Below are 128,438 nucleotides of genomic sequence, written 5' to 3' on the forward strand. Positions count from 1 at the left end.
GTTTAGGCTTTAATGATCAAAAGATGTTAATACCGGATGACGTGACTTAAGACACTATCTTTTTCGGTTTTTTACGACTTAAAGTACGTATTATTCATGCTGATGTATTTTTTTTTTTTTAAGAAAACGATGGTTGGTAGCTCAATTTTATTATTATTCTTCTCGCTTACAGTGGAGTAATACCTTGTGATTCAAAGAGAAGAAACTTTAAGGTTATATGGATAGAAAGAGAGTCCCAAAATTAAGTTCCTATAAAATAACTAAAGATTATATATAAAAACATAACACAACGATCATAAGAATTAATGTAAATTAGGGTTTATTTCAAAAAAAAAAAAATGTAAATTAGGGTTCAACAGTGGGATCCTTCAACCCGTTGCCCCGCCCCCACACGGGCGAGACAGGGATCCATGCTACCAGATGCAGGGGTGGGTGGCCCCGTCCGCATCTGGCTCCCAACGAAGACGGGAAATGGACTAGGCCCAACCCCATCCAATTTTCCTCTGCCTCACTATATTATATATATATAAAAAAAAAAAACACTTAGTCATAAAACAACGTTGTTTTGTATATGACAAAACGACGCCGTTTTATGGCCGATGGGATTTTTTAAAACAACCCACCCATACTAGAATATATGTCGTTTTGTCATAGTACCCCCTGGTGACTCCCTCTTTCCTGGCTCCTTCTCTTTCTATCCTCTGAAAAGTGAAACACCTCTCTCTCTCTCTCTCTCTCTACTTCATCGTCGTCTGTTTACATCTCCATCGCCAAAGGTAAGTTAATCGAATCTATTCACTTTATTATTTTTTTTTTAAGTTATGAAGATTGCAGGAAGGATGATATTAAATGGAATTGTGTCATTGTGAATTTTGTGCTATGAAGATTTGATTAGTTTAAGGTTTACATTATTCGATTAGTTTAGGGTTTACATAAACCCTAACTTAATTTAGAATTTCTCTAAATTAATTTAATCAGGAATGTCTACCAATTTTAGTGATAGCTCTCATGCCCCTACCCCAACACCTAACCCTACACCTACCACTACCCCCATAGATCGTAGTCCTAACCCTACAGAGACGGAACTTTGCCCTGCCCCCAAGCCCACACAAAGCAAGAAATCAGTTTCCATAGTTTGGTCTCACTTTACCAAACTAGAGGGTGGTGACCCCAATAACTCACAAACTAAGTGTAACCATTGTGGTAAACTCATAGATGTCACTATAGGAAACATGATACATCACAATTAAATGCTCACTTAGAAGAATAATGCAAGAAAAGTCCAATATTAAAATTCTAGACTAGAGATTGAACTAAAAAAATGATGGATGAGAGTAGTGAGAGTTCAACGTTGAAGGGGTATACTAAATATGATCCTGATGAGTGTAGAAGAAAGTTAACTCATATGGTGATCATGGACAAACTACATTGTCAGTTTGTGGATGAGAAAATGTTCCAAGAATATTCTAATTAATTAGAAGGAACCTAGATTTAATCTTCTTTCTCATCACACAGTAGCAAAAGATATTAAAAACATTACAAGAAAGATAAAGATTTGTTGAGGGGCCAATTAGCAGGTCAAGAAAGAGAAATCAAGGTTGCTATGGGAATACGGGCATAACATCCTAGAATGACCTTTGTACTGATGTTTCTACAAAACATAACTCAATCTTCTTGATGTTGGAGGTGGCCCAAGAATACAAAGCGGACTTTGAATTATTGGATGATGAAAACATTCAATATGTCAAATATTTTGATGAACACGGAGGATAATTGAAAGCCTATTGATGATGATTGGGAGGTTGTTGCTACTTTTGTAGAATGTTTGAGGCTTTTCTACGAGGTCACATTAAGGATATCTAATTTTTTGTACCTTACATTCAATGATTTTTGTCAGCAAATATATAAGGTGACCATATTATGATGCGAGAAATGACATTGATGACAAGAGTCAAATATGACACGTATTAAGGAGATTTGAGTAGGCTAAATATTTTGTTATATGTGATTGTTGCTCTTGACCCTAGCTCAAAATTGATATTATGATATATAGTTTGAGACTTGCACACGGGAATGCACGGGCTAAGCTTATTGGGACAATGGTTAGAGAAATCATTGGTAAATTGTTTGATGAGTTCACTGTTCAGGGGTAGCAATACACCTACACCTACACCTACCCCTACCCCTACCCCCCGCCTCCTCCAGAAGCTGGGACAGGGAAAAAGCATAGGTTGGCATGGAGTGAGAGTCTTTCACATAACGTAGTCCGTTAATCTACGAAGGCAAAGTCGAAAGTTGACAGATATTTGGCAGAAGATCTTTTTCCATTAATAAGATCAATGTCATGAAATATGTCGTCCTTGGAGAGATAGCCCGCAATATTTTGGCCATCTCTATTAGCACTATTGCCTCAAAGTCGACCTTTAGTACTGAAAGATGCATATTGGATCCATTCTAAAGTTCATTGTCTGCTAACACTGTGGAGGTATTGATTTGCATGCAGAATTTGATAAACGAGATTAAAATTCATGTTCCGAATGTTTTTGACTTTAAGGAGACCAACGAGGATGAATGTGGTGATCAGCCTGGATCTGATAATCGTTGATTTCATTTTATTTTTTTTATTTATTTATATTCATTCCATCGGGAGTAATTTCAACTTTAATTGTTGTAGCAATACATGAGACAACGTATACCTCCGTAACAGTATGACTTCGTGGTATTGGGCCACCATTGCCATTTGCCATAATTTTATATAATTTGTATTGTCCCTTAATTATTTTTTTATATTTATATAATTCTTGATATCTAATTGTTTTCTTGTATTTTTTTAACTTTTATAATCTTGTTATCATATGCCCAATCCTAATTCCAAGCCCAAGGACCAAATGATATATTCTCATCTTCATCCTCATCTCATCTTGGTCAGTCAGATTTTAGTTTGTAATTTTCATTTTCATTTCTTGCTTATAATTCAAATTTATTTTCTTATTAAATTGTTAATATTTCAGATTTTATGATCTCAAAGTCTCACTCACAGCAGACAACACTTATTACATGTCTTCTTCATCCATGGCAACTCGCCCCAAATGTCAAACAACTCACTTAGTTGTATTCGGTTATTCAATTATTTGTAATGTCAATACAATGTCCCTTATATGTTTGTAATTTTGTATTTTTTTTTCTCTTAATTTGTATTGTTGTAATAACTTAGTTATGATTATTAATTTATTACTTAGTACTTCTATAATTGGTTGCAACTTAGTAGTATATTATTTTTATTTTTATTATTGTAAATTCATTTTTTTTTGTTAATTTTTGAGCCCAAAAATGTTTTGGGCCGTTTTGGACCCATTTCAACTATTTCTGTGCCATTTTGGGCCGAGAAGCATGTTCTGTTTGTTGTGTTAGGCAGACGGATGAGGTGTCCACCCCGATACCCGAATGGGTTACCCTGCAGACCAAGGGCAGATTAAGGGGTGGAAAACCCCACCTCCCGCCCATGCGGGGGCAGGGAAGGAGCTACCTTTGTAGGGTGGGGGTGACACACTTAATGTAAATATGTTAGTGCCAAATAGAAAGAAGACCTGCACAATCTATGGAGAAAAGAATAATCATATATTTAGGAAGTTGAGATATATTATTCATGTTGATGTTAAACCCTTAGCTTTGAAGTACAATTTTTTTATTGTTCTAATTATACGTTCCCAATGGTAATTACAAAATAATTACACATGCATAGATATTCATGTGCTTGCAAAATTAAAATTATTACATGACTTGCGAAAAGGAAAGAAAGAAAATTAAAAGGGCGTGCATTGCATGCACCATGCATGCATGCTTGGCTAAAATCAAAATGAATCGTATGTCCCGATTTTTTTTTTCTTTTTCTTAGTTCAGATATATTTATTTATAGCATGAGCTTCCTAGATTTGGAATAAAAGGGTTTGGGTCTGTAGTGGGAAAGTGGTTGGAAACTTGGGGTACTATATACAGTTGAAGAGATGTGAAAAGCATAAACGTACACGCGGCATATCTCCCGAAATATAAGAAAAGGATATACCGACAATTGACGATCGATTCCTAAACAAAGCCCAGCTGGATACTCCATTGATATAATTTTCTGGCTCTGTCCCCCATTTTTCAAGCAATCTGAACCAAAAAGTACTCAGATCTCTCCCGATGATCTAAAGATGAATAAACAGTAGTCGAACCCGCGTTTCACTTTTGCTGTTTCAATTTTTGTTGTTTTGTCAAGGAAAAAACACTCTTGGGTTGATTATTTTTGGGAAATTTTAGAAGCCCAAAGAACGCCAAGTCGATTGGGGAATGATTGGTGGAGGAGATCATCTAGAATATGAAACTCTTGAAATTCTGCATGCAGTAGTACTATACGAACAAATTAAGAATGGGGCATTAAAGGACAACAAAGAAGAATTTTAAGTGGGTTTTATCTGTCTAATTCGACTTGATTACAGATAAAGCAACCAAACAACCAAAAAATAAAAACAAAGTGGCCACCATTGTCCATCAAACTTATGACTAACCACCACTTTGAAGAGAGTTCTAAAGTAATTAACATCAAAAGCTCTCTGGGATTAAGATTCCGCTACGATCCATCTCCAAAAAGAAAGCTACCTCCAACACTTTTGGTACCTTATATATAAACGTTATCTAGCTATATATATATATATATATATATATATATGTCTTCTTGTAGTTATTATATATGAAGTCTCGATTATGCATACATGGTACCGTATAGATTAGTAATTACGTAATTAATTTTCATATGTAGGATGATATTTTATGATAAGATTAGAGTATAAGTTAGTAGATCATAGAAACCTCATGCTTTTCACTAATTTTCATTTTTCTCCCCAAGTTGGATGCAGTACTACTGCAATCAAACCAAAATACGTACTACAGTGTCTTATTCTGAAAATAGAAAGCTTTTTGTCACCTTCAAATGCATCGATCATTCACTATACGTACGTACCATTATGTTATTAGAAATATTGAAAATCAAATTATAATATATGTTCAACTACAACATTGATTCTACCATTTTAAAAGCTGTTCAATCGAATTTTAGAACTTCTATCAATAACATTGATATTAAAATAAGAAGTCTATTGATTATTGTAGATTGAATATTATTTAACATGAATTAAGTAGTTATATAATAATTTTATTTAATAAGATTATTTAGGTCTGATTTAAATAAAAAAAAAATACTTCTATTTCATCTTATCTTATCTTAGTATCTTAAAAAAAAAAAACGATGACAGTCACCTAAAAGAAAAATGCTGGTGGCAGTCGGCTGGTGTAAACGCTAGGCAAACGGCGCTGACGTGGACAAAACAAAATGATGCCGTTTTCCTTTTTTTTTTTTTCATTTTCTTTGACCCCTCTCCCCCTTTCTCTACCCATCTGCCTCGTCTATCCTCACTATGTTTCAAAGACCCTCAAGAAATCTCTCCAGCTGCCCCGTCCATTCTTACATTTCCAAAATGCAATTTCTCTCACTCAAAATCCTTCCGTTTCTTTGAATCAACTTCTAAATGCAGAAAATACCATGAATCCTACTCCAAAGTCTCCATTTTTTCATTGCCAGGTATAAAAGGTTTCTTCCTACGATCATCTTGTAATATTCAAACTAACAAATTCATTAACCTTAAGAGAACCAATCTCTTTTCGATTTCAACCAATTCTTCTGTTTCATTCATTGAAATCTCAACAATGGAAAATTTTCAAGATTAATTCATATCAAACAAAAAGGAAAAGTCATAATTCTCAAGCTCAAATCAGACATCTAAGAATGACAAAATCCATGATTCTTACCTCAAATAGCAAGCTTTCCAGACTAAAAATGAACTCACAAGTCCCAAAATCTCTTTGCAATCAAACACAGATTCATGCTCTTAAAAAAAAAAAAAAAAAACCGAACATAAAAAATTTGTGACCAGTTGAGAGCAATTCCAAGACGAAAGAAATTGGAAAGGTAGATGGGAACAAGGTGGAGAGGAGATGGGCACCCAACGCAGTTGGATCGAGGTTTGGGTTTCAATCTGCAGATGGGTTTTTTTTTTTTTTTTTCTAAGCTACAGATGGGTTTTAACCGACGAAGAAAGCTTTACAAATGGGTTTAATCCTGGAATTCTTTTTTTCTGAGCGGCAAATGAGTTTCGTTTGAATCAACTTCCGTTTCTTTGTAAGAAAACTCAAATCTTTGTCTCTTGTTCTATCTAATTTCTCTCGCTCGTTTTCGGTTTTTTATTTAATATTAGTTGATGTGGCATGAAGCCACGTCAGCCGACTGCACTGTTGAGAAGTCTCATACGGTTTAGAAATAAATTTATCTTGGACTTTATAAGGAGTTACATCACTCCTCCTATTAGGCCTTTTATGAGAAGAAATGAATGTTTCTATATGGTATCAAAACAGATTAATTTATGACTGATGATGAACTCCTGCGACCTACCTACGATGATGGTACCAGAAGTACTGGCCCACACGTGAGGTAGCGTGTTGAGAAATCTCATACGACTTAGGAATAAATTCATTTTAAATTTTATAAGGAGTTACCTTACTCTTTCTATTAAATTTTTTATAAAAAGAAATTAGTGTTTTTACTTACACGACGTGTACATATGAAAGATTGTATATAGAAGAACTGCGCAAAAGAGTTGGATCGAAATTCAAACTTGGTAAAGCAAACGGGTGCGTTTAGATGTTGAAGTGAGTTGAGTTGAGTTGAGTTGAGATAATAAAATATTGTTAGAATATTATTTTTTATTATTATTATTATTTTAGGATTTGAAAAAGTTGAATTATTTATTATATTTTATTTTGAAATTTAAAAAAATTATAATAATAAATTGAGATGAGTTGAGAGAAATTTTAATTTCAAACGAAGCCTACGTCGATTCTGCTACCCGGCCTACTTGGCAACTTTGGCATCTTGCTAGAGCCTACAAGCAGGAAAAGCTGCCCTCCGCCTTCCCCTATAAAGGGTTGATGACAGTCACCTAGAAAGAGTTGATTGATTCTTTCCTAATGCGTAGGGCATGTGATCATTTTCCTATATATATATAAACAGATTTCAATGTGATAGACGCGACTTCGTGTGATTTATCTGTTCTCCTGATTCCTGAACATTAATATCCACGCTATCCGCCTACTTGTCGTAAGTGTATTGTTGAGTTCTTCGTGGCCAAAATGCTATCAAACTTACGTACGGGGGACTAATTATCTTATTTGGCCAAAACAGATTTCTTATTTGACATGACAGATGTTCCTAACCCCAAGTGAAAAAGGAAAGAAGCACATGCCAATTGAGATTGAAGTAGATGATCTATATATATATATATATATCCAGATATTTAATCGTCTTATATATATATATATATATATATAGCAAGCATGATCATGACAAAAAAAAAATTAAACTAAATACGTACACATGTAACTACTATATATGATATTCCTAAAACCAATTCATGTTCTGTTCAAGCTAATAACACTATGAAAAACTTGTTAACTAAAAATCTCACAAGTTCAATCAAAATACTCCAACGTTGAATCTGACCTTAGATTTTGGACACCCAGAAGATCATGGGTGGTTTTAACTTGCTGTCAATCCCTTTCGCCTGGAAAGCTAGAGGCCAAAAACCCAGAAACAGCCTGCAGAAGCAAGCGGACAAATACTCTTAAGGCGTGCATGTGAACTTGCCTTGTTTGAACCTCATCAGAGCCCTCTCTCTCTCTCTGGCTCCGTGTCATAGTCATTAACATTTCTGATAATGGTACCACACGTGCACCTCTGACGGACCCGTACGTTCGTTCGAGGAGCAGAACAATGCAGTACATTATCGAAAAGTGTTCGCAATATATAGCATAGCATCTCGTCTTCAATTCTTCATCAGAAGAGGGGCTCAGTCCACACGTGTGCCACAGACCTCGTGTCTCGTAGCTGACCGGTTGACTTCTGATGTCATTGTCTTTCTATGAACCCGATCTGCTTAAATATCTATATTTATTTAATTTGTAAAAATTATGCAAATATATATTTATATATATTTATTTGTATGAAGATCTTGATGGTCTTTCCATAGCAATGATTATGACAAAGCAAATTATCCTGAAAAAGGATGGCATTCCAACTGCTCGACCGTCACAATATCAGTTAGAGTGAGCTATAAATTTAGCTAATGTCATGAATAGAGTCCCATTAAATTAGTCAAATTAAAGTCATTAGTTATAGTAAATCTATCCCACAAGTCATATACGACTTTTTTTTTTTTTTTTTTTAAGAAGAGCCGGAGGGCACATGTCATGACGGGTAGCAAAGTTCTATATATTTTTTATTATTTTTCACAATTCATGTATATATGTCATTATTAGATTGTGAAAATAAAAATAAAAATAATTGTTTAAGATTGTAAGTGATTGTGAAAATTCAAAAAATATATATTTAAATAAATAAATAAAATTTACATTATAAATGAAAATAATAATATTTTATTATTATAGAGAACGTAATAACTAATTTAACGTGGAGTTCAACTTTTTAGTAATTAGCCAAAAATTAAAAAGTAAAATATTAGCTAATTTTTTTTATTTAGCTAGCTAATTATCCAATTCTAGTATACTTAGTGGCGAATTTCGTACATAAAATTTTTATACAGGGCTCGATTTTTTTTTTTTTAATGGAATCAGGCCAGGCTTGATCTTATTAAAAAAAAGTACCCTTTTTTATCTGAATAATATATATATATATATATATATGTAAAGGTACCTTCTGAGTGCCATCACATCTGACCCAACGTTCCAATTACACATGATTATGAAGAATAGAGGACAAACCGCCCAAAAAAATCGATACAATAAATCAAAAAAATAAAACTATATTAGTCACTCATGTACGTAAGTACTATATATATAATATAGTGGGAATAAAATATTCCGGTCAGATGGATGTTAAATATTAAATAATCTCTTTTGATCAGAATCTTAAAACGAGATTGTTAAGTTTAAGTTTCATTCTTCCGATGATATTAATATTAGATAGAGATTAAAAAAATAAATCTTTCATCATGAAACACTAGGAAATTCTTCGTTTGCCTGGCTATATATATGTGGTGCATGCAACATGCATGAGTACTGGCAACTCAAACGTAGAATAGCAAATCGATCGACATCGTGATCGATCCAGTGAATAGCTTAAAACGGATCAATGAAAGGATCATGATTGGGCAATTATTGGCATGCATTGGCAGACATTATCGCATGAGGAGTGACAACAAATTAATTAATTAATTAATTTTTTATTTTTATTGTCTGTCCAACGCTAGTGCTTGATGATTGAGAAATCGCAAATGGATGCATGCATGCCACGTACCTGAACATGTATTATATATAAATCCAAATAAACATAGTATTTGAGTCCGCTTAGGAACAAATTACGATCAGGCTCAGCTTGAAAGCTACTATATATGTCGTAAAAAAGAAGCTCTACCCAAAAAAGAAAAAAAAAATACAGAAGGAAATCGAAATTAAGGGATACTAACAGATGATAATGAAATAGATATTGACGGCCTCCCCTAGCCTTTGGCACCAACGTTAGTCGTGAATAATGTTGCTGTCCAAGAGCGAGGGGATCATGTATCATATATATATATATAGGTTCTACTTTGTAAAAAATGTAATTACCGAGAGAGAGAGAGAGAGAGATCACGGCACGCGATAGAAAAAATTCCAATTGATATCATGCATGTGGTTGCTATATATCCTTTTCTTATCTCAAAGAAGAAGATATAGCCTTCTCTCGCGTACATAGAGGAAAGTGCGGTCCCATTTTTATCGCAGTTTAAACCGGCCTTGACGAACTTTAGATGAGCTTGAAATTAATTGGCATGAATCGGTCTCTGGTCCCACTTTACAGAGAAATAAATGGGTCTAAGAATTGATGAGATTTTGACTGGCACATTTGTGCACCACAAAATCTAACCAACTCATGATCATATACAACCGGCTGGCCTTGTGGTGCCACGACGGTGCCGGAAAATTAAAATAAAGGATCTCGAATGTTTCTCATGGATCATTTCAACGATCCCTTATCAATTCTCAGTTACAAAACAGAACAAAAAACTATATATATATATATATATATATTCTGGATAATTATCTATCTCTCTCTCTCTCGGGAAAAAATAGTGTCGGCAAGCTTGCATATATGTACTTAGATATTATCGATATCAAATGTTGATCATCATGTCCCACATGAACAACGACGAGCAACGTCCTCTTCTTTGCACAAAAACAAATTGACCACACACAGCTTAATTGCGTGATTTTTTCCACGATAAATAGCTTTCAATTCATGAATGAATGTGCCATATTAAAAGTTATATTGCTTTCAAAAAAAGAAAAAAGATATTGCTTTCGTGTTCATCAACCTAGCTAGCTAGCCATAAATCTCATCTTTTGTCATGCCTAACTAGCAGCTTGATCAAGATAGATCAGATATGTAGAGCACGGACCCGTACGTTATACCAACTAGATAGTGGGATTCCCATAAATCTCATCAGGCTGTTCTCTCGATCGGTTAAGTGCACGTTCGGCTAGCTGTTACAGTGACCAATCGTGTTGCTAAAGTGGACATTATTTATATGGACCCTGAAAAAAATGGACGTAGATAACACCTAATTACAGCTAATTCCTCATTTGGCAGACGCCGTACGTGATCAATTCGCACTTGGACAATATGCTTTGGCCGGTCTCTTCGTTACAATTAGCTAGCAGGGCCAACAGTGGTACGTAATTATACCCTTAACAAAAAAAGAGCAACAAATCATAGTGATTCTTAATCGAAATTATTGCATTGGAGGATATATATATATATATATATATAGTAAATTAACTGTCAAGAATCCGTAGGCCAGCTAGCTGGAGATCATGAGGTGTGATGCGCACGGTAACCTTGACAAAGGGGTTAGACTTCAAAGTACTGATCCCATAATCCAGCATGCACGCATGATCAAATTATTATATATAAAGCATTAATTCTAATCCAAATGTTCAAAAGTTAAAACTTATTATCATCGCAGAATTATAATTAATTATTAATTATATATGTCTAATGATCGATGGTTGTAATTAATTTGTCTGGAAACGACCACCCTACCTACCTAGGAATATTAATTTATTAATGTACATATATATATATATATATGAGTAATGTTAGAGAGAAGTCATTATAGCGGTGTACACTTTGCATTCACTGCGTGACTACTTTTAATTGATTGTTTCCAACACTCACTTGGAGAGATGTGTGGTCTAGATGATGCCACATCATGTATGTAAAATAAATTATTCTAATAGTGACTTCTATCTATATATATACCTCCATTATAATTATAAATCCTATCTTTAAATTAATTAATTTAAATTAATTTAAAGATGGTACGGTGATCATGAGATGGACGTAACATTAATTAATATCGATCGAAGCTAATTAATGGGTTTTTAATTAAGAAATAGAATTTTATATGGTATGGTCATGATCTGATGTGTAGAGTGAAATTAGTGAAGCGATTAAAAAAGGTTTGAAGGTAGGCAGAGACGTACACATGAGATGATGATTCCCTCTCATCGATCTAATTATTGCAATAGCAAAAAGGTGGTGTGGGTGCTACTTGGGGATCATAATTCTTATGGGGCTGTCTAGTGGGTGGACAGCTTAATGTCCCTTATGGGGACCATCATGTGGATCCACGAACATGCTTGCTTTCATAAAACTCTTATTAAAATCCCATCCCTATTATTGAACCATTCTCCTCATTATTCATGATCAACACGTGTCCGGTTGTTAATTAAGCTGCATGGATGATCAATTGCTTTATATATACCGTCCAGTACTACTACTAATTCTTAATTAGAAGCTTCATTTGTACGTGGGATCTCATCATCTCACCCGCCAGCTAACTAGTAATTGCCTTGCCTGGGGCTCGCTCGACTCCATGCATCTGCTTAATTAATCCATCATCTACCTAGCCATGCTCATTAATATATCAAAGCTAGCTTTAGTAATTAATAATTAATTAATTTGCATCAAAAGTAAGGGCTAGCTTGATTATGATCTATATATACATATATATATATATATATATGATCAAGATCATCAGAAAAAAGCTCATCTTTTCTTTGATACACTCTGATGATCATAAACTCGATCCTGATCAATTTCGATTATTAATGTACAAAACTTAAAAAGGAAAAATATAATCATACTTGGGTTCATTAAAAGCTCCTCGGTGCGCGCATTTCCTTGGAATTCTTTTACCCTTTGGCCTCCATATATAAATATATATATATATATATATATAATTATTTTTCAATTTATTTCTCCAAAGACTTATCTGATCAGAGACAGAAAGGGAAAGAAAAGTTTCTGCTGAAAAGAAGGTTGTCATGAGATACGAAAAAATATATATCGACCCAGACACGGGTTTATTTTCCACGACTTACGACTTTCTCCCCCCTTTTGACAGATCGCATACTCTTCTAGTACGTACTGTGTAGCATCCGGACATATTAATATATATTTCTCAATAAAATCAAAATTATTTCATTTTAAAAATAGTAATTACAATATAATGGAAGTTGGAACAGCTAGCTTTGAAAAAGTACTATATTTGACTCGCTAGCTATGTCCATTTCATGAATTGGGATTTCATCGGAATTATTGATATATGGGTAATGATATACACAACACATTATTATAAAATAAAAATATTTTTATAAGATTATATTATTTTTATTAGATGTTTTATAAAAATACTCTTTATTTAAAATATAATTACATAAAGTATTATAAAAAATATTGTTTGTTACATTCATATGAGACATCTTTAGAAATTTTTTAACCTCAAACTGATCATTTCAACAAACTAATCATCTCGAACATGGACTCGGAACCGTCACCTCCTTTTTTCGCTTTAGTTCTTTTCCATTTTAAACGTCATTTTTTTTCCATGTTTATTGGAAATCTCCATTCTATCTATTATATTTTCAATGTTAATCAATTTTTTATTCAAAAAAATCAATCTTAATTTAGTAGCAAATGAACTAAATTAGCTAGGCAGATACATATATATATATATATATGTACAAGTTGATCTGTACGAACAAAAAGGATATAAGATATTAAGATCCCCCGTCCGTCTGATCTCTCTCTGCCCTTCCCTCTCTCCCCGTAAAACCCTGCATTCACATTTCACAGGCTCATGGATTACCTCCAGTGATTTCCTTGATCCAATCGCAGCGGCCCTGTCCGTAAACTTCATGGCGGCCTTTGTTTGTCTGCTTCTTTGTGTTACTCTCGCTGCTCTCCCTTTCTTCTTCCTGTTCCGTGCCTCTCGGTGCCGGAGGCGGATGCTGCCACCAGGAAACCTCGGCCTCCCTTTCATCGGGGAGACTCTGCAACTCATTTCGGCATACAAGACCGAGAATCCTGAGCCGTTCATCGACGAGCGGGTGAAACGGTTCGGACCCATTTTCACGACCCACGTTTTCGGCGAGCCCACCGTGTTCTCCGCCGACCCAGAGACGAACAGGTTCATCTTGATGAACGAAGGGAAGCTTTTTGAGTGTAGCTACCCGGCCTCGATATCGAACTTGCTGGGAAGGCACTCTTTGTTGCTCATGAAGGGTAGCCTTCACAAAAGAATGCACTCTCTCACCATGAGCTTCGCCAACTCGTCGAACATCAGGGACCATCTTTTGGTCGATATAGACCGGTTGGTCCGGCTCAATTTGGATTCTTGGAACGGTCGGATCTTTCTCATGGAGGAGGCCAAGAAGGTGAAATAAATTTTAATGTAATTAGCATTCGGGACTAATTCATTTTTTCACCGAGGAAATTAAAAAAAAAAAACTTATTGCCAAAATGTTCATTGAGTCGACTCGGTTCTGTGTGGTCTGATGTTACCACGGTTCAGGCTTCAGGCTAGGGGTCCTGTGTCGCACATTAGAGTTGCTCAGCACTTTACCTTGGCTCGGGTTAGTAATAATTGAGCACAGACATTCTTCCCTCTTAATTTGTCTAATTAATGGCGTGTGTCATACTTCGTGTTAAAGAAGTAGTGGCGATTAAGATTCCATGTCTAGTGGGTGACATGCATACATGCCTGTGCACGTTGGTGTGTAAAAGTTTACTGCTAAAACTCAATTCTCTTTAGGTCATCATATCATATGCACACTTGTAATATGCTATTCTCTCTCTCTCATCATCATAGTTTTTTTTTTTTTTTCTTTTATTGGATAAGTTCATTAATTTTCATAATAACCTCTCAAGAGGCTTGTTTTAGGTTATATAAGAGACCGCTTCTTTTTTCCCCCCGTTGCAGATAACATTTGAGTTAACGGTGAAGCAGCTGATGAGCTTTGATCCAGGGGAATGGACTGAAAGTCTGAGGAAGGAGTACGTTCTAGTCATTGAAGGCTTCTTCACCGTTGCTTTGCCTATCTTCTCGACAACTTACAGCAGAGCCATCAAAGTATATTGTTTCTCTCACTTATGTACAATAGATTTTATTGCCGTTTAGCTTTTACGTTGTCGAGAAAACTGCATGATCGAGTTTTGTTTTGTTGTACTAAGGTTTTCCTAGCTAGGAAATAAACGTCATTTTTTTTTCTTCTCTTAATCATCCCTATTAAGTTTGTTTTTGCTATTCTGTTATGAAGGCCAGAACTAAGGTAGCAGAGGCATTGAGCTTGATAGTGAAGCAAAGAAGGAAACAGAGCGAAGCGGGAGAGAAAAAGAAAGACATGTTGGAAACCCTCTTGGCCGGAGACTACGGATTCTCCGACGAGCATATTGTAGATTTCTTGCTGGCTCTGCTGGTCGCCGGCTATGAAACAACCTCAACTATTATTACTCTCGCCGTTAAGTTTCTGACTGAGACACCTCTAGCTCTTGCTCAGCTCAAGGTTTGTAATTTTGTATACCTCTCTCTCTCTCTCTCTCTCTGCGCCCTCGTGCCGTCACGTGCTCCCTTTTTTTTTTTTTGCTTGTTTTATATTTGGTCAATAATTCTGTCTCCTCGTAGACCTAGCCCCCACTGCCAAAGTGATGCCTAACTCGATAGGAACCTCATTTTCATTATCTGAAAATCCTCATCCGTCCACATTGGACGCGTTTACTACCGATATGTGGGTAAGATCTCATGGTTTGTTTTACTGTTTGTCATTGACAAATGAGATCAGTACTACTTGAGCACGCACGTACGTCTTTTACCTTTCTCTATTTTTATTTTTTACTTTTTGGGTTTGTACATGTCTCAACTTTTTGGCAAAAACCGAAACTTTATGCCTCACTCAAAAGGTAATTAATTTCATATATTGTTGTGCAGTATCATCACCCTGCCCTCTCATGTTTGCTACATTTTGAGGATAGTCTTCGTCGAACCATTCCAATATATAAAAGTAGATAAATGTTTGTGATAAGAGAGAGCTTTTCTTCCAGTAGGCAGTAAAGTGTCTTTTAAAAAAATTAAAATAGGAGTTAAAAGTGCGTATGCTGGAAAGTGTAACTACGTGGTCAAAAGTAGAAGGCAAGGTACAGACCGTAAAGTCAAAGTAGTAGGGAAAAAGAAAAAAAATCGTCGAAACCAACAGACAAAATGATGATGGTCTTTCTTCCAAAACTGTACGTCTCAAGATGCGCTTAGACGTGTCAGATTCTGATTACACATGGTCTTTGACCACAGAGTCCCCCACGTGCAACTGTGTGAGGGGGTATTTCTGGACCGAAGATTCCACGGTCTCCATGGGTCATCGGAAATCGTGTGGTTCAGAGTTCGAGGTCTGTAAAATGATCAGACGGTGAAAAGTGAAGGATGATGAGGTCATAGAGTCACCACCCTAGCGTGCCCCTCTCTATATTCCTAGGATTGTTTTTGGTATCTGTGCGCACACGTGATGGTTGAAGCATCACCGTCTGATTGTCTTTTGAATCGATGAGGGGTGGGGCCAGTCAGTGGTACCCACCAAGTCATCAGTGATACCGCATTGTCCATCTCTGCTTCTATTACTGAACATTAAAAAATGGGCTTAAATCCTCTCTCTCTCTCTCTCTCTCTCTCTGGGGAACCCTTTTGCAGTCATTAGGAACACCAACGCCCACATGGTCCATGTTGGCTTTTAACACAACATTAAATGGGCTTAAATACTCTTCTAAAGTATATTTTCCTCGGCACTCTAAATGGTTTTAATCAGATATAGCTTCGGCTCAAAAAACTAGAGGTAGCGTGTGGGCTTTAATGCAGCAGGTTGACATTTTTTGTTTATGTTTATCCAAATTCTATAAAGCCAGAAAATTATATGAAAAAAAACAACCCCATGTGTTGTAGCCAAGGCTACAGTACAGTTTGTACCAAATCCTTACCACTTTGTGTAGTTGTCTAATTGGTTGATGCGTATGGTGTGTATGGCAGGAAGAGCACGACCAAATTAGAGCAAAAAAGAGAGAGAACGAGGCTCTTGAATGGAGTGATTACAAGTCTATGCCATTCACTCAATGTGTAAGTACATGGTTTAATGAACCCAACATCACTACAGATGGCAAAAGCTTGATTTCGATGTGGTTGCCTTGCTGAGATGTTCTTCTTCTTCTTTTTTTTCCCCCCTTGTGATTTCAAGGTTGTTAACGAAACTCTGCGGGTCGCAAACATAATTGGTGGGATATTCAGGAGAGCAATGACAGACATCCATATAAAGGGTAAGGAATTCCAGAAAAGTTAAGGATAATTTTATATAAGATCATCAAGGGTAAGACGGTGTATTTATCTCATTGAAACACTAGGTTATACAATTCCTAAAGGATGGAAGGTTTTTGCATCATTTCGGGCTGTACATTTGGACCGTGACCACTTCAAAGATGCTCGCTCTTTTAATCCATGGAGATGGCAGGTAACCACTCTCTGTTGACTGTCCTTGATCTCCTTCAAATCACTCACACTCTGCATGTACATGTCTTGTGTTTTAGCTGCTCCTAATTAAAAGAATCGTCACGTACGATTTTGAATATGTGTATCTAAACAGGAGAATTCGGGAACAACAAGCGCAGGGAATGTGTTTACGCCATTTGGAGGAGGACCGCGGCTGTGCCCTGGCTATGAGCTTGCTAGAGTGGAGCTCTCCGTCTTCCTGCACCACCTAGTCACTCGTTTGAGGTTAGTGGACCAGTGAACAATTGGCATACATTCAATATTATATAACTTTATGATTCGCGTTCTATTATCCATTAATTATATAATGCATTTGTCGTCATTGGGAATGCAGTTGGGTTCCTGCTGAAGAGGATAAGTTGGTTTTCTTCCCAACCACCAGGACGCAGAAGCGGTATCCGATCAACGTGCAGCGTCGAAATCATGTGCACGTCCAAGTTGTGTAAAGAGTAAAAGACCAGGAAAAATTAAAAAAGAGAGACAATTTGTAAGAGCCAAGAGGGGTGTAATCCCTCTCTCATCGTGTCAGTAGGAAATAAAATCAAATTATTCGATTAGTAGCCGATGTAAATTAATTTTGTTCAAAATGTTGTTTACTTAACAGCAGCTGTATCAATAGCTGCGTATTATTTTTCTCCTCATACATCCAATTGCAAGCAACCTTTAGAACACAAGTCTTTAAGAACACCCGATATCTGCGGATATATTTCACTCCTTGTGCTTCAGATTCCATCTCCCAATGCATAAATTGCTCTTGCTTGTACGTAAACTTTGTAAACTAATATCTGGGAGATTAAGAGAGAAATTCTCAAAATTTACTTCTCAAAGATTACTCAAATAAAAAATATTTTTCAATTTCAAATTTTTAACATTTTCTTCTAATCATTACATAATCATTATAGTTTTTATAAATTAAAAAAATCAATCCAACTTTTTCAAATTTCAAAATAAAAATTATATTCAAAAATTATATTCAAACATTTTAACTTTATAATATTTTTATTCAATTTTTTCTACCTCTTTTTCCAAAATCCAATAAAACATCTTAGCATAAACCATTTCATTACTATTCATAGAATTATGAGTTGTGTTTAAAAAAAAAAAGAATATAATAATCTCAGAAGCCTAAAAAATGTGAACTCGGAAATTACGTTTTAAGGGCAATCAGTACTACTAGTAATGTTCCATATAAATCATCATTTTGCAATCATGTTTCTTTCATGTTAGCAATGGGAAGAGATTGACATTACTCAGCAGTAAAGACCAAGGAATTGTAGCACAAAGACGTAGTGCCTCCAGTTCTCCCAAGAAGTGCATGTCAAAATATCACCCATAAGACATACTATGCAGACTCATATTATCTACCTCGCAGAACATGCAGGAGAACTATCTCTCGAACTGCTCACACCCACCTAGCATGCCCGCGGGGGCGGGGGTCGGGGTTTGCAAAAAGTTAAATAGGTACTCAGTCGCCAAGTGATTGTTATGCAAAGTGCAAACTACCGAAGCTCGAAAGACCTAGAAGTGGCTCCCGTAATTCTTCTTCATACTCACTAGAAGGGTATTTCAATGGCCAGGTAATCCGCCATGTAAAGTGCAAACCACCCAAGCACCAAAGACAGAGAACTGGCCCCTATAATTCATCTTCGCAATCACTGAAACGGTAGGTTTCAGAATCTGCTACTTTCCCGGCTTTTTAATGCAGCCTCCACGAGCTTTGCTTTTTTTGTATTCTCACTATTGACAAGTGAAAGCTTCTCGAGCGAGGATTTCAGCTGGGAGATGTGGGTATCATGGCCAAAATCCTTCTTCGCTGATATTTGTCTTTGTCGATTTGATATGTTATCCTTTGGAGATTGTGTATGCCTTCTTAGCCTCGCAGCCAAAGCATCAATGGATGTGTGTAAAGCATCCAATTCAACTCCTGTGCAGTGGTCTACATAGCGATAACATTTTATGTAAATAAAGTGCAAGCAAAATGCAAAATCATAATGATGTCTACAAGATCACGTTATGAATAATCTTGATAAGCATAGTCAATCATGGTCAATTGAATTATATGAGCAATAATATTGAGCTACCATGCTAGGAAAATTTATATCGTTGCAAAACTTTTTCTTTCAAAGGATTTCACCACAGTATTTATAATGGACAAGAAGTTCATTACCAAGCTCAGATTTGAACTGACGCTCTGCCCTCGACAGTGGTCTTTTGTGAGCCCCAGGCAAGTTTCTCAACCCTTGCAAGCGCAGCTCCAGAAAATTGTGCAGCTGGATTGCTCGATCAATCCTCTCCTCCAACCTTGAGTGCTTATCCGCAACTTTCTGAAGCTTCTGCTGTGCCTCAACTAAACGTCTGTGCTGGTCATCGATTATTCTCTTCAAGTGAGGCCCATGATGCTTGATCTCAAAGTGAACCTAGAAAAATAGGGGTAAAATGTTGATATGATATCATCTTAAATTCACAACAATCTGGTAGGTAGTCTGCTGTTCGTCTTCTAGGCAGATCAAGTTATTACTAGGTATGAGCAATGCATGACAGTGGTGGACATTCCTAAAATCGTAAGCCTCAGGATTACGGAACTGAGAAAGCAAACAAAAACTGGATATACTCCTTTGATGCATTAAACGCTGTTATAAATCCTGTATGATCATTTAGGCTACCCTAAAAGCAGATTCTGCTGAAAACATGGGACTGCTTTATTGACTAACAAATATTTACTCTCTCTGAAAGGAGTCAAACTTTAACCTATGATAGTTCATCCAACTTTTGGGACTTTTTTTCCAGCTGGTTTAAAGCCAAACAAACGTTGGGAAGATGCTTAGTTCATGAATGGGCAAATTCTTATGTGTTTTCAGCATTTTGCCCAAGACCTTGCCTAATGCACAACAAAAGTTAAAAATGAAAAAGTGAGATCTTGAAAGCTAATTATGTTAGCTGAGAAAAAGAAAGAAAAAAGGGGAACTTATTATCTCCTGCAATGACCGAAAGAGTAACCATATATGAAGAGGTCCTATTGCAAATATACCCTGTTAGGTATGTTCTCACCTTATGTGCATACTCTACATAATTTTCATGAAAAAGCTTGAAGTACTGATGAAGAGTTTGCCGACCTTCGATAGAATCAGCAGCAACAGAACGAAGATTTGGTGAGGCCTGTGGAAGAAGAATAGCCTTGGGTCCAATGAGGAGTTCTTTACTTATAATATCCGGAATATCTCTCTCCTTCTGTTCTTCTGAGCTAATGGATTTCTTCTCAATATCAATATGAATAGGCAGCAAAAGATTCCAAGTTTTCATCTCTAGCACAATACATTCTTGAGAAAGAGTGACTCCAACAATCCATGAATATCCAAAAGAATCTGATAAAGATACAAAACCACAAAGTGGATACTGCATGGAGGTTTCCCCCTGGCATGTACTTAGAACAGGATGCACAGAGGGTGTTCTCATGGTCTCATCCTTGCCAGTAGACTGACATGTAAATGGGAGAAAATGCAACACTATTGAATCAATTCCTCCATCGTGAAGGCAAAACAGTCTTTCCGGCATAAGGGGATCAACAAACAGCATGATAAGAGAACCACCATTTGTTTTTCTTGGCAGAGCTAAATCCACTATAGCCAGTCTCAACAGAGGGGGTGGATGGCCCAACCAAACAGTATGATCAAGTGGTTGATCAAGCTTCACTACAGGAAGCTTCCCTTTGAAGGATTCACATATCATAGCAACACCAATAATATGGTCATTTGAATCAACACGAAGATGAGGTGGGCTACCAACACTCCAGACCGGCTGAATTTCATCAGCTAGTGCATCAATTTGCAGTTGCCCACCACTCCAGGCAGTTACCAAAATGGAGTCCTTGCTTACTATATTATAAAGAAAACTGACAGCACGGCCTTCGCATTCCGCACCCCGAACTGCTGAATCTTCATCTCCACCATGACCTACTTTCCGCAGTGGACCCTATTAAATACAACAAAATAAGAATGTTGGCTTCACGGAAATGTGTAATAAACAAGGCCAAATTTCAAGTGGTAAAACTCGATGAACTATGTTACCACTAGTCAATTACACATTTGAGCATCACTATGCCATGCTAACTTGACTGTAAGTACAGATTTAGACAGAATTCAGCACATACTAGGTAAATGTGTCTAGATGTCAGATCGGCTCAACCCAGCAAATTTCTCTAAATCTCCCAAGGTTATACAGAGCAATACTAAGTAAAATGGATGATTCATCCACAAATAAAAAAATCCCACATTTTAGAAACAGAAACTTCAAATCTTCAACTTCTGTGGCATATCCAATAGGTATATGACAATCATCTACAGATATAGGCAACCATGAAAAGTAAGTTACATATCCCATATCTGGCTTCACATAAGTAATTTACACATCTCAGAACATCTATGGAACATGGGCGACTACCAGATCACATAGGCAAGAAAGTATAGGTACCTGCAAGGAAAGTGATGCATCAAATAAAGCATAAGGATGAGCTCTTAGCATAGAAAGATCTCCCCCTTCTGATTCTGAGTCCGCAAACTCAGGAAATGTTGCTTCCAGCCAAGAAATTGCTACATTAGAATTGCTAACGGCTGTCGAATTGGCCGATTGCAGCCCAAATGTATGAGCATCTGTGTGTATCTCAAGTATAGATTCCCACTTGTAGAAACTGTAGAAATTTTTAAAAAAAAAAAAAAAAAAAACATTCAAACATACTCATTCAATAAATATAGTCAGCCAACAAGCAAAAAGGCACGCTCAGAATAAACTTTCAGCAAGCCACCAAGACACTACAGCCTTATTGAACAATCAATACACTGAATAAGGAATCTGGGTGGATCATAAACAGCTTCCTCCATGGCATGCGACTCCAATGGTAATGAGCAAAATAGGTCTCTTCAGATTGCATCTTTATCATTGAAGTATCAATCAATAACTCTCTCAAGAAGTAATTCTAAAATATCAAGGAAAAAAAACAGAACAGGCAGATCATAAGTTATCGTTACCTTCCAAATGGAACAACTGGGCAGAGGATGTAAATTGCACCATCGGTGTATAAAACAAAAACCTGCACAATGGCATAAAAGTGAAAACCAATGGATGAGAAAAACGGCTACAGATTAAACTGCTAATCATAAAATCTATTGCAACAAACAAGATTAATTCATGGAAGATTATATGAAAATGGTTCAAATCCAGATTTACTAAGTCAAGAAATGCAGTTAAACGTGGATCATGATTCTTAATTTCCAGAAAATATCAGCGGAGCCACAGGAAGAACGGAATGGTTTGATTTCCATGGAATGTCATTTGCAATTGTTCAGAGACAATTGCAATCAAACACAAAGCGTAGTAATTTTTTTATAAGTAAACACAAAGCGTAGTATTAGAAGTACATTGATGTGAACAAACCTACCGTGAATGAGCGCACACATTAAACACAAAGAATAAGACAGATTCAGGTAAAAAGTGCACCAATGTATTATTGACATTGGTCACAGTTTTATTAATTTGGGGTTTGGGGGGATGTTTTTTTTTTGGGGGGGGGGGGCAAGCAGGAATTTATTTTTTTATAAGTGGGGAGCAGGAATTTATGCATTAAGAATGTCTCAAAAAGTCAATGTCATTGTGAGTTTCAACTGAACTTACGCTAAACTTGTCCCATAAGTGATCACCTCCAAAAGAAAAATCAACAGGGCAGATTGATGTGGCATTCCTGGATCGACCTGGTTCCACAGGCTGCAAATAATATTCTTGCTCTGGTAGCACAAGATCTGAAGACAAATCAAAGATTCTAAAAGAAAATGAAAAAAAAAACAATTAAGTACTTATCAAAAAAAAAAAACAGTAAGACCAGATAAGAAGTAACCAATGGTTCGCATGTATAAGTCTTAATACAACCACAAATCTTTTATGGAACCCATAAATTATTAGCAGCATAACACTTCACATGGAAGGTTATTTTTAAAAAACTAATCGAATAATTTATCAAAGAACAAAAGGCATAGTCCAAGTAATAGAAAGTATATGAGAGAAACCCCTAACTGGGAATAAAAAATAAAAAGAGAAACAACAAAATCACAAAAACTCAGCCCATTAAAACCTAGAGAAGCTGCCCAAAGGAACGGAGACTTAGAGAGTGTCGAAAAAGAAGATATAAATGGAAGGTTAGTAATTGGGTTTTTTTATATGATGCGGCCATTTTGTTTTGAACATTTCATTATTATACTATACTCCCCTACAAAAGTAAGCCATTAACCGATCAATATTGTGATATTTCATATGATAAGGATAAGGGTAAGCGGTGTATGGGATCTCACATTGCTTGGGAAGAAAAAGTTTTTGCTCTTTATAAGGTTCCAATGAGGCTCTAATTATATCATTGACTAGTCCTTTTGGAGTATAGGTCATGTGGTTTGGGCCTTCCATTGAGGCGTTACAAATAGTATCAGAGCCTACCCCAATTAGAAATGTGGCACTTGAGCCGTGCCAACTACAACGGACTGGCCCGGGAATTTAAGTGGGTAGATTGTTATACCCCATATGATAAGGATAAGGGCAAGTGGTGTATAGGATCCCACGTTGCCTGGGAATGAGAAGTTCTTGCTCTTTATAAGATTCCAATGAGCTCCAATTATATCATTGAATAGTCCTTTTGGAGTATAGGTCATGTGGTTTGGGCTTTTCATTAAGGCATTACAAATATGTAGTATAGTTTTGATGCAATAACATGCATGCCGGCACCTGTACTAAGAACCTGATAAGAACCTCCCCCCACCCCACCCAAAAAAATGATAAACAAAACAAATAAAAAGTAACTTATACCTGAAAACTGAATCAGAAGAAAGAATTCCCAGGTGCGTATCACTATATGGGTGCCATGAAACCTGTAGCATATGTATGGCATTGCTGCCATCAGAATAGGTTTGTGAACCGACGGTAACAGTCCTGTAAAAAAGGTACAATAAGAATATTCTCGATGGAAACACTATAAGCAATAGCATAGCCGATAATAACCAAGAAAATTGAAAATATAACACATCAATACACCCATTATATCATAAGTTAAACTTCCCTTCTGGGGAAAGAGGGGTGCAGACATTTTGGATATCAAGAGTTACAATCAGATCGGAAGGGTTTAAGAGTTTGTATTCTAAAGAGAAGTGCGCCCCAACTTGAATGCGAAAATAAAATTCAGTCACTAGTCAACCAGGGTAAGTCACATTTCACCAGGTGTTGCTTCCAGAGACGCCCCACTCCACATGCAGAAAATGTGAAAAAAAGGGCATCATGTTGCTAGTACCTGCAAATTATTGTATTCTCTTCAGACGAATTATGCCCATAGAGGTACATGATGTATAAACGCTCTGAACCGGCAAGCAGTAGTGCCGATCCATTCCTATTGATGGAGATTTTATGAACTACAAAGTTGGGCTCCATATCTGCTTGCAATACCTATTAATCGATGATATTATTAGCGAAGCACTTCAAGCTAAAAAATGAAACAGAACTGAATGTAGCATTCGAGCATGAGGGAGAAAAAGGGGTTCAAAATAAAAATAAAAGAGGCCAACTTTCAAAGCCTGTATGCTTGCTTAGATAATACTAAGCCATCCAATTTTAGAACCAAAACGATGATTCTCAACTCAACTCTTCAAGAATTTATCCCAACTTCCCAGACACTCAAGTTGGGCTGCAAACTGCCGCAAAAACATATAGAACTAAAAGAAGATCAAATTTTAAACCACATTGAGTTATACCTTTCATTTACTAGCAAAGCAGGGGAAAAGAGCGTAAAAATTGTAAATTAGAGGGAGAGGAGAGGGAGAGAGAGAGAGAGAGAGAGAACCTTAGAGGGCGAAGCAGCAAGAACAGAAGTGGGTTCGGGCTCGCCCAGACGAATAGAGATGCGATGGAGACAATTGTTGTGGGAGTCCCAGAAGTAGAGTCGGGAGGCACCGTCCCATGCCACCAGGTTCCCAGGAAACGAGGCGATAGACGCATGGGCGGCGGTGGAGGTGAAGACGGGGTGGTTGTGGAGGGGAACCCATTGCACTTCGTCTTTGGGCGTGACGGAACGCCTTTGCACTATATCCGAATCGTACAAGTCGAAATTGAACCTCATTTTGGTTCCCCAATCTCTCTCGGCTCTCCCTCTCTCTCGCTTACTCTTTTGATATGCTTCTGCTATGAGCCCGCACTGACTGTTAGAATTTGTTTCCAGGAAACGGTACAAGAAAACCTAGCGAACACTACCATACTCTTTTTCTTTTCTTTTTTTTTTTCTGAATAATTTTATATATAATATATAAATATCGCATGATAATTTTAAAAAATAATAAAATTTATTATTAAAAAATATTTTTTTATTTGAATATTATATTTTATTTTATAAATATTTTGAGTCTCGAATTCAGATTCAAATAATGTCTCAAATGAGTTTTTTTTTTTACTTAATAATTAATAAAGTATTTTTTAATAATATTATAATTTTTTTATTTTTTTAAAAAATATTTATTATGATTAAAAAAATACATGAAAAAAAGAAAAGAAAAATAAAATTTTGAAATGCACTATTTGGTGACTCTATTCGGGACACAATTTCAGTAACTGTAGCACTGCTCATTTTATTCACTACGATACGGTTGTATAATTTACAGTTGTAAATATATTTTCTTTTTTATATATATAAAAATATTATTTTAAAAACTTTATTTATTTACAAAAATATTCTTTGTATTTTAAAATTTTTTATTTTTTTAATTTCTCAAAGTTTATAATCAAGTCCTTCAATGATCTATCTTAATACATTGAAAATAAAAAATCGGTAACTTTCTTTTTTAAAAACGAATATTCAACACTGTTTTATTTTAGTGTTTAAAGTATTATGTTTTAGTATTATTATTGTATTGAGATTTGAAAAAGTTGAATTGAGATTTAAAAAAATTGAATTGTTTATTATATTTTGTATTGAGATTTGAAAAATGTGTAATGATGAGATGAAAATTTTGTGTCTCATCCCACCCCCAAACTTGCCCTTAATCCATTTTTATGAGTTGAATTTTGGAAAAGTGGGTAACTGCTCATCTCTCTTGTCATGTTCTAGATGTCGCAAATCTAGCAATGCTCTCAGTTGAATAGATTTTCATATTATTTGAAAATGAGAAATTTTTACCTTTACTTCTCCTATGTTTTGATAGGGGTTTTATTAAATCTTCATAAATGATATCAAAGTCAAATAAAATTATAAGTGTGTGACTTAATCATGTCGCTCGTAATAAAATTAGTTGACGAGAATGTCATATACTTAAAGGCAAGATTTTGTATTGAGTGTTGAGAGGAAGAGTGAAAAGCCTTGTAAATGTTTGTATATTCAACTCAATGATTTACAGAGGGATGCTTGCCTTAATATAGCCAGGCAGTACAACAGAGGCATGAATCAAAGAGAATAAAATTGGTTACAATAGAATTGAATAGGACAAAAGCTGAGAATATTCTAGAGCTGCTGAGGTGGACTTTGTAGAAGTTTCTGCTTTTTATCCTTGCAAATGTCATATTCTGATTTATGGTTAATACGGCCCCTCGAGTCTAACGGTGTGTCACACACAGTGAGAGTCGATCTAAAGTTGAAAAATCGATCAGCAACCAAAGGTTTGGTGAATATATCAGCTAATTGTTCTTTGCTGCTGCAGAACTGTACTTGTAGAGTCTTGGCAGCCACTCTATCTCGCACAAAGTGAAAATCTATATCCATGTGTTTGGTGCGAGAGTGAAAAGTAGGATTAGATGTCAAATATGTTGCCCCCAGATTGTCACACCACAATATAGGAGACTGTGCAAGAGGAAAACCAATCTCTTTAATTAGAGTTTGCAGCCATATAAGTTCAGCACTTGTGTTGGCTAAGGATTTGTACTCGGCTTTAGTGCTAGAACGAGCAACAATGTGTTGCTTCCTTGAACTCCATGAAATAAGATGATTCCCAAGAAAAATACAATACCCTCCTGTAGATCTTCTATCATTTGGGCATCCAGCCCATTCAGCATCAGAATAAGCATGCAGTGTAAAGGGTGAGTTTTTGGAGAAGAAAAGACCATAGTTTATGGTGGTCTTTAGATAACGTAAAATCCTTTTTACTGCTGTCCAGTGGGATAGTTTGGGGTCTTGCATGAATTGGCATACTTTGTTGACAGCAAAAGACAGATCAGGCCTAGTTAAGGAGAGATATTACAAACTGCCAACAGTGCTCCTAAACAGAGTAACATTATCAAAAGAGGAAAAATCAAACTTTGAGAGTTTTGTTGAGGCCGACATGGGGGAAGAAATGGGATTAGCACCAATCATATTTGTCTTTTGCAACAGGTCAGATACATATTTTTTCTGAGTTATCAGAATTCCATCAGTGAGATTTTCAATTTCCAGACCAAGAAAGTAAGACAGTGAGCCTAAATCTTTTACTGGAAACATATTACCAAGGGCCGAAATTAAATCATCAACAGCAGCCAAGGATGAAGAGGTTATGATCATATCATTGACGTACACTAAAATGAACATGCAGAGAGTCGATGTATGTAGTATAAACAGAGAAGAATCACCCTTAGATGTTGTGAAACCATAACTGATCAGCCATGAGCTTAGTTCTGAGAACCAAGCTCGTGGAGCTTGCTTGAGGCCATAAATGGCCTTGTTGAGTTTACAGACAAAGGTTGGTTGTACAGGGTCTACGAAACCTTGTGGTTGTTGCATAAAGATTGTTTCAGAGAGCTTACCATGAAGAAAGGCATTCTGAATGTCTATTTGACGAAGACACCAACCACGGGCAACAGCAATCGAAAGCACCAACCGTATTGTAGAGGGTTTTATCACAGGGCTAAAGGTTTCGGTGTAGTCTATACCAATTTGTTGGTGAAACCCCTTAGCCACAAGTCGGGCTTTTCTTCTTTCAATCGACCCATCGGAACGCATCTTTATGCAAAAAACCCAACGACAGCCAACAAGGTTGGAGGCAGAGGAAGGCGGTACTAAAGTCCACGTGTTGGTTTGCATGAGAGCTTGGTATTCTTGGACCATGGCCGATTGCCATTCGGGAAATTTGGAGGCCATAGTGTATGAGGATGGTTCATTGGGGACCATGACAGTAGTGAGAAAACAATTTCGAGTTGAATACAGAACAGTTCCATCAGTTGAGATTCGAGGTCGAGAAGAGTTGGTGCAGGAGCGGGTTATAATCGATGATCGAGGAGGAACTAAGAGGGACTGAGATTGTGAAGTATGAGAAGGAGCTGAAGAATTGGGAATGGCAGATGAGAGATTGGGGATTAGGGAGCAGTATTTGATGAGGACGATGGAGAATTAGGAGTATCTGAAGAGACGTGGGGCTGGGATGTATGAGTGGTAGGCCGTGGTATTGGACCAGTAAGAGTGGGGCTAGTTTACGGAAGTGGCAAGATTGGACAAGATTGAGGAGAGGAAGAATTGGGAGTGGGAGGACTGGACTCACGTGGGATTGGGCCAAGAATAGAAGATGGAAAAACTGGAAGGGGAACGGTAGAAAAATTTGGTTGCGGGTCGTTTTGAGTAGAAATGGGCCTTGTGTAAGGAAAAGTTGTTTCATTAAAAATGACATCACGAGAAATGTAGAGACGATTTTTGAGATAATCAAAACATTTGTAGCCTTTGTGTGATGAGCTATAACCAAGAAAAAGACATGAAGTGGATCTATAACTCAATTTGTTTTTGTTATAAGGACGAAGATTAGGCCAACATTCACATCCAAAAATTTTGAGAAATGAATAGTCAAGATGTTTATGATAAGCCATGAAGTGTGGGGAGCGATTTTGTAAGACGGGAGTGGGAAGTAAATTTATGAGGTGAGCTGCATTTTCAAAAGTATCAGCCCAAAAAGAAAATGGAAGAGAAGCTTGGGCTAGAAGAGTAAGTCCGGTTTCCACAATATGACGATGTTTACTCTCTACAAGACCGTTTTGTTGGTGAGTATGGGGACAAGAAAAGAGATGGATTATGCCAAGGGTTTTGCAAAGTTTTGTGAGAGGAAGGAATTCCCCTCCAGCATTGATTTGGATGGAAATTATTTTTGTATTGAAAAATATTTCTGCAAATTTAATAAAAGAGGTAAAAACAATTATGACATCCGATTTATTTTTAAGAGGAAAACACCAAGTAAAACGTGTAAAATGATCAACTATAGAAAGATAGTACTTGAATCCATTTCTTGAGACAATTGGAGCTGGGCCCCATACATCGGCCCATAATAGATCCAAGGGCTTTACAGAAGAAGAAGAACTTAAGGAAAAATGCAACTGATGGGCCTTAGCTAGAGGACACTCAGAGCAGACAAATGAAGACTGATTTAGGAAATAAGGCAAATGGTGAGAGCGCAACAATCTGGAGACTACGTTGAGAGAAGGATGACCAAATCTCTTGTACCAACAATCGATTAAGACTTTCTCACCAAGGCTGACGGATGAAGATGATAATGGTGGAGTGGAGGAAAACTGATAAAGGCCATTAAGAACTGGTCCACTGGTGAGGAGCTTCCCGGTCACCTTGTCCTTTACCAAAAAATGAGTATCATGAAATTCAAAGAAACATGCATTATCAGTACAAAATTTAAAAAAAGAAATAAGATTCTTTGTTATTGAGGGAACGTGAAGGAGATTAGAAAGATTGAAGGAGGTAGAGTTACTAGTGAAAGAGGATTCACCGATGTTGTGTATGGGAAGACTTGTTCCGTTGCCAACTCGAATTTGTTCTTGACCATTGTATGGTTCAGATGAAATATTAAGATGAGAGAGGTCATGGGTTATATGGTGAGTTGCAGCACTATCCGGGTACCACGTTTGATCAAGGATGGTAGATGGGGAGGTATAGTTGGTAGATGGATTAGATGGGGAAAAGGATTGGGGAGGGTCATATTGGTAGGAATGATCAAAACGGGAATAACACTGCAAAGCAATGTGGCCAGGTTTGTTGCAAACTTGGCATGTAGGCCTCTGTTGAGTTTTGGTTGGGTGAGGAAAAATTTTGAGGGGAATAAGAGCGGCCCCTATTAGAGGAAAACCTTCCACGGCCTCTGTTATTTCTACCTCCTCGAAAGAAACCTCGACCACGTTGATCACGTGGACTGTAGGTGCTAAGATTAGCAGATGGTTCAAAGGGTGAGGTACTGGAATGAGAGTTATGAATCATTCGACTCTCATGTATGAGGAGGAGATGATAAAGTTCATGTGAGGCAATGGGTTCTATTCGGGTTATGATTGAGGTGATGAAAGCATCATAGTTGGAACCAAGTCCATTAAGGAGATACGTGACAAACTCCTTGTCTGAGATTGGACTGCCAGTGGCAACCAGTGTATCAACAAGCATCTTAACTTTACTATAATAATCCGAAATAGATTGGTCACCCTTGGACAAGTTTGTAAGCTGAAATCTGATTTGAAACTCCTTGACTTGGGAGTGAGAGCTGTACATCGATTCAAGGGAGGTCCAGAGCTCACGAGCAGTACATGTAGAAATCACATGAGCAACGACAGAGTCGGTTAGAGAAGAGAACAGGATACTCAAGATGAGTTGATCCGTTCGTTGCCAAGAGAGAAACATGGGATTGATTTTGGGAGGGACATTGAATTCGGGAGGAAGGATTTTGGGAGGTGGTTTCTGTGTACCATCGACATATGAAAACAGATCTTGACCACGTAAGTATGCAGTAATCTGGGCTTTCCATAGTATATAATTCTCAGTGGTGAGTTTAATGGATACTAAATGAGAGAATGAAGAGGGCACAGAGGTAGGTGGAGGTGGTTGGGAAGAAGACATTGTTAAAAAGAAAAAAAGAGGACGGCTAGTCAATTGACTCTTGATACCATGTTGAGAGGAAGAGTGAAAAGCCTTATAAATGTTTGTATATACAACTCAATGATTTACAGATGAATGCTTGCCTTAATATAGCTAGGCAGTACAGCAGAGGCATGAATCAAAGAGAATAAAATTGGTTACAATAGAATTGAATAGGACAAAAGCTGAGAATATTCTAGAGCTGCTGAGGTGGACTTTGTAGAAGTTTCTGCTTTTTATCCTTGCAAATGTCATCTTCTGATTTATGGTTAATATTGAGTCTATGAAGTTGGTGAATAGAATTTCATTACTCGTGAGGTAGATTTTTCTTTCCTTTTCCTTATTTTATTTTATTTTATTTTTTATTTTAGTGATGATAAGTGATTCGAATTATACTTTGATTGATTTTCTCGAGTATGGAAGCATGACTTAGGAGTGGTTTAGATTCAGATATGAGTTGAGATAGTTTGTGAATAGTAAAATAAAATATTTTTAAAATATTATTTTTTAATATTATTATTATTTTAAGATTTAAAAAAGTTAAATCATTTATTATATTTTGTGTGAGAATTTGTGAAAATTGTGTTTGAGATTTGAAAAATTGAATTGTTTATTATATTTTATGTGAAAATTTGAAAAAGTCTAATGATGAATATGAAATGAGTTGAGGTGGTTTGTGAATTTAAACGATGCCTTACAATTTTCTTGAATTTTTAAATACTATTTTTTAAAATAATAAATTTGCAATTAAACTCATAAATGTAAATGTTTAAACTTTGCTATATATTATTACTATTCACCCTTCATACCTGATAGTTTATTATTATTATTATTATTATTATTATTATTATATCAAACTTATTATCTTCTACCCCTCTCTCTCTCCTCAAGTGCTCTCGCTCTCTCTCCTCGAGCTATCTCTCTTCTCGAGCTATCTCTCTCTTCAAGCTCTCTCTCCTCGAGCTATCTCTCTTCTCGAGCTATCTCTCTCTTCAAGCTCTCTCTCTCTGACCTCTTTCTCCTCAAGCTCTCTCTCACTATGCTTCCTTCAAGCAGGACCGAGATGGAGGAGTTGTGACAAAAACCGATTCATTTGTTAGTGAATCCTATTTGCCATATAAGATGTAGGGTGTGGAGTAATAAATAATGACATATAAATAAACAATTCAATTTTTTCAAATCCTAAAATAATTTTCTCAAATTTTTACATTAAATATAATAAATAATTAAATTTTTATTATATTATTTACAAATCATCTCAAATCATCTTAACTCATCTCTAAATCTAAAACTTTCATAAATCATGTTTAAAGCCCCAATAAACTCTAATAAAAGAGGCTGTCGTCAAAGCTTCACAACTAAAATTTTTACAAGCTGCTCGTGTCGGTCAACTGAAACAGAACAAGGCCCTTTAAACCTCGAATTCCACACTCAATCCCCCGAGGAGGAAAAATTGAACTGCACCACCGGCCTCGTTTGACCATGACCACGAAGAATTCATTTGCTCTTGCTTTTTCTTTATTATTATTTCCCTTTCTTGGGAGGAATTAATTTTCTTCATTGGCTGGCCGTAGAACTGAAGTGATCCCCTGTTTTCGCAGGGGGGCTACGCTTGTTTGAATGCGCTGCATTTTGGATACTAAATTAATTTTGGCATGACTGCGTAAAGATCCATGCGCTGAATTTCCAGGAAACCTCGATGCAGTGACACGGAGATAGCTCACTCTATAATTTCTTGAGAGATAGTACTCTTCATTGAGTATCAAAGAATAATGAATATTGTACGGTTCAGAAGAAAGCCTTCGGCCAATTCTTTCACCCTTGGATCTTCATGTACAAATATTGAGTATACATCTCTAGAAAGACACAAGACAACTATAAGTTAGACAGACATGCCGACATCATAGCCAGCCAGCCAGCCTCTATAGTGACAAATAAAACTTATCCAACACTTGTTTACAACAGTATAGCCGATAGTAAGTTTCCCACATGTTCGTTCTCCAGGAGCCTGGTTTTCCTCGAATGAACGAGTCTGTACCCAAAAAAAAAAAAACAAAGAGGCATAAGGCGACAGTTGGTTGGTTACTAGAAGTTGGTGAGACATAATAGATTAAGGAGTCAGATGTGCGTTTGGTGGTAGCACATGGACATGGGTTTTGATGAAATTTAATTAAAAAAACCAGTTTTAAAATATTACCTGAAATCTCACGCCTCTGAAGATTTTATATGAAAATACATATCATAATGATATCTGCTTCATTGTTAGGTTCACTTCACCCTTTCTTTCTAGCAAAATCTTCTGATACCCTAGAAACCCATTCTTGCAAGCTGAAACCTGCGCACATGACATAAACACCTGTTATTTCAAATCCTTTCAACATCATTATTCTTTATTATCAAGGGTCACATTTTCCAAGCTGAAAAAGATTAATAATAAAAGAGACAACATTAGTATTCTATTTTCCAAGTAGTGGTTGTGACTGTGTTTTCAAAAATGGCACATGGTCAACATACTCCTCATGCTGTTTAGTTCCCCAAGGGCGGCTACCCATTAAACAAACATGAGGGCTGGAGGGAGAAGTCAAATCTCAAATTCTCAATATTATAATAATTATGTTACCACGCCTTTTTTATTTATTTTAAACACGAATAACATGTTTCGAGCTCAATTTAATACTAGCTTTTCTTTTAATCTATTATTTTTCTGAGTATATAAGATATTAACCAGTCACATCCCAAATAGAACGAATAGTTAAGGATAATAATCTCTAAAAAAAACTTCAAGGATACGTGAAAGAAAGGAGGTAATCAAGCACATCAGCCAGAGGCAGTAGTAAATAATTCAAGTAAAAATTGCGCACATAAATTCGGGACAAAATCATCGATGAGATGAAACGAAATCGAGCACTAGCTAGGTGATAACAGAGAGATCATCATCTTCTTTAATGAATATAGAATAAAATCAAGAGAGTATCGTGAACATTCAAGAGATATCTACTTGAAAGTTCGACATAATTTGTCCGACCCAACGAGGAATCCCCCTAAGAAAGTCGTTCTTTCTAGGTTAATGTTATAATCTTGACCTTCCAGAAGAACAAAAATTCAAACCTTGCGTTGAAAGATTGCAGAAATTTCATTTGTTCTTTCATCTGTAATGGTGTGGGGCCAGATACCCACCAACTCATAACATATCACAGACTTTTCTAATCTTAATCAAAGAATTACACCCCTAATAATAATCAGTGCAGATTATATTTCCAAGTAATCTGTAAGAGAATAGAGAAGAGACTTACTGCTTCAATGTCGATTTTGTAAACCAGAAGCTTTCGTCTCTCCCTGCAACTTGTTCTATATGCCACAATGATATGCCCAATAGCCAGAACCAGCGAGCATATGAACAACGCTACTTCCGTGGTCCTAACATATTCTCCTCGAGCGGTTCCCGAAACGCCGAACATATACGCAGCTTTCAACGACACAAACATTAGAGATAACAACGAACACATCGTCGTAATTCCCAAATACGGTCCCCGTGAAAGCCTTGGCCCATCACACAAGCTATAAACACCTGGAAAAATGGAAGAATCAATTATTTTAGTTCCAAAAGGGTAAAAAACGATTGTCACAAAATTTTCTTTTTTCTATACTTACAGATTATGATTGCTGATCTTATGAAGGATATGAGAGGTATATCGATGAGCGAGTACCGAAAATCGTAGTCTTGGAAATGCGAAGAGAGAGTCTGAAAAGAGAGAGGAGCAGAAGAAAGAAAAGTAGAAAGAAGCGCCGAAGGAAGTACCATATCCGCTACAACCAAAAGAACCGGTGCCGAGAAAAGCAGCAAAGAAATTAGCATGGCGATCAAGAAGAACAGAGTCTTCAAAACCCTCAAAACCCTTTTTGATTTCTCATCCTTTGAGAAACCCATTTCTATATCTCCCTGTTAAAATTTTCGACTGTTACAATTGAAGGCTATATATATGCCTGTACGAGGAAATCGAAGGCAGTGAACTGTACAGAGAAAGATTCGGAGAGGGAGAACGAGTTGAGAGAGGCTCGAATTATATGAGAAGATTTTGGGGGTGCTAGAAAGAGGCTTAAACTTAATAGGGAAGGGAGACAGAGAAGGGTGGAAGGTACAGGCCAAGGTGCAATGTTTTGACTGGACTTCTCCACTCGACAAGTGATGACGAGGACTTTGGAACTTTACACGATGAATTTACCGGTCAAATAGTGGCATTGCCTCTCTCTCTCTCTCTCTCTCTCTCGACACCAACGGCAATACAAATGTCTTTAAAAGACAAACAACGACATCCTTTTTATTTATTTATTTATTTATATATATATATATATATAATAAAATGAAAGTTGATTTTCTGATTTATCGGGACATAATTGTCTGGGTGTGCGCCTTAGCGTTGAGAACAATTTTTTGGTTCTTAGTTTAAGGCGTTGGACATGTGAGTCGAGTAGAGTTGATTCAAAGAATGTAGAGGTATTGATTGTCGTAATGGTAATATTGATGGAATCTTTTCTATTTTCGTATGTTTTCACGAGATTACGTGCAAATCAAAACATAGTTTCGTAAATATAGCGTAGATATCTAAATTTAATAATTTGCTTCAAGTTAATAATGTCGGATGACATTTTATTTTACTTAAAACGATGAAAAAGTTAACCAACTTTATTGAATTACTTATTTGATTGTACGAGTGTTTTTTTTTTTTTTTTTGTAGCAATCGAAGGTTACAATAATTCATCAGTTCGTGGAAGTAGCTAATAAAAAAGCAACCAATTAGATGAAGTTGATTAAGAGTTTACATTACTTAAAAATTAAGATTTAAGTTACGTTTGAATGTTAAATTGAATTAATATGAAAGTTTAAAATTAAATAAAATATTATTTTTTAATATTATTATTATTATAAGATTTAAAAAAATTAAATTATTTATTATATTTTATATTAAAATTTTAAAAAATTATAATAATTAGATAAAATAAATTAAAAGAAGTTTGAGATCCCAATCGTACTCAATGAATAATGATACCATCTTATTATATTATTATTATATATAGTTTCAATCAAATAATCGATAAATATTTTATATATAATGATCAAATAAACGGGTGCATGCGGGTCTGTTTTTTTAATATTTATCACCAATCAAGCGGATATTATGGTGGAGCCGACGGATAAGACCATGTGATGTCACATGCAACATTTGTCTTTATGAATAATTCGTGATTTGTTTTTGGTACCTTATTTCTCTGGCTGATATTTTTAAAACACTTCACAATTGTCAAGTATTCAATATGGTTATAACTTATTGCTACGTGCAACCGGCGTGCAGAATCATTGTATAATCGCGTCATCAGCATCTGTCAAAAATTAAAAAAAATTGAAAAGCCGATTGAAACCGATTGAAACTCGTTGTTTGAGTCTAAATTCACCAAAAAAATAAAAAAACTTTGGGACTCCCATATATTGTCCCACACATCCCTCTCTAGAACGTACTTTCTCATAGCACCTTTGACCTCATCCAAGGCGTACATCACCTCCTCATCCATGGCTGCAACTAATCCTCTCCATCCTGCTAGCATGCCTTCCGACGTCTCCTCCTAAACATCATTTTTTACATTACAAAACATCTTGTAAGTGCAGGTCCCAAATTTTTAATTTTTTTTTTTTTTTAATGGAGTTTCTTCATTTTTTTTAGGGATTTCTTCATTTCATTTTTTTTTTTAATGGGATTTCTTCATTTTTTGATTATTAATCTTGAACTAAGGTCATTGGTGTTCTTTTGTGAGAAGATGAATGGAGCATTTCTTCGGGAGATAGGGTAGAAAGTTTACACTATATAAATATTAATAGACATTAACATCTTGATTCATCCTAACAATTACAAAAAATCAACCTAACAAAAAAAAAAAAAAATCGAAAAAAATAGAGAAATAAAAGATTGGAGACACAGGAACAAGAGAAGTGGTGGAGAAGACGAAGACAATGATTTCGGGTGTTCGTGTGGGTTTCGTGGAGAACACGACGACTGACTGTAGAGAAGACAAAGATTGGGCTGCAGCGGGCTTCGACTTCGTGAAGGACAATGGAGCTTCATGTGGATGTAGATGACGAAGAAACGAAGACAGAGTGAATAATAGCATTCATGGGGATGTGGGTGAAAAGGGAACAAAGACAAAGTGCAAACACCGTCGTTGTTTTGCCATATTGGACAACATGTCGCGGGGGTTCCTCAATGCGGTTGCGAGTAGTATTTTTTATAACTTATAATTACATTCTATTTCAAAAAATTAGTTTGCCGTTTATATTACTTTTGAGATTAGTGATAATTTCACGTACATATATCAGAATAAAAATCTTAAGTTCAAACATTAATTATACAATAATAATAATGTAATAATTAAATATATATCTCTCTATTAGCTTAACATTTTAGGATGTGATAATTTCAAGCAGAAAAGATAATATCACTTTGGCGTCTACGATTGTAATTCCAGTCTAAAAAGCGAGAGAGCTGTTAGCCTGTTACGAAGTAGATTACGTTTTAATTCTTCGAATGCGTAATATCATACGTTCCCATTAGATATTGACATGCCACGCATGGCATGACAGTAGCCCAAGTTTATTAAATTCATAGGATCACATTTTTTCTTTTTTTTTTTTAGTCAAAATGAAAATTAAAAACAGTCATACAGAAATAATTATTTTACAACTTTTTTTCAATGACTGACATTTTTATAAAACAATAATACTCTTAAGTCTTATGATTATACTTTACAAAAATACTTTATTTAAAACAGAATTATAAAATAATGGTAAAAAATATTATGTTTTTATTATTGTATAATGCTATATACAGTCGTTAAATGTATAAATACTGCGTAATTATTTTGTAAAAAAGTGAGATTTATTATTAAAATTTTATTTTATTTTTTATATGGATGTTGTATTTACTTATTTTTTTAAAGAAATTTTATAATATTTATATAATTTATGACTGTAAATATTATTTTTTAAAATAGATATAAAAAAGGATTGGGGATGGGACGAATGCTATGTTAGTTGAGGGATGGTTGGGTAACGTCGAAAAATTGGTTTATTTTTCTTGGGATATTGGTTGAAATGCAAGTACGTCGTCAGTGCTTTTGACATAAACATCTAGAAGAAAAGCACGTACATGCATTTGATTCATTTTTTATAGGTAAATGGTACAGACAAGTATGACCAAACAGTACTTACGGGTAATTAGATCGACGATTGAGAAATACCTACGTGTTGCTTGGCGGAATTGATCATATATCCGCCAATGTAAAATACGATACTGTTTTTTGGTTATTAGTCAAACCCCACGGGGGCGGATTCATAACATTGTGCATGCATGTTTTAATTTTGGGGTTTACTAATTTGAAGCCGCCTTCGGCCGTCAATTGTCACGCACGCCGTGGCCAATCTCGGCACCAGACATCATGCATGGCCTGTGACCCCCACATACACAGCTGCCTCATTCCATACTTTTCTATCCCCGTATCATGGAAGCTCATTCTAGGATTACTACGCCACCAATTAAATATATAAATAAATAATAAATAATTGTAATACTTAAATATTATATTAAATCATGGAAATTAATAGAATAATAAATATTATTACTTTGGATAATAGATAAATAATTTTCTTTAAATGGGAGAATTATTTCCAAAAATATTTATAAATTGCAATTTTAATTCAAGAACTTATTTTTTAAAAAAATATTATCTAAAATATTTTAAAATCTTCAAGTTTTTTAATCATTGATTGATACTTAAATTGTTATATTAGGTTTCGGCTCGTTTAATTGGCCCTATGTGATATTGAGACTTTATTATTAGTTATTTAGCATCGTTTGTTTTCGTAAATGAGAGTAGATAAATTGAGATTAAAGTTAAAAATTGAATAAAATATTGTTAAAATATATTTTTTTAATATTATTTTTATTTTAAAATTTACAAAAATTGAATTGTTTATTTTATTTTATATAAGAATTTGAAAATGTTATAATGATTAGATGAAAACAAGATGAGATGAAATGAATTAAGAAAAATTATAAAAAGAAACGAGAGCTAATAGTCTTCAACCACACGACACGCGGAAACTTGTCTTTAAGCTGTAACCATTATAACTTGGCCACACGCAAGCAACCAGAAAACTGTGTGTTGGAGAGTAGAAACGGATGAAAATGAGAGGAGGACACCCCCTTCCTTCCCTTTGCTTATTAGCTATAGAAGAAAAGAAAAGGATCGATGGCCTTTGCATCAATCCAAACACGCGTGCTACACGCGGACTAGTAATCGGGACAGATTGGTCTTGTTTTATAAATAAAGTAATATTGCTATATGTTTTTTTATTTCTTTCTAGAAACCAACCCTTTATTTATTTAGTTTTGGTGTAAAGGCATGTGTCATACATTTTTTATAAAGCACGAGTCATGATAATGAACATTTGAATGCGATCAACAAAAGGCAGCCAATTAGCTAGATCACACTTGAGTCGTGTAGTTCGCCACTTTTATTTATTTATTTATCTGAGATGCTGTACTTTTTTCCTTTTTATCCATAAATTTTGTTAAGTAGGTCGTAAATGTAGCCGAAAGTTGCGATTTGGGGGGCTCTAGAGAATTTCTTCCTTCAATATATATCTGCTTAAAAGTTGCATTTGGCGTGTTCAGATTTCAGACCACGCTTGGTGCAAAAACTTAAAGAAACCGATGGATGGAATCAATATGGCAATTGCGTTGCTTTTGACACGTACTTGTCGGAATCGAAATCCATCTTTGGTGGGTGAGCTGGGATGTCAAAGCATACAGACAACTTTAAAACCCAATTAAAGTGGTTTGGCTTATGATTTTTGATCCGATTATTAAAGAAAATTATCTTGATCTCCAGCAATCAGCCTTACATGTCTAATTTTGTTATTGCTTTATCGTCATGTTTTTTAAACATGAAGTACGCCAATCTTGTCTGTAAAATAAAAGCGACCGAGGTTTGGTTGGTGGGTTGGTTGGTTGGATCCCATTGCGAGTGGTGACAAATAACTCATTATGTTTATGTTAATTTACAATGTAGCAATTGTTTTTTATGAGCTTTGAATTTCAATATCTAATTTAAATATTGAGAAAGAGAAATGTTAATTGTATTTAAAAAAAAATTTCACAAAAAAAATTAATTTTTCATCTATTAATATCCTAAAATCATGATATTTGAAATTTCAACCACCAAACTGAAGTGCTTGACTAGTTTATGTGAAAAATGAAAATTATTATTATTATTAAAAAAATTCTATTTGCAGTCCTCAAGTGGGGACTGTATGTGCAGGCACATTATTAAATGAGAGAAAATATTATTTTAAGAAGGATAATTTTATAATTTTAAAAAATTTTAAAGTTGAAATAACCTAGACCTGCACATGCAGTCCCCAAGTGGGAACTGTACCTAACATTACTCTTATTATTATTATGTCAAAACGAATATTACTTGGATCGATTTCTGTGACTCAGCCGAAACTCATCGGATATGTGAAGTTGAGTTTGGGCAGAAGGAGGTGGCCCCAACAGTTGTCTTGGGCTGAGCTCGTGTGAACTAGAAACTAAATGCAACACATCAGGGGAAAAGCCCGGCCTCATTTTTGGATAGGCCGACCGCTAGCTGCCATATGATGAAACTAATGGGCAAAGGCCCACATAGCCGACCCATTAGCTTTGGGTCCAGCCTGCTCCAATCTCGACCCTTCGGCGTGTGCTCGTCTTCTGCCGAGCACACGACACCGCAAAAACTAACTGGAAAAACATTATACAATTAAATAACCATTTGTATGAAGTTGAATAAAATCGTTTTCATGATTTGAGTATTTTTGATAAAATGCTGTTTTAATTTTTTTCCTATATATATAATTTTTTTAATTTTGATTCTTTTAATTCTTTCAGCACTCTTTCGTTAGTCATTGCACATATCCACCAGAATTTTTAGAAAGAAAAAACAAATCATAAACTAAAAGCAACAAAATAGAGGTGATTTGCTTGGGGTGGGTGGCCACGCTGGTCTTATGCAAGTTTTTGTTTATTGTTTTTAATTTAATGGACATATATGGATGATTTATTGGTGTTGAAGAGTAATATACGATTAATTTTGTGAACCAAAATGTACGTAGAGAAAATAGAAGTTTATCTGTTGTCATCAACGACGAGGAGTGCAGTTCTTTTCTATATCTGCCAAGATATACTATTTATTGCGTCCTACTATTATTTTCGGTAAATATATTATTTTTGGCATATATTAAAAATATATTTATACCTATATTAAGATTTGATAATATCAGAATTTCAAGTGTAAAGTATAAGGTTTGTTAGAGCTTAATGTTGTTCTTCAAACAAAGTAAAAAACTGGAGTGTATTTTTCACCTTTATTTCGTGCGGCAATGGTTTCACTGTGCTCCAATTAAGGGGGAGACGCCAGGCAGTGGGCAGGGATCAAACTCCCATTTAGGGGAAAAGGAAAGTTGGTGTTGGCGTAGAGGAGACTGCTTTTTCAATAAAGAACCACCTTTGGAGAGACATGGTGGGACCAGCGAGGCCTCAGTTCGTTCTCTTCGGATCCTCCATTGTTCAACTCGGCTTTGGCCAGGGGGGTTGGGGTGCCATTCTTGCTGATATCTACGCTCGCAAAGTATCCTCTTTTTATCCGTGTCTCTGTGTGTATGATCTGTTTCAATGTTGGTTTATTAACTTAATTTTGTGAATTTTGGTTGACGCTCCATTCCGATTATTACAAGGAAGTAAACCATGCTGAAGCCCATCTCTTTGTATGCTAAAAGGAAACCGGTTTTGGGTGGAACTGGCTGTGATGGTATTTATTTAGGTTTCTTAAGAATTTGGGCTTGTTGGGTGTTGAGTATATTTTTGTATTTTGCTTTCGACTACGAGATTTTGCCCTAAAAAAGCAATAACTTTTTCCCGAAAGGGATCATGTACTCGGACTCAATGTTGCTTTCCATGTTGTGATTCTATCAAGTTTTGATCTTTACTTATTTGTGATTAACGTTCGAGATTATCTCCAAAGGTCGTTGTAAGGAGTAGTTTGTATTATTCTTGTAACATTTTTTTAGGGAGGGATAATCGGGACCAAACCCAGTAAGCTCTATCTATTGAATTTTGTCTCATATTGAATGTTTTATATATCCTTCTAAGCCCATCTTTTTTATTATACCAGTATACGTGAACTTCTTGTGGTATAAACTGGCCGGTATGTAAAAAACAGAACAAATAAAGAAGAAATGTCATGTTCATATGACAATGCTTATCCAATTTATCATTTCACGTGCTCATTTTTGGGTGTATACGAATTTTCCTCCACCATGAGAGAGAGAGGGAGAAAGTAAATAATACTTACAGTTTTTCAGTAAAAAACCAGTTTGCGTGCTCATGTGAGTGCGTACTTGATCAGTAGTTAGTCTTATATTCCTTTGTGCATTATGTGGTGTATCTGGATGGAAATGAATGATCAGAACTTTTTTGTACACACCTCATTGGCATTGATTTATCTATATGCAAATGCAAACACATATTTGCATAACTAGACCATTAAATTGGCTACATTGGATTATGCATATGGAAATATTTCCATAGCTATGAACAATGCCAATACATCTTTGGAGATGCACTATTCACTCCTCAAATGTTATTTTATTAATTTTTTTCTCTCTCCTCCCACTCTCTCTCACAACCCTTTCCTCCTCCCTCCCGCAACAACACAACCTTCACCTTCATTTTATTATTATAATATATTATAATATATTATATATATTTATCATTTTATTATATTTTTAATATAATGTATAAAAAAATTATATTTTATTATTATTAATGCCAAATGTATGTAGTGGGTGCTAATTGTAAAAAATATATATAAAAAATTAATTTGAGGAAAAAAAAAAAAAATAATTTATTATTATTTTGACTTAAAGATGCATAATCCAATGTGAGAGTTTTTCTTGAATGGCAAAGACAATCTCTAAAACATGTGATTTTGCATTTGCATATAGAGAAACCAATGCTAATGCTCTAATTGATTTGGTTTTCAGCCATTGTGCTTAATGGAACTAGTGTTCATGATGTTCAGTCTTTAATTTCTGGTTCTTAGAATGTTCAGGTGTTCTTTTGTATACTTCCTCTGTACACGGGTTTCGCCTACTTCATTTGTATCAATAAAATTTTTATTTTTCTTACAAAAACAAAAGTAGTTGGTCTTATGTTTATATCTACAATGGGCTCTTACTAATAACCTGATTATTTTGCATCATAATTGTTGTATGGCAATCTTATTTTATTCGTGATTCGCTGTAGGCAGATATTGTGTTGCGAGGGTATTTTGGGTGGAACTCACGACGTGCTATCCAGGTCCTTGATCAAGTTTTTCCCAAGGTATTAGACTTCTAGCGGAAAATTCCTTTTGCCTTATAAGGTATTCAGGTGACCATATTATTTGCCTAACGAGACCTCAGATGCACTTTGGTAAACCATAGTAGTTCCTATTTTTGTTTCTTTTCTTTTTTCCGTTCTGGGAATGCAGTAAGCATCAATAATGCTCAGATGGTGTAAGCAAGTGGAGATTTTCTTGTAAAAGTTTTGTCCTTTTCAAGGTAAACCTAAGGATAGGCCTTATAGGATGAGATATCTCTGTACATCTGTATGCCCGTTTATCTCCCTTTAACTTTGCAAACTGTGGGGTAATTCCATATTGGAATGTGCATGAACACACAGATGCTTATTAGTAGAATCGTGGAGTTTAGTGGCCATATGCACACAGACTCCCATACTCTTGGAGCCCTTGTTGCTGATGAGGGCTGAATTAATATTCCATCTTCTCCTGACCATAGCTGTCCCTCATAATTTAATAGAGACCGTGGAAGGTTGGTTCTAGTTGAACATATGCAGTTCATTGTTGCTGGTGACCTTGCTTTGATCGTGACAGCTCCCTATCTATCCTTAAAATTACTTATAAAAAAAAATTTATGCTTAAAAATTGGTATTCATGAGGAAATGCTTCTTCTATATGATGCCAGATTTCCAACTACATTAGTAGAGCTTTCGTTAATTAGGCCATCTGGTGTTTTTATCATTCAATTATGCTCTGAATCCCTACATTACATTTCTTGGTTCTAGGATGCTGCTTTACAGCCTTCTTTGGTGATAGTTTATTTCGGTGGTAATGATTCTATGGGGCCTCACTCATCTGGCCTAGGCCCACATGTACCACTTCCTGAATATATTGAGAACATGAGAAAGATTGCAACTCATCTCCAGGTACTTTCTTCATCTACTAATTTATGCAATGTTGCAATGTTTCATGTGTGAAGCAAATATATGTGTATTCGACTGTAGACCATGAGGGAACCTGACACAGTGACTTAGTGAAAGGTTCAACGAATAACTCGTCCAATCTGATTCTTGGGAACCACTGAAGATATTATTTCAGCTCCTGGAAACTTCTCTGGGAAGAAGTGATTTAGTTTCAACTTTGTAATATATATCAATAGAATGAGATGAAATCTTCACCTGTCTCTTGTAAATTATATCCGTAATCTTTATTTTACTGTTGAGTAAGGTGCACTCATGTTGTTTTGGTTTCTAACTGCTGTGTGTGTCATTGATCATCCTTAAATTTTGCCCTATCTGATGCACATCCTATTGCAAATTTGAACCAGAGCCTTTCAGAGAAAACACGCATCATTTTCTTAAGTTGTCCTCCTGTCAATGAGCACAAGATTCACGGAAACACAAGGTGCTCTCATTGATATCTCACATGTTTTTTCCTGGGTTTTCAATGCTAGTGTTAATTTTAACATGGGTTTCTGTCTTAAACCAGTCAATTTTTCAGTGAGCTAGTCAGAACAAATGAGTTATGCCAAAGCTACTCAGAAGCTTGTAGAAAGCTATGTCAAGAAATGGGCGTGGAAGTTGTTGATCTATTTAGTGCACTTCAGAAAAGAGATGATTGGATGGATGCTTGCTTCACGTAAGTTTTCTTTGCCGAGTTGCTGGATCTTTTTTTTTCCTCTGTAAACACCTTATAATTTTCACATTCACAGCTTAATCGTTCATCTTCCTGTCTTATTCCTAAGGTCTTCTCATCTGTCCATTTTCACTGATAGTTAATTGAGTGCGGCAGTGGAACTTCTTATAATCATAGTAAATGCAATATTATGTAATTACACCCGGAGGACTCCTCGGCTCTAGATGCGTAAAAAAATAATAAACTAATAACAGTGAAAAAAAACTCCCCAGCTCCTCTTCCATTGGATTGTGAAGAATGTTCTTCAGGCTTTAGGTCATCACAGTTTTACGTTTGGTCTTCTTTGAAAGCTTATGCTTTAAGTACAACCTTTTCGTCCTCCTTGCGGTTGTTTGAAGATGCCTAATGCATTCATGTTATGCAGTGATATATTTGTGTGTTTGAGAGAAGAGTCCCTTTGATCTTGAAACTCAACAACTTCCCTTCCATTCACATTCTTCCCTAGAGATGTGTCATGTTAAAACAATTATTTGGTGCGTTGACCCTGTTTTGACTCTGGAAATTAGTGTCAAAAGAGCTGGTGCTAGTTTTATAATTATTATTACTTTTTTTTTTTTTTTTTTTTTTTCCAGAGATGGGGTTCATTTATCAGCTGAAGGAAGCAAGATAGTTGTTGGGGAGATACTAAATGTGCTCAAGGAAGCTGACTGGGAGCCATGTCTGCACTGGAAGTCTATACCGACCGAGTTTGCAGAGGATTCGCCATATGATCTTGTTGCTGCTGATGGAAACACAACCTCGAATCCTTCGGAGTGGACTTTCCACTGGGAGAATCAGTGGGACTAGTTTGTAGAATCCCGGATTAACGATCCTCTAGTATACATACCTACATATAAAGTTTATGGACTATAGATCTTAAGTAATACTAGGGACAAATCTCAAATGTACAAGCTTTGTGCAAGCCTTTTGTAAAACTGTGGGCCTCATCAAGAAAAAATGAGTTTTTCATACTTTTCTATGATGAGGCCATTTTTTTATAAAGTATTTGCACGAGACTTGTGCATATGAGGCTTATATATATCGATCTAACTCTGAAATTCGCTGAATTCCATTTCAGTTGGAGCATTACAATGTTAAAAACCATAAGCTGCACTGAAATCGGTTCTCCAATTTTATTTGAGAATATTATCATAATCTTCTTCTTCTTCTTTCTTCTTCTAGTACGGCTGCCAAATAATAACTAAAGCACCTTCATATAGCACAATCACTTAGCACTAGTTTGGATTGCAACATAGTCTCGTATCATTTATCTCGTTCTAATATTAAAAATAAACATTTTTAAATTTTAAATCTTTAATCTTTAATTTTTTTTTATTTAGACTTAGATACAAAAAATATTTCATCTCATCTCATTTCATCATTATAAATTTTTCAAATTCTCACATAAAATATTAAATAATTCAACTTTTTCAAATATTAAAACAAAAATAATATTAAAAAATAATATTTTAATAATATTTTATTCAACTTTCATCTAAAACTATCTCATCTCATCTCACTATCCCAACTCTATTCATTATTTAATTATTATAACTTTTCTAAACTTCCAAATAAAATATAAAAAATAATTCAAAAATTTTAAATTCTAAAACAAAACTAATATTAAAAAATTATATTATAATAATATTTTAATTTTATAATTTTTTTATTTAATTTTTTTTCAAAATTTTATAAAATATCTTAACTCAAATACTTTTATTATTATTTATAAATTTTTTAACTATTATTCATAAATTTTTTATCTTGCCTCAGCATTCATACGGGCATTAACATTGGATTGGCAATCATATTCTTTAAATTTTGACTAATATGTAACTTTTTCACCTTTAGCTATTCATTCAAAACTTGAAGTCTACATTGGATTAGTCATCAAACTCTCTATAATAATAAAATATTATTATTTTTTATTATTTATATTTTTTAATTAATCTTTATTTTATTTTCATAATCTTCAATAACCTCTAAAAAATCATATTCATTTTTATTTTCACAATCCAACAATCTATAATATAATAATCTCATATGTATATAGATGGTAAAATCTCATATGAATAAAAATCTCATATCTGTAATATAATAATCTTAAAAAATACTTTTAGACTTGCTATAGTACTTTTCATATTTGAAAAGAATAATAGATTTATTGTAGCTTATAGTTTGGATGAAAATAATTTAACTAATTTAATATAGAGTAAATATAGATAATATTTATTAAATTTAAAGATAAAAAAATATTTAATTAATTCAATTCCAATACTCTTACAGTTCCATATGGTTTGGAATCCAAATAATCATAAAATAATTGGTATATATATTTTAAATTGTTTGGCTGTTGAAAGGTGTGGGTAATTTCGGAAGTGAATTTTGTGTATATTAATCTTGAGAGATGTTATTTATTATTATTTTTATTTAATAATAATATTATTATATAAAATAATACCGATTGAAAAAAAGATGAATAATTGCGTGGATTTTTATTCGAGGTCCGAAGATATTTATGTCATGGGAGATATTTTCTGATACGAACGAGGTAAAGCTTCCGCCGTGGCAAAACATTGGTTTCGCTTTTTCCCGTCTCTGAGATATTTATGGTGCTACTGCTCAGACGCGAGGCGCGTGTTGTGCTTTGTTAAGCGTAGTTCAACATTCCACCCACCCGCCTCATCCAAAACGAAACCCACCAAACCTCTCCAGTTCGGAAACTCTCTTGTAATCCACCTGCTGACTGCTCCAGCTTAGCTTCTCCGTGCACATGAGCACACCCGATTCCTCCATCTCCGCCGCCGAGTCGAGTATGGACCTCCCATCCAACCACAAGAAAACCCTAACTACCACCGGAGAATCGGCGGACGAAAGCGGCGACGGCGAGGTGTGGGATGCCTTTAACCAGAGTTTCCGGCAAGTGCAGACGGTGCTGGACCGGAACCGATCGCTGATCCAGCAAGTGAACGAGAACCACCAGTCGAGAATCCCGGACAACATGGTCAAGAACGTGGCCCTCATCCAAGAGATCAACGACAACATCTCCAAGGTCGTCTCCCTCTACTCCGACCTCTCTTCCAATTTCTCCACCTTGTTCCATCAACGCACTGCCAAGAGCGGCTCCGAAGACAAAACCTCAAGTCCCCAGGCCTGAAATGCCGTCCCTTGCCACAATCCTCAGTAATTCACATCTAATTTATATTTATTAATTGGCTTGGAATTGAAACTATCGGTCTGTCTGAGTAGCGTTTGTTCAGTTCAATACGCTTGTTGGTAAGAGTCTATTGGGAATAAATCTGTTTTTTTAAGGTTGGTGTGGTACTCTTGTTATGGACCAAAGTAATGAGTTACGTATGCTCTGTTTAGTCCATGCTTTTGTATTCGTTTTTTATGGTACTAGATTATGCGAGGAAGTTGGGGAAAGAAGCATATGAGAAGTTGTCCAGCTAATGTCTATGTCAGTGTACGGATACGGTATGAGCTTAGGATGTTTGAAACGAGCGACGGAGTTGAAAAATATGGTATCCCGTTATAAGGACGATTGATTTGGAGAAAAAGATCCAAGCTGGGTCACTCTGCAAGCTTTCTTAGAGCGCTGGATCTTCTACTCGTTCTGCTTTCATGCCAGCTTAATTTTAGATATGTGGTGTGTCTGTTTGGAATTTGATTGTTCGCATAGAAGCTTGGAGGGATTGGAGGAAGTAAAGCGAGGAGTTTATTTGCCATACATAGTGAAGGGGAATGGGGGTCAAACCAATCTCAAAATTAGGGGACGTGGTGAGTGAAGATTCCCCTGTAGAGAGTGTGCTTATGGGTGTTCCCCTTCTTCTACTGGTCTTGGGAAAAGATCTATAATGCTTATTCAGTGCTCTGTTTTGTTTTACAAGGAGGATTAGAGTGGAATCACCTACCTACTTGTTGAATCCACCAACCTGATAAGGTATTTATATTTCATTTGCTCATATTTTGTGCTTATGCTCCGTATGGTGAATAATTGCTTTTGTTTGAAGGTGGGGGAATCCACGGTTTTTGAATTTGATATCATCGTAGTCACCTCCATTGCAAAGATGAGTTCAACGAAGGAAACGATACGGCCTCAAATGGATTTGTTGTTGATTGAGCTCTTCTCTTGGGTGGTAAAAAGGATTTATGTAGCTTGGCACAAGTAGTTGGGAATTAGGGTTTTGCCAAGTTCTGTAGAAGTGTATCGGCTATGCCATGATGTGTTCAAAGATTTTTGTTGGCAGCCCCAACCCCTTTGGGTAATTGCCCTGTTACCTGCTTACGTTAATTAGCTGGATATGTTATAGATGTCGCCACAAATTGCATTCGTAGAATGTAACCAGTGAATGGTTCTTGTAGTTATTATCGGAGATCAAATATACTGGGACTTAATATTAAATAGGCATCACAGAAGAAAGTCCTGGTTCAGTAATTTGCCGTTAAAAGGTTCAGTACCTAGCTTATAAAGATATCCATTGGCGCCTATAAGTTGGAAAATGGCATTCAGAAAACTTTGATTAGGTTGGGTTTCGGAAAATCTGAGTTTCCCTCCTCGCTAATTTAGCTGGGTTTGCATGTTCATGCTCTTGTCAAATTAGTTGTCATCGTGAGGGCATCGAACGTTGGAGATATTTTTGGAGTTTTGGTATTCTTGGAACGGTTTGCGAATTTTGTCATCAAATATCGTAAGTGTACGTGACAACCACATGAAGAGCAAATACCAGGGTCGTAGTCCACAACCATGGAATGTTTATAGGATGAAGAGAAACAAAAAGAAAGACGGGGGAACCGGAATTACTTTAGAATTAACGCAACGGTAACATGCAAAATAAGCCTATTTTTGATAATGTACTGAGTGCCTAGGAGAGGGAAACCAATAAAATAAAGTCATTTTACAGAGAAGAGAGACGGCAAAGAGCACCATTCGTGACAGTTTGCATTTATATGTAAAAATGAGATAAATAGGGCGGTTACATGGTAAGTTCACCACTGTCTGAAATGACAACCTCGCTCTTGGGCACGCCATTCTGTCTTCCTTCCCCTTCAATCTTGTAGACAATATCCATTCCAGAGAGCACTTTGCCAAATACAACATGGCGCCCATCCAACCTTTAAAGGAAACCAAAAGCAGTCGCCAGTAAGAGAAACTGGGTACGCAGAGATTTATAGCATATTTTACAGATCCCATGCAAAGTTTCAGACGACTATATATATACTACTACATTTATCTAGCTGCAAATGGCCGAAAGGCGGAGGCAATAGACAATAGGTGACTAATAGATATGCCTCTACTACCCCTTGTTATGTAACAGATCATATGGCGGGTCCTAAATTGGGAGGATTCATTCCTACTCAAAATTCCCGGCTGCAACAAGTACTGTTTTTTTCTTTTTAATTTGGGGGAGGGGAGTTTTGAACTCCAAGGCTATGGGTTATGCCAACCAGGCCTCAAGCCTTTAGTGACTAACAATTTTACTGATTAACAACATTCTTGAAAAAATTAAAATTGCTATTCTACAAAGTATTTTACACATGCTCTCAAAAAGGACCATTACCAGCTAGTTTTGACAGTGGTAATGAAGAATTGAGATCCGTTGGTATCAGGTCCAGCATTTGCCATTGACAGATTTCCTGTCAAGTGAAAAAAGAATATTCTCTTTGCAACTTACATTTTTCAGTATACTTAGGAACCAATTACAAGATATTTTATCGGGAACAAAACAAATCGACATCAAGGAATTTAGCTTGCCTGGCCCGGTGTGCTTTAGTTTAAAGTTCTCATCAGCAAAATTCTCGCCATAGATCGACTCCCCACCTCTCCCATCACCACGAGTAAAATCACCTCCCTGTATCATAAAGCTCGGAATGATTCTATGGAATGTGCTCCCTTTGTAATGAAGAGGCTTCCCACTTTTTCCAATTCCTTTCTCCCCTGAAATGAGAGGGATCCTTAAACTTGAATGAATTATATAAGCCTATTGGCAGTGGAAGTAACTCCTATAGGATCATAAAAAGGCATGGTAAAATATAAGAAGCGGCCTTCATATGATAAGAGTTATAAGAAGGGAGCAAAAGTTACTTGGCTACCAGTGCAAAGGGCTCGAAAGTTGTCTGTGAAGGAAAAAAGTAAAAGTTAGTAACTTCCTATAATGGTGAAAGATCTCAATTGAAACATGCACAAGGCAGCAGCTTCCATTGTCCTTGGGTACCATACCTACAGTCTTAGGAACTGTATTACCAAAGAGGCCAATGACTATGCGACCTGAAAGAAAAATAAAAATAAAATACTTTATATTATACTAAAAGAACAACCTTGCAGTATGTGGAAGAATGTTCAGACTAAATTCATGCAGCCAATCAACACTATGCTCCTTCACAAATCCCATGGTAACAACATTTGAAATGGCATTTCGGATCAAGTCCATTTTGTTTTATATAAAACTTCTGAGTCCCCTCACCTTCAAAGGTCATGAAAAACACTGCCCCTATTCTTCTAACAGATCAAAAGACTTTGTGACACCAAGAAAAAAAAATGGATTTCACATACAGATAGAATGTCAATGAAAGTAAAGTAAAGAAATAATTCTTTAAAAAAATTAATGATAATGCTAAAAAAAAACCTGAGTTTAACCAGTTGCTGCCATCTTGAGATGCTTACCATTTAACTCATGCTTACTATTTGTTTTTAGAACTCCTCTTAACTCATCTCATCTAATCATTACAATTTTTTCAAATTCTCACACAAAATAAATAAACAATTTAACCTTTTCAAATCTCAAAACAAAATTAATATTAAAAAAATAATATTTTAATAATATTTTATTCAACTTTTAACTTTAATCTCAACTCATCTCATCTCATCACATCTGCGAAAACAAACGAGGCTAATTTCAAAATTCTAGTTATCACGTGAAAAATCATGGTGAACATGTAAACATTTCGTCAAACACTTAGAACACAAAACTAACCTGGCCAATGCATATATGCCTAAATGAATTCCCCAACCACAAAAAAAAGCAAAGCTGCAATACTGTGTAGAACTAATAACAAAGCACATTCATTCATAAAAGCAATAATAGTAATAATAATAACAACAAGAACATCCACATGGTCAAACACCCCCGCCGTCCCGAGCTACCAGGTCCATACCCATATGTTTTCCGCCAATTTCAATATCAAAGAAAACTTTATTGGTAACTTCTTCCAGCTCCTCCAACTTCTTCTCCTGTTATACAGCATTCACCACTTACTCGAGTTAATAGTCATCTAAAGGCACCCAAAAAGAAGAAAAAAAAATTTAAGAAATAATTCGTAAGCCTCCGTTTACATGAACCAAAAAGTAGTTTCCAACCTCCTGGCGCTGACTTCTGGTAACAATTTGCTCAGATGAGGCTCCGGTATCGCTTAATCTATTCTGAAATTGACACCAAAACAAAAATTTATAAGAAAAACTACTTGTGCATATTTTCTGAATCTCCCGGGGGGTGGGTAATACCCGGAACAGCTAGTCATGATTCTATGCAATTTATAGCATCAGATGCGCAGACAATCTGCATGGAATTAGCCACTTCAATGGGATCCTTTTATTCTGGTTGATCTCCATGAACATTTAATAGCAGGGCGGAAGTACCTGAATGATAGCTAGGGTTCCGAACAAAATCAGGACCCACAAAAGAGCTAGTGTCACCAACTTTGTTGTGGTGGCCATGCCTTCAGGCTTTTCAGCTCCGAGGATGTTTGAGTTTAGACGCTGCGATATTGGATCGGTTTTTGGGCTTTTATTCAAGCATTTTGATAATTTGACTGTAAAATAATTATGGTGCGTGGATGTAGTTATAGTCAGCTGATATACGAGCTTGAAGAACCAACTAGTATTTTTGTTTTTAATTTTATTTAGTGAGAAATTATTCAGGTTGACCACTTTTTTTTTATCCGAAAATAACTAATCGAGCATGAGAAATTTGGTATGAATAACGGAATTGTTTATTTATGTTATGTGACCAACGTTTTATGATTTTAGTTATAATTGCTATAAAATGTTTCATGGACGAGTTACGCTATTTATATGTTTGAACTGTAACATATTATAGTTCGATTTGATAATAAAATATATATTTTTTTTATGAAATTTTTAATATTTATAAAATAATATTAATATTTTGAATATTTTTTTATATGCTGATGTGTGTTTAGTGTGCAATGTCAACAAATTATTCATAAATTTATTTTTCATAAGGTGAAATGTTGACTTAATGAAAATAATTACCGGGAAATGAATGAAAACAGTGTTAATATCTTAGTTTAAAACCTGAAGAAGTTTGAGGTAATCCACGACTATTTTTGCCAAGTATCTCTTTTATATAAGAATCTATAGCGAGACAACCGTTGCTGTCGGTCACGTCCAACGATCCAGCTTCAAACACTCCCGAGTTATAGGCAACCTCGTAAGTCACAACTTTCACCCTCTCTCTCTCTCTCTCTCTCTCTCTCTCCCCCCATTCACCTTGTAGAATTCTCCAAACGCATTGAAAAGCCAATAACAGAGTGGGAGAGCGAGTTTTTGCGTGTTTCAATGGCGAGTTACAAGTACAAGATGTTGGGGTTCAGTAGGAAGTTCAAAATGAACGAGGTGGGCCCACCGGCCGACGTGAAGAAAGCGTTCTCGAAGTTCGCCGAGGGTGGCGACCACATGTCCGCCGACCAGCTCCGTCGCTTTCTAGTGGAGCACCAGGGCGACATGGACAGCACCGTGGCCGATGCGGACCGAATCATAGAGCAGGTTCTACATGAACGCCGCGATGCGAGCGAAGGCCTTTCCCTCTCCGATTTCTTTCATTTTCTGTTTCACAGTGATCTCAACGGCCCCATCAAATCTCAGGTCAACTCTCTCTCTCTCTCTCCCTGTTGCTTTGGTATTCCTCTGTTTGGTCAACGAGGAAATTCGGAAAATGAATTCAATCTAATAGTGTTTCTAGTTATTATTCTTAACATTAGGGTATCTAGGAAAAGAAAATTATTGCCTAATAAGGGTTCATTCGACGATCTCGCTTAGAGAGATTTTTTGTTTTTGTTCCCTTCTTTCAATCATAACGCAGCAGTTTGGTGTGGAATGAAATTGATATGGTAACAGTGAGACCTCTAGCACATATCTAAAACTATCTCACAGATTGTTCACCAGTTTTAGATATAATAACAATCGTACGTATGCATTGAAATGGATCACTTATTGTTAAGGGAAAGCTTGACAAAGAAACTTTGATAGGTCCTTTTTAGTTTTTATTAAAGCAGCCCTATTGTTGGTAAATGTCAAATAGACAGTTTATTTTCATCCGAAGGTTTGTTTATCAGAACATGAAAGACCCCCAAACAACTTCTGTTGCTGGTCTTGGACACTAATGTGTTGATAAGAATGTATCGTTGTCTTTGACACGTTATCATTTACTATCATTATTTGAAGAATTCAAAATAAGAACAAATGTAGGTTTGTTATTGACATATTATATGTGTGATTTCAGGTACACCATGATATGACTGCTCCATTGTCACATTATTTCATATACACAGGGCACAATTCCTATTTGACAGGGAATCAACTCAGCAGTGATTGTAGTGACGCACCAATCATAAAGGCATTGCAGAGGGGTGTGCGAGTAATTGAACTTGATATATGGCCAAATTCTACAAAAGATGACGTCCTTGTTCTTCATGGAAGGTATAAGTTAATTCTCAAATCTCTCATTTAGTGATGTGATTGTTCTTGTGTGTACATTTGTGGCTGTGCTATAAGATGTTTAAGTATCTACGGGGACCCAAGTCCCAATGGCAGAGGAATTTCTTACAAAACAGCATATGTTACTACACTGAGGATGATCATCATCATCATTATTTCTTATCTATCTATTTTAGCAACTCCCATATCTATCTTATTTTGTCGCACCACTTTCTGAATAACTGTAGGACCTTGACCACTCCTGTGAAGCTCCTCAAATGTTTGCAGTCCATTAAAGAGTACGCTTTTGTTAAATCTCAATACCCTGTCATTATAACTTTAGAAGACCACCTTACCCCTAACCTTCAGGCCAAAGTTGCGGAGGTTAGACCTCTCTCTCTTTGTCTCTCACTATTATTTAAATTCAAGGTGTTTTTTTTCATTGTGACCGCAATTCACTTTGCATGTAGATGCTCATTCAAATATTTGGAGAAATGCTGTATTATCCCCAGGCAGAATGCTTAGCTGAATTACCATCACCAGAATCATTAAAACATCGAATTGTTATTTCTACCAAACCGCCAAAAGAATACCTGGAATCTAAGGATAGCAAGGATAAGGAAAGTATCTTGACTGGTGAAAGGGCATCTGGAGGGGAAACACCAGGTTTTATGGCTGAGCAAGAAGTGAACGAGAGAGTGAGCTGGAACATGATGTATAAGTTTGCAGTTTGAATCTCAAAGCATGCTTATTTACATCAACTCTTTTGATGTATGGCAGAGTGACAGCGATCAAGATGATGAAGAAATTAGTGCGTGTGATCACAAATCAGGCCAACGAGGAGCACCAGAATACAAATGCTTGATTTCAATCCATTCTGGGAAACCAAAGGGTAGTTTAAAGAACGCATTAGAAGTTGTAGCTAACAAAGTTAGACGTCTTAGTTTGAGTGAACAAGCACTTGAGAAGGCTGCCACAAATCATGGCACTGATGTTGTAAGGTATCTATTTAACATACTTGACAGCAGATAGTTGCAATATAATTTAGCGTTCTTATTTTTTCTCTCGCTTGGACAACTCTTTCTGGTATCAGATTTCATGCTTTGTAGGTTCACACAGAAACATGTACTAAGAGTATACCCTAAAGGAACGCGTTTCACCTCCTCTAATTACAAGCCACATGTTGGGTGGATGCATGGGGCCCAGATGGTTGCGTTTAATATGCAGGTTAGGTTCAAATTTCATCATTCAAATGAATCTTGCTGCGCTGTATTCTACTAAGCTTCCAATTTTCTAATCAGTATTTTGTTTATCTGATAGCGTGGATGAATATGGGAGGGAATGCTTACAGTGTAAATTTGTAATAAGATTTTCCTTTACCACATTTCTTTCATGCCATATGAGGGCTCTTTATTTACTTCTCACTTGAGTTTGATGGCAAAGTTTTTCTTCTCTTCTGTTGTCAAGTCATTTGCCCATGTGAATGTGAATTGACATAAGATAACTGTCACACAAAAGAGGGACAATGGTAAACAAGAGAACAATAAAGGTATTTGATTAAAGGATAACCCTTTTGTAAAGAAGGCTTTGGAAGGTCAATTCTAAATCAAGAAATGATTAGTCAGCATGAAACTACAAGGTCTTCCAAGTAAACCATCATCGTGATCCCCACCAGAGAATTATCATTAACTTGTGAGCTTTCCTTTACCAGGGATATGGCAAATTGCTTTGGTCAATGCAAGGGATGTTCCGAACCAATGGAGAGTGTGGTTATGTGAAAAAACCTGATTTTCTGATGCAGAAGGGTCCACATGATGAGGTGTTCGATCCTAAAATAACCTTGCTAGTGAAGAAGACATTAGAGGTGTGAAGAATGTTTTAGCTTAGAACCAAATGTGGTTTGTCTAATGACCCTTTCTTATCATTTAAGTTGATTATCAGGTGAAAGTCTATATGGGAGATGGATGGCACTTGGATTTTAGCCAAACACACTTTGACTCATTTTCTCCTCCGGATTTCTATACAAAGGTATAGTTATATTGTACAGTAAATATACGTGTGACATGCATTTTTTTTTTTTTAGATTTAATCATCATAAAATTCATGACTTTAAATGCTGGTCAGCTCTATACATACATTTTTTCATGGGTGGAGTCTTGAAACATGTTGTACACGTACAAAATGATAGTTGTTTTTGGCAGGTTCGCATTGTTGGGGTGCCGGCTGATGTTACCAAGAAGAAAACGAGGATAATCGAGGATGATTGGGCTCCTTTTTGGGATGAAGAATTCAAATTCCCTTTGACAGTTCCTGAGCTCGCCCTGCTTCAGATTGAAGTACGCGAGTATGATAGGTCTGAGAAGGATGACTTTGGAGGGCAGACATGTTTGCCTGTCTCGGAACTAAGACCGGGGATTCATGCTGTCCCACTTTATGACAAAAAGGGAGAGAAACTAAAATCTGTGAAGCTTCTAATGCAGTTTCAGTTTGTTTAGGATTTCGGATGTCATTCATCCCGGACAGATGGTCTTGCTACGAGTCCATGTTACATTTTTACAGGGTTTCATTCTTGGATTAGAGACCTCCACCCATTGGGAATCAAGGCCTTTTTAAACAAGATGCTTTCTCTATTGTCGTACTAATTTAATTTATACATTAAAGAAATATTAAAAGAAGGTTGGGGCGGGAAAGAGAAGGCTCTGGCTAGCAACAAATAAGAAGTAGAGCGGGTCCGTAATAAATTCACCCACATAAATCACGTGGTCTTGAATCACACTCCAACAACTATACTTTTGGCATTTAACTATGTATGACGTGTGTTACTAAATTCACCCACCTAAAGTCTTCTGGAAAACTTTAATGCTCTTGTTTGGATTGAGAATTAACAGAAGCCAATTCCTTCCTTAAAGATTATAAAAAAATAGAAAATAAAAAAAAGTTTTCCGAATTGAACAATAATTGCTGTCGAGGTTATAATTTTTTTTTTTAAAAAAAAAAAAGATAGTACCTTAATTTTATTGATAATTCTCACTTACATAACAAAAAAATCGTGATTACGATAAAAAAAATTAGAGATTTACAGATATTTAAAAAAGACTAAAATTCAGCCTCAAAAATCATAAACATAAAACCAAAATTACAAGACTTCAAAAACAACAAAGACCAGAAAAAAATAAACCTATAAAAAATAAATTGCAAGAAAATATTAGCACAAACAGATAGTAAAATAATAATAAAAATAAAAGTAAATAAATTATACGTCACTAAGATATCCTCAAATAAAAAAGATAAAATTTATTCTTCCAACAAATACCTCTTAACTTACTGGACAGCTCTCCTGTTTCGCAAGAAAATCTGTCGAGGTTATACCTTATCTCAATTCTTAAAGTAAAGCAAAAGTAGCACTTGAATGCAACTTTCCACCTTGTTCGAGTGACAGAAGTGTCGCAACGTGTAGAACATGAACATTTGTTGTTTTCACGAAGCCCAATCCCAACAAGTCGACTGAGGTTCCGTTAAAGGAGTGAAGTGATTAGATATTTTATGAAGAATAGTAAAAAATAATAAATTATAAAAAAAATTGTTTTCTAAATTGTAAAATATTGCTGTCAGTGTTCGAGTGACTGACGTTTCACAACGCGCAGAATATGAACATTTGTTGTTTTCCTCCCCAACAGGTCGACTGTGAGACTTTTCAAAGCCTACTTTTTTTCGTTGATCCGACCAAAGCCTCCCGCGTGTATAAATGTTCCGCTTGGGTCCCACACCCATCATTTCCTTTCTTCCTGTAAATATTATAAACCGCCCTGATCATTGTCAAAACCATTTTCCTCATCTGATCAGGGAGTAAACCTGAGCTCTCTCTCTCTCTCTCGTCCACACTCCCTGTATCTAGAATTCCACTATCCCGATGTCGAAACAGACCAACAAACAGACCTACAAAATATGCTTCTGCTTCCGCCGGCGGTTCCCGCTAACCGCAACGGAAGCACCGGACGAGGTCAAAAGCCTGTTCGACCAGTACTCGGAGAATGGAGCAATGTCCGTTGACCATCTCCGGAGGTTCTTGATTGAGGTCCAGAAGGAAAGTGACCTTACCGTAGAGGACGCTCAGGCCATCATTGACTCTCTCGGCCACCTCCACGAGCTCCGGCACCTCAATATTTTTGCCCGAAAATGCATCACTATCGAGGCCTTCTTCAAGTACCTCTTCTCTGACACCAACCATCCTCTCCCGCCTGCTAGGGTAATGCTCATGCTCTTCATTTGTTGTTTTTCTAATATGTGTGTGTGTGTGTATAACTTAGACACTGTAATTTGTATTTGTTATATTTAAAGGCTCTGTTGGCTGTACGGAATTCTAATTCCACGTTTAGTCGTGAGTACAATATAAAAAGGAAAGAGAGGACAATGCTAACGAGTTTGATGGTTTCTGCTGACTGCTTTGTTTGTTTTTGGAAAGAAAGGAAGAAATGGACTTAGCTTAAGTTAAGTTTATTTCTTTGAATTTACCAATTTGGCACTAGTAGAATTTCTTCCCCTCAGAAATCTTTCCCCAGCAGTAATGGACATATAATAAATGACATAGGAGGGACACCGCCATCATGCTTGAAAAACGAAGAGCTTTGGTAATTTCGATCTTTTATAAGTTTCTTAACGAACCTTGATAATTTCGATTAATCCCTTATCGCTGAAATTTAATGCAATCTCCCTTTTTTTTTTTAGTTCAAGTGGCATGCTGTGACAGATGATTGTTTATTCTATTTAAAAATTCTGTATTTAGTTTTTATAAAATCGATGGTTTTACTTTTCTTTTTGTGCTTACAATTTGTTGTCTCACTTGTATATAACTAATAGTGAAGCAGATTAAGGACTCAATAATTAACTTGCTACTGTAAATTTTAAATAACAGCAATTTTTATGGTAACCATTTGTTATATTCTAGGTACACCATGATATGTCTGCGCCATTGTCTCATTATTTCATATATACGGGTCACAATTCATATCTGACCGGGAATCAACTCAGCAGTGCCTGCAGCGATGGCCCCATCAGAAATGCACTGCAGAGAGGAGTGCGGGTAATTGAATTGGATATATGGCCAAACTCCAAGAAAGATAATGTGGAGGTTCTTCATGGAAGGTTTGGATTTAGTGTCGAAATTGTTGTGAACTTTGTAATTTCTGCAACAGGCTTAGCATCTTTTTGACAATGACCATCTAGTAATTGCCACCCAAATAAGTTGAGTTTAGATGAATGAGAATTTAAAAGTAGATTCCTATACAAGATTGTGCTTCTATGCTACGATAATATGCTTTTTCTAAGAGTGTGTTCTCCTCCCTCTCTTTTGGATACACTTTCACAAGTATCTTTAAATTTAAAAATAAAAGTTGTAGTGTATATTGCCTCAGATTGGGCTGGTTGTTGAAAAGATGATTTATGTAGCCAACTCCGCTTTGTTGGGATTAACCCTTGTTTGAGTTGAGTTGAACCAAGTTGATTATATGCTACTTAGTGTAAACCTAGTTAAGAGATAGGTTTCGCCTACAGGACACTGACTACTCCAGTGGAACTCATAAAATGTTTGAAGTCTATAAAGGAGCATGCCTTCACTGCATCTGAATATCCAGTTGTGATAACTCTAGAAGACCACCTTACTCCAGATCTTCAGGCTAAAGTGGCTGAAGTAAGTATTTAATTTTATGTTGGTAATTCAGCGCCCTTGTTCTAATAATTTACAATCTTTTCACCAATTTCTAGATGGCCACTCAAACTTTTGGAGACATACTCTTTTGCCCTGGCTCAGAATCCTTGAAGGAGTTCCCATCCCCAGAATCGTTGAAGAAAAGGATTATCATTTCAACCAAACCACCTAAGGAATACCTCGAGGCCAAAGAAATCAAAGAAAAAGAAAGTGATTCACAGAAAGGGAAAGCTTTAGGCGATGAACAGGCTTGGGGGAGAGAAGTCTCTAACCTAAAAGGCATACCTGTGGCAAATGACAAGGTGTGAAGCATAATTTCCTAGTTCGCTGATTTATTCAAGGTACAGAATTCTTATTTTTCATTTGCTGACATAACATCTTCTAGCAGAATGATTTGGATGAAGATGATAATAATGAAGGGGAAGATCTTGATGATGCAGATCCTAAGTCAAACCAACATGCAGCACCTGAATATAAACGTTTAATTACCATTCATGCTGGTAAGCCAAAAGGTGGATTACAGGATAGTTTCAAGGTGGATCCTGAGAAAGTGAGACGACTTAGCTTAAGTGAGCAACAGCTTGAGAAGGCTGTACAGATTCATGGAAAAGAAATTGTCAGGTATTACACGATTTCCTTTTGTATTTTTTTTAATTTAGGTGTTGCAATAGATTTAATTCGTGCCTGTGGTGTGTTTCATTGTGTGTTACTAGAATGCCACCATTTTAGTATTCAAGCAAAAAGCCTCATTCAGCTGGTTTTCTTAAGTTTTGTTCTGTACTGCTTGGTGCAGAGAAGCTCAAAGCTATATGATATTCCGTATTGACAGACCTTGAGAAATAGTTAAATGACGTTTTAGCTTGACAAAAAAGCCCTCATCTCTTCATCAGATAGATCTTCACCCATGAAATTTTGACGTTCCCCTCAAATCTTCTCAACTTGGCCATTGAACTTCTAGTTTTTCTTTGATACGTTTATTTCCTGATTTTCCCTTACTGTAAATCTATCTAATTGCAAATTCACCAACATTTATTTTATGGGCACTTACAATTATTTTACCAATCAAAAGAAAAGTAATCCTTACTTGTTCCTTTTACTCTCTTCAAAGTGTTCTACCACGCTTGTGGAATGCCAAGTTGCATGAGAAACAGAATTATTTTGGGAGAATTATAGCGATTTGCTTGCCATTTAAGAAAGAAGATTGCTGATTTACCCATGTGGAGCACACTTTATGTTCTCTATGCCAACAACAGGAAGAAATGAGCTACTTCTTGTTCCAATTCACAAGAATTGCATGGCTGGAGAATAATTGGGGTTTCAGATTGGAACAATCCAAGCAAGACTCAGGCTTCTAGGTCCTCTTAACCCACAAAGACCAAACCAGTATTACGAGGTTCCTATGTTGTTGCAAAAGCTCTTGCTTGAATCCAAACCACAAACCCAAGGAATAATAAGATGACAAAGCCACCCAATTTGCATTGTTGGATCCCTCTGCTTGCAAATTGCATCAAGTTAAGTATTGAGATATCAATTACATAAGGATACGGTTGCTTGGTGTCATTGCTAGAGATCATCAAGCTAAAACACTGCTTACTTGGACTAGAATAATCGATTCTTAGCAGAGGCCCTAGCTGGGAGATAGGCTCTAGAACTAGCGCAACATGGGTGCTGGAGTAATGTTCTAGTGGAAGGCGATGCAGCACTTGTAATGGAGCCCATTCTGAAAAAGGAGTTGCTGGCTAATGGGAGTATTGAGATTACAGTTTAACATGTTTGGTGGATTATGGGTACTTCTGTGTATTTTTATATGTCTAGCATCAGAATTCCAATTCTGCAGCAGATGAGCTATGTCAATGTGCAGTATTGGTTTGGTTTTCTGGTATTTTTAAGCCAGACCAATTCTCTGTGTCCCTTGATACGGCTCTCTTTGTTCCTTGGCAGTGCTTGATGCAGTAGATGTGATAAATGAGCCGAGATGAAGAACCAAATATTAGAGATCCTTCAATAAGTTGAGTCAATTTGGTGGCTAGAATTTTTTTTTTTTTGTATGACATAGTTTAAAGTGCTGATAGTCATGGTTAGGAAGGGCATCTTTTGGTGGAATGGCAATTATCTGGTTGAATGAAATTATTGCCTTAGATAGGAGGTCTCAGGCTTGATACTCAATGGTGGCTCTTATTTTTTTACCCTGCCGTAGCCATCATGTGATGTAGTGTTTTCTGTCTCCTGCAACTATCATATAGGTTATTTACAGTAACACATCAACAAGCTTTCATATGTAATAATATAAATTTCTATCTGCTTAGAAAAAAATAATAATATAAATTTCTATCTTAATTGTTAAACAATTGAGTCTTCCCATGTTCTGATGATAGACTTGCTGTAGGTTTACCCAGCGAAATATTCTGAGGGTTTATCCAAAGGGTATACGCATTGACTCATCAAATTACAACCCACTGATTGGGTGGTCGCATGGAGCTCAAATGGTTGCATTTAATATGCAGGTTTGTTTGTTCTTTGTTCTTTATCTTTTGTCAGTTGGGAATATCTTGCTGTAACTATTCCCTTTATTGTTAGATCAAATTGCCTTTCCTTTTCCATTTTTTTTTTTTTGGGGGGGGGGGGAGTATCATTGAAGGAAGGTGTGATATTTAGCTTCTAACATTCTAGCGTGTCACAAACAAAATTCTAATAAAATAAAATAAAAAACATTCTGCCGTATCACTGGTACACCTTATGTTCTGAAGTTATGAGTAATAATTAATTAATTAGGTATTTGTATATGAAACTTTTTAGCAGTGTTTGCCTTTTAAATGGAGCTATTAGATAAGAAATCCGCACATGTATGTCTATGAGTGTGCATTTTATTTCTTGATAGGAAAGATTGGATTTGGGATTGGGTACTATGGTGAGTGTATGTGTGAGACTCTCTGAGCGGTGAATTAAATTTGGTCCTACTATTGATCCCTGCCTGTGAAAGATGTTCCCTCAAAGAGTTCTACATCTGCTAATTTCCATATGACAGGGACATGGAAGATCACTGTGGTTGATGCATGGAATGTTCAGAGCAAATGGTGGGTGTGGTTATATTAAAAAACCAGATTTCCTGTTGAATACTGGTCCACATAATGAGGTCTTTGATCCTAATGTTATATTGCCGGTGAAAAAGACTCTGAAGGTTAGGCTTCTGTCTTGATTTAGTTTCCTTGATCCTTTTGTGGAAGTGCTTGCTATAGTATATATGTATTATGTTCACATCTTGTCCAAGGGTTATAATTCTCTTGTTATTCAACAGGTGACTGTCTATATGGGGGAAGGATGGTATCATGATTTCACTCACACGCACTTCGATGCGTTTTCCCCACCAGATTTCTATGTGAGGGTAAGATGATTGAACAAAAATGTTATCATTCATACAGCTGCATTCTATTCTAGTTTGGCTTGTGGTGTAACCGCCTTCCTTATCTGCTACGATTCTGATAAATATCTTGAGTTACTTTAGTTTTACCTTAACGGTGGGTGTCTTGCCTTTTATTAACAAGTATAACCATGTAATATTGGTTGATCTTTTTGTTGCACCCACCCATTCCCCTATTCTCCCTGGTGCCCTTCAGCAACTCGTTATCTTTTTGAAATTCTTCCTTATTTGAGAAACGATCAATATGCATGCAGGTTGGAATTGCTGGGGTGTCTGCTGATACTATAATGAAGAAAACAAAGACATTAGAGGATAATTGGGTGCCTGATTGGAATGAAAAATTTGAGTTTCCACTGACTGTCCCAGAACTGGCTTTGCTTAGAATTGAAGTTCACGAGTATGACATGTCTGAAAAGGATGATTTCGGAGGCCAAACATGTCTACCTGTGTCCGAACTGAGAAGTGGGATTCGAGCTGTTCCACTTCATAGCATTGAGGGAGAGAAATACAAATCTGTAAAGCTTCTTATGCGCTTTGAATTTGTGTGATGCATTGGTGGTCCCAATCTATGGGCGGGTTGAAAGAAGGGTAAAATAATGTACAGCTTTTAACTGTTCTCGTCCCTTTTTTTAGGCAGTTTTATTGAGAAGATGTATATGGTTGTACTTGTTATACTTGACGCCTGTTTTGTGGTATTTATACATGTAAAACCTTCCTTTCTGTTCAGGGTTATGGTGTGCAAAACTGTAATGTATTTTCGTGAGTTATAGATTTCCATGTGTATATATACATATATATATATATTGTTTTTATTTTTTTATTTTTTATAATTAGGTTCTTTCTAATTTAATACATTTTAGATCTTACTATCATATTTATTGTTTTTTTTTTTAAGTCTTATTTTCTCGAGCCACCAATTCCCACCACTTTCCTCTTCCATGGAAATCTTTCCATATATATATATTGGATACTCTCGTTCACCTCTGTCTGCCTCTGCAAACTGGGTCTTGAAGGATGGACTTGGGCGGATAAGTAGGTGCATCTACACGGCTATCTCAACGTCTGTTATCTTCACTTTGAGCATTGGAGTGGAGTTGTTGATTCCTGCATTTCCTGATCAATACTTCTTGACATCTGTTGCTATCATTGCCAAACAAATAAGCCTTTTTTAGCCACAAATACAGCTGTTCATCGAAGCTTTGCAATAGGAGATAGCCTTGGTGAAGTTTCCGCAAAGGCACGGATTCAAACAGTATGCTTTGATGACGGTTAATGCCATAAATAGCACAATAGACAGGAAAGGAAGAAAGAGTCATTCCCGACTCACGTTGGTGATTTGGGTTTTGATACAGTACTCTTTGCGTTTATTTATGAAATAAATAATAAATAAGTAAATAAAAATAAATAAAAGAGAGATAAGATTTTATGTGGTTCGGCATAAAAGTCTACGTCTACGGGTTGTTAGGGGTACAATCTACTATATCAAGTGATGATTTTATAATGTCTCGTAACTTCACATATTGCTCAATACAATAAGAGAATTTAGTCTCAGGAGAATCCCTCTAGAGAATTGGTGGAGAGTGCATGGATTGAGTTCGTCAGATTTGTAGGGGAGCTGCTCCTTATATAAAGTTATTTCTTTGGAGTGATAGAGTCTAATTTGACTTGTGATATCTTTTCCGTTTAGGAGTCTGAGCCAACTTATTTGTCTTATCTATTTCCTACCTTATCTCTAGACTTTATCTTTTCTCTTAGTGATAGATTTTTAGAGGATTTGACCTAGTCAATTTAATTCCTAACGATGACCTTGGCTTATTGCTTGCTGCACTTCTTAATATGTTGTCAAAGCTTTGCAATATGTTATTGGGTGCTTAACCGCATGCTCGAGTAAAGAAATGATACGAGAATTTTGTGAATAATAATAAATTAGTTTATAAATAGTAGTAAAATAGTTTGAACTAAGTCGTTTTATTGAATTTTTAAAAATGAGAGATAAAATTAAAATATTAATACAACGAATTTGATTCAAATTAAAATGCAAGAGACATCATGCAACTTGGAAAATTGTGTGCCAGTATATTTTTCGCTTTCACGTACAATTGACATTAATGTTAATGTGATATACTTAATGATCATATACATATATAAAAGGACTAATTAATATATCAAACAATAAATTAAAAGGTCAAAACTTTATTTAAAAACAATATAAAAACCAACTTGATTTAAAAACAAACGAGACAAATAAATTAACATATATAAGTCTACAGCTAGCCGAGTTCGGAACGAATCCTAGTCCTTTCCGGAGATCTATTAATTGTGATTTTGTTGGCATTAATCAACTGGTTAACTTATAAAAGTGAAGTCTTTTTCTTCAGATAGGAAAGAAAAAGATTGTTGAATCAGGTCAGTGATCATCGCCAAATATAATTAATTATTTATATATTCTCAGGTATTACTTCCATATACGGAAGAAAAATTCTATTCTTAAGCCTCATACACCACACACCATTCTTTTTATAATTTTTATAATTTTATTCTCTTATCAAATGTGTAGTATATGAATTATGAATAGAATAATTCAATTATTTTAAGAATAATAAAACTAAAAGAAATTTAAAAAAAAATAAAAAAAAATTATGGTGTGTGATGTATGGGCTTATGAATAGCAATGCTCTATACGGAATTGGTTCCACAGCCCGGCCTATATTACTCTATATATATATATATATATATATATATCCGCATCCATAATTTCCCAGGGCACCATTCCATATTTACCAAGTAGAGAGTTCGAGGGAAAGAACGGCAACACAGAACACGATCTACGGCCGCATAGACAAAACCACGGCTCGTGATCTCCTTGTTGCCACTGCTGATCTCCGGCGATCTCCAGCTTGTTGCCACTTCGAACTCCTTTGCTTTTGATCATTTCAATGGAATCCCAGCCTGATGATCTTCCACCAGATATGATCTTCGAAATTTTAACCCGACTATCTCTGGAAGATATTGGGAGATGCAGGCTTGTTTCGAAGGCTTGGAACCTGACTACGTACGAGTCAATTTTCATGCAACAGAACTGTCAAAGAGCAAAAACAATATCCGGGTGTTTCATAGAAAGCTGGTACAAGTACTGCGAGCCGTCTCCTGAGTTCGTCTCCATCAACAACGTCTCGGATTGCGACCCTAAACTTTCTCTAAGATTCTTGCCCCCTCCTGTCAAAATCGAAGCCGCCACTAAACAAGGTATTCTGTTATGCATGAATGATTATCGAACAAGAAGACTGAGAATACCCGAGTATTATGTGTGCAAGCCCAGCACCAAAGAATGGCACCAGATACCGAATCCTAAAACTCGGTATTTTACTGAAAAGATGGCGATGTTGGTTCTAAGATCAAAGCCATTACGCTACAAGATAGTTCGATTTTCACAACCAAAGTCTCCGTTCACCAGGTATAAGTCTATATGGTATAAGTGTTATCGGTGTGAGATTTTCGATTCAGAAACATGGGCGTGGAAAAGACTGAAAGATGTGTTGTTGCCTGATGGCAAGTTCATTGGATTCGAGCCTGTTGTGTCTGCATGTGGTGTGCTTTACTCGCTTATGCCTGACAACGAAATCTTCGCTTTTCATGAAGATACAGAGAGTTGGACAACCTTCGAACTGCCTTTCCCTCTGTGCAAGAAAGATTATTTCAAGCACATGAAGCTTGTGGAATACAGAGGCCGACTTGGGATGCTTTGCATGGGAGAGAACTTTATAATGCAACTCTGGGTAATGGAAGGCCATGACATGAAAATATGGAGTAAGAGAGAAACAATAAGCATTGAAGCCCTTCGAGACGTGGAAACCCATACTACTCCTGCTGCCATGCTCAGTACTGGTGTTGCGCTAATGCGGGGATATTCCGCCGTAGTTTTTTATGATGTTAAAAGTGGCAGGCCGTCCATTAATGTCTGCAAGGTGGGGAAGTTTTTCGATGCAATTTTTCCCTTCCAATCTGATTTAGAGCCGGTTCATTTGAAGAAGAAATCCTTTACAAGGGGTGTGGGCTCAGCTGGGGGCATGAGATTTCCCTTCCTATTATTCGTAGTTGTTCTTGCTTGGGTTTTCTTGTTTATTTGCAGTTATTTGGCATATTACTCTTAGAACCTACCTAGTACGTACGCAGTAGTTCTTTGATACAATTAATTAGTATGTGATATTTCTTATATATGGTTTGAGGAATTTTAATTTGTAACTAAATATGTACGCACAGTAGAAACATTAATTTTTGTATAAATCTATAAAATGACGTGGATTCATAGAATTTATTAGTTTTATTTTATAATTTAACGAATCACATCAATCTATATATATTAAATTTATTTTTATGTAATCTTTTTTGTTTTATAATTATTTCGATTATAATTTTGAATCTGATCAGTTGATCTACCCATTGATTTGTACAAGAAAGTTGTTTTTTTTTTAATGAAAAGAAATATATGATCTGTTTGATTAGGGCCCGTTTGTTTTCAGAGATGAGATGAGATGAGATGAGATGAGTTGAGATTAAAGTTAAAAAGTTGAATAAAATATTGTTAAAATATATTTTTTAATATTATTATTATTTTGGGATTTGAAAAAGTTGAATTGTTTATTTTATTTTGTGTGGGAATTTGAGAAAGTTGTAATGATGAGGTGAGATGAGATGAGATGAGATGAAAAGTTTTTGAAAAACAAACAAGGCCTAAATTTCTTGTGTGATTTTTTTTCTTGGAATCTACTTTCTAGATACCTGGGTGCATGGGACAAGGAGGAGGAACACATGGACTCGGTCAACAAAATGAGCGATTGAACCAAACATCCAACGTATTAAATTTCTCATAGAAATAAAGAAAAAATTTAATTATAAAAAATTCTACGGATTAATATACGCATCTATTTAATATAATTGATCAGAAAATAAATTTTATTAAAAATAATATTAATTTAAATTTAAAATATAAAAATAATAATATTAATACTTAAATTAATACGAAAATTTACTTTTACTTAACAAAACTTAAAAATAAAACTTATAAGAAAACATCTCGATACGTATTTATCGTGTTCATGGGTTTGAAGAATCCACCGTCTGGCAGGGAAAAGCCCAAAACCCTCCAACCTACAGTAACTGTTCAGCCCAAATCTCAGAAGGGTGAAGAAGGAAACTTACAAAACATCTGAATAAGTACAACTCGAAGTTCTTCGATAATCGCGCACAGACGGAAGCAAAACAACGACGCCATCAACACCGACATCGGTGAAGTCTGCAACTCTTAATAATTTCCGAATCCCCAAAATGACCTCAACTAATGACCACCGCCAACAACCTCCCTCCGATTCAGACTCCGACTTTGATTCAGACACCGACCACGGCCACACTGGATCCCGGCCCTTCCGCCACACCGATCTCTCAAACTCCATTTTCAAAGCCTACTTCGAATCCACCAACCAATCATCACCTTCCACCTCCGACCTCAACAAAATACAGTCCTTCCTCACCTCCTCCTCCTCCGGCGCCCTATCATGCCTCATTTGCCTGGAGCGCATCAGACCCTCCGACCCCACCTGGTCCTGCTCCTCTCTCTGCTTCGCCGTCTTCCATCTCATCTGCATCCAGAGCTGGGCCCGCCAGGCATCCGATCTCGCCGCCGCGCGCGCCGCCATACGCCTTTCCGTATCTCCGGAACTCGCCTCAGTCTGGAACTGCCCCAAGTGTCGTGTCCAATACACCAAATCCCAAATCCCTAAGATCTACCTCTGCTTTTGTGGCAAATTACAGGACCCGCCCAGTGACCCGTGGGTTCTACCACATTCTTGCGGCGAAATATGCGATCGCCCTTTGAAGCACAACTGTGGCCATCGTTGCTTGCTTCTCTGCCACCCTGGGCCGTGCCCCTCGTGCCCTAAGCTGGTGAAATCAGTGTGCTTTTGCGGTGCCGTTAACGACGTTCGTCGCTGTGGCTTCAAGAAATTCTTTTGTAACAATGTGTGTTCGAAGCTGTTGGACTGTGGGGTCCATAGGTGCACTGAAACTTGCCACGACGGGCCGTGCCCTCCGTGCCGTGCGCGTGGGGTCTACAGGTGCCAGTGCGGGAAGGTGGAGGAGGCAGAGAGGGAGTGCTGCGAGCGGAATTTTCGGTGCGAGAATCCGTGCGGGAAGGCGCTGGCTTGTGGGAAGCACGCGTGTGGGAAAGGATGCCATTTGGCTGGGGAATGCGGTGAGTGCCCGCTTCAGGGGAAGCGGACGTGCCCGTGTGGGAAGAGAGTGTATCAAGGGATGTCATGTGATGTCGAGACACCGCCACTGTGCGGGGCGACTTGCGATAAGACGTTGAGCTGTGGCCTGCATAGGTGCCACGAGAGGTGCCATCGCGGGCTCTGCATTGAAACTTGCAGGATTGTGGTCGCCAAGTCCTGCCGGTGTGGGAGCCTCAAGAAAGAGGTACTTTCTTTCTTATTTTTTGTCTTTGCGCTTTGGTTGTATGGATTTGAAGAATTCCTGGAATCTCAGTATGGGAAAAATGAAACTGAAATTAGAATAGGTTCCTTGCTATCAAGATTTGCTATGTGAAAGGAAGTGTCAGAGAATGCGGGACTGTGGGCGCCATGCTTGTAAGCGTCGCTGCTGTGACGGGGATTGTCCTCCATGCTCAGAGGTGAGTGTGTATGGTTATTGTTGTTGCTTCGTTTTGTAACAAATAATCTCTGATTCTGTTTTTTTCTTTTCAAATTACTTCCAGGTCTGTGGCAGGAAGCTACGGTGTAAGAACCATAAATGCCCTTCTCCATGCCATAGGTATGTCATATGCACCCTCTCCCATTTGCAGTAACCAACATGTGATGGTGCTGCTATCGTATGGTTCTCTGGTTTGGAGATACTAACAGGAAATTTGTGGGGGTGGGGTCTCTATGGTTTAGCCAATGAGCTGGACAAATAAGATTTATACTCAACTTTAGCTATTACCGGCTCTGGGAATTTTTAGCGTAGGTTCTGCAATTGTAAGAAGCTTTTGGTAGCTATAATTTGTGTAATCCTGAATTACCCATAAAAAAAAAAAATTGTGTAATCCTGAATTAATAAACAGAGGCATTGTATGATGGTAGTCAGTTTTGTTCTTGCAGAGGTGTCTGTGCTCCCTGCCCAGTGATGGTGACGATTTCATGTGCATGTGGTGAGACACACTTTGAGGTGTGAGTTTGATCTTTTGGATCCTGTAGTTAGTTTCTTATTTGGGAGCTGGTTTTCATCTCAAGCTGTACTGAATGAAGTATGGGGAAGTTGGGAAACATATTATCTTCTGTTATTACTCAAATTGAGGGCCCAAGAGCCCAATTATTCCATAGTTATGCTGTAGCTGACCCCTTGCTAGTGTTTGTATAGCATGTGCATTGATTGCATATACTAACCTTATAAATGTATAAATAACGCTGCCCCTTCTATAATTTGGTGTTTCCTTGAAACTCCAGATAAGCTTTTGTATTTTTCATGCGTCTCTGATTGATGGTATCAATTGGCCATTTGCACAGTTTTTCTTTGTGGTTCCTGAAAATGCAGGTTTCCTTTTTATGAAAAATTTGGAAAGAAAACAAAAAGAATTTCCTGCAACAAATGCATGATTGACAACCTTGATTGAATACTCTCATGGTTTCTGTACTAGGTCCCTTGTGGTACTGAGGCAGATCAGAAGCCTCCTAGATGTCCCAAGCCATGTGATATTGTGCCTCTATGCAGGCATGGATCAAATTGCAAGGTACCGTTGGTTGTTCTCATGCGGCTTTTCGATTTTGGAGGTTTCTAGGTTTTTTCAATCATATGTCGAATTCCCTATTTTGATTTCCGGCAACCCTTATCCTATCTGACCGCGTTCATTTTCATCATGTGTGGTTATGAAACTAATGGGCCTGAGGACTCGAAATTCCTTGAAACATTGATGATTAGCTGATTCTGGATATGTTTACATTTTCTTTAGGTTTTTGTCTTAAAATTTCCATCATTGTACTTATAAGTCTTGTAGAAAAGAAATTTAGTTATTCATTGCATGTCCTGCCCCTGGATGTTTTAAACATTGACAAGCCTTTATTGTTTCCAGCCACACAAATGTCATTATGGAGCTTGCCCCCCTTGTCGTTTACCTTGTGAAGAAGAATATCCATGTGGCCATAAGTGCAAACTAAGGTTTTCAATATCTCTCATTTCATTAATATTTATGTTAATCTCCTTTCGATACTAGATAGTCTTTTTTTTTGTACAACTTATTGTTCTTTTCCCTTATTTTCCAGGTGTCATGGCCCTAGACCTCCTCCTAACTCCGAATTTACATTGAAACCAAAGAAAAAGAAGTCAATACATCAGAGCGAGTGTATACCAGGTTCTGTATGCCCTCCTTGTCCAGAACTGGTTTGGAGGTCATGCCTTGGGCAGCACATTGGAGCAGAGAGAATGGTTAGTTTCAGTATTCTTGCCATCAATTTTCATTTTTCCTATATGCATACAAATAGGATAATGGTTTCCTCTGTGTACCAGATGGTCTGCTCCAATAGAACACAGTTTTCCTGTGAAAATTTGTGTGGAAATCTTCTATCTTGCGGTAATCATTATTGTACAAAAACCTGCCATACTCTGAAGAGCCTACCTGCAACACCCATCCAGAACGAAAGAAGCGAGTCTTGTGAAGAGTGTTATCTTCCTTGCCAAAAGGTGTTTATTACACTTCTATTGCTTCCTTTCCAGTGTACTTTTTATCTTTCATGTTCCTCCAGTGATTAATCTGTATCTTAGGACTCATCACTTTAAAACTCATTAGTTGCGTCCTTATTTTCAATGTCTTTATTCAGGAGAGGAAGCCCACATGTTCTCATCATTGCCCCCTGCCATGTCATCCTGGAGAATGTCCCCCATGCAAAGTGCTTGTAAAACGATCATGCCACTGTGGTGCAATGGTCCATGTTTTTGAGTGCATATACTACAATGGGTTGTCTGAAAAAGAACAGATGATTGTTCGCTCATGCGGTGGGCCTTGTCATAGGTAATTTATCAATATATGCTCATGCTAAGTTATTATGGAGCATGCTTATTTTATTACTTAAAGTAAACGGAGCCTCAATCTAAACTCTCTAAATTCTTCCTCGTGCTCTGGTATTCTTCTTGTGGTTCTATGAAATAAAACAGAACAATGGACTTAAGAGTTGATATTGATGCTGCAGGAAGTTGCCCAATTGCACCCATCTATGTCCAGAGACATGTCATCCTGGTGAATGCCCTTCACCTCAAAAGTGCTCTAAGAAGGTAATGATTTCAATAAATTTATAGAGAAGACCATGTCATTTAGCGGAACATATGGACTCTCAATTATTATGACACAATTGTAGCATTTCAACTAGCATTTGTATATTTGATTACTCTTTTCAACTGTTTCTTTTGCTAGATTTTTGTTCGTTGTAAATGCCAAACCTTGAAAAGAGAGTGGTTATGTCGAGATGTTCAAGCAGCCTATAGGAATGCTGGCTGTGATCCCAGAGATGTACTGAAAAATCAGTATGGGCTTGGACTTCTTTCATGCAATTGTGATTGCAAGAACAAAGTACAGGTTGCTACTTCAGAATTACAGTTGCGTAAATCAAAGGTGGTGGAGGTAATATACTTCTAATTCTACCAGAACCCTTTTTACTTTCCTTTCCTTTCTCTCTGCTTGGAGTCATTGTGGGTCTACTACAAGATTTTATTGGGTATGGCAATCGAGTCTCGTTTTTACAACTTTTATACAACTGTAGGTTAATATGAGGGCGTTTATGTAAAGTGATGTTACTTTTATAAGTTGTTTTACAAAAATGTCCCTCAAACATGGTTATATAGAAGTTGTAAAAAATGATTGTAAGTGTATCATTTTCCATGGCCAATCGGTTGGCACAAACTTTTGCCATGTACTGTGGAATAATTCCTGTAATCCCAAACATGAATATAGAGAAATAGATGCAAACATGCAGACTTGAGTTGTTAAAAGATCTGATAGCACTCAATTCTCCCCAGGGACCATAGAAAGTGGCGGGAATGGCAAAATGGAGCCTTTTCTATCTTCCTGCACAACCCATAAACCTGATTTTGGATGGAATTTCTTGTCCGCTGATAAATAGTCAGTTTAAAAAATACAGCTCTTAGCTTTTTGTACATGAGAATTTGCTTATGTGTGCGTTTAAGATTCAGTAGCTTTTTGACAGATGAACTTTATTCAGATGAAATCTAATACCACAGTTAATTCTTTAAAGGAAAAGGAGCCAGATACTGAAAAGAATGTACGAAAGCGCAGAAAAAGACGAGAACGGATACAAGACGCAGAGCAAATCTCACGACTACAGGTTTGATATCTTTACTAGACAAAAAAGTTAGCCCTCCCATGTACCCTCTTGTTTGCTTACCAACAGAAACTCTCCTTTGCAAACAGAAAATTGCTGCGACTGTGAAGTGGCTTCTTCTTTTCCTCGCCCTCGCGGTGGTCATAATTGCTGTGGCAAATTATGGTTACAAGGGTCTCATTTGGCTCTCTGATTGGATGAATCAAGTTGAAGAACAAAGACACAGAAGAAGATACACTCGGATCTAACCATTCTCTAGTCTTCTTGCTTTGCTCTTCTAATGTTTGATGTGGATTGATTTACAAAAGGATACTACTACTACAATGAAATTCTTTATGCATTGATTGCTTAGCAAATAATCTTTACTATGATACTCATCCAATGTACGGACACACCTATTTGATCATGTCGGTCAATTAAAAAAAATTGCAAAAAGATAGTTTTGCTACTTATCATCGATATATACCATATACTATATTTATTTTAATTTTTAATTTTTTTTAAAATTAATTTGTATTTGGTTTTATTAGGAAGATAACTGAATAAATTGAAAGTTGTTCCAGTTGTTGCAGTATGAGTCTCTCCCCCGAGGGGAGACGGAAGAGGGGGAAACGTTCCTTTATAATCTAATCTGTAAGCTATGTATTGGGCTATTCCTATTGTAGCTCTCGTAAGCCTTATGAGTTAAGCTATCTTAGACCCTGGGACTCACTCGCTGCGAGCTAACAAAGCCAATTCTTTCTATTTCTTTTAGAAGGGGATTTTATAGGTGTGAAACGAAGGCTTAAGGGATACCGGAGGTGAATTAGAGAGGCAGGACTGCCCTCCTAAATTAATTGAATTTTTCTATTTTTCATTCACAATATATATTATCAAGAAAAAAAATAATACAAAAATAAAAAAATATTTGTAGAATTTTTCATTCGATGATAATAATGCCTACGATTGATTCAGTCAGCTCTGGCGGCCAAGCCCATTTAACATCTCTTTTTGGTTTTTGCAGTTACTACATTGAGACCTCGGTTCTTGAGAATTTAGGGTTGTGCAGAAAAGGCCTTGTGCCCAATCCGTCCACCAAAATCAACTTGGTCCACCCGAATAAAAATGGATTCATCGGGTCAAAGTTTAATACCAGGTTTTAAACAGTCAACTCATCAAATCCATCGAAACCGAAAAGCTTCTCTTCTGAAACCAAACCCATCGAAATCGAAAAAATGCATCGAAACTGAAAGGCGAAAAGTCTTCTCCCCACTGCGAAAACCCTAATCGCTATTCTCTGTCGCCGTCACCGTTCTTTAACTTCGAGCTTCCAGGACTCCGTTCCACTGCCTCGATTCAAGGTTATCTCTCTGTCTCTCGACTCTTTCTTCTCTCTCTTTTTCAGTCACTCAAGTAGAATATAAAAGTTTGCTTTCGTTATTTCTGATAATCTCTCTCTCTCTCTCTCTCTCTCTCTAAGATCTAACTTTGTCTCCATGTTTCATTCTGAGTCATTGTCTCTCTCGAACGTTTCATTGTATTGATTTTTGCTATATTTCTTGATGATATTTGTCATTTGGGAGAGTTGCTATTTTTCTTTGGGGCCGATTGCATGCACAAAAATGGGCCGATTTCTATTTTCTCTAGGCGGCTGGGGTGAAATATCACCTTTACGCGAAATCATGTGGGATCTCTATGTTTCCTTCTCAGATTTTGGCTCAGCAAATATGAGTTCCTGTATATTCTTTTGTCTGGGGATGATCTAAGCTTCTTCAATGTCTTCGATATCTGTACAAAGAGGCCTAGATTGTATTTTGGCTTAGTAGTTTCCTTCTTTTTTTTTGTACGTTTATGAGCTTTCTGGGTTATTCTGCTTTGCGGGTACCTTTTGTTTTCTATTGTGGCTGTGAAGAATCATGGAGCTGGTTCTTTGTGTGGGGCTTGTACAGAATTTGGAGAATTATGAGCAATCTTTGAGAAGGGGTAGAAGTGGATATGGGTACAATTTATTGTTCTTATTTTCAATAGATTGTTACTCATCACTAAGATTTTTTTTATTTACAGTATCACTAAGAATTTGACTGAATCTTGACTGAGTTTGTTTGTCTAGATTTTACTTTGATTATTAACCGAGTTTGTCTGGGTTTTACTTTCTTGTAGTAGTATTAAAAACTTAAAGCGGGTTCGACTCGACCCGAATGTTTCCAAGCCGGTTCGGGGTTGGGTTGGCGTGCTTTTAAAACCAAGCCGGGTCGGGTAGGGCCAAAACCCAACTTCGGATGATCAGGTTGCAGCCCTGCTTGGGGTCAATATTGAATTACCCAACTATTCTAGCATCTTTCATCAACCTATAGTCACGTATAAGATTCTGAACCAATGATAAACGGTCCAAAGTAGAAAGAAAAAATATATTCAGCATCTATTTTTTTATTATACTCTCATCATCTTATGATGCAGCATTAGATGATAAGTTTACAAATGAAATATAATAAATAATTTTCAGTCATCTAATGTCACATCAAATTATGAGAATTGAGATGCTAGCCGGATTACTCTTTTATCCACAAGCCCATATCAAGCACGTGTGAAACCGGCTATCCGACCAAAGCAGTACGCGTTTGACTTGGTCCCTGGGATTTCTTTTACACGTTGCCAGCCGTGTGAAATGCGAATGGTTCGTGACATCTGAATGGAACAAAACGAGGGTGTGAGAATATGTTGCCAAGAGGTCAATGTCGTGGATTTCGTGGATTTTAGATGGACATGTCCATTGATTCTAAAACCATTACGTATAATGGATGTGTCTGTATAGAGCTTTAATTCGTTTGTCAAATTTAGAAGACTTTGAGCCAATAACGAACAAATCTATTTTGTTTATGTCCATGTGATTAATTATTAATCTCGTATGACCCGATATTAGGCTTTACTTATCATGTTAGGTTCAATATTTACTTGCAATTACAAGTTTCTTTGACTGCGTAAGGAAAGCCCCAGATGTTAAAAATTGAAGCTTGTATGGTTCCTAGCTAAGACACGTGATAGGTTGATCAAGCTTCCTAGAGTCTGTAGTTCACACTTGTGCTGTGCAATTTTCATTCGTTCCTCGTACCTCAATTTCAATTGGGCAAGAACTGGATGATTTTTGTTCGTCATTTTATTCACGTGCAAGTTCAACCGCAAGGCTTCTCTCTAGCTATGGTGTTTCGCAATTAGTTGCATTTTCCTTGTTAAAAACAAAAAACAATAGGCAGTGTCTTATTTAATTAAAGTTTGTGCGCATAGTCATTCACCCAACAGTCTAGCAAACAAAAACGAGATTAAAAAATATTTCTTAATCACTAAATAAATAAAAAAAATTACTTCGGGACACACTTTTGAGATACTTTTTCGATGATTTCTGAAATTATTAAGCTAAGCCTGGAGGAGAGGAGAGTACAGAAACCGCTGGGGACTTTTCCAGGAAACTATTAGAAGTCAAAGTGCCCCCAACATGGAAAGTGCAAGTTATACGTTCTCTTTCAAAAGGTCGGACGGACCACTTGCCCATCTTTTCATTCGTAAAATAGAAAGGATTGACAGAGTTTGAGTACGTGTGGGGCTCAAGCACAAAGCGCAAGCCGCGTATCTGGGCGCACTTACAAGGTGCATCATTTTATATATGCTCCCTCCAAAACCCAAAAAATCTTTGGTCGTTCACGTACATGTATTTCTGTCATATGCTCATCAAATTGAGTGTAGAATATTCTGCACCTGAAAAGCCTTCTTCCGACCCAGTCAGACTTCGTTTATACTTGATTAGTACGTTGCAATTATGAAAATTAGAAAGCTTTATAAGTTAAAAAGGAAACATAAAAGCCTTTTTCCTTTCCTTGAAAATAAACCAGGTAATCCTTCTTCCTGGCTGTCGGTGTTCACATAAATCCTACCCTACTGCCTACTAACAGCTCAATGTTAGATGAAATTCCTAAACTTTACACACACACACACACACCAAAAAAACACATTTATACCAAATAAGAACTCTCCAAAAACAATAATGAAAATGGATAAAAAGAATTGTTTCTTTTCTTGTTTTCCAGTTCGGAACTTCATTCTAAAACGATGGAGATTGCACCACTAGAGATGCTGCCACGACTAAAATCGCAGACAGACAATGCTCGGTCCAGATTCGTAACAATGTCAGCCATGGTTGGCCTGTCCTTTCCTTCCAAATTCACACAATGCAATGCAGTATATGCCATCAGCTCCACCGCGTCTACTTCATTCACCTCTGGTGGCCCAACCCTGGAGTCCAGGATCTTTACCATTTCTCCAGCCATAATTGCTGGCACCGCAAAGTCCACCAAGCTTATGGGCGTTCCTCCATCTTCACCATTCCTGAATATTGCTCTCTTTCCTGTCAAAAGTTCTAGCAGTACTATTCCAAGTCCATAAACATCACTCTTTGCTGTTAATAGATTTAGACCATAGTATTCAGGATCAATGTACCCAACTGTTCCAGCCGCTTTCGTTGTCCTGTAATCGCAATCGGATTCCGGCCCCATTAACGACAATCCAAAATCAGATACTCTTGCTATCCAATTCGCATCGAGTAATATGTTAGAAGACTTGATGTCTCTATGAATTATGGATGGGACGGCATAATTGTGGAGATATTCAATTCCTCGTGCAGCATCTAACGCGACTTTGATCCTCATCTTCCAAGAATTCAAAACGCTACTACTCTTTTCCACGTTGTTCTTGTCGTGTATATGATCGTAAAGGGCACCATTCTTCATGTAGTCGTAAACCAGGAGCTTTTCATCCTTTTCCTCGCAATACCCAACAAGCCTAACCAAGTGTTTGTGATGAAGGCGGGACAAGAAGGCCAATTCTGAATCAAATGCGCTTTCTTTCTCTTGAAACTTCTTCGTCTTTGAACCTGTTTCGCCCCTTTTTATCGCAACCTCGCGACCATCACTTAATTTACCTCTGTATACAATGCCAAAGCTTCCAGCACCGAGCTTGTTCTGTAGGGAGAAACTGTTGGTGGCTTCTGCGAGCTCAGCTAGTGAAAATTCCTCGGCCATGTCTGCGTGCTTGGATGAGGTTCCACTCCTCTGGCGCCTCATAATGAGCGAGGCCTGGCACCTAGTGGTGGACGATCTCGAAGGCGGGCTATTGTTTAAGGCCGTGCCATTGTTAGAACTGGGAGCTCTTGTGATTGTCGGTTGCACTGAATTGTGCACTTTCTTCTTCCCAAAACAGACTCCAGTCCACAAGCAGTAGACTATTGTGCAAATACCCGCAAAAACTCCAACCGAGCCCACAATGCAGAACGCCAATAGTCCCTTTCTCAGACCCTTTGATGGAGATGACCGAGCCGAACCTGTTGGCCCCGGGGGTAATGGTGCTGGTGGTGGCGGCGGAGTTGAACTTTGAGTAAAACAAGGGTTGCAAATATTCCCAGAACCAGAGCACAAGTTTTGAGACAGTGGATACAGACCACACTCGCTGCAAGAAGAATTATTGCAAGGCCCAGGAAGAATTGCAGGAAAATCAGCCCCTAAACTATAATTGGCCTCACCAGCCCAGCCGGGTCCCCAACATGTAATTGACAAACTCTCCATCGTTAATCCACAAGTAAAATTTGACCCCGACGCAATGGTTGCAAACGAAACACCTTGCGTCACATTCACCGAATACTCTCCTCCACCACCCCAACACACAACCGAATCATTAGGTCCCCTAATTCCACAACTATGGCTCGCTCCAAGCGCCAACGTCGAGAACTCCCATGCCGAATTCGAAGGAACATTCAACTGCCCAGAATCGTTATTTCCTTTGCAAAACACAAACCCGGTAGAATTGAGGCCGCATACATGAGAGCCACCAGCTACAATACTCGCCATCGGTACGATCCCAAACTCTGTCTGTATACGATTCGCTATAGTAGTATTACTTCCCCAACACCGAACCTGACTACTGTTCCTTAAGATACCGCAAGAGAATCCTATACCAGAGGAGATTGACAAGAACCCATCAGATGGTGGTCTAGACTTATCACCTCTCCAGCAATTGACGGAGCCTGTACCAACAACCGTGGCGCAGACTTGGTCGTCACCGACCGAAAGGTTCTCTAATGCGACTGTGTCATTGAAGTAAACTCGTTGGGGGTCGAAGCTACTGCTAGAAAAGTTGGTCGTGTCCCAGCAGTGGAAGCTGTAACCACCGGAGCGGAGGCCACAGAAGAAGTTCTGGCCACCGGATATGGAGGAGAAATTGACGTTGGGATTGACGGGGATGATTTGGCCACGTCGGTAGCATTGGATGCTTTGCCTAGGCTGCGAGGCAACGATGCCGCAGACGGTGGCGGAGGCGTAGCTGATTGCGAGGGTGGCGCCGGAGCCAAGGGCATGGGCTGAGGGTGTCCTGTAGATGAAGAAAATGACGGAGAGGATGACGATGACGGCGGATGAGGAAGAAGATGGTAGTTTCGTCATCTAAAAGACTCTGTTTTTACGAAAGGAGTGGTGGGTTGGAGGCTGGTCAGCTTCATTGGCGGAGTTGACCGAGAGAGAGGGAGTGAGAAAACGGAGAGCACCTTAAAGACGGAGAGAGAGTTACAGAGGTGGAGATTGCAGGTGGATTAGTTGTGTGTGAGAGATTAGATGGAGAGAGGGCCAGACGTTTCGGAGTTTTCAGTATGGAAACAATTGAACTCTCTTTCGGGGAAGTCTTTCAAGGTTGTGTTTGGCAGCAACGGGTCTTTAAATATTCGTATTTTAAAACAAATAAATTTCAATAGTTGGTATCAAAATCAATGGAAGTGACAAAAGAACGTTAGAAACTTGCACGATTTATGATGCTTTGAAGGATTTTTACTTTTGAGTATTATTTTTACAAATTTAATTTTATATATTTCTTGATGATATCCAAAGGATACTCTTTCCAAATTTAAAGGCTTATTCGTATGGGAAGTTTTTCTTTTGGTCTTCTTTTAGCATTAACTTAACTTAATTCCTTATGATCATAAGTTTTGGTGCTCTTTTGAATTTGAAAAATTATAATTATAAGCTGATGTATAAGATATATTATTTGTAGTATTAACATTACCTGATTTAAATTGTAAGAGAAGTTTAAAATTAAACACTCTTGCAAATTAAACTTGACACGTCAACCACGTAAAATATATGTCCATCACATCAGTTTGAAACTAGCATTGCTCGATTGATTATTGAGAAAATATATTTATAATCGTAAATTGTGTAATTGTGACGTAATCGTTAAAAAAATAAAATAAAATATAAGACTCAAATGAGAACAATTAATTTTTTAATAATAAATTTCATTATTTTTCAAAGTGTTTACGCATTTTACGATTATATGTAGAAATAGAATTACTCAAATAAAATACACATCCAAGGGTCACCCACTTATAACAATCTTAAATACCAATTATCTCTTGCCTTTGTCAAAATGAACAAGGATTCTTTCAATAACATCGGTTCAATTTAAAACATGAAATATTTTAGTAATTTTAATTCTCATCATAATGTATAATAATAAAAATTATCTCATATTTTAAACTAAGTGAAGGTTATCCATTTCAATTGATATAGAGAAGATTCTATTGTTACGAAAATCATATGAAAGCTTCTATAAATTTAAAGTATAATAAAATTTCCATATTGATCCTTTTAATTAACAGATTTTCTCACGTGTTTTTTAAGTTATAATATTTAGCTCTCAATAAAACATTTCAATTGTTGTTTTGTTTTGAGGCACCTGAAATATATCTAATATCCTTGATCATGGATTATTCCCTATCCTCCCCCAAACCAAACCAAACCAAAGGGTAAAAAGGAACTTTCATTCATTTTTAATTTTTAATTTTAATTTTAATTTTTTTATTATTTGCCCTGAAGAAAAATTATAGTTCTCTCATTGTCGAATAACTATGGAAAATGCAGTAAGAGTACATATTAATTTAGAGATAATATAATAATTTCATTAAACTTAATTTTCAGTACAAAATAGGTTTGAATAACGAGGAACCAAACAGACGCTTTAGAGCTCGTTGGGAGAAGGAGGAGACAGCAGTTGTACGCGGAACACGGTGTCCCCCAAAAGGAAAGGAAAAAGGAAAAACAAGGGAGACTTGGCTCGCCGCCACTTGCGAAGACGTGGCATTGCTGCTTTTTACGCGCACTGAGACAAAGCACGTGCGTCCAGGTGGCGGATTTTGACCCAGAAAAAATGCCGTGATTTCTACATTTTTTTTTAACAAGCAAAATAAGACTGCGTTAATTATTAATTTTTACTATTTATCATTTTTACACATTATAAAAAAAATTTAATTTTATTCTTCTTAAATTAATTAAATTCTTCTATTTATAATCTATATACCATACATTTAATAAGAAAAAAAAATATATAATATGTGATGTGTAGAATAATAAATAGAATTTTTCATTCTTTTAAAGAAATGTTATTTCCTACCGTTTGTTAATTTTTTATTTTTTTTATTTTTTTTTATCTCAGTAGTAGATTTCAATTTTTTAATAGATATACATAATTATTTAAAATATATCACACTAGTACGAATTATTAGAGATGATGAAATTTAAACGAAGGGTTCATCCTAAATATATTCAAAATAATCATTTTATTTGTAAGTAAGTTTAGAACATGAATAGTTATTTAAGTAATTTTGAAATTGAAATTCTTATATGTAGATATAATTTTTAATATAAAATAATTAATTTTTCTAATCATATTATTAAAATACGTAAAAAAATATACAAAAATAATTCTATACAGCAAAACTATCTTAAAATATGGATACGTGGCATTACGGAATGTTTTTTATAGGCTATTTGTAGAATATTAACTCAGGATTAGAGGAACACATTTCCCTCCACATGACCACTATCCTATCAAATTAAAAAAAAATTAAAATTTTAATGTAAATCTCTTATTTATTTATTTTTAATTTTTGAATAGAAATGTGAAAGTACTGTTGGCGTTAAAAGAGTTTACGAAAAGGGGTCATTCTCAGGAGCTGGGTCTTCGGCAACGGCAGAGGGGGAAGAAACTGGAGCTTCGTGATTCACTTCCTGAGAGAGAGTCAAAGAGTCGAGGCGTTGCTTCGTACATGGTTTCATTTGTAACTTTCTTTGGACCATAGAAAATTAGAAATGGATCAATAACGTCCGAGAGAGACCCACAAGTACATCCTACCCTGCCTGGTCAATGCATCCTTTTACGAAAGAATAATATTAAGTAAAGTTGTAGAATGTATAAATGTTGTATAATTATTTTAAAAATAAATAAAATTTATTATTAAAAATTATTATTTTTTTATGTAAATTCTATATTTATTTATTTATTTTTATCAAAACGTATAATGTTTACATATTCACAACTGTTGGTATTATTTTTCTTTACAAAATGTCACCATCTTTCCATTTTTCTTTTCCAATAATTATTTTTTAATTTATCACTTTATCCAGATCTCCTCCACCAGTTAATTTACGAGGTTATTCTCCATCGTCATCATTCTTTTAAATTCGATAGTTAATGTATTAGGTTGAGTTTTAGTATTTAATTATGCTTTTTTTTAAAAATATTTTTTTTATAAAGGATTGGGATATGAAAATTCGACGCTTAAGACTTTGTCATAAAAGAGATGGAGGATAATACAGTCAAATCAGGAAATCTGTTTTATTCAAATTCAAATAGGAGGGACGCCAGATATCAGAAGTTGCATGCATATATACACACACACGGTGACGGGTCAAGGAATATTGAAATTGAGAATTGCTATTTATCATCCTTATACCAAATATTAACATGTGATTTATTATTTTTATTATTTTATTTAAATACATACATATTAATGAGTGTTCATGAATGGACAACGTAGACACATTTCATTTTCTGTTCTCATCTGCCTATATAGTATGACTATATAAGAAATACAGGACATTTAGGACATTTCATCGGTCAACTTAAGTTGAAGAATTCTAGAAAGAAATTATTCTATTGCCTTTTCTTTTTCATCTTTCGTTTTTGTGTCAGCATTATTTAAAAAAGAAGTTGTCAAATTTGTTTTCTTGACTAATCTTGGATTTCAGATTGAAACAACTAGATGTCGTCACATTTGCACAACGATTCCAGATCTTTTATTGGAATGAATCGAATAGATATAAAATCAGACAACAGTTAAAAAAAAAATACAGTAACCAACAAATTGGAATGGGCAATTACTTTAAAATAATTGAATAAATACGATATTTATATGAAAAATGATTAATTTTTAATAGTAGATTATTCTCTTTTACAAAACGATTGCACAACAATTAGAGCATTAGTAGTAGGCTCAACAAACTTTAGCCAAAATTTGATTAAGAAATCTATTTTTACAAATTTAGCTAGCCACTTTTTAACAATATCAAATAACAGGCTCAACAAATCTTTCACTATTCTATTAAAATATTGATTTTGAACTTTTCATTTATTTTAATTCTAATTGTAATTTGAATTTCTCCAACGGTTATATTTTTTAACGGCTATATTTTTTCAACGGCTATATTTTTTAACGGCTATATTTTCTAACGGATATAATTCTCTAACTGCTATATTCTTCCATTATAAAACATAACATTTTATCAACAATTTCATTCACTTCAACTCAAATGTCCCTATTGCAACTAATAGATGTTGGACATAGTGTCCACAAATGATGATCGTAGAAACTTCACACAAAAGATACAAACAAAAACATATCCTGTAGTGAAGCAACAGAGAAAATTGGTTTATCTTTTCAGTGGTCTTTTGATATCGTGAGCAGGTCCCAAAAGAAGGATCCAAGCGCTTATTGTAAGAATTGCAGAACTGTTTAGAGTCCATATATACTGAAGTAAAATAATTATCCAAAAAAGTAGCGGGAGTGAATATTTTTCTTCTACTGAGCGGGAGAGATAAGCAAGAATAAATATTTTAGTCAAAAGTAATATTTGACTAGCCTCATTTGGCTCAATAAATTTAGCCAGCCCATTCATTCAAAGCTAAAATTACTGTACATTTAGCTAGCCCATTACTACATTTTATTTTACACTTTAGTTATTCTTTGGCTAAAATTTTATTTTAACTAGCTCACTACTAGTGCTCTTACACAATATTAACATACTTTACAACTGCACGTAGCATTACTCTTATTAAAATTATTACAAAATTTATTACACATTAATACACGTTATTTTACAAATACATTACGCAGTATAGTCCACGTTAGCTATTAAATCGAGGACGTCCATCCACGTGTCATACAGTACCGCGACAGTTATTCAAAAAGACACATTTTAAACTTTTTAAATACAAAAAAGAAGAAGAACAACAACCACCACCTTTCTCGAATCATTTTCATTATTTTCAAATGTCTCAACTTTATGATTATCACTCACTCAAATTAAAAAATATGAAACTGGTGGAAGTGTTTTATAATGCGCGACCACGCTTCTTTTGATGTTACTCAAGTACCCATCCTACGTTTCTTGCCCCATGAACATCGATCTCACACGATCTAACCCTTGCAGTCAGGATTTTTACTGGCTTGATCCCCAATACCACAATTTCATAACAAGGTAAAACCATGAAAAAATTGTGAACGACAATGAAGCATATCATAGAGAGAGGCAAATTCATCAATTCGATCGGTCCCATACAGTAAAGTTAGGCAGCAAGGTTGTGCAATTCTGTCATTTCAAACTTCAATTATCGGACCCGATCCGAAAAAGATACACAGCCTGAGGCTCGGGGCAATGAGAGAACATGGAATATTTTAAGACAAACTTGGAAAAAAATAAAAGACATACAAAGAAAACAACGGGAGCTTAACATAATACATAAATATACATATATGATAAAGGTGGAGAATATATATATATATATACATCGACAGACGATCGTCCTTTTAGAAGGGGATAGAAGTGTTTCCAACGCAGTTGATGCTGTTGCTTGACACTGAGATGGATAAGCTTTTTAAGGACAAACAAAGCTGTAAAAGTTTCATTTGGTAGCCTGTGTTCCTAACATGATGTTGGAGTGCTAACTAATATGATTAACGGTACATCATTGGCATTTTTTTTTTTAAAAAGAAAAAAAGGGTTACCACCGACCATGTGGCCATGCAAAGTGTCCTTACCGTGTCCCATTATCGGAGACTGCCAGATATTTCCCAGATGCTCAAAGATCACAAGCCCAAGACAAGTGAAGATGCGCACAAACTCACTCTGGTAAAGGAAGTTAAATTATCATGGATTTACCTGGGCTCAAATTACCTATGCTTATAGCTAGCTCGTCTAATCGTGTAGTGGCAGCCAGGGGGTGAGCTGGCTTTATTACGTAGAACTCCCCAACTGGGAGGGCAGCCAGATGAGCTACAAGGCTTGAATCTTGAAAGCATGAAAAACCTACCTCTTGACAGCAGTCTAGGGTTGCGGCACATAAAAGGTTTCCAGCCTAAGAATGGGCAGCCGGCACAATGAGCCTCTAACTTTCTTCCCTCTGTATCCAAAAGAAAGAAGGGAAGGAAAAAAATGGATAGGTAGGGTTGAATCTTGGCTTGTAAATGACAAACCGAAAGGTTAGACCTGATAAATCTGCATGCATCTGATAGATGCAATGCACGCGTAACGCGTTCGTCCGTTGTACGTGCTCTAGTTTCATGCCCATAGCCATCGCAAACACGCAGCTAGATCTCAAATAATTGTTGAGCAATGCTGCTGTGAACATTTAAACAGCTAATAATTATTGATTACTGTCTTAACAAATTTCTAACAAGTTACAGAAACAATCAAGATGATCACAAGCCTGAAAATCAAGTTTCATAGCAATCAGAACTTTGACAAATCTACATGCATAAATGGTGTAGCTATGGGACCAAGGTGTGCAGCAGTTGAAATCTTCGGATAGAGCTTCAAACGAGGTTTCATCATCTCCCGTGTACAAATCGATGCTATACAAAAATTTTGAGTCCATTGATGAGGTGTGCTGCCTTTGAAAAAGAGGAATTGCAGGTGATTGTACAAAGAAGAATGGCGGCTCTTATTGCATAGTCTTTATTCTACAACATCCAAGCAGAAGTAGGAATTCCTTGCTTTTGAAACCATTCAGGCATATGGAACCTTTCATAGAGCACTGGTCTCACATCTTTCTGCTGAGAAAGGTGCTTGAGGAGTGGAAGGAGGACATCCAGAAGCTGATCAACAGGTAAATAGTAAGTACTGAATAACAGGATAAAAGAGCCGACGAATAGATGATGAAATTATTTGTGAAAAGATACCGAGATATCAAATGCAAATATTGGTACCTGTGTGTCATGCGGTTGCCCAGCAGTAAATGGAATGCATGGAATTCCATTCCATGGTTGCAATAAGAAACTGAATGGATTGTTGTCAACAATAACAATTCGGGATGGATTCTTTGACAGGCAGGAGAGATCCTTCACATGCTCCCGGTACTCCCTATAGTTTAGCAGAATCAAAGGTTTTACCAAACTAAACCAAGTTGTTTTGAGCTAGGGAGCTTTTGAAAGTTCATTCTTCCAATAAGTGCACATAAATCACGGGAAGAAATGTGTGCTCATGGAATTAAACTTGGAAGTTTCATACTTGACCAAAATTTATGAGATGGATTGGAGCTTTATAAAAATGGAGTATATAAACATGTGAATAGTTTGGGCATCTCATAAGAATCAAACAAATCCTTCAATACCATATAAAAGTTTATGTGACCCCATGATGTTTCCAAAGGATCTTAATGAGCCAGTAAGCGTACCAAAAAGATACAGGAAAACCTAGTCATTTACAACAATTAACTTTTTTTTATCAGAAAACTTATTGACCCTCATAATTAGGCAAAGCCCAAGTACACAGGTAGTTACAAGAGATAAATACCTAATTACAGCCTACGAGCAAGAAAAAGAAGCATAAGAGTCATTAAAATTGACCCACCTCTAAAACAATGGCCTTAGCCCAAAGTAACAAACATTGGAAAAATAAGTCTCTAATCCGCCCCAATGAGCGTTCTCTATACAACAATAAAAAAAAAATGAAACGTGAGAAGGACAAAGACACAGGTGCAGTCATCAAGACAAAGCAGCAAAAAGTCCCCAACAGGTACAAATAAAATTTCACAAGAAGGTTTCCACATTATTGGCTATGATTTGCAAAGAAAAGAAACGGGAAGGGTGGAGGGTGGGAAGGGAGAACATCACAAAAGGGAAGTGGAAGCAGTACTTACGTGCTAATTGTTGAAGGTCGATAGAGTCGACTACCAAATCGATTTTCCTTATCTATTTTGTCAACAAGTGGTCTAGCATAACCTGTGCGCATAAATAAAGATATCATGTGTAAATGAGAAAAGGGGCAAATAGAGGTGAGAAGGACATCTAAAGTTTTGAAGTAATGCTAAAAACAACACTACTGCCCCACCATTATCCCTCTTTGATGATGTGACAATGTATAATAACCCTTGGAGTTTTATCTTTATCTCCTTCTTCTTCTTTTCTTTCTTTCTTTCTTTTTTTAACAAGGATTATTGTGCACTCCTACATCAGTAGAGCGAGATAAAGGTGGAAGAGTGGGATAATTTCTAGCATTTTCCTTTTAAGTAATAACCAAACCTTCAAGACCAGCAGTAAACAGCACAAGATCCGCAAATTCACCAAGGTCTTTTAAGAATTCTTGCAACCCAGGACGCTCAAAAACTGTAACGTAGTTGACCTTAGGTTTTCCTTCACTTTCCTTCAATCCCAAAACATTCATGTGAAGACATTTTTATATGAATTACTACCGTACAAACTAGATATGACATGTTTGTTATGCAAAGCACCTTGTCTGAAGAGATGCATTCCAGTTCAAACCACTTCAACCCAGCTTCTGTGGCTTGATTACGAACAACAGCTGGCAAACTAGATGTCTCATAGGCACATACTAGAGTTTCATCCAAGTCAAGAACCACCTGCAAGTGAATTTTTCATTTGCGATATCTATCAAGGTATTAGCTTTCAATTGAAACTCAAAACAAAGATGATGGTAAGAAAAGAAACGAAAGAAAATAAAATTATATACACATTTTGCAAACCTATGTTACCATTTTCTTTTGCTCGACTGCAGTTCCTTACCTGAACTAATTGGGGTTGGCATATTTTGCACTCATGTTCTTAAACTTTCTTAACAAACTTGCACATCCGAAGTTTGTGACGGTCAAAAACATTGTACACCTACACCTTCCAAACGTCTCTATGAAATAGATACCAGTACCATGGTATGGATGGGAAGCAAACTAAATGCAAACTGCAGAGAATAATGGTAGCAAATTTGAAAAGCATACCCGCAAGATCAACCCAAACAGCATAACCGAATTATATAGGTAACCACATAAAAAAGTACCAGGTGAACATCAGTATGCTACCTATGGTTTTGTCAGCTTTTACAACCAGTGGTGGACCCACGTTATTAATATGGATCCCAAAATGTTTTGTTATACAATATTGAGATTCTTAACATGGAATCTAAAGTGAAAATACAAGAACTATTTAAGGTGGATGATCTATATGAAAAATAGTTTGTAGTTATGTTTTTATGATTTTTCAATCCCTTTTTAATTTAAATAAGAGAAATGATATTTGCAGTCCTACGATGTGCAAGTCCCGCCTATTCACTTTGAAAAAAGTAGATAAATTTATAACCCACATGAAAAAAATAATTTTTTAATAGTAGACCCCATTTTTTTTCAAAAGAAGTGCGTAGAGCTTGCATACCATAAATCTGTATCTAACATTACTCATTACATAAATGTGTCAAAAAGTTGGCCCCCCCCCTACACAATGGAAAATACTACTCTTCCTACTTGTTTCTACCGCTAGTTCTTACCACTGTGAATTTTTTTATTATTATTATTATTATTTTTTACTTAATGATTAAGTAAGTATTTTTTAATAATATTATGAATTTTTTTATTTTTTAAAATATATTTAAATGTATTAAAAAAATACATGTAAAAAAATACAAAAAAAAAAAAAAAATCTCAAAACTACTGGCGGGAGCTCCCAGCGGTGGGAGTAGCACCGCTTTTACACAATTGCTGGTTCCGCCACTGTTTGCAACCCCAATGCTTTCCTATAAATAGAAGCAACACCTAGCTTATTTCCGATTTAAGTGGTTCCTTTCATGTCCTCAATATACCTATTTAATGCCCGCACTAATCACTATTATCTCAAGCGCAACTTAATTTCAATCTTAGAAACAAAAGGGGTTTACATATTTTAATTTTTTGAAATGAGGTTCCACTTATTACCTATAAAAAAAAAAATTTTGAAATGAGGTTTACATTTATTTCTAGCATATCTACTAAGCTCTCTACATATGTGAACAAAATAAAATGAAAAAAAAAATAGTTTTAACCTGCACAAAACGTTTCTCTAAGCAAAAGCAACGTTTTTGCCCCAATACACCTAGAAATCAATCGATTATCTAACCCACCATGCAAAAAGACGGGGCTAATATCTCCTACAGACTAAAACCCTCTGCAATTAACAAAAAAAAAAAGTACTTTTAACCGATGGATGTTTATACAATGCAAATAGAGTCATTCAATTTGAAATACCAGATCAAATTCAAATTTGACAAAAGGGAAAAAAAAAGCAGAACTTTAAAAAGAAAAGGTGGGTCGAAACGAAGCCGTACCGTGAGCTTCTCGAACTGCTCGCCGGACTCGAAATCCCCGGATGCGGTGGCGATTTCAACGGTGGAGGCTGCTGGAGAGTCGTGTTCCGGGAGCTCGACGACCGGCAAGGGCTTGAAAGAAGGAGAAGAAGAGGAGGAGGAAGAGAGCAGAGCGTGGTGGCCGAGAGCTCTGAGGATCTGAAGGAAGATCTGAAAGAACAAGGCCAACCAGTTCAGGAGCGTCCGCCATACTTGCAGAGACCTCGGCGAGTACACCTCTGTCTTAGTCAACTCGGCCATAGGCATAGCCAAGAGTGCGTCTCTTTTTCTCAGAGAAGAGAGGGCGAGAGTGATTAGGGTGCTTCGGATATCAACGAATGATCTGCTCGCCCAGATATGTACGTAAATTGCTTCTGTAGTTTTCTCTTTCTTTAATTTTCTCGGAGATGTGGTCGTGGTCTTCGTCGAGAAAGAGAGATGGTAGTCACGCGTTCTTCAGGATAGTAGGACGTACTGTCGAGGTACGTGGCCAGAGTTTCTCTTTTTTATCTTTTGGTTGGAAGATGCTTTTGTTTGTTTCTTTTTATTTTTTGTTTTGTAGGTTATACTATTTATATACAAAATATATTTATAACTGTAATTTATTTAAAGAAAAAATAAATAAAATAATAAATAATAAATAATAATTTTTTTTTTAAACGATTACGAAATGATCGTATAATTTATAATTATATATAGAATTATTTTTATATATTATATAATAAAAAAATTCTTCTCTCATTATTTATTATCACACATCTCATATTTTATAAAAAAATAATTTTATTTTTTAAGAAAAAAAAATTATAAATATTAAGTGTGAAAATGAATAATAGATAATGAAAGAGAATTCTTTTATATAATATATCTGGATTTGAATTTCTTACAATTATTTGTTGTAAATTAAATCACCATATATTTTAATTTTATGTGATGAACATATGGCAGTATGTCATAGGTGAGGGCAATGTGGGGACGGAGGCTGCAGGCTTCAGGGAATGATTGATCGAGAACGGGGAATCCACGCGCAACTGCGGAAACTTGGGCTTGCAAATATTTCGGGCGACAAAAGTGATAAAGTGAGGGAAAAAAAGAGAGCGAGGCTTCGGATTTGGAGATGTTAGAAAGAACCCGCCAATCAGAAAGAGACAATATTTCCTTCTTTAAGACTCTGTCCTTCGTAATTATTACTTTTGATTTTATTATATGCTCGGAACAAAAAGAAATTAAATTAAAATATATATTGGTGATGATTCATAGGAGGGGGCTAATTTGGTGCCCTCGGGCGTATTCAAAGGGCATGGAGTTCCTTTCCTTGGACTGAGAAACCAGTGATCATTGAAAAGTTGTCGTAGAAAGATCTTTGCTTGGACTTTGTAGACGTGGAATTACGTGTGCTTATTTCATCATGTGTGTACCATGGTGGCCAAGAAACCTTGTATGTTTGACCATTGTCTTTCAGCATGTTCAATGTTTTTGGCCAAAATTTCAAATTGGCAAAGTTTGGTCAATGATCAACCCTACGTAGATAAAATGATGACTTTTTTAAAAAGTAAAAATAACTATGAAATAAGTAATTTTAAATATATTTTTAAATTTAAAGATGTATTTTTTATTTTTAAAAATAATATTTTATTATAAATATTATATCAATTGTTTTACTTTTTAATTTTTATTTTTCACATTTTTCACATTTTCCGATTACCCTTTCACTTTTATTTTTGTGTTCAATTTTAAAGTATGTGAATGAAAAAATATTATTAACATGTAGTTATTGTAATTGTAAAATATGAAAAAAATATATTATTATTAAAAAATATTTTTATATTATTATTTTGACTAATCTAATTATGATTAGAGATGTTTTGAATTTATAAAAAATATATATTTTTCATCAAATTTTAAAAATTATTTTAATCAAACCAATACTAATGCTCTTATAAACTTCTTATAACTTTATTTTCAGTTTTATGATCCACATTTTTTTTCTATTGTAAGCAAAACTTGTCAAACATTGCTTGCGTCAACAAAAATAAATAATAAATAAATAATGTTAAAGTCACCGAAAAATTCTTCTGAGATTGTATGCCAAATTTTTTTTTTATTTAATGATTAAGAAAATATTTTTTAATAAGTTTATAAATTTATTTCTAAAAAAAATATTTAAAACGATTTAAAAAATACTTAGAAAAAACACATAAAATAAAAAAATAAATCGATAAAAACTGTCGAGACCACCTAGCAGCTCCCGTAATAAATATGGTGCTTTTGAGAGTGGTACCAATTTTCTTATTTAATATATAATATATGTATTTGTTGAGAGAGAAAAAAAAAAACAAAAAAACAAAAGTGAAGCTCAGCAAAACACCGTTCGGCAAAATCTGTGGAACGGAATGAAACTGTGTACAACTTTTGATAGTGCAGAGGTTTACAAGGAGTTAAAACTTTGTACTCACCAGCTGCATATAGAACCCAAATTGGTTCGGAAAGTCTGTTTTTGGTTAATTACAAAACCTCCCCATAACCTAAAGGGTAAAAAGAATTGAGTAGAAACTTTGAACAAAACATATGTATGTGCTAATTAATAAATAAATTGTACAATACAAAAATTAAAAAAAAAAAAAAAATCATGTAACAACATATATGCAACCAAAACTGAAGTCAGAAATGCATTCCATTCTCACCCTCAGGGAAATTTGGCTTATGTGAAAAATAATCCTCAAAAGAACGAAAATTCCACCACTAATATTCGAAAGAAGTGGACTAGTACCGGTGGGAAAGCCATGGGTGCTCTAGTGCCTCCATTGCTGTTGGGCGCCTCTTTGGATCGATCTCAAGCAGACTTTTCACAAAATCGATAAACCCGATATCGGTAACCTGCAGTTGATGCTCCAACGAGGATGACTCGGGGATTATGTATTCCAGTTGGTCTGTCTCCTGGTCACAACAACGTGCATGATATGAGCTAAAATGTAATTCCATATTCATGACATGATCACAGCATCACCATATATGCGCTACTTTTGTGAAGCATTTTCCTTATGGTTTAGACAATCTCTATATGCGAGTCAATGACAAATTATCACTTATGGTTAGACATCATACTTCAATGTGATTTGGTAACACCTGAAGATAGTTCCAGATTTGTTAACCTCTTAGAAAATTTATACCATTCAAGGAAACCTTATTTAATACCTTATCTTTCAAATGAAAAAGTACACGTTTTCAAAACCATACCCCCGTAACTTGAATGAAGTTAGTGAGCACATTTAAAACACCCAATTTAGTAATTAGAACTTCTGATTGATTCTGCCTTTCATCAACCATGAGAAATGAGGTTAAAGTCTCATGTGTTGAGCTGCAAGCAAGACGCCATACATTCACAATATCTTGTTCAGATAAAACGGGCAATATGCTTGAAGTAGTAAAACATGGGAAACAAACCTCATTTATATGATAAAGATCATATTCTTTTGTGAAATACTTGTTTGTCTCCTGCCCCTGTTCCAACATCTCTAAATCAATAGGGCCAAACATCCCAATCATGCGTGCAAGGATTGTCACAATTGAATCGTTTGGAAACAGCACCTGGCAAACACATAATTCACTAATTACAGGATGTATTTTTTTTGTTAAATTGGTTGCAAAGAAAAACATCAGAATGAACAGTTATAGAGAAAACTCCAAATTGGCATGATACTTTAAAGCAAGCATCTATGACAATGAGTTTTAACTTCAATTAAATAATATACACGAAGCAAAACAAAGACATACTTCCCCAGAGCATAGCTCAGCCAATATACAGCCAAGCGACCAGATGTCAATCCTTTGGTCATATGGAAGGCCTAGGATTACTTCAGGAGCTCGATAGGAACGGGATTGTACATACAGGCACAAGTTGTCTGTCAGAAAGCAACTGCTTCCAAGATCAATAACCTTTATCTCACATCTTCTGTAACTTTTGATAAGAATATTTTCCGGCTTTAGATCGCAGTGAATAATTCCCAAGTGATGTAAGTACTCCAATGCCTCCAAACATTGACGGGTTATGACCTGTGAGAAGGAAAAGAAATTTTTGAAGCATACCATTAAGTTTCATGCTCGTGGTAAAATGCCTAAATAATTGCTCATTAACATACACAAAAACTTCATTGAGAAAATCTATAAATCCGGTGTAACAAATATGGACTGTGTGAATCAAAGGCACCCGTACCGTCAGACTAGACTCCCAAACAAAACAAACAACATAAGGAATCAACTGGAAGAAGTACTGCAAGTAGATATTCTAATTGAACAACCTGCAATCTGCTCAAGGTAAAATAAGCCTCCCCACCAGATTCTTGATTGAATTTCTGAAATTCATATAAGTTTGCTCGGAGGAGTTCGCAAACAATGAAGAGATGCTCCTGCATTATTTTCATGAAGAAAGAAGTCGCCCACAATAAGTTAATGAGCTCCATAATAAGTGAATAGCATGCCAATCATATAAAAAAGATCAAAATTCATCATTCTAACAGAACTATCTCAGCCTATATGCATACCTAAACACATAAACAGAATTCGACAATCATATGGTGTTGAAATATAGATTCAGAAAATTACATTTGGTAATCTTTGAGAGACATAAAGCAATAAAGGAAGCACACACATAATCATACCTGATGATAAAAGAAGTCATAAAGACGCAAAATGTGCCGTTCATCAGAAGGGTCATACTTGTTGACAAGCTTTAAAAGTTTAATTTCATCTAAACTTTGATCGAAAAAGTCTTTATCATTTTTTATGATCTTCAGGCAAACATCCATTCCAGTGTGAAGATCATGGGCCTGAACAACCTTACTGAAAGCGGCCGAACCAAGGTACTCTGTAATATAGTATCTACGTGCAATGACAGTATTCAGCACAATCGGCAGATCCTTGTTTTCCTCGAATCCAGTCCTGTAGATGGCATAACCCATGACTACAATTGATTGCTACATCTCAACCCGAAACACCAGATTCAAATCTCCAATAAAACAAAGAACTAATTGTATGAACATTTTGATGACTAGAATCAACTCTAATGATCTTATGCTCCCTAGTTAAAACCAAAATTCCATTCAAACAAAATGAGAAAAAATTGCTGGATGAATAAAAGAAATTTATTGAAGACTAGAAACTTAGAATTGATCAAGATGCAACCAAAAGTAAAAGACGAAAATTTCCAACGAACCTGTTTTTCCTGTGTATGATTCGAAGGTCAAATACTTCATACTCATCATCATGAGTATCATACATTAAAAGATCATCAATAAAATCCTCCCCTTCTGCAGCAGCTTCAGGCTTGCTGGGTTCTGAATTTACTTTTCCACCATCTCCAAACTCATAGCTGTCGATTCCATTTGGTATGAAATCTTTCTCAGCAACCTTAACATTAAAGTGATGGGAATCCTTAAAACCTTCAACCCAGTCATTCGAGCAGCCCCTTTTAGCAGAGTATCTAGTCTTCCTTATTTTATCTTGTGTAGCAGCACCACAGTCAGTGGGAATATCCCCTACAACCTTTAACTGAGAACCATTCAAATCAGTTTCTTTAGAGCTCATGTAGCTGTTATTTGCAAGATTGTCACCATAAAATCCTCCAGCTCCAACACTGTATGTATGAATGGGGGCTAGACAATCATAAGTGGTAATACCTTTGGTTTGCTCCTGAATGCATCCTCCAGGGTCATACTTTCTATCAAAATTATCATAATCCACCATATGAACCTCATTTTCATCATTTAAGGGATCAATGTAAAAAAGACATTTCTCTTCCAGTGGGTTCCCATGTTGCTTCTCATTCTCTGACATCATGACAAACTTATCCTCACTTGGACAGCCAAAGAAGTCTGGTCCATCAAATGAGGGAGTCATGAAGTCACCGTCATCTTTCTCATCATACCAAAACAGGTCATTTTGCATATCAAAATCATGATAATCGCGTGCTGTGCCAAATTGAGATAGGTTTTCTGATGAGGCTTCAGAGGTATCATGAGATGTTGACCGAACTCCATATGGGTTTATGAATTCTGTGATGACAAAAACTTTTTGTGAGTGCTACAGGGTGAAATCAAGAAAGAGAGGAAAAATGGGAAATATGATGAATAATGGGAAAACAAATTAGACACTTAGTTTGAAATTTAACAAGTCCGGCAATACGGCGTTTCCTGACTCTTTAGTTGAAAGAACATTTGAAATGCAAATATCAGACAAGCATAAGTGACAGAGCAACAGTGGCAATCAGATTGATGGTTTAAATCATAAAAGAGAAACCTAAAGGTAAGTTTCAGAAACAACATGGCGATGAAGTTGCAAGTGTTTGAGTAATTATAGAAAAGAAAGTGGTAGCAATGGAGTGATAGTGGAGAAAAAAGATTCTACTCCATTTCTAGAGTAAGAAACCGAAGATAGACTACAGCAAAGTGAGATCACAAAATCTAATCAGGCATATCTGAGTGAAGAATCTCACTCTCGACAACAGATTATAAGTACACAACTTGACATATAAGAGGAAATGGTGGAAAAAATGAAGTTGACTATCAAGACCAAGAGAACAACTAATGTTGACCATCCCGATAAAGAGATCAATTTTCGTGCTATGCAAAGATGCCGCTTTGGCTGCCAATTCTTCATTAAAAGTTATATGCTAAATGAAATTTTGTCTTGTGAACCGGCTTGGATAGAGTATCAGTGGCGTGCTCATCAGCATCAATTAACATCGGAACAATTTGTTAACCAAATACTGGAAGATCATCGGACCATAAGTTCCTTTGATCAAACAAAGCTACAATTCGATTCTTGAGCCATGATATTCCATAAATTGGTACGCAAAAACATCCGCTCGACTGAATCGAATTAATATACCAGATTAGCATGTGTGAACTAAAACATCGTTTCGTTTCTTTTGTTGTCATCGGTTATCTAGGAAAACAGACAGAAGGTTAAAAAAGTAATCGAAAAGGCAAGAATTTTATGCTTACTGAGCACGCTGTACCACAAAGATAAACATAAACTCAATCCAAGAACAAGCACCTGAAGAACACACATCCGAAGTGGAAGACCCTAAGCTCACGAACTCGTCGTCCCCGGACCTAGAGTTCGACCTCGAAGATTCACCATCATCAGGAGGAATCCCCGATCCTCGGAGAGTCGACGGAATTCTCACCGGTGGGGGAGGGGGCACCATTGGGAAGAAGAATTTCTCGAAATCAAACGAACCCAGTTCACTCTTTTCAATCATATCCTCTTTGAGAGCAGACTCGGCCTCCGAGAACCCGTTGTTCCTCAAGAACTCTAGCACTGCCTCGACGTCTGAGACCGCCATGAACGTGAAAAGTCAAATGTGAAGTGTGAGCTGAGGGAGAGAGAAACGTGAGGGCATGGGAGTTAAGTGAATTAGGAGGGGTAGAAGTGGAAACTATGACATGGTTCAGGGTTTGCATGCTTCTATGAGACTCGAGTTCTAAAAGGCTCAGCTTTCTCTCTTTCTATGTCTGCTGTAAAACACAAGCTACGGGAAGGGAAGGGCCGAAGGGGTTGTGTCTTACCAACTTTGACAAGTGAGAGGTGTGGGTTTTGGGGGTTTTTGCTCAGTGGGGCCGCAAGTGCTTCAACCGATTGACACGTGGAAATTATTCTATCTAATCGTTGAAGATGATATTATTTATTTATAATTGTTATTATTATTTTGCTAACAAGGTTTTTATGGTGGTATGAGAAAAGTGGGATGTCGGGACCGTTTGATTTTGACCTTTCTGCACTTTCCAACTGGGAGAATTTCTCACCGAAAAATCAAATTAAAGAAAAATCTTCCAAGATGATGTGATTTTTCCCTTTTCTTTGCTTTATGCTTCAAATTTTTTTTTTTTTTTAACAAATTTCTGGTCTTTTTTTTTTTTTACTAGACAACAGTTATAAGCTTAATTAAGAATATCTGTATTAAAATATAGTGAGGAGACAAAGTTTGGTGATTAGCATGTTTCTGTTTCGGTTTCGGTTGAAATGTTGTGTCTCTGTTACTCCTATTACCACACCATACGCATTTGGATTATATACGGAAGGCTTGTCGTGTTCTTTTGGTTGATATGAATAAATAAATCAACGGAAAAATATGTCATCGAAAATAAGTGAATATATCAACCAATGGGAAAGTTCTATAAATGGAAAAAGTGAATGTATTACTTAAAAGGAAATATAATAATAAATAGAAGTGAACATTTGTAACTTGGTCTTCATATCAAATTACGTCAGTTTATGAATTTATTTTATAAAATTTTTTTATAACTGAATTATTATTTTCTTTTATCTTGTTTTCAGTTTGAGAAAAAAAAGATCAGGAAATTTGTATGTATAATGTTTTCTCGAATATTTAATTGAGGGGTCAAATTATGATTTATGAGGTGCAACCTCTAGGTTTTGGATGATGAAAATAGTAAATACGACCCACCGCAGGCCATAATGTTGCTCCTACACAAGCAGTGTGATGGACTGGACAGCTTTTTTTCACTTTCTAGCTTCTTTTCCATGTGACCATCGTAAAGAATGATTAACCTCTTTTTCTTTCCTTTCCTTTCTCTCTCTCTTCTTATTATTACTTGCTTTTTTTTTTTTCTGGCATCTCTACTCTTCTTGTTTTCAATTTTCAAATTCAAATGAACTGTTGGTTCGTACTTGGTTTGGTGAGACGACCACAATCGCAGTGTCTTTTATTTTTGCAAAGAACTAGGTTCAAATTTAATTCACATGAATGAAAATCTCACCAAAATAATAAAATTGTGAGGTGAGCAATACGAATCAGTTCGAATATGTTAAGTGATAAATGGTCAGCATCAACCATCGACTCAGAGAAAGAAAAAATTATGAAAACAGGGTATCAACTTGAGAAATTATTAGCTTTTTAGATGGGTTGGGTCCAAGTTAGGACCCTCTTCTGCTACCAAACTTATTTTATAAATTATTTTTCGGGTGGGATAATGAAACGACCCAATCTGATTTTGGGCACGTTTCAATTTTTTTTTTATTTTTTATTCATCATGTAATGTTTAATTTGAGTGCAAGCCAGGCATGCCTCTCTAAAATTTTTTACTTGCAGAAGGAAGGGAGGGGGGTAAAGGGCTTTTAAGATTTGAGAGCTGGAAATCACATATTTACTTTTCACAGGATACCTAGAAACTATAATGATCACGATAGATGTCCTTTAATTTAATTAATTAATATATCTATCATTGTTTTAGCTAATATTCAATTAATTTTCATTTGATTATTCGCTGTAAATAAGCATGTTTTCAATCCCATCACCCAAATAGTGAAAGTGCCCAACATCATTCAAGTGGCCAAGTTTGAAACGAAATTGGTGTTTGCCTTCCTTGTTCTTTTTATTTATTTTAAAATATTTTACAATTATATTATTAAAAACTCAGGAAGCAAGCAAGCAAGCAGTTACATTCATCTTGTAAGGTCAAAACTCATAAAAGCATCTTTGGATTCCCATATCTTGAAGCATCTTTGAAAAAAATGGACAAGTTTGAAGGTTTCCATATTCCATCCACAAGGAAAACGACTCGAAGAAAACTAACAACAATTTCTAGAAGGTAGATTTCTAAGCCAGATTGAGGAAGTAAATAGTAATTACACATTTCCCAGTACTATTCTCAAATATATAATTAATTCTATTGGCTACAGCGAATTTCCAACTCCAATTCTATTGGCTGCTTGCTGGTCTTGTGTGGCCTAAAATATGTCGTTAAGGATAAATGAAATGTGGAGGATTTTTCTCACGAAGCTTCCACAAAAAGGCTCATCTATGATTTATTTGAAGGGACCACGATAGGGTTGGATCTATATGGTGTGAGAAAGTGTCTTTGAGAGAGTGCAATGGTTTTGCATGTAGTAGTCGACTTCGATGCTGAAGTGCGTTTTTGGCGTTTTAGTTTTGACGTTTGTGATAGTGAGATGAGATGAGATGAGATAAATTGAATAAAATATTATTAGAATAATTTTTTTAATATTATTATTATTTTAAAATTAAAAAAAATTGAATTATTTATTATATTTTATATAAAAATTTTAAAAAATATATAATGATGAGATGAGATGAGTTAAGATTACTTCTAAATCCAAACGGGCCACAATGGTCTAAATTTATATAAACGAGCTATATTATCTTCATTCGCATCCCACCTCTTTTGAAAACGACAAGGTACATGAAAAGATGCCAAAAATTCCATCTCTATGGCCGAACCAATTTGGAAGCTCACTCCCAACAAAACAAAAAAGAAACGTAGATATACATGTTTATTACTTTCGTCTATTTCCACAATTTTTTGGCATAATATATTACGGCACTGAAAGGACAACAAGGTTCTATTGGTGAAATTTAGAGTGCTAGAGAAGCCATCTTAGCTCTTTGGAATGATATTCATAGCATCCTTTCCAGAACCACAGCATTCATTTGTAGCAGTCTCAAAATTCTTATCTGAACAAATGATTGGGTTTCCAAAGGTACGTCTTCTTCGAGTATGGGCACATATACATATTTGTGCACACGTATGTGTTTATAAAATATAAATGCAAATTGTCCTTCTTCCTTCCTTCCTTCCTTCCTTCCTTTATCACGTATAGGATCATGAATCGTCCACTTCTTTCTTTCGTTCACTGTCAAGAGGGACCCTTAAAAATAAGAATATTGATACTAAACTACAAACAACGGGTACATTGATGACATTTCCTTGTCTGCACCGATAAAGAAACATATATACAACATCGAGGAATCTGCCCAGCCACCATATCATCTAGCTAGGAAATCACAACTTATTGTAATGAATATTCATATGAGGAATTTTTTGTAATTTTTCTAATGCGCTTTTCCATTCAATAATGCTTCTTCCTAAAAGATAAGAACCCAGGGCTTCAAGAGAATGTGGAATTCCTCCAACATAACCCACTGCATCAATCGAAAGCTGTAAGAAACCATCTTTTGGATGGGCCATTCTAAAGGCATGCCAACTGAAAAGTTGAAGGGACTCCTCAGGATTCAATTCCAGTACCTCGTATTTCTCATTTACTCCTAGCTCAGTAAGCAAATGTTCATCTCTTGTCGTAGCAATAACTCTACTTCCTGGAGCCAACCACTCGAGGTTTCCAACTAATGAACTAAACTGGTTTAAATGATCCACATCATCAAGAACAATAAGAACTCTTTTGTGACAAAATCTTTCATTGATTCCTCCATCAACCTTCCCAGCCTTCAAGTTCTTTGTTTTCAAGATATCAGAAACAAGTTGTTCTTGTAAATGAATTAAACCGTCAGGTTGTTGTGAAATTTCTTTAATCTTTAGAAGACAACTGCTTCCTTCAAAACCATTACATATTTCATTATAGACAGCTTTAGCTATGGTTGTTTTACCGATTCCACCTATCCCATAGATACCCACAACACGAACACCACTTGTTCCAATATTTAATAAAGTTTTCATCTCTTCAACACGAGAATCTATTCCTACAGGGTGGACGGCAACATGCAAGTAAACTTGGTTTACTTTACACAAAATTTCTTCAACTATCTTCTCAATAAGCCTTGATTCAAACCTGATCATCATAATTCAAATAGAACATAGCAAAATAAAATAAGCACAAGGAAAGAAAAAGAAGAAATATTATGTCTGTATCGTAAATAATTGAGTGGTCTCAAATATATAAAATATATCATTTAAATATGTTTCTCTGTAATTTCTTGTCCAATACATTGGCATGCCACATGCCATAACCCCCACTTTTTCTTTTCTTTTCTTCTCTTTTCCTTTAACTGTTTCAGGGAGAATTTTGTCACGATATTATTTCTCTTGTATATTGCATTTCATCTGAAAAGCCAACTAGACTTAAATATCTAAAACCAACATCTGTTTTAATATCTAGATTTATACAGGAGAAGTAAGGTTCTAGGGCATGAGATATCACACTCACATTGGCAGATGGAAAAATTTGACTTACTGTTTTATTCTCTGGGATGAACTAAAATTATTGTTGACTTCGTCCTGGTGGATAGAGTTGCAATTATTCAAACACTATCTATCACACTTGCCAAAACTTGTTTATTCTTTTTAATGGGATAAATAATAATAATTTAAGATATCCAATTACAATATTACGCAGGGATTGTCAAAGGGAAATTATGTACGTTAAAAATGATGCAAGCATGCCCAAATTAGTTTGAAATCCTTTAAAATGGTCAAATTTAGATTAAATTTGGTTCAAAAATAAATTTAGAAATTTCTCCAAAATTTATGAAATGAAAAGAATTGAAAATTGGGCAAAAGGACAAAAAAAAATGCATAAAGAAACAGAAGTGACTGTAGCAATATACCCATTTGCATCATTCTGGAGATCCAAGCCGGAAACATTTGCAGCTTCGGTAAGAGCTTCTCTCCACTTCTGCACCCTCTCCATCTCAGCCCGAAACCGCGTTTCATGGCTAACGAATGCTTCAGCAAAAGTTTGGGTCTGTTTTCGGACATCTTTGGGAATCACATCAAAAAATATTGGAAGAAGAGTGTGGCTCAGGGCACTCTTACAGCGCACAATCTCCACAAGCTCGTCAAGGCACCAACTGGAAGAAGCATAGTCCTTTGAGAAAACGACAATGTAAATTCTGGATCCTTGAATAGCATTGATCTGTTCACTAGAAATGTGCTCTCCTCTTGGAAGCTCGTCTTCATCTCGAAAGGTGTGAATCCCAGCTTGCTTAAGGGCACTATAGAGGTGGTCAATGAAGTTCTTGCGGGTGTGTTCACCACTGAAACTAAGGAAGACATCATGGCTCCAACAAGGATTGGGAGGGGATGAAAGGGTCTGAGCAGCCATGAAAAAGGAGAAGCTTTGTTGTAATCAAGCTTGTCTGGAAAAGGAGATAAACCTTATGTGAGTAACAGAAACGGTGGAGCTAGGCTAGCGGACGGAGCATAATTTAAATTTAATATATTTACAGTATATTTATTTGTTGTCTTAACTAATTAGGGAAAACATAATATATAATATTTGGCATAATTGTGAAGACATATTAAGTATCCTAGGCACCATGGATGACCTGCCAAACTATGTTTGGTAGTCGCCTTGCCACACGTGAAAACTTGCGGAATACAAAATTGAGGGTCCATTTTGTAAGAACGCTACAGAACGCTTCCCCTCGATCGGATCCCTCGTATCCCAGTCAGACCATTACCTTTCCATTCATAGGCTCTCATTAACAATCTCTTGTGATTGTGGAGAAACTTTCCAGTTCCACATATCAAAATCGTCAGGAAATTACTAGGACCAAAGTGAAACACTACACACATAACTAAAGCTTTGAATTTCCAATGCGAAGTGACAAGATTGACCAGGATCCAGATCATTTGTTTTGCGAATTGCAAAAGAAACCCAAAACGAAACTCTAGATCTGATTTTTTGAGTTTAGAAAACTTAGAGATTGATCTGTCCAGAAAGTTTTGGGATACAGGTGAAAATATGGTACAAATGCTCTATTTGCATATAGATAAAAGATCGTCGAGATAAAATAAAACTAATGTAGATGCAACCATAAAATATAAATATAATAAGAACCCAGTTGAAATTTCCAACTCTATATAAACACTGCAAGTTAAGAGCAAGACAAACCAACCGGAAAAATAATTGTTCTTTGCAAAGTGGAGAAGGAACGGCCGAAGATGAACCAGTACTGTCTTTCATGTTGCCCGAGTGATTCGAGACTTGGGGCCGGGGGCGAGTTCGCCGGGGTTGGGTTGGGGCGAGAAAGGGGGGACGGCCTCGAAAAGAATTCAAGGGAGAGAGAGGGCTTCTGTTCTCGCATTTGGTTGACCTGGAGTTTGGTCTGGTCAGATTTTCATCGCCACGGAGCGTCTCGTTTTATAATTTTATATGATATCAGTTGGGCATATTTGCTCAGGGACCATTGAACAAGCCCGTATTAAGCCCATTAGAAAGGAGGGTAATGATCCCTTACTATTTCTTACAAGAAAAAGTCTATTTGCACACGGGAGGAGTAACCTCCGCCTAAATGGACCTCCACGTGGACATGAAACGCAGTATTATTAAAAAGTTAAAAAACTTTGTTTACCAAAACGTGGAGGAGTAATTGCGTTATTCTAGAATTTTTTTATCTACCAAAATAGCTAGCTAGCACTTCTCGATCCTTACGAAAAATATTAAAAAGGTTCCAACTTCTTATCCTATATGGCATTCAATGACTTTATCGATCCCATCCTTCAAAATCTCGATGGGGTCCTCCAAATCAGACATTTTTCAGATTGGGCTCTCTTTGCAACAATCAACTTTTGTTGGGTTTCTTGTGAAATCTTGTTCTTTGGCAGTTAACGCCACAGCGGCTATGGATAAGACTATCTATGATTTCACTGTCAAAGTAAGTGTTTCAAGGAAGAACTCCTTAATTTTCATCTTGTTTAAATGGAAATTTTTTTGAGAATTATGGAAGCCTTGCAGGTTCTAATTTTGCAAGAACAGAAGGAACTCATTTCGTTCTGAACTAGGAGTGGGCAGCGGGGCCTCGGCCCCTGCTACCCCGCCCCCGATCGCCCCGCCCCCGCATGGGCGGGCGAGCTACCCTGCACCGCCCATGCGGGGGGCAAATTGACTCCTGTGAGGGCCCGCCCCCCACTCCGCACTCATTCCCTTTTTAATGTAAAAATTTATAATTTATAATATTTATATAAGTAATTTATATAAATATATTGTATATAAATATATACAATTTGTTAAAAATTTGAATTTAACTTCAAATTAATAGATTACCTTGGCCTCCTAGGCCAACCATTATATAGGAGGTCAAGGCAATACAATAATAATAGTTAAGCAATGTGGGACTTACTATGAGGTCAAGACAATCTAAAATATAACTCTAATGAGTTTATATTTTTTTTAATGTATAAATTTCAATTTATATTTTAAATTATATTATAATTTGAGTCTAAAAAAATTTTCGGACTAAAAAAAAAAATTTAGACAATGAATTGAGCGGGAGGTGGGGCGGGGTGCGGTTTCTAGTGCATTTAGATGCACGAAAACTGTTCCAACTTCCAAGCAGCACGCAGATATGTACGTATTTACATTAAATGTGTTTATAATCTATTGTCGTTTGCTTTCTTTAAAACGTATATGGTATTAATCTTGGACTTAATGCCATGACCAAAAAAATTTTTAACGTTCAGTTTCTAAAATCAAGCCGTTTTAAATTTTTAAGTGTTTTATTGCATGTTTTGGCACTGTCGTATTTTTGTTAAGCCAACTATGGAGTTGAATTGCTTTGGCTTCAAGAAAGAAGCAATTTTGTTGAGAGAATTTATTCCTTTGTGGAAAAATCAATTAATTTATTGTGATAGTACTGCTATATTTGGTAGAGTACAAAACCGCTATTATAACGGTAAATCCAGATCCTTTAGAAGAAAAATATAGTACTGTAAAATTTTTTTTACTAATGATGTTATTAATATGGATCCACTATACAAAACTTTGACAAGATAAATGATCTGGAATACATCAAGGAGAATGAGATGAAAATTCATAAATTTATGAGCCATGTATAAGGATACCAAACTTGGAAACCAAAGATCTTGAGAACTGGGTTCAATGGGAAAAACGAATCATATGATGATCGTAAGAAATGCACTATTTATTTTATTTCTCAATCATATGATGTGAGTGCATTTATCCTGTAATGTTGTAGATGATGAGTTTTTGAAGAAACTCTTAATGAAATTTTGTAGCTCTTATGAGTAGGGTGTAATAATTACAGGAACACCCATGACAAATTTCACTTATGTGAGTGTGAGAGTGAAGCCGCTCTCTATGAGATTTGGGTTTATTCTTAAATACACTGATGAAACCGGGATGAGCACAATGTCGTAATGTACTGGCTAATAAAGCTCATGTCAATACCTGGATTTTTATATACGAGTAATAATTCTTTATTTCCCTTAAGCAGTCATAGTTCAAGTCTGAGACCACTATTGACTCTGGAATAAAGGTTGTTATTTTATTAAGTGAGGGTTCAATGCAGAGCACACCTTCATGATGCATTATAATCATTCTTTATCTAGAAGTATCTCTCTTATATTATTATTTTTATTATTATTAAAAAATAATGGGGAAATGTTGATATTTTTAATAATATTTTGCCGTTGCTTTCCTCCACATAAATGGCAGCATTTATTGTTAGAAAAATTATATTCATAAGCCTCATACACCACATACCATATTTTTTTAATTTATTTAATTTATTTCTCTTATCAAATGTGTGGTATATGGATTATAAGTAGAATAGTTCAATTGTTTAAAAAAGAATAAAACCAAAAAAATAAATAAAAAAAAACTTTAAAAAATAAAAAAATTGTGGTATGTGGGCTTATGAATAGCAATGCTCAATCATGAATAGCAAATGAGGAGTTCTCATCCATAATGATAACTGTACTATGAAAAATGTACTAAGAATTTATATATTGACATGATTTTTTCATATGTATATTACTTAATTTTATTACATAATTTTATTTTATATATTTATTAAATTTTGAAAATGATTTTGATAAAGCTAATACTAATGCGATTACGAGTCATTGAAAATGACTAAAGATGTTGGCTCCCCTTGGCCATTATAAAATGTTTTGAATAGCAACTCCAACGGAAACATTGATTGATGCCTTCAAACTTTGCATTATTTTTTACAAGCCATATTTCCAAAAAAGAAAAAGAAAAAAAGAGATGCTAATTGCGCAAGCAAGAGCTAAATGCCATTGCTTTGCTTTAATACCAACTTGGAGACAGACTCTCGCACGTACCTCCATACCCATGTCGAAAGGGAATTGCAGTGTTTAGAGCATTGGCATTGGCTTCATCAAAGTTATTTTTAAAATTTGATGAAAAGTACATAATTTTTATAAATCTAAAACTTTTTTAGTCATAACTCCACATTGAATTAGTCATTAAATTCATCAAAATAATAATATAATATTATTTTTTTAATAAAAATATTTTTAATTTTTTTCATATTTTACAATTACACTAATCATATGTTGATTAATAATTTAATTTGATTCTTACGTTATTATTATAAGACGGTTAGAGATTAAATGTGAATAAAAAAGATTTTTAGAGATTAAAAGTGAATAAAAAATAGATGATAAATAAATAGTAGACCTTCAAATTTGAAAAAACCTATACATTTACTGTAGCTCAAAATTTCACATTTATCTATTTGACTAATCCAATGCAACCCTATTTTGATGAAATTCATCAAATTTTATATTTGACTAGGATTTTGATGAAGCCAATGCTAATACTGTAATAAGCCCACTGAATTAGAAGATGTCATAGAGCTACAGAATTTTCCTTGGCAAGGCTAGTTAGTTACAAGAAATTGAAGAAACAAACCCAAGGAGTAGCACGAGCGATTGTTCGATCAGAAACACGTCTCAGAATCTGAATAAAGTGGATATTACTCATCGCATTATCGTCTCATCTCCTCACTCGAAGAGTCGGAATTAAATAAAACCAACACTACTTGTACAACCATTATTGGAAAAATCACAGTTAAAAGACAATGGGAAAAGAATCAAATTTCAAAAGCTGAAGGGCCTGAACTTAGTTGCAGACCTTCTGGGCCAGATGATACATACATAAATATTTATGTATATATCATCATCTTCATCATAAAGGACTTTCATTCCTATGCTTCGGCATCCATCCTCGACCTTTTAGGGCAACTTTCTTGAATAGACCAGTCATTGCTTGATCCTGCCTCATGCTCATCACGACCCCTCTTCATATACACCATATCCATTGCAGTATCGGCACAAGTAACAAAATCGACGTCTTCGACCAAACTTCCCTGTTCATCTTCATCTATAACATCTGGCTCTGCCTCCTCAATTAATCTTAAATATATTCCACACGTCTTCACTTCAAAGGCTTCTCCAAAGTCGAAGGACACATTTATTTCCTTTCCACTTGCTATCCCAGCTTTGAAATTTGACATGGGTATGGAGGTCAGAAAGGTTGTTCCCTCCCGGAATTCATCAAACCAATGTGATTGGTTGGTAAAAAAGCGGCTCTTAATTTCAATAGAGCGTACCACGGGCTCAGCCGTGGTTTCTTTCTTGGGTGCAAAAACAGCGCAAACATCCACCCCCACGACTTTACCCTCTGAAAGTGGAGGTGCATGACAAGATATCGAAGACCCAACTCTCTTATGGCTGAACCGATCTGGAACCTCGCGACCAGGGTGAAATGGATAACCGCACTGGCTCTGCAAGTTTGAGGACTGCAGTCTCGAAAAAGAAAAAAAAAAGTTACAACAAAAACGAAAGATAAATAGTATTTTTCATTTTATATTGTCATTAATATTAGTCATGCATGTCATCATTGTTGAGGAATAATCCCACATTGACTGTGGACAAGATCTTAGGCATGTTTATAAGCAATGAGCAATCTTCTCTTATACAACCGGTTTTATGAGATGAGTTAGGCCCATAAATTTCATCATGGTATCAGAGCCTGCCACAGGACGAATGTGGGCCTACACTACTTATCCCGTGACAAGGACCAGAAAAAATACTGGTCTGCACGTGAGGGAGGGTGTTGAGGAATAATCTCACATTGACTGTGGACAAGGTCTTGGGCATGTTTATAAGTAATGAGCAATCCTCTCTTATACAACCGGTTTTATGAGATGAGTTAGGCCCATAAATTTCATCATGGTATCAGAGCCTGCCACAGGACGAATGTGGGCCTACACTACTTACCCCGTGACAAGGACCAGAAAAAATACTGGCCTGCACGTGAGGGAGGGTGTTGAGGAATAATTCCACATTGACTGTGGACAAGGTCTTCGGCATGTTTATAAGCAATGAGCAATCTTCTCTTATACAACCGGTTTTATGAGATGAGTTAGGCCCATAAATTTCATCAATCATTAATCACTACTTAAAATGTGTTATATGATGGATGTGATTCAGATGACACAAAATATAAGATTGAAAAGTATGATTGCTTTAAAGAAATTTCACTTCATTTAAAAGAAAAAAAAAAAAAAACAGAGAGAGAAGACAACCTGGAAAATATTTTTAGAGAAAAAATATGACACATTGTAGCCCTCGTCCGTGTGAGTGATTGCAAATTGTAGCTTCTCCAAACCTTGAATCTCAACCAGTTTGTTGCACTCAGATAGGCTAATCGACGACCACCGTTTCAGGTTGTACAGATTTGAGACTCTTTCCAATGATGTGCAGCGAGCTGCTTTCAACTCGGTTACACTTGTGGGAAGTTCTGAAATCGATTGAAGAGTTGTACAGTCATTCAAACGAAGTTTAGCTAACTTAGGAAGGCGACTCATGCAGGGAGGTAGCTTTAAAAAACTGTTTCCTGATAAATCCAACTCTTCAAGTGAAGATAAACTCCCAAAATCAATGGGAATCCCGTCTTCACGTAAACTGCAGTCACTGAGATCCAATTCTCTCAATGAACATAATCCAGAAATTGAAGCTGGTAGCAAGTTCGTGGGGTTCGAACTTGGTAATATCCCAGATAATATTCGTGAGATCCAAGATTCCGAGGCATGTCCTTTGGATCCAGATAATGTTAGAGTTTGGAGATTTGTCAAACGCCCAAAGGAGGATGGGAGTCGCTTAATTGCAGTTTTATCTGCACGCAACTCCCTCAGAGCCATCATATACCCGAAATCCTCTGGTAGCATCGTAAGTTTTGAACAGCCAGACAAGTTGAGAGTTTCAAGAGATTTTGAGTTAGAAATGCTTCTGGGAAGATTCCTCAGATTCTTGCATCCTTTCAAATTAAGCAAAACAAGGCTTTTCAGATGTCCAATAGACTCGTGAATCTCAGTCAAACTAGTACAACCTTCAAGTATCATTATCTCCAATAGAGGTACTCGCAAGAAGTTCGGTGATTTGGTGAGATATATGGAATTGCTCATATTTAAGACTTTCAACTTGTTGAATATCTGCCAAATAAAAAATAAAGGTTAAGAAAATATTTAAAATTAAAAAAAAAAAAATTCCCTGATATAGAAACAAAAGGTATGTAAAATTTCTCATACTTTGATCTCCCTCCAAACTTGTTTGACATTACTATGCTGCATGTCAAGGACAGCAAGGCTCTCGAGTTGGAAATTGGGTGGTAAAAACTGCAGAGGACACTTATGCCAACAAAGCCATTTGAGCTCATTGGGAAGAAGTTCATAACATCCTTTGAGATATACACCATCGATCTGGAGTAATCTCAAATTCTTCATCTCTTTAAATGCTTCGGTTTCCAAATGTACATCTTCTAGTGTTGGCATATTTAAGACGAGACCCTGCACTGCTTTTGATCCCTGACAATATAATTTAATAAGTCATATCTTGTATAAAGCTAGAACACCTTCAAACTTTAGGCAACCTTGATATTCTGACCGCCATAATTCAAAACATACAGGTGTATGCGATTTAGACATGATTAAAATTGCCAAAACATGCTTGCATGCATCATTTTTTACCATCGTGAAGTATCAGTTGTTTACTTTTATATTTTTTGTTAGCATCTATCAGTTGTTTACTTGAACTATGTTATGTTGCTAGAATGTTTGAACTATGTTTATAAAATATAAATGTAAATATGCCTTTTACCGTATGTTTGCGAAGCACATTTAAGACATCCTCATGAAACCATAATCTATTACGTTCGCCTAGATCATTGGGCGACTCTTCACGAACAATCTCTCTTCCCATGTCACGAATCAGATCGTGCATTCTCAATTCATTTCTTTCATTAACTGTCAGGAGAGATCTTTGAATGAGAATACTTATACCAATATCTGGAAAGAAACAACAGCCATCAAGTACTCTGTTGACATATTCTTTGTCTGTACCAATAAAGAAACATGCGATATCAAGGAATATGTCTTTCTCCATAACATCTAGCGAATCAAAACTTATTCTAAGCTTCCCCTGAATCTGTTTGTCAGGAACTTTTTGTAATTTTTCTAATGTGCTTTTCCATTCAATAATGCTTCTTTTTAATAGAGAGGAACCCAAAACTTCAAGAGCTAATGGAAGTCCTCCAACATAACCCACTACATCAGTCGAAAGCTTTAGATACTCTTCTGCTGGATTAGCCATCCTAAATGCATGCCAACTAAAAAGTTGAAGGGACTCCTCGTTATTCAATTCCTCAACCATATATCTTTCATTTACTCCTAGTAGAGTTAGCACGTGTTCATCCCTAGTTGTTGCAATAACTCTACTTCCTGGACCAAACCATTCGATCTCTCCGGCTAACGAATTAAGTTGCTTCAAGTGATCCACATCATCAAGAACAATAAGAACTCTTTTGCGGCGAAATCTTTCCTTAATCAAACTTATTCCTCCATCAACATTGGAAATCTTCAAATTCTTCGTCTTCAATACATCAGAGAGTAGCTGTTCCTGTAAACGTACTAAGCCATCGGGTTTCTCTGAAATTTCTTTGATGTTCAAAAGAAAACTGCTTCCTTCAAATTCAAGACATAGTTCATTATAGACAGCTTTTGCTATTGTTGTTTTACCTATTCCTCCCATACCAAATATGCCCACAATGCGAACATCATTTGTTCTAAGATTCAATAAATCTTTTATTTGTTCAACACGAGAGCCTATTCCCACTGGGTGTGCGGCAACATGCAATGGAACTTTTTTCACTTTGCGCAAAACTTCTTCCAGGATTTTCTTGACGAACTTTGATTCATACCTGATCAATAATTTACATGGAAAGAATAAGACAAGCACAAGGGAAAATAAAAAATAACATTATTTATGTACAATAGTAATTAAGATACATCAAATTCATTAAGAATATCATTTAAATATATGTATGTGTTAACGATATATACTTGGTCAGCTTTTATTAATTGTAAATTTGTAATGAGCTGCTGATGTCTTTTATTTGTTTTAAATTGGTTTACACTTTGTATAATTGGCTATTGGGCAGTTTTGTCTTTAAAAAATCTAATGATAAATTGACAGCAGTACTATACTACGAGTTTTTAATACACAAGTGAATGTTGCAAATCCATAGATTTTTTCAACAAAACCTTTTGCTTTTGATTTTTTTTAAATACTTATTTTGCTTTTTTGTAGGGTTCAATAACAACAATTTGAGATATAATATGGATTAGTAATTGATGAATTTAAAGAGAAACAACGATGATAGGGATTATAGAAGGAATGGTCGAATTTAAAAATAATAGAAGCATGCCCAAAATTAGTTCGATTTTTTTTTTTTTTTTGACCCATAAAAATATAGGTTCAATGGTGATTAGAAAATAATTTCCAGTTTTCTTTGATAATTCTACTTATTATCTCTCCATGTCACACATTTTACTTATTTTAATTTTCTTATAACAAATAGGTATATGAATGATAATTGAAGAATTCAATTAATTTAATAAATTTTTTTTTATTATAATATTATTTTTATTTTAAAATTTTAAAAAAATTAAAATTATTTATTGTATTTTGTGTAAAAATTTAAAATAATTATAATAATTATATAGATGAGATAGTTTAATTTTGTGGAATTAAATTCGCCTTAATTTTATAGCTCAAACCCATTTTATGAATTTTCTTAAAAAAAAAAAAAAAAAACAAGTTGCATGATGAAGAAGAGGCGGTAGCATGATACCCATTTGCAACGTCCCGGAGATCCCAGCCGGAAAAACTTGCAGCTTCAATAAGAGCTGCCCTCCACTTTTTAACCCTTTCCATCTCAGCCCGAAACCGTTCTTCATGCTTAACGAATGCTCCGGCAAAAGTCCCGATCTGTTTTCGAACATCAGAAGGGTTCACATCATAAAATATCGGAAAAAATATCTGACCCACGGTCTTTTTGCAGTGCAGAATCTCCACGAGCTCGTCAAGGCACCAACTAGAAGAAGCATAGTCTTTAGAGAAAACCACAATTGCAATTCTGGATGCTCGAATCGCGTTGTTCAGTTCGGTAGAGATAAGCTCTCCCCTTGGAAGCTCTTCGTCATCTCGAAAAGTGTGAACTCCGGCTTGCTTCAAGGCTGTGTAGAGGTGATCGGTAAATTTCTTGCGGGTGTCTTCACCTCTGAAACTCAAAAAGACGTCGTAACTCCATCTAGGTTTGGAAGAGGATGGAAGGGTTTGAGCATCCATGAAAAAGGAGATGCTTTGATCGGATCAAGCTTAGAGTGGAAAAAGAGATCACGAACCCTGTAAGATAATAGGAAAGGTGAAATGTGGAACCAGGATGGCTTGTTTTTTATGTTACTTTTGGTTCAAACTCAGCCGAGTCAGCATGACATCTAAATATTTAATTTTTAAATTATTAAATTTATTTAAATTTAAAACTTTTAAAATTTACAATTTTTTTAACTTAAAATATTATGTAAAACTCCTAATTTTTTTTTATTAAAAGTATTAAATTTATCTTAATATTTAAATATATTTTAAATTAAATTTAAATAAATTTCACATAACTTTTCTACTATTCAAATTCAATTTATTATTATTTATAAAAAAACTCATTTAACTCAATATTCAAATACTGTTTGAGCCTTAAGCTATATTTTCTTTTACTTTATGTACAATCATCGAGATGTATTTGAGTTTGTGTACGCTACGAAGAAGCTAAAACTGTGCTTTTGTTCAATAGACGTACGGTAATAAAGAAAATAATTTTTTTTAATATTGCATTTTCACTTATTCGAAACTATGTTTGGTAGTCGTTTCGAAAGACGTGAAAACTTGGCTATTCAAGAACGCTACAAAACGCGCCACCTCGGATCCCTCATCGCATCCCAGTCAGACCTTTACCAGTCAAGGACTTGCACAGTTGCACACATGCATATTCTTTTGAGTAATGCTAAAGTCACCGTTAGAGTCATCGTTGGCTTTAATATATATTTTTTAATGTGTTTATTTTATAATTATTTTTATAGAAATTTTTTTAATATTTTTTAATATTTTTAAAAAATAAAATAAATTCATAATATTATTAAAAAATATTTTTTTAATTACGAAGTAAAATAAAAAAATATTTTTTTTTTTATAATTAAAGAAGTATTTTTTAATAATATTATAATTTTTTTAATATTTAAAATTATTAAAAAAAATTATATAAAAAAAAATTATAAAAAAAACACACGAGCCAATAGTTCTTATTCTTTTTCTTAAATAAAATAAAAACAAAATCCATCTCTCAAGTGGTAGAAAATTCGAAATTACTATGAACAAGCTCCAAATTTCGGATATGAGGTAAGTTAGCAAGATTAACCAGAATCCAGAATATGAGTGTTTCTGAATTTAAAAAAAAAAAAAAAAAAAAAACCCAAAGAGAACTTCTGGATTTTATTTTCGAAGTAGTCAAGAAAATAGGTATATATCATCATCGAGAGAAAACAAAAAGCCAATTGAAGTTTCCAACTCTGTAAAATTCACTAATCAGCTAAGAACAAGACAAAGCAACGTTCAGAGAAGTCAATTGCTCATCTGCGAGTGAAAAAAAAATCCCTGGAGAAGAAGAAAGGGACGTACGGGCTTGGAAAGGCGCTCAGTGTTGACCGTTGAGTCTTATGACTGAGTGGTGGTCGCAGCCTCCTACGTGTACTCCTGAGGTTGCGTTATCTTTTGTAAAAATGGTAAGCGTCCCTTTCTTTTTTTTTTAATGTGTATTTTTTTAATTTTTTTATATAGATTTTGTTAATAATTTTAAATATTAAAAAAAATTATAATATTATTAAAAAATACTTTCTTTATCAATGAAGAAGATTGTTCTTTTAACGAAGAACTATCTCCTAATCTAGGATCGTGGAAGATCCCAGATATCAAACCATCTTCTATTTATCAAACCACTTGGTTGAAAAATACATAATTTTTTTATTTTACTTAGTAATTAAGAAAATATTTTTTAATGATTTTTTCTACTTTTTGATTAAAAATGTGTTTTTTAATAATTTTCTAAATTTATTTTATTTTTTAAATATTAAAAAGTATTAAAAAATCTCTATAAAAAATAACTGAAAAAAAACACATAAAAAAATACATGCTAGAGCCAGCGGTAGCTCCCAGCTAGAGTCAACAGCTGTGGCTCTAGCAGTACTCTTATCTTTTTTACTACGGAATGACAACTCATTCTCACTAGGAGGAAGAATGTGTGATATAATAAAAATTAAAAAAAAATATAGTGTGCGAGTTTGTGTGAATAATAAGAAATTGTGTAGATTTTTTCTTTATATAATAGTTTGCACAACAGTCTTAGAGCATTTGCATTAGATTGGTCATCCTATTATTCAAATTTTGACTAATATATAATTTTTTCACTTTTAGTTAATCATTTAAAACATGAAGTTTATATTAGATTAGTTATCACACTCTTTATAATAATAAAATATTATTATTTATTATTTATATTTTTAATTAATTTTTATTTTTTAATTAATTTTCTTTTCATAATCTCCAACAATCATATTCATTTTTACTTTCACAATCCAATAAACAAAGGAATATTATTATATACATAAAATGCTTTAAGGAAAAATGAGAACAATATGGAGAACAATTTATACCATATCAATATCCAAATATAAAAGTTTCATAACTTTCACAGTACAATATTCATATATAATTGTTGCCCACATTCACAAACACTCATATTTGTGATCCAAAATAACAAAAAATCACAAAATAGCATAGGTTATAACCCCAAAACAAATACAACCACAAAATAAAAATAATCCCAAATCATTACACCAACAAAAGTCTACACATCTTCAAAAGGAGATGAAAATAAAAATCGCTTTCTTGATTTCTCAAAAACCTCTTTTTGAAAATTCAAGAAATACTCTTGCTGCCTTCCATTCATCTCAAGAAGATTCATCTTCATTATCTCCATATCGATCTTGTTCACCACTATGCAATAGAGAGTTAAATAATAGATATTTCATTAAATGTGGTGTTCATACTTGATTCAAGTATGATTGTAAAAAATCAGGACTAGACTCGTAACAGTGCTACTGAAACAACAGCCACAATCTCAAATATTCACACACATAATCTCATGCAAGCAGGTTTAATATTGTATTGCTTAAAGATAATACTTCCTTTAAAAAATTTCATTTTGTATTGAGATGAATTGAGCATATCTGAAAAAGTTACCCAACATTACAAGTGCTACCTATTTCACATCATGAGAATAGTTCATGTTTTCATTATGAATATTACATGAGCATATCTGAATGTTTTCATTATGCTTTTAAATTCTTACCTATTGAGAATAACCCAAAAAATTAAAGGAAAACTTCTTGCTCCTAACTATATAGATTTAAACAATTCCTGAAACTTTGTTATCAAAATGGCATGTCTTGAAACTTTGTTACCAGAAATAGTATTCACACAATTTTGTTTATTTAAATTTAAAAGTAGGTATTGTTCATTGAAAAAAGTAAGAATAGTCGAGTTATTTTTATTTAAAGAGTGAGATTAGCTTTTAGTGTGAGATCTCCATTTTTATTAGTTATAGTGTTATTTTATTTGTGTTATTATGTTGTTTATACTCTTGGTATTTTATTATTTGGGTGTGTTATTATTTATTTTGATATGTTGGGTTTTTATTATTATTATTTTTATATGTGTTATTTTTATTATTGAGGTTATTTTTGTAGTGGGTTTTTATTTATTTTTGGGCTTATTATCTGTGTTTTACTTCGTTGGGCCGTGTGTGTGTGTTGTTAGTTGAAGCCCAGCCGAACAAACCGGCCCAGCCCGTGGCCCGGCCCAGCCCGCGAGAGAACCCAGCCCTCACTAAACCAAACGGCGCCGTTTTAGGGGATTTGGCCTTAGGGTTTCGTCTTATTGCCCCTTGCGCCGCACGCCCCACTTCTTTTCTTCTTCTTCCTGCTTCTTCTTCTCCTTCTTCATTTCTTCTTCTTCTTCTTCCTGCGCGCAGCACGCAGCTGCTGCCGAATGGGACCCAGCCGTGAGCCACCTCCACCTTCATCTCCCTCTCTCGTGTCGATCGGCATGCGCCCCGAAAGCTAGCTGTCAACCCGTGGCAGCACGCGGTTGTTTCTCCATCCGCAAGCTCCTCGGTGGCGATGGGCATGGCTTCCGTGAGTGCTGCCGTGCCACGCGTCCGCGAGAAGACTCCCTTTTCTCCACGGCATGCTGCCGTTATTTCCTTCCTCCTCCGTGCGACACGGGTGCCAGGCGAACCGCCGCACTTGGCCTATAAATAGGCCACGGCTTCTCATGGTTTGGGGATCCCGAATTGAGTATTTTGTTTGTGGAATTTTGGAGTGAAATCGAGTAACCTTGTAGGCTTTCCGAGTGCGAGTTGATTTTAAAATTGTGAACTTTTTTGTGTAATCCGAAGCTTGAGGTTGTTTTGGCCGTGTTTGGTGGTTGTTCTCAAAGTGAGGAAATTTTGTTAGTTGTTTCCGTGAGTGTGTGGGCTGTCGGGCACTGTGTTGCCGTGTTTGGTGTTGTGAAATTGTTGGTTGTTGCTGTGTAACAAAAACCCAAGTTTTTGTTCACTGTCTTGCTGTGTACTGCTGTACAACTGTCCATTCGATTGATCTTTCAGATTATTCCACTCAACGAGTGTATGTAATTTTCTCTAGTAATATTGTGTAATTTCTCAAGTTTATAAATAAACTGTATTTATTGGCTTTATCAACTGTTGTTTAATTGTAAAATTTGTTGGTTTGTTGGAAATATTGTATTTGTTGAAATGTTGGGCTTTAAACGATGTTATGGAAAAATGGGCCTTGGGCCGTTGGAGTTATTGAGGAATTGTAATTTAATTAATTAAATACATATTTTAATGAACTGTTGAAAAGCATATTTATCGTTTTATTAAATTATGCGGTGATGTCACGAAGTCTGTTGGATATTGATACTGCTGCGTGTGTTTCACGACCCCAAGCCGAGATGGGGCATTATCTCGGTGGAGCTTCTCTGGTCACTCGGGAGCGTAACAGACTGATGTGACGTCCCCTGAGTTGTCGCAGGGCGACAACGGGAACGGACGAGACGGTAACGCTCCCGTACCGATTCCATGACCTTTGGCTGGCGAGGTTAGAGGATGATCAGCTACGTACGCGCTAAGCGCGGAACTGAGCATCACTTGTTACGAAGTCTCATGCACGGACGTTACCCGTGATGTGACGAAGAGAGCCAGGTCATGCGGATGGTCCCTAGGGGAGACCGTGGCGCATGCTTAATGACTAATAATTTTGATTGGACCAAAATGTGATTTTTGGTGTAAGTGATTAAAAAGTGTATTTTGGGAATAAATATATATATTTGGTATCATTGTGAAATATGTGCCTTTGGGAACGCGTGTTACTTTTATATCTCTTGAATGTTATTTCAGTTAATTATGTACTGAGATGTCATAATCTCATGGTGGTGTTTTACCCTACGGTTCCGTTTTATGGTTCCGTAGAATCTGACGCAGAGCCTGAGTATGAACCCGAGGAATCAGCTCCGCCAGAGGGTTGACTTGCTGTGTTACTGTTCAGTGTTATGGGATTTGTTTCCCCTATGTTATTTTCTGTATTTATTTTATCTGTCGGATGACTGTTTAATCCTTGTAAAGTTATGTTATATGTTTTAAAACAAATTCTGGTACTGAATAAAGAAAGACTTTTTATTTCTCCGCTGCGTATATTATTTTTGTACACTTATTGCATGTTGTACACACTCTGAGCACTGGTCGATGGGGTGCGTGATCCGTGTGATCATCATCCCGGTGTCACGAACTCCACTAAAATAACACGTGGGGGTCGAGGGCGCCACATTTAGGGTAGGTTTGGGGCACAAGATAAAATACAAAATTTCCATCTCATCTTATCTCATCATTACACATTTTTCAAATCCTCATACAAAATATAATAAACAATTCAACTTTTTCAAATCCCAATACACATTTTTCAAATCCCAAAACAATAATAATATTAAAACATAATATTTTAAACTTCAAAATAAAATACAAAATTTTCATCTCACCCCCTAAACCTGCTTATCCTTCAATTGGAGTCTGCTTGCAATCCAAATCATGATAACCTCTAATTACATGGCTGATGGTAATCTGAACTTCTTCAAGTTATACAAATATGCAATATTTGTGATATGCAATCCAAAAAGTGCTTTTACTAGGAGCATTTCCCCCACCCCGGAACTTTTTTCTTCTACTTTTCAGAGTAATGAGGAATCATGCACCATATCCAATTTATAGGGCATTCTTCAAGTTATACAAACTAACACATGAAAATGAAATTTACAGCAATTTCTAGAGCAAACACCAACACTAACAGTAGTTTACAGAAGCCAAAGAAATTTTTATTACTTTCAGCAAAACTAGGAAACAAAAATAAAATTGAGCCCTATTGTGTTAAAACCAAAACTAGAAATTGAAATACTCCTGCTGAAAACAAAATCAAACACAAACAACATCAACAAAATAAAATATAAACAATAAAATTAAGAGTAAAATCAAGGTTAAGGTTTCGAATTTTATCCTATTATTGCTCGTCGTGCTGGAGAGAAAAGTCGCAGGAGAGCAAGATGGTAGCTTTTTTAGCCGTAGAAGAGAAAGAGGGAAGAAGAGAAAAAAAACTAGAAGAAGAGAAATAATGAAGAGATGCGGGAGAGGGAAGAAGAGAAGAAAGAGGGAAAAAAAAACTAGAGTAAGAGAAAATCGGGAAGAGATGGAGGAAAGGGAAGAAGAAGAGAAAAAAAGAGAGAAAAAAATTAGAGGAATCCAAAGAAGGAAGAGACGCAGGAGAGAAAGATGAAAGAAGTAGAGAGAAAAATCACGAGAGAGAGGAGTTGAAATTAATAAACAATACATTTAGACTTCATACAGTACTTTTTATCTTTAAAAGAAAAGATAAAATTATTGTAGATAAAGTTATAAATAAAAAAGATTTGGCTAAACCAATGTGGGTCAACTATTGATAAAATTAGTTAAATTTAAAGATGAAATGTTGTTTGAAGAAGCCGATGCGGATGCTTTTAGGTGCCATTAGTTTTCTCTTCTTCTTTTTTTTTTTTTTTTTTTTTCTCACACAAGGGGCTAAAGTTGTAAGAAGTCAATGGATCTAGAATTTCAAACCTCACGCCACACGAGAGCTCACCTCGTCTCCCCCAAAATTTTAAACCCCAAATCCAGCCACCATGGCGCGCTCAATAGAGCTCACACTAAACAGTCTCCATTGCCAAGATTTTCATGACATAGAACAACCACATGGTGCACTTATAAGAGCTTGCATGACTAAAGATCTCCATTGTCCTTACATAAATTATGCTAAAGAAATTCTCAAAGATGAAATGAAAAGAAAAATACTAGAAGTATGTGTTAGAGACAAGCACTACTTGTATCTAGTCCGATAGGTTGGATTAGAATTATGTGAGTGTAATTATGATTCTTTTTCAGGAAACAACAAATAAAATTTTTTGGACAATTTTGTGAGAGAAAAGTAGTTAGTTTTTTTTTTTCCTTTTCTATAGAAGATGGATATATTGTGGAGTTTGGCTAGAGACTCGATGGCATGGGGTTGAGTTTGTTCTTGTGATTCCAACAACTTCAAGTTGGACCATGAGAGAGAAGGAGGAGTGAGACTGGAGCTCATCGAATGCGTTATTCAGAGAGAAAACTCTCTACAACACCGATGAACTCTCTACAACGCCGATGTGGACGGTGGTGGTGGCCGGATTTTGGGTACGAAATTCGGGAGAGACAAGGTTAGGTGCGGTGTGGGTTTGAGCATTTTTTTTTTTCTTTTACAATTTTAGACTTGTCTCTCCCAATGCCAGCCCCTTGTGCGAGAAAAAGGGAAAAATTAATGTGACATAGGATGTTGTAACTTGTGTAAAATGTTGTGTAAATTGATGCGGATATATCATTACTGATAAATTTTATAAAAAATTCTACCCGCCGAATGATTTAATTTATTAAATTATAAATCTCTTTTTATTATATTATAAAATATATTTAATAAACCACATTCATATATAATTTTTATTATATATATATAAAATATATCTTCATTTAAAATATGACTGTGTGTCTATCATTAGTTAAATTTTTAAGAGTAACCATAGGCTACTAATCATACACCACTAATATTATAAGGATAATTTCTTCACTTTATAAACAGTTAAAAAATATTAAAAAAATTATTAATCATAATTGTGTTAAAATTATGTATAAGTTGTAACTCAATGATTTTTCAATTTTAAATATTTATGGCGGCTGCCCAATCCTGACAGTGAGTTTTATTTTTGGACTGCAGTAGGTCGCGTAGCCTGGCCCGATTAGGGAATTCCGCAAGTCTACAGAGACGAGGGAATGGCAGTTTGAGGCCCATGGTGGTCCAAACCAGGAATCATGTTGTCTCATGTGCATTGCTTGGTTAGACTCCGATCGTAGATAAATTCTATTTGCAATCTTAAGTGAGAAATTATGTGTAATAGAATAAAATAAAATAAAAATATCATTTTAAAAAAATATTATTATAATTTTTTTTAAACATAACTATATAAATTTGTATGATCAATCTAATTTCAAATAAAGACTATACGTAGACTAACTCAAAAAAATAATATTTGTAAACATTTAATCATCACTCTTTCATTATCCAACATCACATCATTGGCAATCAAGTGAAAAATAACCAATAGAAATATGGTGATTAAAATTTACTAATAGCATTTCCGTCCACGTGTAAAAAGGTCAAATTAAAACAAAAAAAGAATGAAAATATTGCTCGAGGTATAGATTATACAGAGTAGCTTAAGTTCATATTTGGAATTAAGTTGGAAAATATAGCTTATAGTTTTAGGATTTATAATTTATAACTTAAGTAATAAATTTTATTATTAAAAAGTTATTTAATGTCTATTAATTATATATTTAAAACACTTTCAGATATGTTACATTTGTTGGAAACAAATTAAAAAATATTTTTGAGGTAAAAATGACAATTATTTAAATTTTTAAAAATTATGACCATATCCTTAAAAGTTTAAAAGTTGTAATTATATAAAATTTGTATAGATAGTTTCTTTAATTGACAACCTTTTTAACTTATTTGAGATTAAAAATACTTTATTATATAACACTCAAACAATTTAATTTTTCTATTAATGAGCTTCTAAGGCTATTTAAGTACTTTTAAGACTCCTACTGCAATCCCAAACAAATCCTAAGAATATAATTTTTGTTTCCAAATGTAAAAATTGGTAATATAATTAATTAAAAATTATATGTGCAACCACTTTTGTGTAGTTATATTCTACTAATATGATTGGTTGTGTCATTTTTTTAATATAAAATAATTTTTAACTAATCACATTAATGAAGTGCATAAAAAATCTATAAAAATGATTATATGCAACATAACTCATAATTAATTAGATTCATTTTTCATTATTGGTTGGTCTTTAACATCAAAATAAGTTTGCTTCGGAGCCCTAAAAGAAGATGGTATAATTAAAGTTGGAAAAAAAAAATCGTATCTCTGCGGCCCATCTTTTGCGGGGAATATCTGAAAATATATTATCCTTATCCAAATATATATATATATATATATATATATATGAGAGATTTTACTCTTTAAATTACGTGCAAGTGTTACTATTATGACTTGCTAAGCTTTTGGCTCATTTAAAAGATAAAGTAAAAATAGCTAACGAAGAGCTGTATGCAGATAAAATACATTGTAATATTTATCGATATCTGCACAACTTCTGAAACAAAACAAGATTAGGAAGATTATCCATAAGAACGTTTGAAAAACGATACGGTTAAAAATAGAAAGAAAGAAAGAAACTTCCGTGACTAAAGCCTCAACGCAACTGTAAAACTAATCAGAGGCGCAATTCCAGCCAAAACATCATCCACCTTCCATCCTATATCATATAATGCACTAATATCTTGGGGGTAGAGATCTCCCTTATTATTGCCACTACCCTTAATTTCCCTCAACCTCCAAATCTCTTTCCTAATCTCTTGTTTAATTTCCTACTCGTTCTTTCTTTCCAAATTCTCTCTTATATATATATATATATATATTGGGTTTGGTGTGGCATTTGTACAATGCCCACTATCTAATTTCTCATCCTTTTCTATTTTGCATTTACAAACCCATCTCCAATATCATTCATTCTAATTTCTATCTTGAAAAAAACTTCCATAGCATTAGGACCCGTTGTCTATGGCTTAATTAGAGATTTATCTCAAGAAAAGTACCGTTGTCTACAATTCTGATATGAACCATATTCCTCTTATCAATTTCCTGCATTCCGTCTCAATCGTTCTATTATATTGGTTCTACGTGTTTTCTTGAATTTTCTTTCACGTTTTAGTAACTTCGTATTTCTCAGTTTTCTTTAAGCTATAATACTTTTTTGAATCTGTCGTTGAGAGTTCAGTAATACGGGAAAAAAGATGCCGTCCACACAATCTGCGAGCTCGGGGTTTGAAGCTGATGCAATTACATACGGATTAATGGATGAGAAGAAAAGGAAGAGGATGCAGTCGAACAGAGAATCTGCAAAGCGCTCGCGAATGAAGCAACAGAAAAAGATGGAGGATTTAGTCGATGAAAAGGCAAGGCTGTTGAGAGAGCTTAAGAAGAATAGCGCAAGGTACTCTGGCCGGGAGAGAGGATGGTATTCCCTGGAGTCAGAGAACAATCTTTTGATAGCTGAAAAGATGTGCTTGGCCAAGCGTTTAGACAACTTGAACTCACTTATCGTCAATCTTGGGCTTGTAAAAAATAACACACCCAAAAGTCCGGAGCTAATAATGTTGAATCCATCGCTGCTTCCACAATGCAGCTTGTCGCGGCCTCTGCCGGAAGGTTTTGGCTTGAATTCAGTAAGTGGCCGCGGATTTTGATCTCGTGGATAAGTCTGCATGACATTGGCTAATGTCTTTACGTGGATATAATTTGTCGATGGTGGTTTGGTTACTCATTGTTTTCAATTGGTAATTTAAGTTGTCTTTCTTGACCCAGTCCATGACTATTGGATGTCTTGTACATAGTTTTCGTACGAATGAAGAGAAGAGCATTAGGATGGCATGATTACTCATTATATACTTGACACTGATAAATTGAGATGCAATGCCTTAATTACATGCAGTATGGTCTGATATGCAAGAGGCAAAATAAGCAGAATCTCCACAGTTTAGAGCAATTTGTTGGAACACCAAAATCTGATCTAAATCACCCACTTGGGTCTAGGCCTGAACATGTGGGTCTAACAGTTGGTGGAGTTACATAAGGAAAGGCTATATAAGATCAGGCCCGAGTTGCACAAGCTTGGGCTTGTTATTGTATTTATGTTTTGTTTTTATACTTGTGTCAAATTGCAATGATAAGTCGGTTGCTGGGACGAGCCTCTTTGTTGTTGTAGTCGTTGGTATGTTTTTTTTAAAAAAAATGGTTGTCTTGTCAAATTATGTGAAATCGAATCAATAGGGACAAAGTAAGATGGCCAAATCTTTTGAAAACCAATGGATTTCTTACAACAAATGTGCTTTGAAGTTAATGTAATTTGAGAAAAAAGAAATGAAAAAGAAAAATTGTCAGAGTCAGTAGACTAATGGAATGAAACAAGTACTAAGGTTTGCCACTAGCACGAAACATGTATTCCTATTTATGGTAAAGTCCAAGGCAGCACCAAGGTATCCCACTTGGCCACCCACCCACCCACCCACCCACCATGCCAATGTCTCTTCATGTTTCCCTTTTCCTCTTTTCCACCTCTCCATAATTGTTTCTTTACGTGGAAAAGAAAAACTTTTTCCACAGTTGAAGGATCACTTCCTCTGCTCTGCTTGGCCATACCCATACGTATTTCCTACCGAGGAATAGAATTCCCCACATCAATTCCATTTTCCTTTCCTTCTTTTTTTTTTTCCTATCTTTTTTCCAAAGAAATTGTTTGACGTTGCTTCACTTTAGCGATTGAAGCAATTGAAAGTATCGTGGACGGGGACCAAAAAAAAAAAAAAAAACAGTATATGATATTATCTGTAGTATATGATAGAAAAGAACATACCAGTGGGAAGTTGCTTCTACTGTAACGTGTAGAGTGGCCATTGGCATTGGTGGGTGGGCTCCCCTTTAACCCCTAAATGATTCGGGTTGGTGTTTGGGGGCCTTTTAATTTTGATTGTTTTCTATTGTGAAGAAAATATATTATCCACGCCATGCTAATGGTAATACAAGATCTTAATTTTTTAATTTTTTTTTAAAAAAAAAAGTTAAATCATGTCATGTCAGCAGTGTAAAATATGTATAAGCTGTACTAATTTATAAATAAAATTTTCATTTAGATAAGTGGGATTTCATGTTTGAACCTTTGAAAATTATTATTATTGGTGTCATGTCTTAGTCCTTGCTATTGCTTAATTTCTGTTTTGTTTGTTCAAATTATGGTCTTGTCACCAGTAGGGCTACCTAAATATTCCTACCAAAAAGCACAGAAAAAAGGAAGTTTTTAATTTCCCAAGTATCAAAATCTGTTTGCATAAATTAATGGTAAAAGAAGGGGAAAAAAAAAACAATATCAAGACCTTAATTTATAAGATAAAACAGCTACAAAAGCTTCAATTAAAAATTAAAAAATAAAAAAATAAAAAAAGAAGGGTGTGGAGTCGCATCTAATCACCCCTTTATCATTATGCAGCAAGAAGCATGCATGTCTGTTAGTAGTGATATTGTTGCTGCTTAATTGCTAACTGCTAACGCCGGAACCATTTCATGAGCTGCAAAAGTGATCAAATGAAATGAAATGGTATCATGTCTGTTAGTTGATGAATGAATATATTCGTTACTTAGCTGAGCTTTTGTAAACTTTCATTTTATTGTGATCGATCGTTGCTCCAATATTGGTCCCAAAAACAACCGACCTTCCACCTTGTGGGATGGATTGCTTCTTTTTTCTTCTTACTTGGATACTCTTTTGATGAAAGATCAAAAAGTTGCCACGCTCAAGGCGCGCATTGGCAACTCGCATCTATCCCCTGATCACCACACTTGTAATTCCGTTAATGTTCGTATTTAAAAGGCTTATAATAAACTAGCAACTTGCATTTTCCTCTGATCATATAATATATATATATATATATGTATCCAGTACTTTTGTTGATATAATATATTATTTCGAAAATATTCTACCACCTTTGTTCCGACCAGTAGTACGCTTCTCACAATCTCCCCAACTGAACAGCTAGCTTCCAACTTTTCTATTAGATGCGTTTTGCATTTCGTTTTTCTCGTTATAAAAAAATTGTTTATTTATAACTAATTAATTTTAATAAAATGATTATTTACAGTTAAAATAAATCTATTTTAATTATAAATAATATTTTCACAACAAATAAATGATCACAAAAGTCCATTTTTCTTATAGACCCGACATCTGTAAAAGCTAACATGTAAAAGCTAGCTAGTCATGTGATATCAAACTTTCTTCAACCTGATTATTTATTTGTTTACTTTTTACAAACTAATCCTAAACGTTTAAGTTGATAAAAAAAGAAAAATTATAGATTTAATTATTTATGTTATATTAACACTCATTGATCTTATGTGTAGGTTAAATTTTTTTTCTCAATAAATTAATCAACCCATCATATGACTGATAGAAATAAATAGATTTAATTATTTATATTTATCTTAATAACATTAATTTGCTTGAGATAAAAAAAGTAAGATATAATATTCTTTTTATCCTTTTTCTCAAACCAATATAATCGATAATCCTGGTAGAAGTATCGATCGGCATGATTTCATGGCATTACAAGAAAAATATTTATTTGTAGCAAATTATTTATAATTATGAAAACGATCATTTTTGCATGAATGCATTGAATATGATGATAATATAACCAGGTAAGATTACAAGAACCTATAATTCTTCTTTGGTTTTTGTTTCTAACTAATATAAACGATATAGAAAAGACTGTAGACAATGAAATATGCTAATTAAGAACAGTGGTACATACCATTTACAATCATCACACCTTAAATACAGATAGATCATAAACACATGACACAGTACACATGATATATGCGACCTGTTGCATTTATCTTTTAATTCCCTTCATTAACCCGCCGATGAGTTAGGAATATGTGCATGATGCTGAAATGGTCCCTGTCTAATCATAACTTGGTGGAGAATGCCCACTAGGAAAGTTGAATTCTAAATTTGATCAGCAAAATTTTTTTGTGGGAGAGAGAGAGAGAGAGAGAGGGGTGAGGAATAATAAGTCATGCGCATTAGGAGGTGGACCAGAAAGAAAGCGATCGAAGTCAAATCCCATCACTCTTTATAAATAAAGTTTTATTCAAAAAAATGGTGCAAAGCAGTTTTCAACAGCGAAGCGAGAGTGACGTTGAATATTTCCTAGCAATAAA

General features: G+C 35.7%; 16 protein-coding genes across 22 annotated transcripts; 8 read left to right on the plus strand and 8 right to left on the minus strand.

Annotated features, from left to right (window-relative positions):
* Positions 1 to 13,205: 13,205 nt before the first annotated feature.
* On the plus strand, positions 13,206 to 17,686 carry LOC108991904 (cytochrome P450 90A1). 2 transcript variants are annotated; one of them, XM_018966316.2, is made up of 8 exons: positions 13,206 to 13,866; positions 14,412 to 14,561; positions 14,749 to 14,994; positions 16,500 to 16,586; positions 16,705 to 16,783; positions 16,868 to 16,974; positions 17,107 to 17,237; positions 17,347 to 17,686. In XM_018966316.2, the coding sequence occupies exons 1-8, from the start codon at positions 13,348 to 13,350 to the stop codon at positions 17,456 to 17,458; spliced, it is 1,431 nt and encodes a 476-aa protein (XP_018821861.1). In that variant the 5' UTR covers positions 13,206 to 13,347; the 3' UTR covers positions 17,459 to 17,686. The 2 variants fall into 2 exon arrangements, with proteins under 2 accessions (XP_018821861.1, XP_018821862.1); XM_018966317.2 differs by lacking the exon at positions 13,206 to 13,866 and adding an exon at positions 13,950 to 14,064.
* Positions 17,687 to 18,132: 446 nt separating this feature from the next.
* On the minus strand, positions 18,133 to 25,278 carry LOC108991885 (nuclear pore complex protein NUP88). Its single transcript, XM_018966288.2, has 9 exons — positions 24,877 to 25,278; positions 24,331 to 24,482; positions 23,853 to 23,975; positions 22,677 to 22,821; positions 22,034 to 22,095; positions 21,480 to 21,696; positions 20,061 to 20,981; positions 19,180 to 19,429; positions 18,133 to 18,948 (listed from the first exon to the last, which is right to left on the minus strand). Exons 1-9 carry the CDS (start codon positions 25,150 to 25,152, stop codon positions 18,683 to 18,685), a joined length of 2,412 nt encoding a protein of 803 aa, XP_018821833.1. The 5' UTR covers positions 25,153 to 25,278; the 3' UTR covers positions 18,133 to 18,682.
* A 7,388-nt stretch (positions 25,279 to 32,666) lies between these two features.
* On the minus strand, positions 32,667 to 35,063 carry LOC108991943. Its single transcript, XM_018966374.2, has 4 exons — positions 34,531 to 35,063; positions 34,173 to 34,447; positions 33,077 to 33,214; positions 32,667 to 32,911 (listed from the first exon to the last, which is right to left on the minus strand). The coding sequence occupies exons 1-3, from the start codon at positions 34,805 to 34,807 to the stop codon at positions 33,119 to 33,121; spliced, it is 648 nt and encodes a 215-aa protein (XP_018821919.1). The 5' UTR covers positions 34,808 to 35,063; the 3' UTR covers positions 32,667 to 32,911; positions 33,077 to 33,118.
* A 6,201-nt stretch (positions 35,064 to 41,264) lies between these two features.
* LOC108991836 (GDSL esterase/lipase CPRD49-like) lies at positions 41,265 to 46,148 on the plus strand. The gene is made up of 6 exons (XM_018966230.2): positions 41,265 to 41,595; positions 43,272 to 43,349; positions 44,091 to 44,231; positions 44,633 to 44,709; positions 44,794 to 44,943; positions 45,573 to 46,148. The coding sequence occupies exons 1-6, from the start codon at positions 41,485 to 41,487 to the stop codon at positions 45,784 to 45,786; spliced, it is 771 nt and encodes a 256-aa protein (XP_018821775.1). The 5' UTR covers positions 41,265 to 41,484; the 3' UTR covers positions 45,787 to 46,148.
* A 1,400-nt stretch (positions 46,149 to 47,548) lies between these two features.
* Positions 47,549 to 48,350, plus strand: LOC108991838 (protein EARLY FLOWERING 4-like). The gene has a single exon (XM_035692313.1). The coding sequence runs from the start codon at positions 47,753 to 47,755 to the stop codon at positions 48,134 to 48,136; it is 384 nt and encodes a 127-aa protein (XP_035548206.1). The 5' UTR covers positions 47,549 to 47,752; the 3' UTR covers positions 48,137 to 48,350.
* A 1,429-nt stretch (positions 48,351 to 49,779) lies between these two features.
* On the minus strand, positions 49,780 to 52,841 carry LOC108991837 (peptidyl-prolyl cis-trans isomerase CYP20-1-like). 2 transcript variants are annotated; one of them, XM_018966232.2, is made up of 8 exons: positions 52,616 to 52,841; positions 52,337 to 52,399; positions 52,135 to 52,210; positions 51,200 to 51,247; positions 51,073 to 51,096; positions 50,735 to 50,917; positions 50,541 to 50,616; positions 49,780 to 50,094 (listed from the first exon to the last, which is right to left on the minus strand). In XM_018966232.2, the coding sequence occupies exons 1-8, from the start codon at positions 52,691 to 52,693 to the stop codon at positions 49,956 to 49,958; spliced, it is 687 nt and encodes a 228-aa protein (XP_018821777.1). In that variant the 5' UTR covers positions 52,694 to 52,841; the 3' UTR covers positions 49,780 to 49,955. The 2 variants fall into 2 exon arrangements, with proteins under 2 accessions (XP_018821777.1, XP_018821776.1); XM_018966231.2 differs by having other exon boundaries at positions 52,313 to 52,399; positions 52,616 to 52,800.
* A 542-nt stretch (positions 52,842 to 53,383) lies between these two features.
* Positions 53,384 to 57,379, plus strand: LOC108991835 (phosphoinositide phospholipase C 6-like). Of its 2 annotated transcripts, none has more exons than XM_018966228.2 (9): positions 53,384 to 53,863; positions 54,501 to 54,697; positions 54,943 to 55,078; positions 55,165 to 55,392; positions 55,475 to 55,695; positions 55,804 to 55,921; positions 56,406 to 56,558; positions 56,636 to 56,722; positions 56,896 to 57,379. In XM_018966228.2, exons 1-9 carry the CDS (start codon positions 53,558 to 53,560, stop codon positions 57,187 to 57,189), a joined length of 1,740 nt encoding a protein of 579 aa, XP_018821773.1. In that variant the 5' UTR covers positions 53,384 to 53,557; the 3' UTR covers positions 57,190 to 57,379. The 2 variants fall into 2 exon arrangements, with proteins under 2 accessions (XP_018821773.1, XP_018821774.1); XM_018966229.2 differs by having other exon boundaries at positions 55,165 to 55,380; positions 55,424 to 55,695; positions 56,896 to 57,377.
* A 1,132-nt stretch (positions 57,380 to 58,511) lies between these two features.
* On the plus strand, positions 58,512 to 64,587 carry LOC108991834 (phosphoinositide phospholipase C 2-like). Its single transcript, XM_018966226.2, has 9 exons — positions 58,512 to 58,940; positions 59,640 to 59,836; positions 60,245 to 60,380; positions 60,455 to 60,700; positions 60,787 to 61,019; positions 62,785 to 62,902; positions 63,424 to 63,576; positions 63,694 to 63,780; positions 64,071 to 64,587. Exons 1-9 carry the CDS (start codon positions 58,605 to 58,607, stop codon positions 64,362 to 64,364), a joined length of 1,800 nt encoding a protein of 599 aa, XP_018821771.1. The 5' UTR covers positions 58,512 to 58,604; the 3' UTR covers positions 64,365 to 64,587.
* Positions 64,588 to 66,752: 2,165 nt separating this feature from the next.
* On the plus strand, positions 66,753 to 67,967 carry LOC108991793 (F-box protein At5g49610-like). The gene has a single exon (XM_018966174.1). The coding sequence runs from the start codon at positions 66,753 to 66,755 to the stop codon at positions 67,965 to 67,967; it is 1,215 nt and encodes a 404-aa protein (XP_018821719.1).
* A 1,068-nt stretch (positions 67,968 to 69,035) lies between these two features.
* LOC108991893 (NF-X1-type zinc finger protein NFXL2) lies at positions 69,036 to 74,647 on the plus strand. Of its 2 annotated transcripts, XM_018966304.1 has the most exons (13): positions 69,036 to 70,287; positions 70,388 to 70,501; positions 70,586 to 70,641; positions 70,968 to 71,034; positions 71,504 to 71,596; positions 71,936 to 72,021; positions 72,126 to 72,288; positions 72,370 to 72,543; positions 72,681 to 72,871; positions 73,050 to 73,131; positions 73,271 to 73,477; positions 74,109 to 74,198; positions 74,285 to 74,647. In XM_018966304.1, exons 1-13 carry the CDS (start codon positions 69,142 to 69,144, stop codon positions 74,441 to 74,443), a joined length of 2,628 nt encoding a protein of 875 aa, XP_018821849.1. In that variant the 5' UTR covers positions 69,036 to 69,141; the 3' UTR covers positions 74,444 to 74,647. The 2 variants fall into 2 exon arrangements, with proteins under 2 accessions (XP_018821849.1, XP_018821851.1); XM_018966306.2 differs by lacking the exons at positions 74,109 to 74,198; positions 74,285 to 74,647 and having other exon boundaries at positions 73,015 to 73,131; positions 73,271 to 73,408.
* A 3,336-nt stretch (positions 74,648 to 77,983) lies between these two features.
* On the minus strand, positions 77,984 to 80,907 carry LOC108991843 (putative serine/threonine-protein kinase-like protein CCR3). Its single transcript, XM_018966237.2, has one exon. The coding sequence runs from the start codon at positions 80,654 to 80,656 to the stop codon at positions 78,263 to 78,265; it is 2,394 nt and encodes a 797-aa protein (XP_018821782.1). The 5' UTR covers positions 80,657 to 80,907; the 3' UTR covers positions 77,984 to 78,262.
* Positions 80,908 to 86,917: 6,010 nt separating this feature from the next.
* LOC108991845 (carboxy-terminal domain RNA polymerase II polypeptide A small phosphatase 1-like) lies at positions 86,918 to 91,409 on the minus strand. Of its 3 annotated transcripts, none has more exons than XR_004801954.1 (7): positions 90,908 to 91,409; positions 89,052 to 89,180; positions 88,843 to 88,963; positions 88,461 to 88,542; positions 88,172 to 88,247; positions 87,529 to 87,682; positions 86,918 to 87,417 (listed from the first exon to the last, which is right to left on the minus strand). XR_004801954.1 is itself a non-coding variant. In XM_018966240.2 (6 exons), the coding sequence occupies exons 1-6, from the start codon at positions 91,190 to 91,192 to the stop codon at positions 87,283 to 87,285; spliced, it is 906 nt and encodes a 301-aa protein (XP_018821785.1). In that variant the 5' UTR covers positions 91,193 to 91,404; the 3' UTR covers positions 86,918 to 87,282. The 3 variants fall into 3 exon arrangements, 1 of the variants encoding a protein (XP_018821785.1); XR_004801955.1 differs by lacking the exon at positions 88,172 to 88,247 and adding an exon at positions 89,344 to 89,515 and having other exon boundaries at positions 89,052 to 89,208; positions 90,908 to 91,408; XM_018966240.2 differs by lacking the exon at positions 88,172 to 88,247 and having other exon boundaries at positions 90,908 to 91,404.
* A 1,868-nt stretch (positions 91,410 to 93,277) lies between these two features.
* On the minus strand, positions 93,278 to 98,478 carry LOC108991844 (dual specificity tyrosine-phosphorylation-regulated kinase 2-like). The gene is made up of 7 exons (XM_018966239.2): positions 97,979 to 98,478; positions 96,138 to 96,975; positions 95,584 to 95,863; positions 95,224 to 95,331; positions 94,700 to 94,978; positions 94,370 to 94,513; positions 93,278 to 93,862 (listed from the first exon to the last, which is right to left on the minus strand). Exons 1-7 carry the CDS (start codon positions 98,268 to 98,270, stop codon positions 93,689 to 93,691), a joined length of 2,115 nt encoding a protein of 704 aa, XP_018821784.1. The 5' UTR covers positions 98,271 to 98,478; the 3' UTR covers positions 93,278 to 93,688.
* A 2,732-nt stretch (positions 98,479 to 101,210) lies between these two features.
* Positions 101,211 to 104,826, minus strand: LOC108991854 (disease resistance protein RPV1-like). The gene is made up of 3 exons (XM_018966248.2): positions 104,601 to 104,826; positions 103,308 to 103,838; positions 101,211 to 102,532 (listed from the first exon to the last, which is right to left on the minus strand). Exons 2-3 carry the CDS (start codon positions 103,802 to 103,804, stop codon positions 101,749 to 101,751), a joined length of 1,281 nt encoding a protein of 426 aa, XP_018821793.1. The 5' UTR covers positions 103,805 to 103,838; positions 104,601 to 104,826; the 3' UTR covers positions 101,211 to 101,748.
* A 3,605-nt stretch (positions 104,827 to 108,431) lies between these two features.
* Positions 108,432 to 114,220, minus strand: LOC108991853 (disease resistance protein RPV1-like). Its single transcript, XM_018966247.2, has 5 exons — positions 113,663 to 114,220; positions 111,631 to 112,729; positions 111,063 to 111,338; positions 110,061 to 110,966; positions 108,432 to 109,271 (listed from the first exon to the last, which is right to left on the minus strand). Exons 1-5 carry the CDS (start codon positions 114,157 to 114,159, stop codon positions 108,678 to 108,680), a joined length of 3,372 nt encoding a protein of 1,123 aa, XP_018821792.1. The 5' UTR covers positions 114,160 to 114,220; the 3' UTR covers positions 108,432 to 108,677.
* A 10,236-nt stretch (positions 114,221 to 124,456) lies between these two features.
* On the plus strand, positions 124,457 to 124,909 carry LOC108991829 (basic leucine zipper 1-like). Its single transcript, XM_018966221.2, has one exon. The coding sequence runs from the start codon at positions 124,457 to 124,459 to the stop codon at positions 124,907 to 124,909; it is 453 nt and encodes a 150-aa protein (XP_018821766.1).
* Positions 124,910 to 128,438: the final 3,529 nt, after the last annotated feature.

The sequence above is a fragment of the Juglans regia genome, chromosome 7, assembly GCF_001411555.2.
Source record: "Juglans regia cultivar Chandler chromosome 7, Walnut 2.0, whole genome shotgun sequence".
NCBI classification, from domain to species: domain Eukaryota; kingdom Viridiplantae; phylum Streptophyta; class Magnoliopsida; order Fagales; family Juglandaceae; genus Juglans; species Juglans regia.

Bases quoted from the DNA above. Each gene is read 5' to 3' on its own strand.
- LOC108991834 (XM_018966226.2), top strand. From the start codon at position 58,605: ATGTCGAAACAGACCAACAAACAGACCTACAAAATATGCTTCTGCTTC. The intron at 60,701-60,786 runs GTGTGAAGCATA...ATCTTCTAGCAG, and splicing joins TACCTGTGGCAAATGACAAG to AATGATTTGGATGAAGATGA. The intron at 63,781-64,070 runs GTAAGATGATTG...ATATGCATGCAG, and splicing joins CACCAGATTTCTATGTGAGG to GTTGGAATTGCTGGGGTGTC.
- LOC108991853 (XM_018966247.2), bottom strand. From the start codon at position 114,159: ATGGATGCTCAAACCCTTCCATCCTCTTCCAAACCTAGATGGAGTTAC. The intron at 112,730-113,662 runs GTATCATGCTAC...ATTATTGATCAG, and splicing joins CTCCGGGACGTTGCAAATGG to GTATGAATCAAAGTTCGTCA. The intron at 110,967-111,062 runs GTATGAGAAATT...TTTATTTGGCAG, and splicing joins AAGTTTGGAGGGAGATCAAA to ATATTCAACAAGTTGAAAGT.
- LOC108991843 (XM_018966237.2), bottom strand. From the start codon at position 80,656: ATGACGAAACTACCATCTTCTTCCTCATCCGCCGTCATCGTCATCCTC.
- LOC108991885 (XM_018966288.2), bottom strand. From the start codon at position 25,152: ATGAGGTTCAATTTCGACTTGTACGATTCGGATATAGTGCAAAGGCGT. The intron at 22,822-23,852 runs GTATAAGTTACT...ATTTTCTTTTAG, and splicing joins TCTTCTGATTCAGTTTTCAG to AATCTTTGATTTGTCTTCAG. The intron at 21,697-22,033 runs GTAACGATAACT...AAATTTCTACAG, and splicing joins CCAGTTGTTCCATTTGGAAG to TTTCTACAAGTGGGAATCTA.
- LOC108991837 (XM_018966231.2), bottom strand. From the start codon at position 52,693: ATGGCCACCACAACAAAGTTGGTGACACTAGCTCTTTTGTGGGTCCTG. The intron at 52,211-52,312 runs GTAAACGGAGGC...GCTGTATAACAG, and splicing joins GAAACTACTTTTTGGTTCAT to GAGAAGAAGTTGGAGGAGCT. The intron at 50,095-50,540 runs GTAATGGTCCTT...TTTCCTTTAAAG, and splicing joins ACCACTGTCAAAACTAGCTG to GTTGGATGGGCGCCATGTTG.
- LOC108991893 (XM_018966304.1), top strand. From the start codon at position 69,142: ATGACCTCAACTAATGACCACCGCCAACAACCTCCCTCCGATTCAGAC. The intron at 70,502-70,585 runs GTGAGTGTGTAT...AATTACTTCCAG, and splicing joins ATTGTCCTCCATGCTCAGAG to GTCTGTGGCAGGAAGCTACG. The intron at 70,642-70,967 runs GTATGTCATATG...TTGTTCTTGCAG, and splicing joins TGCCCTTCTCCATGCCATAG to AGGTGTCTGTGCTCCCTGCC.
- LOC108991838 (XM_035692313.1), top strand. From the start codon at position 47,753: ATGAGCACACCCGATTCCTCCATCTCCGCCGCCGAGTCGAGTATGGAC.
- LOC108991793 (XM_018966174.1), top strand. From the start codon at position 66,753: ATGGAATCCCAGCCTGATGATCTTCCACCAGATATGATCTTCGAAATT.
- LOC108991829 (XM_018966221.2), top strand. From the start codon at position 124,457: ATGCCGTCCACACAATCTGCGAGCTCGGGGTTTGAAGCTGATGCAATT.
- LOC108991844 (XM_018966239.2), bottom strand. From the start codon at position 98,270: ATGGCGGTCTCAGACGTCGAGGCAGTGCTAGAGTTCTTGAGGAACAAC. The intron at 95,864-96,137 runs GTTCGTTGGAAA...TGCCATCTACAG, and splicing joins ATCATACACAGGAAAAACAG to GACTGGATTCGAGGAAAACA. The intron at 94,514-94,699 runs GTATGTCTTTGT...TGTGTTTGCCAG, and splicing joins CTGAGCTATGCTCTGGGGAA to GTGCTGTTTCCAAACGATTC.
- LOC108991854 (XM_018966248.2), bottom strand. From the start codon at position 103,804: ATGGCTGCTCAGACCCTTTCATCCCCTCCCAATCCTTGTTGGAGCCAT. The intron at 102,533-103,307 runs GTATATTGCTAC...TATGATGATCAG, and splicing joins CTCCAGAATGATGCAAATGG to GTTTGAATCAAGGCTTATTG.
- LOC108991943 (XM_018966374.2), bottom strand. From the start codon at position 34,807: ATGGGTTTCTCAAAGGATGAGAAATCAAAAAGGGTTTTGAGGGTTTTG. The intron at 34,448-34,530 runs GTAAGTATAGAA...CCATTTTTCCAG, and splicing joins AAGATCAGCAATCATAATCT to GTGTTTATAGCTTGTGTGAT. The intron at 33,215-34,172 runs GTAAGTCTCTTC...TCATGTGCGCAG, and splicing joins ACAAAATCGACATTGAAGCA to GTTTCAGCTTGCAAGAATGG.
- LOC108991904 (XM_018966316.2), top strand. From the start codon at position 13,348: ATGGCGGCCTTTGTTTGTCTGCTTCTTTGTGTTACTCTCGCTGCTCTC. The intron at 14,995-16,499 runs GTTTGTAATTTT...TGTGTATGGCAG, and splicing joins TAGCTCTTGCTCAGCTCAAG to GAAGAGCACGACCAAATTAG. The intron at 16,587-16,704 runs GTAAGTACATGG...TGTGATTTCAAG, and splicing joins CTATGCCATTCACTCAATGT to GTTGTTAACGAAACTCTGCG.
- LOC108991835 (XM_018966229.2), top strand. From the start codon at position 53,558: ATGGCGAGTTACAAGTACAAGATGTTGGGGTTCAGTAGGAAGTTCAAA. The intron at 54,698-54,942 runs GTATAAGTTAAT...GAATAACTGTAG, and splicing joins GTCCTTGTTCTTCATGGAAG to GACCTTGACCACTCCTGTGA. The intron at 55,381-55,423 runs GTGAACGAGAGA...ATAAGTTTGCAG, and splicing joins GTTTTATGGCTGAGCAAGAA to TTTGAATCTCAAAGCATGCT.
- LOC108991845 (XM_018966240.2), bottom strand. From the start codon at position 91,192: ATGCCTATGGCCGAGTTGACTAAGACAGAGGTGTACTCGCCGAGGTCT. The intron at 89,181-90,907 runs GTACGGCTTCGT...ATTCACTTGCAG, and splicing joins AGCAGTTCGAGAAGCTCACG to GTGGTTCTTGACTTGGATGA. The intron at 88,964-89,051 runs GTGCTTTGCATA...TTGGGATTGAAG, and splicing joins AATGCATCTCTTCAGACAAG to GAAAGTGAAGGAAAACCTAA.
- LOC108991836 (XM_018966230.2), top strand. From the start codon at position 41,485: ATGGTGGGACCAGCGAGGCCTCAGTTCGTTCTCTTCGGATCCTCCATT. The intron at 44,710-44,793 runs GTGCTCTCATTG...GTCTTAAACCAG, and splicing joins AAGATTCACGGAAACACAAG to TCAATTTTTCAGTGAGCTAG. The intron at 44,944-45,572 runs GTAAGTTTTCTT...TTTTTTTTCCAG, and splicing joins TGGATGGATGCTTGCTTCAC to AGATGGGGTTCATTTATCAG.